General features: G+C 38.4%; 1 protein-coding gene across 1 annotated transcript; it reads right to left on the bottom strand.

Moving 5' to 3' along the window:
- Positions 1 to 7,327: 7,327 nt before the first annotated feature.
- Positions 7,328 to 111,472, bottom strand: CCDC15 (coiled-coil domain containing 15). Its single transcript, XM_025357338.1, has 16 exons — positions 111,222 to 111,472; positions 110,687 to 110,872; positions 106,316 to 106,465; positions 105,578 to 105,766; positions 83,127 to 83,240; positions 80,732 to 80,854; positions 71,463 to 71,609; positions 70,463 to 71,221; positions 67,100 to 67,222; positions 65,972 to 66,079; positions 65,402 to 65,476; positions 54,412 to 54,501; positions 53,161 to 53,264; positions 10,040 to 10,216; positions 9,574 to 9,722; positions 7,328 to 8,083 (listed from the first exon to the last, which is right to left on the bottom strand). The coding sequence occupies exons 2-16, from the start codon at positions 110,861 to 110,863 to the stop codon at positions 7,962 to 7,964; spliced, it is 2,607 nt and encodes an 868-aa protein (XP_025213123.1). The 5' UTR covers positions 110,864 to 110,872; positions 111,222 to 111,472; the 3' UTR covers positions 7,328 to 7,961.
- Between the last annotated feature and the right edge of the window lie 10,424 nt (positions 111,473 to 121,896).

Below are 121,896 nucleotides of genomic sequence, written 5' to 3'. Positions count from 1 at the left end.
TCTTTCACCCAACAGAGTGGGTCCAGCATGCCAGGAGGCTATTTCCTTTTCTCTTCCTCTATAACAGCTGCAATCTCCCAAATGTTTTTTTCTAAGAAGTATGAAAAAATGTTTAAGATAGGGCACAAGTAAATTATGCTCACCATACTCAGAGAGAAACTGAAGGACATATTTTACTTCTAAAAACAGAATCTAAGTAAATAAACACAGAAAAATAATACCTGCTGCCTCCTTTATCAAACCTTAAATGTCTAGAAGATATAAAAGCAAGAGTTTCTAGCCTCTGTACCCAGTGGGTCATCAATAAAGTTGTTGACTGTCCATCATAAAAATGTTAAATAGGTAAGGGTGAGGCCTGGACAATTAAGTAATATCCAGGAACAATGGAAGGGAGAGGACACAGAAGTTTACTAAGTCAAAGCAACTGGAGCAAGCTGTTTCACGTTGCACGCCTAGGAAAACATGTCATACATGCTTTCTGATTGTTGTTATAGGAAAAGTACAGCATATATATCCCCTGCTACTACCATAATCCTGGAATTAACTCTATCACATATACATTTTCACCTCTTGCTATGGGTTCTGGAAATTAATAAAGTTCCCTTCTAGGTAAGAGCTAAAGCTAAGCTTTCATGGGGTTGTGCCTCTCTTGGTGGGCTCATGTCCACATGCTCCTCTAGCCGTCTGTTCTGCCCTTCTATTCCACTGTGACCTACAGAAATTGCATCTACTCAGACAACACAATCAATCCTGGAGTTACAGTAGAGGAGAATAAACTTGTTCCACCCTTATCTCACTGTCCACAAGTAAAACCTACCATCACTCCACATATCAGCATGAAGAACGAATGAACTGAAAAATGAGAAACAGTGAGGTCAAAACTATAAAACAAATAATAAATTCCTAGAAAGTTAGAACTATAGGGTAGATGGAGGCCACTTAGTATAACCCTCTTATTTTACAAAAGAGGAAAGTGCTGCCCAGAGAAACCAAATTATTTGCTCCAAATCACTATGGCAATGAAAACCTGGAAAACAAAGTAAAATGATTCCTAATAACCTTTTTAGTAAACAGCATATTAGGTAAAAGTACTAATCATGTAGAAATATTTGGAATGTTTTAAAGACAAATTTATTGATTCATTTAACAAGTATTGATCGAGAGCCTATTACACAGCAGGCATAGCCTTAAGAACTGAGGCTGCAGCATTAAACAAAAAGAGACAAGAATCTCTGTCCTCATGAAGTATACAAATTAGTGGGGACACAGAGAAAATAAATATTAGCAAAATATATAGTATGTCATACAGCTGTAAGTGTCATGAAGAAAAAGAAAGGAAAGGGGATATAGAGTACCTGTGTTTGGGGGCCAGGGGGAAGACTGCATTTAAAAATAGCATGGTCAAGGAAGGCCCTCTGATAAGCCACATTTGAGCAAAGATTTGAAGGAGGTAAGGAGGTGGCCAAAAATTTTCTAAGGAAGACATGTCTCCAGGCAAACAACAAATGAAAAAGCCCTGAAGTAAAAGTGTCCCTAGAATGTCCAAAGAAGAATAAAGTCAATGTGGCTGAGTAGAGTGAATGAGGAGAAGGGCAGTTGGAGATAAAGCCTCAGAAGTAACAGGCATCAGATTGTGTAGGGCCTGTATGACATCGTAAGGGCTCCAGTTTTCCCTGAGCAAAATGCATAGCCAAAGGAGGCTTTGAGCAGAGAAATGGCATGATCTTAATTATTTTCACTGTTTTGGCTGCTGTGCTAAGAGCAGTTTATAGGAGGCAAGTATGGAAGCAAGAAACCAACTTGGGAGCTACTGCAAGAACTCAGATGACATATCATGATGACTTGGACCAGGGTTGTAGTGGGGAAGGCACTGAAAAATAATTACATTTTGAGTATATTTTCAAGGTGGAGCCAATAAGGATTGGATATGGGTTGTTTAAGAAAAGAATGAAGGTTGACTGCACACTTTTTTTTTTGGCCACAAGAAACAGAGGATGGAGTTGTTGTTTTCTGAGATGGGGAAGACTATAGTAAGGAAAACATTTTTTTGTTGGTTGGTTTTATTGGTGAGTGTGTGCAATGATAGAGATCAGAAGGTTGGTTTTGGGATATATTAATATTAAGTATGGCAGCTGTATTGAGAAAATACATAAGGTCCAAACAGGAAGATTACTTGGGAAACTCTTACAATAATCCATGAGAGAGAGAATGGTGGGTGGATCAGGCATATGGCAAAGGGAGCCATGAGAACTGCAGATCTATTATGAAGGTAGAACTGAAATGATTTGCTGATGGAGTGATGAAAGATGAGCAGCGGAGGAGGGAGTCAATGATTTTCATGAGGATTTTGGCCTCAATAACTAGAAAGATGCAACTGCTATTAACTGATATGAGGAAGACTGTGGGAGGAGCAAATCTGTGAAAAACTAAATGTCAAGTAGGCAGTCAGGGTTAGATGAGTCCGGAGGTTAGAGAACAGCTGCAGACCAGATATATAAGTTTGAGAGCTATCAGTATATAGATAATATTTAAAACCATGAGATAAGAAGAGATCACCAAAAGATCAAGTGAAAAGCAAGACAGAAAAGAAGTCCAAGGATTGAGCCCCAGGATACTCCAATATTAAGGGACTGAAGATGGGGGAGAAACAGCAAAACAACAACAACAAAAAACAAAAACAAAAACAAAAAACCTAAGAAGCTATAGCCAGTTGAAGTTGGAAGAAAAATAAAAAGCCCTAGTGTTGTAGGAACCAGGTAATAAGGTACTTCAAAAAAAAAAAAAAAGATTGATTAATTATGTTTAATTCTGTTGACAGGTAAGTAAGTAAGACAATAAGATGGAATCTGAGAATGACCATTGGATTTATCAGTGTGGAAGTTTTGGGTGACTTTAATAAGAGTACTTTTATTAAGAGGTAAAGGCAAATAGTCTCACTAAAATGCACCTGAGAGACAATGTGAGGAGAGGAATAGGAGCAGCAAATACGTACAACTCAAGGATTTTTGTTATGAAAGGAAGCAGGGAAGTTCAGTGGCAGCTGAAGGAAGATGTGGGATAAAGAAAGGTGTTTTTTTTTCTTCCTCTCTCCTTTTTTTTTTTTTTTTTAAGCTGGTTGGTTTTTAAGATGGGCAAAATTACAATATGCTTATAAACTGATAGTAATACTCTAGTAGTCAGAAGAAAAACTGATGATGCAGAAGAGAGAGGGAAGAAATGCTGAAGAAATGTCCTTGAGTAGATGGGAGGGCATTGGATCTAGCCACATGCCAGGGTAGGCCTAAGATAGGAGAACGAACAGTTCATCCACATTAACAGGAATTAACAGATGCAAGTAGGTGGGTAGGTATGATGGTGGAAACTTGTGATGTTTCCTTTTGATTGCTTATTTTTTCAGTGACACAGGAAGCACTGTCACCAACTGGTAGTGAAGGTAAGGAAAAACCTATAGGAAGTTTGAGGAAAGTTTGAGTAAGATGAAACAGTCATCTAGGAAATGTTCATTCTTACTTAATCATTTTTCAATTGAAATGCCTGCCATTTACCCTGTTTGAAATTCGGGACTCAAATTTAATCCTGTCCCCCTTGCACTCCTACTGCCCAAATCAAAATCTACTCATTTCGGCTCAGTTCTTTATCTTTACCTCTTCTTTCTTATAGGCCCCTGCTAATCTAGAAAATTGGTAGAATATTTCTATACAACTCTGATTTCACACACTTGTAAACTAAAAAACAAAACAAAACAGAACAAACAAAAAAAAAACCACTTAAGATTCCAGGCTCCTTTCCAAAGTACACTGATCCAATCCAAACAGGATTCACCATACTACCATCACAAAGGGTCATGAGACTCAGGTTTCCTCGTTGGTAGCTGCTACTCAGCATTCTCTAACTCCGCAAACATAAATCATTAGACATTGTCTACATATAACCAAATTATAATGAAAAGCATACATATTCTCACATGAAATTTATATTCATAGGCTAAAAGAAGACCTGAAAGACTCCTAATCTAATGCAAGATCTAATCCCATCATAATTCTACTACTAACTTGATGTCAAACAAGTCAGTTCACCTGTTTCAGATTACCAAACCAAAAAAAAAAAAAAAGTATAATCAAACAAGCAAAATAAAATTGTTATATAAGACCAAAGAAAGAAATAAAAACCAATACAACTTATCCTGGTAATGCAAAGTAATTTAGCACCTGAAAACAATGTAATACAGCATATTAACAGGAAAAAAGGACAAAGAATACATGATAATAATAAATGCAGAAAGAGTATTTGACAAAATTCAACACCTTTCCATAATAAAAACACTCAACAAACTAGTAATAGAAAGAAACTTCCTCAACTTGAAAAAGAACATCCACTGTTAACATCCTATATAGTGGTGAAGGACTAAATGCTTTCCACTTAAAATCAGAAACAGGACAAGGACGTCCAGTTTGCCATTTCTATAAAACATTGTACTGGATATTCTAGCCAGGGCAATTAGGCAAGGAAAAGAAATAAAAGGCTATTTATAGATGACAAGATCTTATATATAAACAATCCTAAGGTTTTCTCTAAAAAACTATTAATAAGCCGCAAAAAAGTAAACTGTATTTCTTTATACCTGTGATAAACAATCTGCAAGAAAACAATTCAATTTACAAAAGCATCAAAGAATAAAATACTTAGAAATAAACCTAAGGAAATAAATGCAAATGTTATGCTTTGAAAACTATAAAACATTGTTGAAGGAAATGAAAGAAAATCTAAATGAACGGGCAGACACCCTATGTTCATAAGTCAGATGGCAACAGTCCCCAAATTCATCAATAGATTTAACGTAATCCTTATCAGAATCCCAGCCAGCTTTTTGTAGGAGGGTGATCTTAAAATTCATATGAAAATGCAAGGGACTTAGAGGAGCAAAACAATCTTGAAAAAGAACAAAGTTGGAAGCCTCACACTTCCAAACTTCAAAACTCACTACAGAGCTACAGTAATCAAGACAGATTGCACTGGCGTAAAGTAAAACATATAAATCAATGGAACACAACTGAGAGTTCAGAAATAGAAGTTCATGTGTATTTTCAATCTACTGGGGCAAATAATAGTATTTTTCAACAAATAGTATTGGGATCCTGGTTATCTATATACAAAAGAATGAAGCTGGAACACTACCTAACACCATACACAAAAACTTACTCAAAATGGCCTACAGACCTAAATATAAGAGCTAAAACTACACGACTTTTAGAGGAACACTTAGGAGTAAATATTTGTGACCCTGAATTAGGTAATGGTTTCTTACATAAGACAACAGAAGCACAAACCACAAAATAAAAAGTAGATAAAATAGACTTTGTCAAAATTTAAAATTTTTGTGCTGCAAAGAAAATCACAGAGAAAGTGAAAAAACAATCCCCAGAATGGGAGAAAATATTTGCAAATCATACATATGATAAGAAACCTATACGTAGAATACACTGAGAACACTTACAACTCAATAATAAAAAGACAAGTAACCCAACTACAACGTGAACAGAGGATCTGAAAAGCCAGTTCTCTGAAAGACATAAAGTATATGAAAAGATGCTCAACATTAACAGCCATGAGGAAATGGAAATTAAAAATACAGTGAAATATCACTTTACACCCACTGGGATGGCTATAAGCAAAGACACAGATAATGACAAGTGTTGGTGAACATGTGAAGAAATCTGAACCCTTATATATTGTTGGTGGAAATGTAAAATGCTGCAGTCATTTTGAAAAGTTTGCGGTTTCTCAAAAGGTTAAACAGAGCTGCCAGAAGACCCAGTAATTCCACTCCCAGGTATATATCCAAAAGAAATGAAAATATATGTCGACAGAAAAACTTGCAAACAAATGGTCATAGCAGTGTTCGTAATAGCCAAGAGGTAGAAACAATTCAAATGTCTATCAACTGATAAATGGATAAATAAAATGTGGTATATCCATAGAATAAAGCACTATTCAGCAATGAAAAGCAATGAAATACTGATACATGCTACAAGATAGATATGTTTGAAAACATGTTAAATGAAAAAATCTATCACAAAAGATCACATCTGATATATTCCATTTACATGAAAAGTCCACAATAGGCCAATCTATAGGGCAGAAAGTAATTAGTGATTGCCTATGGTTGGAGGGGCATTTTGGGAGAGAAAACGGGGAATGACTACCAATGGGTATGAGGGATTCCTTTATTTTCTATTTAAAAAATTTTTAATTGTGGTAAAAACACATAACCTAAAATTTAACATCATAACCATTTTTTAAGTGTACAGTTCAGTAGTGTTAAGTGTACTCACATTGTTGTGAAACAGATCTCCAGAGCCATTTCATCCTGCAAAACTGCAACTGTATACTCCTTAAACAAAGCTCTCCATATCCTCCTACTTCCAGCTCCTGGCAACCACTATTTTACTTTCTGTCTCTACTAATTTGACTACCTAAAGTACTGCATATGACAGTATTTGTCCTTCTGTGACTGCTTTTTTCACTTAGCATAGTGTTGCAGTGTGTGACAGGGTTTCCTTCCTTTTTAAGACTGAATATTTTATTGAATATATCATATATTATTTACTATTTATCCACTGATGGACATTTGAGTTGCTTCCACCTTGGCTATTATTAATAATGCCACTATAAACATGGGTGTGCAAATACCTGTTTGAGATTCTACTTTCAATTCTTTTGGAGATATACCTTGAAATGAGATTGCTGGATCATGGGGGCTTCTTATTTTAGAGTGAAAATTTTAAAGTGGTTATGGTTGCACAACCAGTGAATATACTAAAAACCACTGAATTATACGCATTAAATGTGTCAATTATATATAATATGTGAATGATATCTCAATAGAGCTGTTAAAAAATACAATGCTTAAAGGCTGAATCAAGTTATAATTACTTCAAGGATTTTGGCTGAACTAGATAATCTGGTTACATAACTACAATCTTGTTCATGTAATTCTAATTATTTTCAAAGCCTTGGCTAGATGTTTAGGCTTTTATTTATTTATTTTGAGCACAAGCCTAAGTGCTTCTTCAGCACTGTACATCAGAGAACGTAGAAAAAAGAAACTGTCAGTATGTATATTCAATCATAATATTAAACCTTTTCATATTTTGTATCAGGAAAAATTGCAAGGAAATAACAAAAAATTACGGCAATTTTTATTTTATTTGCCCTGTAGCCATGTCATTCACCAGGATTTTAAAAATAGGGAAATAAAGAATTTACTCACTTTGACTCGAGATTCACTTTTTCAAATGTCACTCACAATTATTTCACATAGAGGATATTCAAAAGACAAAGGATTTATTTACCTTTTCTGCAACAGAAAATTACACAATTAAAAATTCCTATGTCTAGTGTCACTGAATGGGGAAAGAGGCAATATATTTTTAAAAACAAGAGAAAAAATTTTGAGAAAAAAAGGTGCAACAAATTTAAATTCTTATAATCTTGAATTCTTATATACATCTAGAAAAGGTAATGGCAATATAGATGGCCACTGATGTTCAGAAACACATTTCATCACTTTCTTTTCTGCTTCATCCAGACATTTTCAGTATTGTCAAGCTCAAAAACACAGTTTTAGAAAGATGATAAATGAGAGAATCTCAAAGATTTCACATGAGCTCTCTGATCAGAGCAGAGCAAAGTAAGAGAAGCCTTACTTGTCTGATCATATTTTAAAATAATAGGCTCCATATGGTTCACAAGAAAGAAGAGACGAGTAAGTCAGCTTTTAATCTTGGTTCCAAGGCAGATAAAAACAATGATTACAATCTAATTATAAAGACAGTTATTACATGAGACAGTATTTCTTTCCAGAGTATATATTTTATAACTTGAACAGCTTTTCTTAAATAATCTCTCAGGGCTGATTTTAAGTAAAAGCCAAAATACTACCAGTTAATTTCAGATTCTTATTATAGATTTTTCAAAGTCCGCCTGTGTGCAGAAGCAAAATTATGAATTGCGACTCGAAGAGCTGAATTACCCCCAGGGACATCACAGGAATTGATGAATGAATGTAGTGCCCGAGTATATGCTGCAAAAAAAGGTTTGCACAGCAATGAATAAAGTCAAATTCTAAACAACTCTACCAGCCTCCATCTTATTAGTACTGCTTCTCTACCAAGAGTCTTACAAGTAACTATCTATCGAATACATATTTATTGAGTACTTACTATATGACAAGCACTCTGTGAGGACAGAAAAGATAATAGAGAGTATGGACACAAAAATAATTAAGTTGCCATGTAATACTTCCAAACCAGAGGTATATACAAAATGTCATCATAGGCCAGGCACAGTGGCTCACACCTGTAATTCCAGCACTTTGGGAGGCTGAAGCAGGCAAATCACTTGAGGTCAGGAGTTCGAGATCAGCCTGGCCAACATGGCAAAACCTCATATCTACTAAAAATACAAAAACTAGCTGGATGTGGTGGCGCAAACCTGTAATCCCAGATATTTGGTAGGCTAAGGCACTTGAACCCAGGAGGCAGAGGTTGCAGTGAGCTGAGATCGTGCCACTGCACTCTGGCCTGGATGACAGAGCAAGACTGTCTCAAAAAAAAAAAAATGTCATCATAGAATGAAGCTGGGAATGAATGTACAACTACCTAGGACAGGATGGAAGACTCCCAGAAGTGGTAACACTTAAGATGAGTTTTGAAGAAATAACAAGAGTAAAGGAAAGAACACAGAGAACTGAGTGTGTCAGGTGCAAAAGGAGTGAACAATATGGCACATACTGGGAATAGCAACTTTGATAAGGCTGGAGTAGGGCCCAGAGCCAGAGAGAAAATACACCAAATATGCCATGCATCTTATACCGCAATGGGGAGCCCTAGAGGTTTTAGAATAGGGAAATGGCATAATTAGATTTGTGTTTTTTAAAATAAAGCTGGTAAGAAACTCATATCATACAGATGAAGCACTAGGAATATATATACTGGCAGTATTCCTAGTGTATACATGAGGGCTACATAATCTTTACACTATATAAATCAATGTATTTAAGGATGCATAGGAAATAGAAATATTAAAGACAATATGAAGGACTAAGTTTTCTCTACCTGGGATGCTCCTGATAGAGTTTATACTGTTTCTTATTTTCCTCGGTCCCTCCTGGCAGAACCAGCAATCTAATGTGGATATACATGGTAATACATCCATGTTACCTACCATTAAAGTATTTAGGTAATAGGGAATTCAACTGGATAGAGTCCTAACTTACATAAAAGGCAAATTCTAATAGTCTTCAGTTAAAGGACCTGGAACTGAAGTCCTTCTACAGTAGAATGAGCTGAAAATATTTCCCCAGCATAAATGGAGACAAGAAGATAACAGATCTCCAAGAGAAATATAACTCATTATAATTTTTTCATTGCCTCATATAGTTATTTTAAAAAGGGTTTATAACAGTCTCTGACACATAGTAAGCACTCAATAAATGGTAAATTACTACTACCACTACTCTTATTGATTTTTCTTGTTGCCATTAGGCCCTGACTATTCCTTCAAGAAACTTACCCCTGTGGTTTTTATAGAAAATACAGTTGTTGGCACAGGTATCAGGATGAGCGTCCCAAAAATCAGGACCACAACAACATAGTGGAGGTAAAGTAATATTATACAGCTGCATTTTCTCCTGGATTTGGGCTCGTAAAGCTTCTACATATCTGTAAAAATAAAGTATGATCAGGCAAAGTGAACTACTAGAAAGAAAGTGAGCATGAATCCTGACTTTACAGCCAGCTTTAACTGTTAAATCTATTTCATATCTCTGAGCCTTGATATTTCCTCTTTGTACTGGGAAAAATGCAGGGCTACACCCAAGAAGTATTAGGCAATCAAAAAATTTGGTTAAGTTATGAACTCCTAAATGAGGAAAAGTATGAAAAGACACAATCAATTCTCTTCTAAGGAAAATGAGAACAATGACTTTCTACCAAGTCTCCTCTAGAGCCAGAATATCATGAAGACCTTTTCAAATTACCTCAGGTATTCTTTTTCTCTCTGTTGTTGTTTTTCTCTGGCTCCTTTTATTTCTTCAAGTTCTAACTGGGCTAATATCTCACTCATTTTCTCTCCTGAATATGGATCTTCATGAAAGTTCACTCTTAGGATCCTCTGCTCTTCAGCATAACGTTCTTGCTCTCTCTTTTTCTTAATTCTGAGAATAAAATCATAACATGGTTAGGAATTTCCTAAAATTATTATTTAAAATTAGCTTCTTTATCCAAATAACTCAAGAAATTCCCAGAAACTAAGGAGTCAGGAAATCAGTTTAATATCCCAAGGATATCTTCAAAAATTTCTGCTGGCTGCTTTATCTCCTCTCAAAGAGAAATGAGCAATAGCTACTATTAGAAGAGTTTTTCCAGGCTAGGTGTGGTGGCTCATGCCTGTAATCCCAGCACTTTGAGAGGCCAAGGCAGATGGATAACATGAGGCCAGGAATTCCAGACCAGCCTGGCCAACATGGTGAAAACCCATCTCTACTAAAAATACAAAAATTAGCCGGGCAGTGGTGGCACGGGCCTGTAATCCCAGCTACTCAGGAGGCTGAGGCTGGAGGATCACTTGAACCCAGCAGGCAGAGGTTGTAGTGAGCTGAAATTGCACCACTGCACTCCAGCCTGAGCGACAGAGCAAGTCTTCTATCTCAAAAAAAAAAAGTTTTTCTGTAAGAATGTAGCACAACAGTCTTTTCAGATTAAAACTACAAGTAAACAGGGCTTCTGCTTCTGACCAAAACAGAGTAACAGGAACCACATTTGCCCTCCAATCTTAAGCCACCAAAAAAATTTTAAAAGTTTTAAAAAGTACACAAATCAAACAAATACAAGAAATGATGGTTTTCAAGACACTGGACACCAGGTAACAAATGACACTGCTCTTTGACAGACGGGAAACAAGTGAAGTAAACCCTATAACTGCCAGAGATTACTGCCTTGGAAGGTTCCAGGCAGTGGCGCAGGGCAGGGAAATTGAAGTGAAGCCTGATGGGCTCTATGAATTGAAGAGATGGAGTTAAGAGTGCAGGGAGACAAAGGCAATTAGAGTTCACAGGACAAAGTACCAGAGAGAAGAAAGTTGCCCAGAGACAGCATCCCAGAGATGAACAGAGAGTCTCCTGGTACACAGCAGAGCACTGATTGGTGTATGTATGCGGTGAAATAACCTGAGGCTAGGGAGAGAACCATCCAAAATAAAAGAGAACAGTGACTAGAGTCCACATAGCTCCAGGAATAATTGGTCCTTATTTCCACCAATCAAACTTGAAAAACTTGTATTTCACAGAACATTAGGTAGAGTATTCAGAATGATCTTATCTGAGCAGTAGGGAATAAAAACTAATCCTAGACTGAGTACTACACCAGACTCACCTGACAAGTTATAAAAGCAAGTCCTCAAATGAACTTAACTGTATGCCAAAACCAGGTTCAAGAATGTAAAGACATCCAGCAACTAACATGGTAAAACTCACAACATTGGGCATCCAACCAAAGATTACTAAGAACACAAAGAGGCAGAAAAACACAACTCACAATCAGGAGAATAATCAATCAAAACGACCTAGAACTGACACAGTTGTTAGAATTAGCAGAGAAAAACACTAAAGTAGTTACTACAAATATATTTTATATGTTCCAAATGTTAGGATATAAAAAAGACAAATCAAACTTCTAAAGATGAAAACTACAATTTTAAGACTATGATTCGAGATTTAAAAAACAGTGGATGGGAATACTACCAGCATAGATATTGCAGAAGTAAATCTGAAAACATAACAATAGAAACCATCCAAAGTGAAACACACAAAAAAAATCTGAAATGACAAAAAGAGTACAAAATAACACCAAACTAATCATATTAAAAATGGACAAAGGACTTGAATAAACATTTCTCCAAAGATGATATACAAATTGGCTAACATGCATACGAAAAGATGCTCAACATCACTAATCATCAGAAAAAGGCAAACTGAAACCACAATGAAATGATCACCTCACACCCAATAGGATACTTACTATCAAAAAAATAAAAAATAACAGGTGTTGGTGAGGATGTGAGAAATTGAAAGCCTTGTACACTGTTGTTGGAGCTATAAAATGGTATAACCCCTATGGAAAATAGCATAGACGCTCCGTAAAAAACTATAAACACAGCCATCATATAGTCTTACTTCTGGGTACATATTCAAAAGAAAGCAAGAGTCTCCAAGAGATGTCTGTACACACATGTTCCTAACAGTGCTAATTCTTAATAGGTAAGAGGCAGAATCAGTCCAAATGTCCACTGATGGATGAATAAACAAAATATATTCTATACATAAAATGGAATATTATTTAGCCTTAAAAATAAAACTGTGTCACATTAAACAACATGGATGAGCCTTAAGGACACAATACTAAGTGAAATAAGTCAGTTACAAAAAGACAAATAATGTATAATTCTACTCACATGAAGGTCTAAAGTAGATGTGATGGTTAATACTGAGTGTCAGCTTGACTGGATTGAAGGATACAAAGTATTGATCCTGGGTGTGTCTGTGAGGGCATTGCCAAAGGAGATTACCATTTGAGTCAGTGGGCTAGGAAAGGCAGACTCACCTTAACCTCAGTGGGCACAATCTAATCAGCTGCCAGCAAGGCTAGAATACAAGCAAGCAGAAAAATGTGAAAAGAGAGACTGGCCTAGCCTCCCAGCCTACATCTTTCTCCCATGCTGGATGCTTCCTGCTCTCGAACATTGGACTCCAAGTTCTTTAGTTTTGGAACTGGGACTGGCTCTCCTTGCTCCTCAGCCTGCAGATGGCCTATTGTGGGACCTTGTGGTCATGTGAGTTAATACTTAATAAACTCCTTTTGTGCGCGTGTGTGCGCGCACGCGCGCACGCACACACACACACACACACACACACACACACACACACTCCATTAGTTCTGTCCCTCTAAAGAACCCTGACTAATATAGATTTTGGTACCAGGAGTGGTTCCAGAGGAACAGAGTATTAAAGATGGAGTTCTTTTGTTGGTTTGGGGGTTTCTGCAGTTGGCTACTTAATATGATGAAACCCAAAAATGCTAAGGACTCTACTTCTAATAGTATGAAGAACACGATAGTCCTTGGCGTGAACTGTGTAAAGAGTTATGTCAAATAAATCCATTTGACATTCGCAATTCATCGCTCGTGAGAGGCAAGGAGTTTAGTGACTCTATATAAAATACCTTTGACCATATGTGGAGCATCAAGGAACATAATGAAGTTGGTTGGCTACTCCTAAGTTCACTGGACAAAGTGATGAAAGAAAATGATGAACTCACGGATTCTAACTCCTGACTTCAGAAGCAGATACTGAGCCTCAAATCTTCTAAGATTGCCCTGAGTAAGAGTCTTATCACCTGTAGAGAAAGACCTGAAATTGTAGAAAATCAGACATAAGCTCTTATCATGCAAGTGGCTGACCTGCAATGAAAGTTGCATGCACAGCCTTGACAGGTGTCTACTGTTAAAGTGAAGGCATTGATTGGAAAAGAATGGGACCCTGCAACTCAGAATGGGGATGTGTGGGAGGACCCTGATGACACTGGGGACACTGAGCCTGTAAACTCTGATGAACCTTTTTTGCCAGAAGAAACAGCTTCCCCATCCCCAAGGATAGTGGCAACATCCCCTCCCCAACCCATGCTGCCATCAGCATTTCCACCTTTGTCTGAGGAGATAAACCCTGTGATGCATGAGACAACAGTGATGGCCTCCCCTGAGGCAGTTGCCAGGCAAGATAATGTTGATTCTCCTCAGGAGCCACCCCCAAAATCCTGTTTGTTTCTAGACCTATAACTGGATTAAAGTCCCGGTGGGCCCTTAGAGGTCAGGTTGAGAGTGTGACCCATGAAGAAGTGTGCTACACTCGAAAAGAACTGCTTGAGTTTTCTAATTTATGTAAACAGAAATCTGGAGAGCACGCACGGGAATGGATATTAAGGGTGTGGGATAATGGTGGAAGAAACAGAGTTGCATCAGGCTGAATTTATTGATTTGGGCTCGCCCACTAAGTAGGGACTCTGCATTTAATGTTGCAGCTCAGAGAGTTAAAAAAGGTTCTAATAGCTTATTTGCTTGGTTGGCTGAAATATGGAGTAAAAGATGGCCCACTGTGAGTGAGCTGGAAATGCCTGATCTCCCTTGGTTTAACGTACAGGAAGGGATCCAAAGGCTTAGGGAGATTGAGATGATGGAGTGGATTAGTCACTTTAGACCTACTCATCCCAACTGGGAGGGTCCAGAAGATATAACCTTGACCAATGTCTTGCGAAACAGATTTGTAAGGGCAGCACCTACATCTTTGAAGAGTCCTGTAATTGCTCTTCTCTGTATGTCAGATCTAACAGTGGGAACCACAGTCACTTAACTACAAAATTTAAATACAATGGGAATAATTGGATTCCAAAGTGGCAGGGGCCAAGTGGCAGCACTCAACCATCAAAGGCAACATGGGTGTAGCTACTGTAATAGACAGCAGAGGCAAAGCGGCAATTAGAATAGCCTGACTTATGTAGAGCTCTGGCACTGGCTAATTACTCATGGTGTTCCTAGAAGTGAAACTGACAGGAAGCCTACTGCATTCCTACTTAATTTATATAAGCAGAAAACTTCTATGTCAAATGGACAAAAGATTAATTTAAAGTATAAAAACAGAGAATCATGGCCCCTCAATCAATTTCCAGACTTGAGCCAGTTTACAGACCCAGAGTCCCTTGAATAAAGGGGAGGCCGGTCCCCTTGAGGAAGGACCCCACTACATTACCGACAATTTATGCAGTGAATCTTTCTCCCATCCTTTCCCAAGGAGACCTCTGGCCTTTCACCAGGGTAACTGTGCACTGGGGAAAGGGAAATGATCAGACGTTTCGGGGACTACTGGACATTGGCTCTGAGCTGACACTGAATCCAGGGGACCCAAAACGTCATTGTGGTCCTCCAGTTAAAGAAGGGGCTTATGGAGGTCAGGTAATTAATGGAGTTTTAGCTCAGGTCTGACTTACAGTGGGTCTGGTGAGTCCCCAGACTCATCCTATGGTCATTTTCCCAGTGCCAGAATGTATAATTGGCACAGACATACTCAGCAGCAGGCAGAACCCCCACATTGGCTGATTGGTAGGGTAAGGGCTATTATAGTGGGAAAGGCCAAATGGAAGCCATTAGAGCTGCCTCTACCTAGAAAAATAGTATATCAAAAACAATATTGCATCCCTGGAGGGACTGCAGCAATTCGTGCCATGATCAAGGACTCAAAAGATGCAGGGTTGGTGATTCCCGCCACATCCTCATTCAACTCTCCCATTTGTCCTGTGCAGAAGACAATGGATCCTGGAGAATGACAGTGGATTATCATAAGTTTAACCAAGTGGTGACCCCAATTGCAGCTGCTGTACCAGACGTGGTTTCATTGCTTGAGCAAATTAACACATCTCCTGGTACCTGGTATGCAGCCATTGACTTGGCAAATGCCTTTTTCTCCATTCCTGTCCATAAGGTCCATCAGAAGCAACTTGCCTTCAGCTGGCTAGGCCAGCAATATACCTTTACTGTCCTACCTCAGGGGTGTATTAGCTCTCCGGCTTTGTCATAATCTTATTCAGAGAGATCTTGATCACTTTCTACTTCCACAAGATACCACGCTGGTCCACTACATTGATGACATTACGCTGATTAGATCCAGTGAGCGAGAAGTAGCAAACACACTGAATTTATTGGTGAGACATTTGCATGCCAGAGGATGGGAAATAAATCTGACTAAAATTCAGGGAACTTCTACCTCAGTAAAATGTCTAGGGGTCCAGTGGTGTGGGGCCTGTCAAGATATTCCTTCCTACAATCACAAAAGAGACACAATGCCTAGTGGGCCGATTTGGATTTTGGTGTCGACACATTCCTCATTTAGGTGTGTTAACCCAGACTGGCTCTCCTTGCTCCTCAGCCTGCAGATGGCCTACTGTGGGACCTTGTGATCATGTGAGTTAATACTTACTTTCAAGTGACCTGAAAGGCTGCCAGTTTAGAGTGGGGTCCAGAACAGAAGGCTCTACAACAGGTCCAGGCTGCTGGGCAAGCTGCTCTGCCACTTGGGGCATATGACTCAGCAGATCCAATGGTGCCTGAGGTGTCAGAGGCAGATAAGGATGCTGTTTGGAGCCTTTGGCAGGCCCCCATAGGTGAAACACAGCACAGGCCTCTAGGATTTTGGAGCAAGGCCCTGCCATCTTCTGCAGATAACTACTCTCCTTTTGAGAGACAGCTCCTAGCCTGTTACTGGGCTTTGGTGAAAACTGAAGGATCATCAAGTTACCATGTGACCTGAACTACTTATCATGAAGTGGGTGCTTTGTGACCCATCTGCCATAAAGCAGGTCATACAAAGCAGCAGTCCATCATCAAATGGAAGTGGTATATACGTGATCAGGCTTGGGCAGGTCCTGAAGGCACAAGTAAGTTACATGAGGAAGTGGCTCAAATGCCCATGGTCTCCATTCCTGCCACCCTGCCTTCTCTCCCCCAGCCTGCACCAATGGCCTCTTGGGGAGTTCCCTATGATCAACTGGCAGAGGAAAAGAAGACTAGGGCCTGGTTCACAGATGGTTCCGCGCACTATGCAGGCATCACCTGAAAGTGGACAGCTGCAGAACTTCAGTCCCTTTCCAGGACATCCCTGAAGGACAGCAGTGAAGGGAAATCTTCCCAGTGGGCAGAACTTCGAGCAGTGCACCTGGTTGTGCACTTTGCATGGAAGGAGAAATGGCCAGATGTGCCATTATATACTGACTCATCGGCTGTAGCCAATGGTTTGACTGGATGGTCAGGGACTTGAAAGAAGCATGATTGAAAAACTGGTGACAAAGAAATCTGGGGAAGAGTTATGTGAATGGACCTCTCTGAGGGGTAAAAAACTATGAAGATATTTGTATCCCATGAGAGTGCTCACCAACAGGTGAACTCAGTAGAGAAGGATTTTAATAATGAAGTGGATAGGATGACCCATTCTGTGGACATCACTCACCCTCTTTCCCCAGCCACCCATCATCACCCAATGGGCCCATGAACAAAGTAGCCATGGTGGCAGGGATGGAGGTTACACATGGGCTCAGCAACATGGACTGCCATTCACCAAGGCTGACCTGGCTACAGCCACTGCTGAGCGTCCACTTTGCCAGCAGAAGAGAGAAACACTGAGCCCTCAATATGGCACCATTCCTCAGGGTGATCAGCCAGCTATCTGGTGGCAGGTTGATTATACTGGACCTCTTCCATCATGTAAAGGGCAGAGGTTTGTCTTCACTGGAATAGACACTGACTCCAGATATGGGTTTGCCTATTCTGCACGCAATGCTTCTGCCAAGACTACCATCTGTGTACTCACAGAATGCCTTATCCACCGTCATGGTATTCTACACAGCACTACCTCTGACTTTACAGCTGAAGAAGTGCGGCAGTGGGCTTCTGCTCATGGAATTTACTGGTTTTATCAGTTCCCATCATCCTGAAGCAGCTGGATTGATAGAATGATGGGATGTCCTTTTGAAGTCACAATTACAATGCCAACTAGGTGACAATACTTTGCAGGGCTGGGGCAAAGTTCTCCAGAAGGCTGTGTATGCTCTGAATCAGCTTCCAATATATGGTACTGTTCCTCCCATAGCCAGGATTAATGGGTCCAGGAATCAAGGGGTGGAGGTGGCACCACTCACCATCACCCCTAGTGATCCACTAGCAAAATTTTTGCTTCCTGTTCCCACGATATTACATTCTGCTGGCCTAGAGGTCTTAGTTCCAGAGGAATGCTGCCATCAGGAGACACAATCAACTGGAAGTTAACCTGGCTACCTGGACACTTTGGGCTCCTCCTGCCTTTAAGTCAATAGGCTAAAAAGGGAGATACAGTGTTGGCTGGGGTGACCGACCTGAACTTTCGAGATGAAATCAGTCTACTACTCCTCAACAGAGGTAAGGAGTATGCATGGAATACAGGAGGTCTATTAGGGCGTCTCTTAGTATTACCATGCCCTGTGATTAAGGTCAATGGGAAACTACAACAGCCCAGGCAGGACTACAAATGACCCAGACCCTTCAGGAGTGAAGGTTTGGGTCACTCCACCAGGAAAAAACCAAGACCCTCTGAGGTACTTGCTGAAGGCAAGTAGAAGAAGGTGGTCATCATACCAGCTACAATCATGTGACCAGTGCAGAAACAAGGACTGCAACTGTCATGAGTATTTCCTTCTTCTTTTGTTAAAAACATGTTTGTGCAAGTATACACCTGTACTAAGAAAATACCTTCATTTTATTTCCTCTCTCCTTTATCATGTGACATAGATTTATTGATTTCACATCAGCATTTAAGTATTGTTAACTTTATGTAATAGTATTTTGGTTGGGGATTTGTGTGTTTCCGGTTGTATGAAGAATAGTTGAAGCTAGGCATAATTAGGATCTTATTTTTGTCTTTATTTGAAGATTATGTATGATCTCAGGAGATGTGTATGGGCTCAAGTTGACAAGGGGTAGACTTGTGATAGTCAATACTGAGCGTCAGTTTGCTTGGATTGAAGGATACAAAGTATTGATCCTGGGTCTGTCTGTGAGGGTGTTGCCAAAGGAGATTAACATTTGAGTCAGTGGGCTGGGAAAGGCAGAGCCACTCTTACTCCGGGTTGGCAAAAATCTAATCAGCTGCCAGCAAGGCTAGAATATAAGCAGACAGAAAAACGTAAAAAGAAAGACCAGCCTAGCCTCCCAGACTGTATCTTTCTTGTGTGCTGAATGCTTCCTGCCTTCAAACATCGGACTCCAGGTACTTTTGTTTTGGGACTCAGAGTGGTTGTTCTTGCTCCTCAGCCTGCAGATGGCCTATTGTGGGACCTTGTGACCATGTGAGTTAATACTTAATAAACTCCCCCTTATATATATTTATCTATTCCATCAGTTCCGTCCCTCTAGAGAACCCTAACACAGTAGTCAAATTCATAGAATTAGAAAATGAAATGGGTCCTAGCCAGAGCAATCGGGCAAGAGAAAGAAATAACATCTAAACTTGAAAAGAAGAAGTCAAACTGTCACTGTTTGCTGATTATATGATCATATACCTAGAAAACCCTAAAGACTCATCCAAAAAGCTCCTAGAACTGATAAATGAACTCAGTAAAGTTTCAGGATATAAAATCAATGTAGTGCTATACACCGACAATGACCAAGCTGAGAATCAAATCAAGAACTCCATCCCTTTCACAACAGCAGCAAACAAACAAACAAACAAACACCAACCTTAGGAATATACTTAACTAAAGGGGTGAAAGATCTCTACAAGAAAAACTATAAAACACTGCTGAAAGAAATCATAGATGACATAAACAAATGGAAACACATCCCATCCTCATGGATAGGTAGAATCAACATTGTTAAAATGATGATACTGCCAAAAGCCACCTACAGATTCAATGCAATTCCCATCAAAATACCACCATCATTCTTCACAGAAATAGAAAAAAAGAATGCTGACATTCATACGAAAACAAAAAAGGAGCCCACATAGACCAAGCAATACTAAGAAAAGAGAACAAACCTGAAGGCATCACATTATTCAATTTCAAACTATACTACAAGACTATAGATACCAAAGCAGCATAGTATGCGTACATACTTAGTACCTGTAGTACATACATAGTACAGGCACATAGACCAATGGAACAAATTAGAGAACCTAGAAATAAAGTTGAATACTTACAGCTAACTGAATAGGGTAAGGACACCCTATTCAGTAAATGGCATTGGAATAACTGGCAAGCCACACGTAGAAGAATAAAACTGGATCCTCATCTCTCAGCTTATAAAAAATCAACTCAAGATGGACCAAAGACTTAAACCTAAGACCTGAAACTATAAAAATTTTAAAAGATAACATCAAAAGAACTGTTCTAGACATTGGGTTAGGCAAAGAATTCATGGCTAAGAACCCAAAAGCAACTGCAGCAAAAACAAAAATAAATATACAGTACCTAATTAAACTAAAAAGATTATACACAGCAAAAGAAATAATTAGCAGAGCAAACAGACAACCCAAAGAGTGGGAGAAAATAATTGCAAACTGTGCATCCAACAAAGGACCAATATCCAGAATCTACAAAGAACTCAAATCAGTAAGAAAAAAACAAATAATCCCATTGAAAAGTGGGCAAAGGACATGAATTTGAAATTCCCAAAAGAAGATATTCAAACAGCCATCAAACATATGAAAAAATGCTCAACATCATTACTTATCAGGGAAATGCATATTAAAACCACAATGAGATATCACCTTACTCCTGCAAGAATGGTCATACTTTAAAAATAAAACAAAATAGATGTTGGCATGGATGTGGTGAAAAGGGAACACTTACTCTGCTAGTAGGAATGTAAACTAGTACAAAACATCATGAAGATTCCTTAAAGAACTAAAAGTAGAAATGCCATTCAATCCAGCAATCCCACTACTGGGTATCTACCCAAAGGAAAAGAAGTCATTATATGAAAAAGACACCGGTACAGGCATATTTATAGAAGCACAATTTGCAACTGCAAAAATATGGAACCAACATAAATGTCCATCAACCAATGAGTGGATAAAGAAAATGTGGTGTTTATATACACCATGTAATACTATTCAGCCATAAAATGAAATAAAATAATGGCTTTTGCAGCAACTTGGATGGAGTTGGAGGTTATTACTCTAAGTGAAGTAACTCAGGAATGGAAAACCAAATATTGTGTGTTCTCGCTTATAAGTGGGAGCTAAGCTATGAGGATGCAAAGACGTAAGAATAATAGAATGGACTTCTGGGGCTTTGGGGGAAGAGTGGGAAGGGGTGAGAAATAAAAGACTACATATTGGGTACAGTGTACATTGCTCAGGTGATGGGTGCACCAAAATCTCAGAAATCATCACTAAAGAACTTATCCATGTAACCAAAAGTCATCTGTTCCCCAACAGCTACTGAAATAAAATAAAATTTAAAGAATAAATAAATACAAACAAACAACATAAAACGGTAGTTACCAGGAGCTGGAGGTAAGAAGAGTTGCTTAACAGGTACAGAATTTCAGATGTGGAGGAAGCAGGGCAAGATAGCCAAATAGAAGCCTCCGCCAATCATCCTCCCCAAAGGAACACCAAATTTTAAAACTATCTACATAAAAAGCATTTTCCAAAGGACCAAAAATCGGGTGAGCAATCACAGAACCTGGTTTTAACTTCATATTGCCGAAAGAAGCACTGAAGAGGGTAGGAAAGACAGTCCTTGAATTACCTACACTACTCCTTCCTCATTCCCCGACAGACACCACATGGCGTGGAGGGAGAATCTATGCACTTGGGGGTCGGGAGGTAGAGCATTTGTGGGACTCTGTAATGGAACACAGTGCTGCTAACACCAGGCAGAACACAGCTGGTGGCCAAAGAAGGTGCATTTAGACCAGCCTCAGCCAGAGAGGAATTGTCCATCCAGGTGGTTGGAATTTCAGTTTCAGCACACCTCACCACCACAGGCTAAAGTGCTCTGGGGTCCTAAACAAACTTGAAAGGCTGTGTAGGTCACAAAAACTACAATTCTTGGGCAAGTACTATTGCTGTTCAGGGCTCAAAGCCAGCTAGTGAGATGCCAGCTGGGGTAGCTAAGGGAGTGCAGGTGCCACCCCTCCCCCAACCCCAGGCAGCATAGCTCACAGCTCCAAAATAGAACCCTATCTTTGCTTGAGGAGAAAAGAGAAAAGAGTAAAGAGGACTTTGTCTTGCAACTTGGATACCAGCTAAGCCACAATAGGATAGGGCACTGGGCGTTGTCAGGCCTCCATTCCAGGCCATAACTCCTGGATGATATTTCTAGACAGACTCTAGACCAGAAGGTAACATGCAGCCTTGAAGAGAAGAACCCAGTACTAGCAGGATTCATCACCTGCTGACTAAAGAGCCCTTGTGCCCTGAATAATCAGGCGTGACCCAGCACACAATCACAACTGTGGTGGCTACAAGGAGCGATCCCCTTCTATGTGAGAAAAGAAGAGGAAAGAGGTAAAAGGACTTTATCTTGAGCTCAGGTACCAGCTCAGCCACAGTGGGGAAGAGCCTTAAATCGACTCTTGGGGTTCCCGATTCTAGGCCTTGGCCCTTAGACAAGATCTGTGGACCTACCCTGGGCCAGAGGGGAGCCCATTGCTCTGAAAGATGAGTCCCAGGTCCAGTAGCATTCACCACAAGCTGACTCAAGAGCCCATGGGCCTTAAGTGAACACTGCAGTACTGTGGCAGTACTCCCCATGAGCCCATGGTGATGGTAAACATGGAAAGAGACTCCTCTGCCTGGGAAAAAGGGGAGGACAGAGTGGGAAGGTCTTTATCCAGTAGTTTTGGCACTAGCTCAAGCCATAACAGAATAGAGCACCAGGTAGATTTCTAAGGTTCCCATCTCCAGGTCCTGGCTCCCAGACAGCATCTCTGGACCCACCCAGGGCCAGGGGGAACTCACAACCCTTAAGGGAAGAACACAAGACTCACTAGCTTCACCACCTGCTGACTGTAGAGCCCTAGGATCTTGAGGAAACACAGGCAGTAGCCAGATAGTAGTTATAGCTGGCCTTGGGAAAGACCCAGTGCGATACTGCTCTCAGGTCAGACTCAGAGTAATCCCAGTGGTGGTGGCCACAAGGGTGTTTGTGTTACCCCTCTCCCAGCTCCAGGCAGCTCAGCACAGAGACAAACTCCATTTATTTGAGAGTCTAAGAAAAAACAACAGAGTCTCTACCTGGTAATCCAGAGAATTGTTCCAGATCTTATCCAAGACCACCAAGGTTGTACCTACACAAGTCTGCAAGAACCACAGCGTGACTGCGCTTCAGATACCTCCTAATGCAGATATGGCTACTGTGACCAAAAACTTAGATTATAACACGCAAGTATCACTGAACACCTGGAAAGCGTTCCCAAAAAGGATGAGTACAAACAAGTCCAAATTGCAAAGACTACAATAAATACTTAATTCTTCAATAGCCAGACGCTGATAAACATCCACAATCATCAAGACCATCCAGAAAAAGATGATACCACCAGATGAACTAAATAAGGCACCAGGAACCAATCACAGAGAGATAGAGATATGTGACCTCTCAGACACAGAATTCAAAATAGCTGTTTTGAGGAACTCAAGGAAATTCAAAATAACACAGAGAAGGAATTCAGTATCCTATCAGATAAATTCAACAAAAATTGAAATAATTAAAAAGAATCAACCAGGCACAATGGCTCATGCCTGTAATCCCAGCACTTTGGGAGGCCGAGGCAGGTGGATTACCTGGGGTCAGGAGTTCAAGACCAGCCTGATCAACATGGTGAAACTCCGTCTCTACTTAAAAAAACACAAAAATTAGCCGGGCGTGGTAGTGGGCACCTGTAATCCCAGCTACTCGGGAGGCTGAGGCAGAAGAATAGCTTGAATCCGGGAGGTGGAGGTTGCAGTGAGCCAAGATCACGCCATTGCACTCCAGCCTGGGCGATAACAGTGAAACTCCATCTCAAAAAACAAAAAACACACACACACACACAAACAAAACAAAACAAAACAAAAAAACACCAGAAATTCTAAACTTAAAAACTGCAACTGACATACTGAAGAATGCATCAGAGTCTCTTAGTAGCAGAAATGATGAAGCAGAAGACAGAATTAGTGAGCCTGAAGAAAGGCTATTTGAAAATACACAGTCACAGGAGACAAAAGAAAAAAAGAACAGAAAAGAATGAAGCATACCTACAAAATCTAAAAACTAATAGCCTCGAAAGGGCAAATCTAAGAGTTATTGATCTTAAACAGGAGGCAGAGGGAGGAGGTGGAAAGTTTATTCAAAAGGATAATAACAGAGAACTTTCCAAACCTAGAAGACATCAATATTCAAGTACAAGAAAGTTATAAAACACCAAGAAGGTTTAACACAAAGAATACTACCTCAAGGCATTTAATAATTGAACTCCCAAAGGTCAAATATTTTAAAAGGATCCTAAAAGCTGCAACAGAAAAGAAACAAATAACATATTTTAAAAGGATTCTAAAAGCAGCAAGAGAAAGGAAACAAGTAACATACAATGGAGCTCTAATACATCTGACAGCAGAATTTTCAGTGGAAATCTTTCAGGCCAAGGCAAAGTGGCAGAACATAGATTTAAAGCGCAGAAGGAAAACAAAACCTTTACCCTAGAATACTAGATCCAGCAAAAATATCCTTCAAACATGAAGAAGAAATACTTTTTCAGAAAAAAAAAAAAAAGCAGAGGGATTTCATCAACACTAGACTTGTCCTATAAGAAATGCCAAAGGGAGGTCGTCCTCAATTTGACATTAAGAAAAGGATGTTAATGAGCCATAAGAAATCATCTGAAGGTATAAAACTCACTGATAGTAGTAAGTATGCAGAAAAACACAGAATATTATAATATTGTGATTGTGCTGTGTAAACTTACATCTTAAGTAGAAAAATGAAAAGATAAACCAATCAAAAATAATAACAACTTTTCAAGACACAGACAACATAATAAGATATAAATAGAAACAACAAAAAGTTAAAATGCAGGCAGACAAAGTTAAAGGGTAGAGTTTTTACTAGTTTTCTTTTTGCTTTTTTGTTAGTTTGTTTATGAAATCAATGTCAAGTTGTCATCAGTTTAGAATAATAGGTTATATTATTTGCAAGTCTCATGGTAACCTCAAATCTAAAACCATACAACAGATACACACACCAAAAACAGAAAGAAATTAAAACATACTATCAATAAAAAAAAAAAAAAGTCAGGAAGGAAGGAAAGAAAGAAGAGAAGACCACTACCAAAAAAACAAAAACAGAAAACAAATAACAACACGGCAGGAGTAAGCCCACATTTGTTAATAATAACATTGAATGAAAATGGAGTAAAGTCTCCAATCAAAACATGTAGAGTGGCTGAACAAATTAAAAAACAAGACCCAACAATTTGTTGCCTACAAAAAACAAACTTCACCTATAGACACACATAGTCTGAAACTAAAGGGATGGAAAAAGATATTCTACCCAAATGAAAACCAAAAGAGAGCAAGAGTAACTACACTTATATCAGACAAAATGCATTTCAAGACAAAAACTGTAAAAAGAGACAAAGTAGATCACTATATAATGATAAATGAGTCAATTCAGGAAGAGGATATAACAATTGTAAATATGTATACACCCAACACTGGAGCACACAGGTATATAAAGCAAATATAATTACAACTCGAGAGACAAAGAATACTAGCTGGAGACTTTAACACCCCGCTTTCAGCATTAGAGAGATTACTCAGAAGAAAACGAGGAAACATTAGACTTAATCTTCACTACAGACCAAATGGACCTAATACCTATTTACAGAGCATTTCATTCTCAATGGCTGCAAAATTCCCAGAAATGGGAATTTAAAAAACAGCACTATTTATAATAGCACAGAAAATATAAAACACTTGGGGATAGATTTGACAAAAGACATGAGTGACCCATGCACTGAAAACGACAACATACGGCTGAGAAAAATTAAAGAAGGACTATATAAATGTTAATGGGTCAGCAGACTCAACATTGCTAAGATTTCAATTCTAAATTTTCCCAAATTATTTCTAGATTGAACATAATCCCAATCAAAATCTAAAAATGCCATTTGTAGAAATGGAAACACTAATTTTTAAATTCACACAAAAATGCAAAAGGCCTAGAATAGTCAAGAAAACTCTGAAAACAAAAATTGGAGGGCTAAGACTATCTGATTTCAAGCTTTATTATAGAACTGGACTAATCAGAACCTCATAGTATTAACATAAAGATAGACAAATATATCAATGAAAGAAGAGAAAGTTGGGAATAAATGCATATAGAGAGATGAATGTACGTATGTATACATAAATATGCATATATATGGATGACTCATTTTTAATGTTATTGAGATGTAATTTTCATATCATAAAGTTCCCCACCACCATAATGTGATTTGAGAACATTTTTATTATGCCATAAAGAAAGCTTATACTTATTAGCAGTCACTCTCACACTCTCATCTGTAGCCCTAGCAACCACTAATTTTTCCATCTCTATAGATCTTCCTAGTTTAGACATTTTATATAAATGGGATCACACAATATGTGGTCTTTTTGGATTCGCTTTTCATTTGGCAGAAGAGTTTCAAAGTCTACCCAAATTATAGCCATACTTCTTTCCTTTTTATGCCCATATTCTTTTGTACAGATATGCCACACGTTATTTTTCCATTCATCAGCTATTGGACATCTGGGGTGCAAGTTTCCAAAGTGGCTGTACCATTTTACATTCCTCACTAGGAACATTTGGGGATTCTAATTTCTCCACATACTCACCAAAACTTGCTGCTATCTGTCTTTTTTTAAATTATAGCCAGTCTAGTGAGTATGAGCAGGTATTTCATGGTTTTGATGTGCATTTCCCAATAACTATGATTTGAGCATTTTTTCATGTGCTTATTAGCCACTTGTATACTTTCCTGGGAGAAATGTTAATTTAAATCCCTGTCCACTTTTCCATTGGATTAATTATCTTTTTATTATTGAGTTGTAAGAGTTATTTATATATTCTGGATATAAGTTCCTTATTGGATATATGATTTATAAATATTTTCTCCCATTCTGTAGCTGTCTTTTCACTTTCCTGATAGTTTTTAATTTTGATGAAGTCCAACTTATCAATCTTCTCCTTTATTGTTTGTTGGACAACCGATTTGTGACAAACACACAAAGGCAATGCAATGAAGAAAATATAGCCTTTTCAACAAATGGGTATCCACATACAAAAAATAAGCCTCACACCATACATGACAATTAACTCAAACTGGATCACAGAGTAAATGTAACACTTAAAATTATACTCTTTCTAGAAGAAAACAGAAGAAAATCTTTGTGACCTTGGGTTAGGCAAAGACTTGTTAAATAAGTCATCAAAAGCACAATCCATAAAAGAACAAACTGAAAAACAGAAATTCATAAAAACATATCAAATCTTTTAAATATGTACAGTGTATTGTACATCAAGTATACCTATTTAAAAATTCCTACTAACATGTAGAGAGGAAATAAGCAGCTCAGTGAGAAAATCATCAAAAAAGTACGTAAAGAACTTTTGTTAAGAAATATGACTGACTCAAGACTAGAACTCATAACTGAGTTATGTGCTGGTGAAAATTCTGGGCCTCTATCCATTTGTGGCAGGCTATTGACTCCAGGGGAATTACAGCCTTCCATTTTGTTAGATTAACACAGGTATAAGTTAAAAACCAGGAAGACATCCTACGAAGGCTGAAAGATCAGGCATTGGAAAAACACACAATAAGTGGTATTTGTGAAACCAAGTCTGTCCAGATTCTGACAGCTAATCACTGGCCATCTCTAGAAAAGTGACAAAGCCACTTTAAACAAAGATTTTCTTACAACTACTCTACCATATTTACCAGTCTTTCCTGAGCAACAACTGTAAACCTAATTGACTATTCCTCAAATAGCACAGGACATAAACATCATTTTTATGGTATGATTCAAACTCAAAAGCAACATAAAGTTGTAATAGGGGAGACGTGAAAAATATTATTGCAGCTTGGGCAGAGGGAGATGCTTTTATACTAGTGAAGATAAAGATTTAAAGGCATATAAAGCAGTGTACTAGGAATGTGAGGAAGGCAATATAGAAAAAGGCCAAAACAGACATATAAACATATCACACTTGACTTTAAAATATATGTCATCTTGCTCTCTTAAAAGATCATGTGTGAAATAAGTTAAAGAATGAAAGAAAACTATTAAGAGTACAAAAGTTAAAAGACGAGCCTAAGATCACAGGTGCTCTTGGCTAGGGATCTGCATATATAGAGATCTTATTCCAATAAGAGCCAGTAAAGAAGAGTAAGCATTTTGAAGACATTTATATTTGTTAAGTTTGGTAACTCCAACCTTGTGGAAAAAAGTAAATGATAAAAGATTTTCCTGTAAATAATGAATCAAATTGAAGTTTTCAATGATGGAATTTAAGCAGAGCCAAGTCAATGATGACAGAAAAGTTTAGTTACTGGTATAATTCTCTATATGAATTTTTCTCTATACCAGTAAACTAAGGGCTAAGGGAACATGTCACCATTGTTTTTCAAGTGTCAACACCATAGGTCTTGGTAACAGAATGGTTACTAGAAACGATGGAGTCAGCCCCATCCCTCTCCTTGTAGCTATTCCTCTCCTCACAGATATTCCTCTCTTCACAAACATCTCAGGAGTGAGTGATTTTCTGTCTCTATTTCCTCACTTCTTCATCTGCTCCAATATGGCCTTAAGATCCATCTGCTCCAATATGGCCTTAAGATCCATCACTCTACCAAAACAACTGGTGACCTTAATCACCAGTCACTAGGTCACTTAATCCATCCAGTACATGCATTTTTATTAGGTGCAATATTGTCCCCAAAGAGGCAAAAAAAAAAAAACCCTTAGATATTAATCTGTGGCTCTGCAAAAACTCACAGTACATAAACAGAGTTATATCTGTGTATTAAAATTATATTGGGGGGGCAGTTAGAAAAAAATGTCTAAAAAAGGTTCAATAGGGGGACCATAATTAAGAAAAAGTTGAGAAACACTGATGGAACATTTTTCAGTCCGAATTTTACTTGCCCTCTCAGACACATTTACTATTGCTAACCACTCCCTCCTTCCGGAAACTGTTCTGTTCTTTAGCCTCTGTGACACAATACTTTCCCTGAATTTCCTCATATACTTCCTTAGACCATCCTTCTCTGTTCTTCGCAAGCTCATCTGCTCTACACTAGGTGTTCCTCAAAGCTCAATTTCAGGCCTTCTCCTTTTCTTACTCAATACCTTCCCCCCAGGTGATTTTATGTATGCCCTCTGCTTCAGTTACTATACACTACCACCTATAACTCACAAAGCTATAGCACCATCACAGATCACTCCTCTGAGAGTCAAGCCTATTTATCTACCTGCCAATTGGACATCTCCACTTGATGTCTCACAGGTATTCTCTTAGGAAAAAAAATTCACAGCTTTGGTCAGATTCACAGGTTAAGAACCACTGCTTTGTTTGATTTAAAAAACAATTATTCCATAAACAAGTTTCTATTCTCCAATGTCTTCAAAGCCTCTGTTGTAAATACATGTTTTAGTTGATACACAATAGAAACTAGACTAGATCAGAAATCAATATGTCAATTTATCTGTTTCTCCTAGAGCAATGGTGTGAATACAATTATAGTGGTTCTCTGGCCATGCCAAAAGGTATTCTGAAACCAGCATCAGGCTTTCAGTAAAAGAGAGGTTAAGAATATAAAAGACTGCAAACAGGTTTATAAAGTGCTATACTGGGTGTTTGCACAACTAAAAAATATGTCAATATTTACATTTCAAAGAGAATGAAAATAGGTGATATCAAAGGGAAACTGGATTTAAAATATATTTTCTTACAATTTCAACAACTTAAAAACTCTTGTTAGTTGTCTTTCATATAATGCCACAGCACTAATCCTTCAATCCAAGTTGAAATAGAGACCTAGAACCAAAAGCAAGGACTATTTCCAAAGCAATCACAGAAATCTGCCAACATCAATACTTTCAAATAAAAGGATTTCTGCTTCTAAGATTAAGAAACAAGCTTATTTACTTCAGGAGTGAAAGAGGTGCCGTGTTGGAAAAATAACTTCCCAAGGAGGTGGAAGAAATCTGCCTCTTTGATATAACAGGATAAAGGTCTAACTTAGAAGTCTAACTTTTTTTCCTGCTGTTCCTGTTTTTTCTGTTCAACCTTTCTCTTGTCTCCCAGCTCCATGATTCTGACAGTATTCTTCCTTATGACTTCAAATGGAACAAATTCTAATGTTTCATAGCAGAGCAGGGTGACTACTGTTAGCAACAATATATTGTATCTTTCAAAATAGCTAGAAGAGAGGACTTGAAATGTACCCCCCACATAGAAATGACAAATACCCTGATTTGATCATTACGTATCCTATGTATATAACAAAATTTCACATAATATGTACTAATATGTACAAATATAATGTATCAAAAAAGAGAGAAATCACTAATAGGAATAATTTAACATTTCCTACCGGTACTCTCTACTTGGATTTCCTTTTAGCACTTCAAGCACAATATGCTCCAAACTAAACTTATCCTCATCACCTCTACCACCTTCCTGGCAAATCTGTTTTATAGTACAACATGTACCCAGTGGCCTATGCCATAAATCTGGTAGTTATCCTTGAATTCTCCTCTGACAAAATCCTATCAAGTCTCTTAACCACTCTTAAAACTACCTCCTCCTCTTTGCCTCCCTGGCCTTGTCTTATGTGGCAGGCCATGTTATAAACTTCAAAGACGTTAGGTGATAAAGTCAAATAAATCTGGGGTTGAATCCCAGTTCTGCCACTTGCTAAATGTACCCTTAATCCTAGGCAAATTACCTAACCTCTCTAGGGCTCATTTTCTCATCTGTAAAATGAAATGCGTAATAAAATCTACCTTAAAAGGTTATTGAAACAAGTAAATAACCTAGTGCCTCTAAAGCACTCAACACTACGCCTACCACATTGTAAGCACTCAGTGAATGCTAACTGCTGCTACCTTGCAGGATTACTGTGTCCATTAAGAGGAGATAATCTATGCAAAGTGCTTGACACACAGGAAGGACTTACTACATAACGATCTTTTAAAAAATTAATTTCACCTCTCTTCTCTACATATATTATTTCAATAACCTCCTAACAGTCATTTCATCTTATCCCCACGATGCCACTGAGCTCCCTGTTTTTAAGATAAAGTCAAATTTTCTTCTCGACATACTAAGGTCTTTACAGTCATGTCTATCCTTATTTCTTCAGGCTCACCTATTGCCATTCCTTTAGCTCCAATCACATCAGATTCAGAGGTGTCACATTCTTTCATGAAGCACTGCTTTTGCAATGCTATTCCTTTTTTTCTGGAATTCCTGTCCAGCCTTTCCCCTCTCAAATTCCCATTTTGTCTTATACTATTCCCATAAATCCTTCAAAACTCAGCTCAGGAAGTCCTCCCTTTCCTTCTGCCACCCCATATCCCCAACTTTGGCTTTAAAACAGTCTCTGTGCTACCACATATTCTTGTACTTTTTTCCTTCTAATGATAAGCAGCAGCTAACATTTATTGAGCACATACTATATTTGTGATTCTGTACTAAGCACATTTACATGTTACCGCATTTAATCCTTGCAGGAACTTTATGAGGTATATATCATTATTATCCTCATTGTATATAGAGGAAACTGAGGATTACAGAAGTAACTCTCAAAGTCACACAGCCGGTAGGTGGCAGAGCTGGGACTTGGAAACATATCTCCCTATGTTCTTAACCATGTGCTGTATTGTCTTATAATACTAAATATATGGTATTATAATGATCTATTTCCAGTCATGTGTCACCCAATTATGGAGATAACATTCTTTAAAAAAATGCATCTTTTTCATGAAAACATCATAGAGTGTCCTTCCACAAACCTAGACTAAAAAATATGTCAATATTTACATTTCGAAGAGAATGAAAATAAGGTGACATCAAAGGGAAACTAGATTTAAAATATATTTTCTTACAATTTCAACAACTTAAAAACTCTTGTTTTTATGGTATAGCCTTATTGCTCCTTAGCTACAAACCTGTACAACACATTACTGGACTGGATCCTGTAGGCAACTGTAACACAATGGTAAGTGTTTGTGTATCTAAACATAGAAAAAGTACAGCAAAAATACAGTATAAAAGATTAAAAACAGTATACTTAAATAAGGCACTTACTATGAATGGAGCGTGCATGACTGGAAGATGCTCTGGGTGAGTCACTGAGCATGTAGTGAGTGAATGTGAAGGTCTAGGACATGATGATACAGTACTGTAGACTTTATAAACACTGTACACTTAGACTAAAGTTACAAAAATTAATTTTCTTTCTTCAATAATAAATTAACCTCAGCTTACTGTAACTTTTTAACTTTATAAACTGAATTTTTTTACTTGACTCTTATTTTATAACTCTTAGCTTAAAACACAAGCATGTTGTACAGCTGTACAAAAATATTTTCTTTCTTTGTATCCTTGTCCTATGTGCTTTTTCTATTAAATTTTTTTAAACTTTTTAAACTATTTTGTTAAAAACTAAGACATAAATACATGTTAGCCTAGGCCTACAGAGGGTCAGGATCATCAATATTATTGTTTTCTGCCACCACATCCTGTCCCACTGGACGGTTTTCAGAGGCAATAACACTCATGGAGTTGTATTCTCCTATGATAATGCCTTCTTCTAGAATACCTCCTGAAGGACGACCTGGCTGAGGCTGGTTTGCAGTTAACTTTTCTTTTAGAATATGAGAGTAAATATATAAACTAGTAATATAGGTGTTTATTATCGTCATCAACTATTATGCATTGTACCTAACTGTATGTGCTATACTTTTACACAACTGGAAGCACAGTAGGTTTACACAAGCATCACCATAAACACATGAGGAATGCATTACAATGGCTACATGACTAGGTGACAGGAATTTTTCAGCTCCACTATTATCTTATGGGACCAACAGTGTATGTGCAGTCCATCACTAACCAAAACATCTTTATGTGGGGCATGACAGTATTTATCTACTTCCCCATTGGTTAGTCAAACTTATCTAGCTAGATTCTTGAAGATAGGGATTATGTCTTTTCATTTCTTGCATACCCTATGTCTAGCACCATCCCTACCAATTAACAGATGCTCAATAAATAGCTGCTAAATCAATGAATGAAACCATATCATTTCATTCTTATAACCACTAAGTGAGATAAAGTATTACTGTGTATAAAACAGATGTATGATTATTTTAGAATGCTGCTAAGGTGGTTTTGTCTTCAAGTTAAATTATATAACTTCCATGCAAAGAAGGCATAAATGATTTAGTTTCTACAATAAGTAAAAGGCAAAATTAATTTTTAATTATTTGCCAACTAGCAATACAAGATTAAGTCTTCTGATACCATCTGTAAAGCAATCAGTCCTTCATATTTTTTCTGAGGTCAAGAGTATAAACCCAAGAAGAAAAAGATTATCCAGTAGGAAATGGCGATAAAACAAAAGCCTTTAGCAGAAAAGCTTTCAAAGAAGGTCAGAAGTATTGCTCAAGAAAAGTCTCCCACTGACTATGCCATGTGGTAGGCATGTCATGAGAAGATTTAGGTTAGACATCAAACACCCACAGCAGGGGTGTGTTGGCTTCAGTTAAATGAACTGGACTAAATTTCCATTTTGTCTTTTACCTGTTCGCCTGTAAAATGCTTACATATGAGCAATACAGAACTGAAAAGATCTTTTGATGCAGATCAGATCACAATTACAGCTAAAAGATTAGGCTATCATAAGACAAATCTGGCCTAGGTGAGAGAGTGAACTTCCTGAGCTGAGCATTAACATGCTTAGATGCTGAAATTGTTATACTACAGCTCTAAAGAACATTAAAAATAGAAAAGTTCTGTGAAATATTTAAAGAGAATTCTGCTTAAAAGTCACACTAGACAACTTGATGAAGATTTTTTTTTCCAAGCATCCCAACCCCATTTCACACACTTTTTTAATTTACTTAAAATTTATTATTATATTGAGACCATACAGGAGAAGAAAAGTTGAAGGAAAAACACACAGACCATTTAAACAGTCTCACATACAGACCTACACTCGTACATCCAACAGGTGTTATTTTCCCGAGTTCAGCTAACTTTGCTCTTTGATGTCTTGTGGCAATTTGGGAACTGACTGACCAAATTACCAAGGGTTCCCAGATGTTTTATATATGATATATTTTCCCATTAGATCACCTCCATCACGCACTGAATTATGTCTTTATTATTCTAAAAGAAAATCTAAATCCTTCCCTATTTTGGATTATAGTCTAAAGTCTCATTCAATTAATTTGATGCCCAACAATATTAAGAATAGTCACTCATTTTGATTTTCTAATTGCACCCTCCTCCCAGTGAATGGGTAGAGGGTGGGGCATAAGTAATGCCAGGGCTGTTGTCCTTTCCCAAGTCAAATGGGTCCTGCCTCTTTGTAAAATACCTGTATGCCTTGTGCTCTCAATATTACAATATAGTAATAATGAATTAAATACTTTTGTGGCATAGTTTTGTTATAGTTTTATTTTTAAATTTAATCTACCCCATGTAGAAAAGCTGTATAATATAAGAAACTGACTATGTATCCAATTGAATCCTTTGTTTTGTTTTGATTTTTGTTGTTGTTGTTTTAGCAGTAAGCTCAAAAAGGACTCTTAAAATAAATAGGCTTCCTGCTATTACAGTTCAGTCTACATTTTATGTTTGATAGCTCTAAGAGCTGCTTTTATTTGTACTAGTGCTTTATACTCTTTTCCCTCAGGTCTCATTATCAACTGAATTTCAAATCTTTACAGTACAAACCTTTTCTTAATTTTACGGCAGCACAGTTTTGTTTTTTTTTTTTTAATACTTTAAGTTCTAGGGTACATGTGCACAACGTGCAGGTTTGTTACATATGTATACATGTGCCATGTTGGTGTGCTCCAACCATTAACTCATCATTTACATTAGGTGTATCTCCTAATGCTATCCCTCCCCCCTCCCCCCTCCCCACAATAGGACCCAGTGTGTGATGTTCCCCTTCCTGTGTCCAAGTGATCTCATTGTTCAATTCCCACCTATGAGTGAGAACATGCAGTGTTTGGTTTTCTGTTCTTGGGATTGTTTGCTGAGAATTATGGTTTCCAGTTATATCCATGTCCCTACAAAGGACACAAACTCATCCTTTTTTATGGCTGCATAGTATTCCATGGTGTATATGTGCCACATTTTCTTAATTCAGTCTGTCATTGATGGACATCTGGGTTGATTCCAAGTCTTTGCTATTGTGAATAGTGCCGCAATAAACATATGTGTGCATGTGTCTTTATAGTAGCATGATGTATAATCTTTTGGGTATATCCCCAGTAATGGGATGGCTGGTTCAAATGGTATTTCTAGTTCTAGATCCTTGAGGAATCACCACACTGTTTTCCACAATGGTTGAACTAGTTTACAGTCCCACCAACAGTGTAAAAGTGTTCTTATTTCTCCACATCCTCTCCAGCACCTGTTGTTTCCTGACTTTTTAATGATCGCCATTCTAACTGGTGTGAGATGGTATCTCACTGTGGTTTTGATTTGCATTTCTCTGATGGCGAGTGATGATGAGCATTTTTTCATGTGTCTGCTGGCTGTATGAATGTCTTCTTTTGAGAAATGTCTGTTCATATCCTTTGCCCACTTTTTGATGGGGTTCTCTGTTCTTTTCTTGTAAATTTGATTGAGTTCTTTATAGGTTCTGGATGTTAGCCCTTTGTCAGATGAGTAGATTGCAAAAATTTTCTCCCATTCTGTAGGTTGCCTGTTCACTCTGATGGTAGTTTCTTTTGCTGTGCAGAAGCTCTTTAGTTTAATTAGACCCCATTTGTCAATTTTGGCTTTTGTTGCCGTTGCTTTTGGTGTTTTAGACATGAAGTCCTTGCCCATGCCTATGTCCTGAATGGTATTACCTAGGTTTTCTTCTAGGGTTTTTATGGTTTTAGGTCTAACATTTAAGTCTCTAATCCATCTTGAATTAATTTTCGTATAAAGAGTAAGGAAAGGATCCAGTTTCAGCTTTCTGCTTATGACTAGCCAATTTTCCCAGCACCATTTATTGAATAGGGAATCCTTTCCCCATTTCTTGTTTTTGTCAGGTTCGTCAAAGATCAGATGGTTGTAGATGTGTGGTATTATTTCTGAGGGCTCTGTTCTGTTCCATTGGTCTATATCTCTGTTTTGGTACCAGTACCATGCTGTTTTGGTTACTGTAGCCTTGTAGTATGGTTTGAAGTCAGGTAGCATGATGCCTCCAGCTTTGTTCTTTTAGCTTAGGATTGTCTTGGCAATGCGGGCTCTTTTTTGGTTCCATATGAACTTTAAAGCAGTTTTTTCCAATTCTGTGAAGAAACTCATTGGTAGCTTAATGGGGATGGCATTGAATCTATAAATTACCTTGGGCAGTATGGCCATTTTCAAAATATTGATTCTTCCTATCATTGAGCATGGTATGTTCTTCCCTTTGTTTGTGTCCTCTTTTATTTCACTGAGCAGTGGTTTGTAGTTCTACTTGAAGAGGTCCTTTGCATCCCTTGCAAGTTGGATTCCTAGGTATTTTATTCTCTTTGAAGCTATTGTGAATGGGAGTTCATTCATGATTTGGCTCTCTGTTTGTCACTGGTGTATAAGAATACTTGTGATTTTTGCACATTGATTTTGTATCCTGAGACTTTGCTGAAGTTGCTTATCAGCTTAAGGAGATTTTGGGCTGAGATGATGGAGTTTTCTAAATATACAATCATGTCATCTGCAAACAGGGACAATTTGACCTCTTCCTTTCCTAACTGAATACCTTTTATTTCTTTCTCTTGCCTGATTGCTCTAGCCAGAATTTCCAACACTATGTTGTACAGGAGTGGTGAGAGAGGGCATCCCTGTCTTGTGCCAGTTTTCAAAGGGAATGCTTCCAGTTTTTGCCCATTTAGTATGATATTGGTTGTGGGTTTGTCATAAATAGCTCTTATTATTTGGAGATACATTCCATCAATACCGAATTTATTGAGTTTTTTAGCATGAAGGGCTGTTGAATTTTGTCAAAGGCCTTTTCTGCATCTATTGAGATAATCTTGTGGTTTTTGTCTTTGGTTCTGTTTATATGCTGGATTATGTTTATTGATTTGCATATGTTGAACCAGCCTTGCATTCCAGGGATGAAGCCCACTTGATCATGGTGGATAAGCTTTTTGATGTGCTGCTGGATTTGGTTTGCCAGTATTTTATTGAGGATTTTTGCATCGATGTTCATCAGGGATATTGGTCTAAAATTCTCGTTTTCTGTTGTATCTCTGTCAGGCTTTTGGTATCAGGATGATGTTGGCTTTGTAAAATGAGTTAGTGAGGATTCCCTCTTTTTCTATTGATTGGAATAGTTTCAGAAGGAATGGTACTAACTCCTCCTTGTATCTCTGGTAGAATTCAGCTGTGAATCCATCTGATCCTGGACTTTTTTTGGTTGGTAAGCTATTAATTATTGCCTCAATTTCAGAGCCTGTTATTGGTCTATTCAGGGATTCAACTTCTTCCTGGTTTAGTCTTGGGAGAGTGTATGTGTCCAGGAAATTATCCATTTCTTCTAGGTTTTCTACTTTATTTGCATAGAGGTGTTTATAGTATTCTCTGATGGTAGTTTGTATTTCTGTGGGGTTGGTGGTGATATCCCCTTTATCATCTTTTATTGTGACTACCTGATTCTTCTCTCTTTTCTTCTTTATTAGTCTTGCTAGCAGTCTATCAATTTTGTTGATCTTTTCAAAAAACCAGCTCCTGGATTCACTGATTTTTTTGGAGGGTTTTTTGTGTCTCTATCTCCTTCAGTTCTGCTCTGATCTTAGTTATTTCTTACCTTCTGCTAGCTTTTGAATGTGTTTGCTCTTGCTTCTCTAGTTCTTTTAATTGTGATGTTAGGGTGTCAATTTTAGATCTTTCCAGCTTTCTCTTGTGGGCATTTAGTGCTATAAATTTCCCTCTACACACTGCTTTAAATGTGTCCCAGAGATTCTGGTATGTTGTATCTTTGTTCTCATTGGTTTCAAAGAACATCTTTATTTCTGCTTGCATTTCGTTATGTACCCGGTAGTCATTCAGGAGCAGGTTGTTCAGTTTCCATGTAGTTGAGCGGTTTTGAGTGAGTTTCTTAGTCCTGAGTTCTAGTCTGATTGCACTGTGGTCTGAGAGAGAGTTTGTTATAATTTCTGTTCTTTTACATTTGCTGAGGAGTGCTTTACTTCCAACTATGTGGTCAATTTTGGAATAAGTGCGATGTGGTGCTGAGAAGAATATATATTCTGTTGATTTGGGGTGGAGAGTTCTGTAGATGTCTATTAGGTCTGCTTGGTGCAGAGTTGAGTTCCATTCCTGGATATCCTTGTTAACTTTCTGTCTCGCTGATCTGTCTAATATTGACAGTGGGGTGTTAAAGTCTCCCATTATTATTGTATGGGAGTCTAAGTCTCTTTGTAAGTCTCTAAGGACTTGCTTTATCAATCTGGGTGCTTCTGTATTGGGTGCATATATATTTAGGACAGTTAGCTCTTCCTGATGAATTGATCCCTTTACCATTATGTAATGGCCTTGTCTCTTTTGATCTTTGATGGTTTAAAGTCTGTTTTATCAGAGACTAGGATTGCAACCCCTGCTTGTTTTTGTTTTCCATTTGCTTGGTAGATCTTCCTCCATCCCTTTATTTTGAGCCTATGTGTCTCTGCATGTGAGATGGGTCTCCTGAATACAGCAAACTGATGGGTCTTGACTCTTTATCCAATTTGCCAGTCTGTGTCTTTTAATTGGACCATTTAGTCCATTTACCTTTAAGGTTAATATTGTTATGTGTGAACTTCATCCTGTCATTATGATATTAGCTGGTTATTTTGCTCACTAGTTGATGCAGTTTCTTCCTAGTATCGATGGACTTTACATTTTGACATGTTGTTGCAATGGCTGTTGTTCCTTTCCATGTTTAGTGCTTCCTTCAGGATCTCTTGTAGAGCAGACCTGGTGGTGACAAAATAAGCATTTGCTTGTCTGTAAAGGATTTTATTTCTCCTTCACTTATGAAACTCAGTTTGGCTGGATATGAAATTCTAGGTTGAAAATTCTTTTCTTTAAGAATGTTGAATATTGGGCCCCACTCTCTTCTGGCTTGGAGAGTTTCTGCCAAGAGATCTGCTGTTAGTCTGATGGGCTTCCCTTTGTGTGTAACCCAACCTTTCTCTCTGGCTGCCCTTAACATTTTTTCCTTCATTTCAACTTTGGTGAATCTGACAATTATGTGTCTTGGAGTTGCTCTTCTCAAGGAGTATCTTTGTGGTGTTCTCTGTATTTCCTGAATTTGAATGTTGGCCTGTCTTACTAGGTTGGGGAAGTTCTCCTGGATGATATCTGTCAGAGTGTTTTCCAACTTGGTTCCAATTTCCTTGTCATTTTCAGGCACACCAATCAGATGCAGATTTTGTCTTTTCACATAATCCCATATTTCTTGGAGGCTTTGTTCATTTCTTTTTACTCTTTTTTCTCTACACTTCTCTTCTTGCTTCATTTCATTCATTTGATCTTCAATCGCTGATACTCTTTCTTCCAGTTGATCGAGTCGATTACTGAAGTTTGTGCATTTGTCACGTAGTTCTCGTGTTATGGTTTTCATCTCTATCAGTTCTTTTAAGTTCTTCTCTGCATTGATTATTCTAGTTATCCATTCATCCATTCTTTTTTCAAGGTTTTTAGTTTCTTTGCACTGGTTATGTAGTTCCTCCTTCAGCTCTGAGAAGTTTGATCGACTGAAGCCTTCTTCTCTCAACTCGTCAAAGTCATTCTCCATCAAGCTTTGTTCCATTGCTGGCGATGAGCTGCGTTCCTTTGGAGGGGGAGATGCACTCTGATTTTTTGAATTTCCAGCTTTTCTGCACTGCTTTTTCCCCATCTTTGTGGTTTTATCTGCCTTTGGTCTTTGATGATGGTAACATACTGATGGGGTTTTGGTGTGGGTGTCCTTTCTGTTTGTTAGTTTTCCTTCTAACAGTCAGGACCCTCAGCTGTAGGTCTGTTGGAGTTTTCTTGAGGTCCACTCCAGACCCTGTTTGCCTGGATATCAGCAGCAGAGGCTGCAGAAGATAGAATATTGCTGAACAGCGAGTGTTGCTGTCTGATTCTTGCTCTGGAAGCTTTGTCTCAGGGGTGTACCCCGCTATGTGAGGTGCGAGGTGTCGGTCTGCACCTAGTAGGGGATATCTCCCAGTTAGGCTACTCGGGGTTCAGGGACCCACTTAAGCAGGCAGTCTATCCATTCTCAGATCTCAACCTCTGTGCTGGGAGATCCACTGCTCTCTTCAAAGCTGTCAGACAGGGGCATTTACCTCTGCCGAGGTTTCTGCTGCTTTTTGTTTAGCTATGCCCTGTCCCCAGAGGAGGAGTCTACAGAGGCAGGCCAGCCTCCTTGAGCTGTGGTGGGCTCCACCCAATTCGAGCTTCCCGGCAGCTTTGTTTACCTACTTAAGCCTCAGCAATGGTGGGCACCCCTCCCCCAGCCTCGCTGCCACCTTGCAGTTAGATCTCAGACTGCTGTGCTAGCAATGGGCGGGGGACCCTCTGGGCCAGGTGTGGGATATAACCTCCTGGTGTGCCATTTGCTAAGACCCTTGGTAAACTGCAGTATCAGGGTGGGAGTTACCCGATTTTCCAGGTGTTGTGTGTCTCAATTTCCTTTGGTTAGGAAAAGGAATTCCCTTCCCCTTTGCACATCACAGGTGAGGCGATGCCTCACCCTGCTTCAGCTCTCACTGGTCGGGCTGCACCCGCGGACCAGCTCCAACTGTCCGATATGCCCCAGTGAGATGAACCCGGTATCTCAGTCGAAAATGCAAAAATCACCCGTCTTCTGTGTTGCTCACGCTGGGAGCTGGAGGCTGGAGCTGTTCCTATGTGGCCATCTTGGGCGCGCCCTGCAGCATGGATTTTGTTTGTTTTCATGCCATATCTGAAGTTATTAATGGACATTTTAATAACATGAATAGCATGGTCAGTGGGTTTGCAGTTCTCCCACTGTCTTTTTGCATTGGCCATTTATTCTTTATATAAAGTACAATTACAATGTCTTCTGTCTAATTCAAACTAGTTTGCATATGCAAATCTTTCTATGACCTCAGTTTATTTTTATATTTTATTTACTTATTTTTTTAAGTTCTAGGGTACATGTGCACAACGTGCAGGTTTGTTACATATGTATACATGTGCTATGTTTGTGTGCTGCACCTATTAACTCGTCATTTACATTAGTATTGCAACAGTTTTTGTCAGGTTGCTTTTAGAACAACAGTATTATATTTCAAGGGGGAAAAAAGTATGTGAGGAAAAAAACATACACAAAGGGAATACTAAACACCTCACAGGAAATCTGTTTTCACTAGTGGGATGCCACATTAATATTAAAGGAGTCCTTGTACCCTCTTATGCACAATAAACAGGATATTCAGCAGCAAGGGGCCCTCAATCATGCAGATACTGCTTAGTCTTCCAATGTCAAACAAACTAGTGATAAAATATTTGAGAAATTAAGAAATACAGGAAAGATAGGAAAAAATGATTTATCATCCACAGACAATTCTTTAACATCTTCAAATATTTTATTTCAGTATGTTATTCACTGTATGATTGTTGTTGTTGCAAAAAGCTTTGTTTCCATCTGGTCCACAGCTTGGGAGAAGTTCAGGGGCGGTTAAGAAGCTGCCCTGGGGCTAGAGGCGGAGGCTCAGGCAAAAGCTGCAAGTACAGGGGCCTGCAGAAGTGCCCCTCAAAGATCACTGCCAATATTTCACTTGAGGCTTTTTTCATTTATGCTCACAAGAAAAATTAGTCTGTAATGCTGCTTTCTTGTAATGTCCCTGTCACGTTGGTATTAAGGTTATGCTGGTCTCTATAATTATTTGAGAAATATTCTACTTTCCATTCTCTGGAAGAATTTATGTAAAACTTTGTTATTTTTTCCCTTATATATTTAAAAAGAATTCCCCAGTGAAGATATATGAGCTCGAATCTGAACCTGGATTTTTCTTTCAGGATTTTTAATAACTGATTTTATTCCTTTCAGTGATATGGGATTACTCAAATATTCAATTTCTTCTTGTGTCCATTTTAGTTGTTTTATCTCCATAGGAATTTATTTTATTAAAATTGTCAAATTTTTTAAATGTAAAGTTGTTTATAATGTTCTCTTATTGTGAGTTAATGTCTGTAGGCTCTGTAGTAATGGCTCCTTTTCTATTCCTAATATTGGTAAATTGTGTTTTTTCTTTTTACTGATTAGTAAAAGTGATATATCCTTGGCAAAACAAAATCTTTAAAAGAACCAACTTTTGTCTTTGATTTCCTCTGTTATGTATTTGTTTTAAATTTCACTGATTTCTGCACTTATTCCTATGGCTTCTTTTTTTCTGATGTAATTGGCAGTTTTTCCCAAGCTTAAGATGGAAGGTTAAAACATTGACTTGTAGCCTTTTTTATTTTATATTGATTGTAATCAAGGCTCTGACATTCCCTTTAAGGACTGCTTCAGCGACATCTAAAAAGTTCTAATATGATTTATCTTCATTATTATTTTCTCAAAAGTATTTCCTAATTGCCATTATAACTTTTTCTTTGATCCATGATCCTTTAGAAATACACTGCTTATTGATTTCTAGTGTAATATCAGTAAAGTTACAGAACAGACTGAAAAATAACCCAAAGTAAGATCAACTTTAGAAAATGTTCCATGGGCACTTGATAGGAATACATTCTGTCACGATTCAGTGTTTTTACAAATGTTTCCACTTTTCTTAAATTTCTAGGCACAAATTGGTTTGGTCATATAGTAGGTCTATATTTAACTGTATAAGATATTAAACAGTTTTCCAAAGTGGTTGTGCTCTTTTCTACATATGATACTAATACATGAGTTACAGCTGTTCTTCATCCTTGCCACTATTGGGTACTGTTAAGTTTGCTGCCTTTCCCTCCCTAAGCTAATCTAGTGAGTCTGAAGTGGTACCTCATTGTGTATATAGTGAGTTCTTATTTTAAGATTATATTTTTGGCTGGGCGCAGTGGCTCAAGCCTGTAATCCCAGCACTTTGGGAGGCCGAGACGGGTGGATCACAAGGTCAGGAGATCGAGACCATCCTGGCTAACATGGTGAAACCCCGTCTCTACTAAAAATACGAAAAACTAGCCGGGCGAGGTGGTGGGCGCCTGTAGTCCCAGCTACTCGGGAGGCTGAGGCAGGAGAATGGCATGAACCCGGGAGGCGGAGCTTGCAGTGAGCTGAGATCCGGCCACTGCACTCCAGCCTGGGCAACAGAGCGAGTCTCCGTCTCAAAAAAAAAAAAAAAAAAAAAGATTATATTTTTGTATTTGATTCTATTTTATAGATTCCAGTTCTTTGGTGAAATTCTCCATATTTTCATCAATTTTCTCCATCTCTTCCTCTAGTTACCTGAGCACATTCATCAATTATTTTAAAGTCTACTAATACTAGTATCTTGTGTCACTGGAGTCTGCTTCTGTTGTCTTTTCTTTCTCTTGGCTTTTGGACATCTAGTTCCAAGTATGTACTTAGAAACTTTTGATTGAACACTGAATATTGTTTTAATTTTTTTAGAGGCTCTAAATGATATTATCCATAACCAGAGAAAGTTCATACTTTTCTCAGCTAGGCACAAAGTACACAGTTCATCATCTTAATCTAGTCCAGACATCAGCAGAATCAAGGCTGCTTTGTAATTTAGGTACAGTTTATTCTATTGCCAGCTAGACTGTGTTCTTCGTGTATGCTCTCCCTAGCTCACCTGAAAGCCTGGTATGTACATTGAGCCCTTTCTCCCCTCCCCTAACCCAGTGGGTCCTGAACTCTACATCTCCTTGTCATCACAGACTAATTGATTCTTAGTCTGTTTTCCACATATTTTCCATTTAGCCTTCATGTTTTCTTAGACTTTGGCAAATGTCTTGGGGAGAAAACTGATAAAATGTTTGAGACCCTCGAGTCTCCAATTTTGTTACTGCAGCTCCTTAAGACCACCAAAATCTCTGCTTGTTTCTCTGTCATCCAGCAGCAGCCCTGTACCTTATCCAATGTCATGCTGAAACATATTTTGAAAACTCCTTAAGAAATATTTAGTTCCTATTGTTCCCAGAACTTTAGTTATTTTCACATGCATATAAATCAGACCTCCCTTAATATTTCACATGCTCCTTAAGCTCATGGTCACAAACTGAACTCACTAGCTTCCCAAAAAATCTGTTCTTTGAACATTCCCTATTTATGTTAATGGTACTAACCGTTCATTCAATTATCTAAGAAAAAAGTTAGAAACTACCCTTGACCCCTCTCTCAACACCAAAGCCATCAAGACTAAGAATTTGGTTATCAAAATCTATGGATTCTACTTCTTAAATATTATTAAATATGTCACTCTCTGTTCCCAGTGCCCTCATCATCTCCCACAACTACTACAATAACTTCTTAACTGGACTCTGCCTCGGTTTTCTTTTTTAGATTATTCTATATGCAGCTGCCAGACTGATCTTTATCAGATTCTAGTCAGATTATAGGACTTTTGCCTTAAAATCTTTCAACAACTTCGTTATAGATTCTCTGCCACTTCACTTCACTTGGGGTTTAGCCACCCCAAATTTTTATTTCCCAGACATACCTTATGCTTCATACGAAGCTCCTTGACCATCTGACAAACTTCAATTCATCCTTTAAGATCCTTTAAGATCCTTAAGGATCCTTAAGATCCTAAAAAGATGTAGCTTAAGTATTAACTCATCTATAAAGCATTTCTTGACCTCCCTAGACTATCCCTGCCTCACTTTAGGCATTATAATTATTTTTTGTCTCTTTTTCTCCTACTGTCTGTCCTCTCTTGGTGCTCATCCTATTAATCTTCATCATCATCACTACTACCACCACTACATCATCATGGTAGTAACAGGTACTTTTTATTGAGATCTTATTAAATGTCAGATACAATGTTAAGTACTTTACATACATTTCTCCATTTAATGCTATCAACAAACTAGAAGATCAATATTATAATCTCCATTATATAATTAAGGATATTGAGGCTCAGAGATGAAGTTACTTGCTTAAGTTTACAAAGTTCATAAGGGATACATTCAAACTTAAGTCCATTTGTAAATATGTACTATCCTGCCATATATTCTAGTTTTATATTCTTAGCATATAGGACAGTCCCTGGCATGTTGTAAGTTTTCAATAAATGTTTGCTTTGTTGTTGAAAAGTACTAAACAAGATAATATATGATACTCCTTGTGAATTACAAAATTCTGCATGAATACTACTATTATTTCCTCTCACCTTGACTCTGTTTATGTATGTTTTCCTAATTCACCATCCTTATCCCCTTCCCTGCAAAACACTTATTTATCCACCCACACCCAACTGAAGTATAATATTTTCTCTAACTCTCCAGATAAAATCATTAACCCCTTCTTCTGTGCTCACATGGACTCTGTACCTATCTCTGCAACTGTACTAATTATATTACTAATTTGAATATATTTGTTTCTCATCCTCCCTCCCCAACTTAAGATTATGAGTTCTTCAAGAAAAGGAATGAATTTTATTTATCTTTGTATCATCTGAGTCTAGGACAGTGCCTATGATATGGAAGATAAAAAATAAATGTTTTCTGAATAAATGCAGAATCCCTCTTAGACCTGGGTAAGAGGGGAGAGCTTATCACAAGACCCACATTTTTAATAGTCCCACTTTGGCCTGTCTCTGACCATATCTCTTCCCATAGTCCTCAGAGACTAAGCGACTAGGGGAAGGTATGCACCTGAAGCCTATGACTGGCCACGTATACTCTGCTCCAAGTACCCAGGCCCCTGGAATTCTTTACTTAAACTTTCCAAGGCCATTTTTAGGGTATACACAGTTCTGTTCCCCACCTTTGTCTTCCTCAGAGCAGACTGCAACTCTCGTGTGCATCTAGGCTCAATGGGACATTAAGGGGTGACTACTTACAAGGCATGTACTTAGAACTTGGAAATCTGGGCTGAGTTGAACCATAGCATGTATCCAAAATTCTCTGAGTACAAAATAGAGGCATGAGTAAGAATAGAAAGGAGGTGGACTGGAGGCTGACTCTCCCCAAACTGCCACTCATGTTCCTTCAAGTAACTCAGAGGAGTTCAAGAATTACAAATTTGAGTCTGACCTTCTAGTCACTATGAAATCATATTTGTCAAGGTAGGACAATAGAATATATGTCATGTAAGAGATTTTTTAGGTCAGCTTATAACATTTAAATACTTAGATGTAAGGTACATAAACTTGTATTTGTAACGTGAGCCCAGTACCACAAATATTAGAGGCAGGTTTAAATCAATTATCCCATGAATAAACTATAAATAAATGAAAATACATGTGAAAGCACTTAAAATAACACAATAAATATTTCCTTTGACATGGCTACTATACCAGCAGTCACTGCTTTTTTAAATGAATTGTTCTAAATAAAGAATACTTCTATTACAGAAACAGCTGCCCATTAAGATGAAGGAAAACTTATTAGTAATACAAGAGAAGAAATGGATTACTAATTAAAAGGTTTTTTTTTTTTTTTCATTGAGACGAAATAGCATTGAAAAGGAACTAGGAAACTTTTAGGTCCAATGACGAGCTATTAGGGAAAGGACTCTTTATTAAATAAATGGTGCTGGGGTAACTGGCTAGGCAAATGCAGAAGAATGAAACTGGACTCCTACCTTTACTATACACAAACATTAACTCAAGATGGATTAAATATTTAAATGTAAGACCTCAAACTATAAAAATCCTAGAAGAAAACCCAGAAGTACCATTCTGGACATCAGCTTTGGCAAAAACTTTATGACTAAATCCTCAAAAGCAACTGCAACAAAAGCAAAAACTGACAAATTGGACTCAAACTAAAGAGCTGCCTCACAGCAAGAGAAACTATCAAGCGCATAAACAGACAACCTACAGAATGGTAGAAGATATTTACAAACTATGTACCCGACAAAGGTCTGATATCCCGTATCTGTAAGGAATTTAAACAATTTGGCCAGGCATGGTGGCTCACACCTGTAATTCCCCCAATTTAGGAGGCTAAGGCAAGCGGATCACCTGAGGTCAGGAGTTCGAGACCAGCCTGGCCCACATGGCAAAACCCTGTCTCTACTAAAAATACAAAAATTAGCCAGGTGCGGTGGCACATGCCTGTAGTCCCAGCTACTTGAGAGACAGGCACGAGAATCACTTGAACCCGAAAGGCAGACGCTGCAGTGAGCTGAGAATGTGCCACTGGACAGAGTGAGACTCCATCTCAAAAAAAAAAAAAAAATCACCAAGCAAACCAAAACACAACCCCATTTAAAAAGTGGGCAAGGGCCGGGCGCGGTGGCTCAAGCCTGTAATCCCAGCACTTTGGGAGGCCGAGACGGGCGGATCACGAGGTCAGGAGATCGAGACCATCCTGGCTAACACAGTGAAACCCCGTCTCTACTAAAAATACAAAAAAAAAACTTAGCCGGGCGAGGTGGCAGGCGCCTGTAGTCCCAGCTACTTGGGAGGCTGAGGCAGGAGAATGGCGTTGAACCCGGGAGGCGGAGCTTGCAGTGAGCTGAGATCCGGCCACTGCACTCCAGCCTGGGTGACAGAGCGAGACTCCGTCTCAAAAAAAAAAAAAAAAAAAAAAAAAAAAAAAAAAGTGGGCAAAAGACATGAACAAATACTTCTCAAAAGAAGACATACAAGTGGCCAATAAAGAAGAAAAAATGTTCCACATCACTAATCATCAGAGAAATGCAAATCAAAATCAAAATGAGATACCATCTAACACCAGTCAAAACAGGTATTACTAAAAAGTCTAAAAATAACAGATAATTGCAAGGCTGCACAGAAAAGGGAATGCTTATTCATTGTTGGTGGAAATGTAAATTAGTTCAGCCACTGTGGAAAGCAGTTTGGAGACTTTTCAAAGAACTTAGAACTACCATTTGACCCAGCAATCCTATTATTTGGTACAATGAATCCTTCTACCAAAAAGACACATGCATTCATATGTTCATCGCACCACTATTCACAACAGCAAAGACACAGAATCAACCTAGGTGCCCATCAATGATGAACTGGATAAAGAAAATGTGGTATGTATACACCATGGAATACTATGCAACCATATAAATGAATTAAATCATGTCCTTTACAGCAACATGGATGTAGCTGGAGGCCATTATCCTAAGCAAATTAACACAGAAACAGAAAACCAAATACCGCATGTTCTTACTTATAAGTGGAAGCTAAACTTTGGGTACACATAGACACAAAAATGAAAACAATAAACACTGAAGACTACTAGAGGGAGGGAGAGGGGAGAAGCAAGGGCTGAAAATTACCTATTGGGTACTATACTTACTATCTGAGTGACAGAATCATTTGTACCAGAAACTTCAGCATCACGCAATATACCCATATAACAAACCAGCACCTGTACCCCCCGAATCTAAAATAGAAGTTGAAATTATAAAAAACAAAACCAAAAAGACCCCAAAAACTATTCATTATGCTATTTGAACACATTCCTAGCACTTTACAGTAACCTATAGCGATTTTGTTATAGTATTATATAGAGTATTTCAAAATAAAAGTGTTATTGCCTTATATTTTATAGCACTTCACAAATTTCAAACTATTACACATATTAGCACTTTGTTTAGTGCGTTATGCATAGTATGTCAATAACATCTGATGAAGTAAATCCTCATATTAGATTTCATTATAACTTTTTTTTTTTTTGAGGTGGAGTTTCGCTCTTGTTGCCCAGGCTGGAGTGTAATGGCGTAATCTCAGCTCACTGCAATCTCCGCCTCCTGGGTTCAAGCAATTCCCCTGCCTCAGCCTCCCAAGTAGCTGGGATTACAATCATGAGCCACCACACCCAGCTAATTTTATATTTTTAGTAGAGATGGTTTCTCCATGTTGGCCAGGCTGGTCTCAAACTCCTGACCTCAGGTGATCCGCCCACCTCAGCCTCCCAAAGTGCTAGGATTACAGACGTGAGCCACTGTGCCTGGCCCATTATAACTTTTTATGCATTGTTTATAAGTCAGTAGGCACAATGAAGTTTGTCAAGACAATGGGGTTGAGCTCTAAGGAACACAGTAAAAACCCATAGCCTGTAGTCCCAGCTACTCAAGAGGCTGAGGCAGGAGAATCGCTTGAACCAGGGAGGCAGAGGTTGCAGTGAGCTGAGATTGTGCCATTGCACTCCAGTTTGGCAACAGAGAGAAACTCCATCTCAAAAAAAAAAAAAGAAAGAAAAGAAAGAAAAGAAATGCAACTGATGGAGAAGAACTTCTTCAACTTGATAAAGCACATCTACAAAAAATTTACAGCTAACATCATACTTGATGGTAATAAATTGTAAGTTTACCCACTAGGATAAGAAACAAGGCAAAGATGTACCCTCTCATTAACATCATACTGAAAGTCCGTGCTAATGAAATAAGGCAATGAAAGGAAATAAAAGGCATACAGATCAGGGAAGAAGAAATAAAACTATCTTTGTTCACAGGTGATATGATCATATAATAACAAAAAAGTCACTGAACAAGCTACTGGAACTACTAAGTGATTACAGCAGGGTTGAAGGACACAAGTTTAACATACAAAAGTCAATCACTTTCCTATATACCAGCAATGAACAGGTGGAGTTTAAAATTAAAAGCATAATACCATATAAATATACCAGCAATGAACTTTCCTATATACCAGCAATGAACAGGTAGAGTTTAAAACTAAAAGCACAATACCATTTATATGATTTCCAAAATGGAAGACTTAGGAATAAGTCTAACAAAATATATGTAAGATCTATAGGAGCAAAAACAACAAAACACTGAAGAAAGAAATCAAAGGACAACTAAATAAAATGGCGAGATAATCTATGGTCATGGATAGACTCAATATTGTCAAGATGTCAGTTCTCCCCAACTTGATATATACATTAACTGCAATCTCAGTAAAAATCTTAAGTTATTTTGAGGATATTGACAAACTTATTTAAAGTTTATGTAGAGAGGTAAAGCCAACACAACATTAAAGAAGAAAAACAAAATTGAAAGACTGAAATTACCTGACTTCAAGACTTATTATAAAGCTACACGCCACACCCACTTACGCCAGCACCCAGGTAGAGAACCAAAGGGCCTGAGGACAGGACTGCCTCACCCACTACTGCCAATGCAGGCACTCATGCTTGTCATCTGGGTGCCTGGGGATCAACCACTTACCTTATCCACAATGAGATACCATCTCACCACAGTTAGAATGGCAATTATCAAAACAACAAAAAGTAACAAAAGCTGGTGAGGATATAGAGAAAAGGAAACTCTTATACTCTGTTCGTGGGAATGTAAATTAGTACAGAAACTATGGAAAACAGTATGGAGATTTCTTTAAAAAAACTTAAAAACAGAACTTCCAGATGATCCAGCAACTCCACTATTGGGTATCTATTCAAAGGAAAAGAAATCAGTGTATCAAAGGGCTACCTGTACCTCCCCCCCATGTTTACTGCGGCACCATTCACAATTGTCAAGATATTGAATCAACCTAAGTGTCCTCAACAGAGGGACACAAAGAAAATGTGGTACATATACACGATGGCATACTATTCGGCCATAAAAAAGAATGAAATCCTGTCATTTGCTGCAACACAGATGGAACTGGAAGTCATTATGTTAAATCAAACAAGCCAGGCACAGAAAGGCAAACATCGCAAGTTCTCACTCACATGTGGGAGCTAAAAACGCTGATCCCGTAGAGGTAGAAAGTAGAATGAGAGTTAACCAGAGGGTGGGAAGGGAGGAGGGGATGAAGAATGGGTTAATGGTTAATGGGTATAAACATACAGTTAGATAGGCAGAATAAATTCTACTTATTGGTAGCACAGTAGGGTGACTCTAGTTAACAATAATTTATTGTATATTTCAAAACAGCTAGAAGACTTGAAATGTTTCCAACACAAAGAAATCATAGTGTTTGAGATGACAGATATCCTAATTACTCTGATTTGATCATTACACATCACACATTTGATCATATATATTGCATGGTATCAAAATATTACATGTATCCCATAAATATGTACAATTATTATGTATCAATAAAAATATGCAAGTAAAGCTATAATAATCAAGACAGTGTGGTATGGCAAAAGACAAATAGATCGATGGAGTAGAACAAAGAGAACAATGGAACAGAACAGAGAGCCGAGTCCAAAAAACAGAACCACATAAATGCAGTCAACTGATTTTTAACAAAAGAGCAAAGGCAATACGATTAATAAAAGACGGTCTTTTCAACAAATGCTGCTGGAATCACTGGACATCCACATGCAAAAAAAAATGACTCTAAACACAGATCTTACACCTCTCACAAAAATTAACAAAATGGATCACAGAGAAAAATGCAAAATGCAAAGCTACAAAACTCCTAGAAGGTAACACAGGAGAAAATCTAAGTGACTTTGGGTATGGCAGTGACTTTTTTTATATATAACACCAAAGGCACAATCCATGAAAGAAGGAACTGATAAGGCGGACTTCATTTTGCTCTGCAAAAGATACTGTCAACAGATGAGAAGACATGCTACAGACTGGGGAAAAAATGTTTACGAAAGACTGATAAAGCACTGTTATTCAAAATACACAAAGAACTCTTAAAATTCAACAATAAGAAAAACAAATGACTCAAAAAATTGGAAAAAGATCTGAACAGACACATCATCAAAGAAGATATACAGATGACAAATAAGCATGTGAAAAGGTGTTCCATATTATATGTCATTAGGGAAGTGAAAATTAAAACAATGAGATACAACTAAATACCTACTAGAATGGCCAAAATCCAAAATACTGACAATATCAAATGCTGACAAGGATGTCGAGCAACAAGAACTCTCATTCCTTGCTGGTGGGAATGCAAAATGGGTATAGCCAATTTGGAAGACAGTTTGGTATTGTCTTATAAAGCTAAATATATTTTTACCATATGATCCAGCAATCATACTCCCTCAGCAATCATACTCTTTGTTATTTACTCAAATGAGCTAAAAAGTATGCCCCCACAAAAACCTGTACATAGATTTTAAAGTAGCTTTGTTCATATTTGCTAATATTGGCAGTAAACAATACGTCCTTCAGCAGGTGAATAACTAAACTGTGATACATTCAGATAATGGGATATTATTCAGTACTAAAAATAAATGAGCTATCAAGTCATAAAAAAGCACTAGAGGAAACGCACATGCATATTTCTAAGTATAAAAAGCCAATCTGAAAAGGTTACATACGTACTGTATGATTCCAACTATATGACATTCTGGAAATGGCAAAACCATGGAGACAGTAGAGAGTTCAGTGGTTACCACAGGATAGGGTGTAAAGAGGGAGGAATAGGCAAAGCACAGAGGATTTTAGGGAAGTGGAGGTACTCTCTATAATACCATAATGGTAGACACATGATATTATGTATTTGTCAAAACCTAAAGAATGCCTAAAACTAAAGGTGAACCCTAACGTAAACTATGGACTTTGGGTAATAATAATGTGTCAATGTAGGTTCATCAGTTCTAATAAATTGTAACACTATGGTGCAGGATAGTGACAGTAGGAGAGGCTACGCGTTTGTGGGGCAGAGGGTATACTCTCTGTACTTTCCGCTCAATTTTGCTGTGAGCCTAAAACTGCCCTAAAAAAATCAAGTCTAATAGAAAATCAAACCAAAAAACCAAACCATAGCTCTTCACCATCTTCTAATACTTCCCCCAGATCGTTAAAAACAGCTGTTTTCGGCCGGGCGCGGTGGCTCACGCCTGTAATCCCAGCACTTTGGGAGGCCGAGGCGGGCGGATCACAAGGTCAGGAGATCGAGACCACGGTGAAACCTCGTCTCTACTAAAAATACAAAAAAATTAGCCGGGCGCGGTTGTGGGCGCCTGTAGTCCCAGCTACTCGGGAGGCTGAGGCAGGAGAATGGCGGGAACCCGGGAGGCGGAGCTTGCAGTGAGCTGAGATCCGGCCACTGCACTCCAGCCTGGGCGACAGAGCGAGACTCCATCTCACAAAAAAAAAAAAAAAAAAAAAAAAAAAAAAAAAAAAAAAAAAAAAAAACAGCTGTTTTCAACATGGATCAGAGGGCAAAACCATTACCTTTTTCTAAACTTCATCTTCCAAAAACATCTTAACTGGCAATTTAAGGCTCACAGGGCAGATCAAATAACTTACTTTTCAATTTTCTTCTTTTGTTCTTTTTGCCTTTGTTGTTCTTTTACTTGTTCTCTCTCAATATCCATGAAAAGTCGTCTATGTCTCAGGTACTGCTTTTGACGCTAAGGAAAGAAGTTAAAATTACTAAGATTCTGCTTTCAGAGGAATTTCCAAGGAAGAAAAATATTCTTATACCACAGACAAAAACAAACAGCAAGCAAGCAAAAATAGATGATATAGAAGTTACATGGGATTAAGTCTTTAATTTCCTTCTGTCTGTGGTCACTCAGGATGTCACATACACAAGAATTTTATATTTTCAAGCACATAGCTATTATATGTTAATAGGCAAACCAGAGAAAGTATTTACTCTGTGTTACTCTGAAATATTTATTCTGTGTTCCCAAGTAGTAAGTACCATAAAAGCAGAGCCACAGAAAGAATGTAGAAGATATTTTGTAACAGAACAATAGTTACTTTAACTTTTCAAAATTAAAACAGTATCACAAAAGCATACTCTAAGCCTAGCCTAATATGGCACAGAGGAGGGTAGAAGGGCTGAGGTATACTAAAGCCTCAGACTCATAAACAACATGAGTAGAATAAAAGCAAATCCTACTAGACTGTATGTGATCTGTTCATACCTCTGGATTTATATACATTCTTTTAAATACCAAGCTATTCAATGAGCAAAAAGCATGTCTATGTATATACCAGAGTAGTACAGGGCTTTTTGCTAAAAATTATTGAAGGTCTATACTCAATACTGAGGATGCATCAGAATCACCAGTGGTATTTTTAAAAAACAAAAATGCTCTAAACCTTCGTTTTTAGATATTGATCTGGTGTATCTGGTTTAGATCTAGGCATATTTGTATTTTGAAAAAAACTTCCCATCTGATTCTGGTGCATGGCCAGGTTTAAGAACTATTGGTTTAAACTAACTTTAGATTAAAAAGAGAGAGAGAAAAAAAAGAAAGCCATAAAGTAATTATCTTCCTTTAAATAAGTTATAGTGGCAAATATACATTAGCTGGAGAAATTTATTAGTATCAAATAATTGGTTTCAAATCAACGTACCCTAACTCATAGAAGCTTGGAAAAGAAATTCAACACATTATAACGAGTGAAGCAACTTTTATTTTATTTATGAAATTTGTGGTATTAGCTCTTTTATGTGTTAGGACACAACAAATTGTTTCCAATTTCTCATATATTAATACTATCATAGTAGAAATATTGGTGTCCAAAAGCAGTATCATTACATACCTCTTTCTTATCTTCTTCATCTACGCCAGACTGAAATGCGAGTGGAGCTTGGAATTCAGTGCTCAATCCTGATCGATATCCATCATAAGCCTGTTAGAAGGTCCAGTCACACAAAGTGACCAAATTACCAAAAACTACCTCATGAGCCATTTTGATATTTTTATCTATTCTTTTCTTTTGCAAACTTGGGCTCAACTGGATAAAGAAGCAAAAAATAAATAAATAAATAAATAAAAAGGGGGATATAAAGAATAAAATCAAAAAAGAATGAAAGGAAGCCATTTCAGAAGGAATTAACCAAACACAAAATAATAAATCGAAGAAAAGGGTTCAGGTCAAAAATATGAATAAACAAAAAATTAAAATGTTCAGAATGAAAATTCTTTTAAAGTGGTCACTTGAAATCACTGTCATGAGTGTACTTGGAATAGAATCTAGGATAAATAGCCAGATTCCTTAATATTTCAATTCTACATATGATCACTTTGAATTTATAAAACCCTCTTAGTGTGCATGAGTTGAAAGAAAATATTATATCAACAACTGGAATGGCATGGAGGAAACAGGCTAATTTCCACCCATGTTTACTAGGAAAGCCTTACAACATAACTTGGTATATCTACTTGGACATTATATAGGTCAAATGATGATCTCCAACTTTTAGAAATAAAAAGTTTAAAATTATTTAATCTCTAAAGTTTAAAAGTTATTTATCTTTCAACAAGGTTGCAGGATACAAGATCAATATACAAAAATCAATTGTATTTCTATACTTGTAAAGAAAAATCTAGAAAGTAAATTAAGAAAAAATTTACAATTACAATATCTTCAAAAAGAATAAAACACTGAGAAATTTAATAGAGGAAGTGTGAATTTTACACTCTGAAACATACAAAACATTGTTTAAAAAAAATGAAAGATGACCTATATAATGGAAAGACATCCCATGCTTATGGACTGGAAGACCTAATATTGGCAGCATTCCCCAAATCGATCAACAAATTTAATAAATCTCCATCAAAATGTCAGTTGATTCTTGGCAGAAATTGACAAGATGATCCTAAAATTCTTATGAAAATGCAAAGGACCCAGAATAGCTAAGACAGTCTTGAAAAAGAACAAAGTTAGGGGACTCTTCCTAACATCAAAACTTACTACAAAGATACAATAATCAAGACAAACTGTACTAATTCAAGGATAGATATGCTATAGATCAATAGAATAAAAGTGAGAGTTCAGAAATAAACTCTTACGTTTATAATGAATTGATTTTCAATAAGAGTGCCAAGACAATTTAATTGAAAAATAAACATCTTTTTAACAGATGATTCTGGGACACAGGTTATCCACATGCAAAAGAATGAAGTTGGACCTCTCCCTAACACTATACACAAAAATTTACTCAAAATTGATCATAGGCCTAAATATAACAGCTAATACTGTAAGACTTAGAAGAATGCATAGGAGTATATCTTCGTGATTTTGGCTTAGGTAACGGGTTCTTAGATATGACAATAAAAGCACAAACCATGAAAGAAAAAGTGGACAAATTAGACTTTGTCAAAACTAAAAACTTTTGTGCTGCAGAGGAAACCACCAAGAAAGTGAAAGGCAACCCACAGACAGGAGAACATCTGCAAATCATATGTATCTGATAAGGGACTTGTATGTGGAACATATTATGAATTCTCACACTCAATAATCACAACACAAATAACCCAATTACAAAATGGGCAAAGCATCTAACAGTTCTCCAAGCAAGATATACAAATGGTCAGTAAGCACATGAAAAGGTGTTCAACATCATTAGCTATCAGGAAAATACAAATCAAAAGTATAGTGAGGTGCTACTTCACACCCACTTGGATGGCAATAATTAAAAATACAGATAATACCAAGTGTTGATGAGGATGTAAAGAAATTTGAGCCCTCGCATACTGCTGGTGGGAGTGAAAAATGGTGCAGCCACTTTGGAAAAATCAGTTTGGCAGGTCCTCAGAAGGTCAAGCACAGTTATCATACATTCCACCAATTCCACTATGAGGTATACACCCAAGAGAAGTGAAAAATATGCCCACAAAAAAAAATTGTACACAAATGTTCACAGCAGTATTATTCCTAACAGCCAAGAAATAAGCCAAACTTCCATCAATTGATAAATAAAATGTGCTATATGCACAAAATAGAATATTTCTCAGCAGTGAATAGGAACAAAGTACTGCTATATGCTACATCAGTGGATTTTGAAAACATCTGCTAAGTGAAAGAAGCCAGTCACAAAAGGTCGTATCTTTCATGGTCTCCTTTGCACAGACTATCCAGAACAGGCAAATCTGTAAAGACAGAAAATAGCTTAGTGGTTGCCTAGGACTGGAGGTGGGGCTAAAGGGAAAAGGGGAGTGGTACAGGACTTTTAGGGGGTGATGAAAATGTTCTGAGACTGATTGTGGTTAATGCCACAAACACAACCTGTGATTTTTGCACAACCCTGTAAATACTAAAAACACTGTACACTTTAAATATGTCAATTGTATGGTATGTGAATTATAATCATTCATTATTTGCATATTATATATTTGCAAATTTGCCTATTCACTAAAATTTATGTGTAATCCCAGTACTCAAGGTGTTTTTGCAGGCCTTTGCAGACATGCACAGAGCTGTGAAAAATGTGAGTCACCCAACATGCATGTTGCCAACTGAGGCTGACCAAGGTGATACTCTGCCTTTTTGTTTCAGCTCTCATGCTGTAAACAAGTGTCCTTTTTGCAGTCTATTTGGTGCCACGTGTTTGCATGTTTGTGTTCTATGTTGGTGATTTCACTGTTAAAATGGTCCCCATGCATAGCTGAAGTACTATCTATTATTACTAAGCACAAAAAGGCAGTGGTGTACCTTACGGAAAAAAATATGCGTGTTAGATAAGCTTCATTCCAGCATGAGTTACAGTGCTGTTGGCTGTGAGTTCATGTTAACAGATCAACCATGTATATTAAATAAGATGTTTTAAAGAGAAATATATATAAAATAAGGTTATGTAGTGATTAGCTGACAAAAATTGTATGACCAGAGGCTTGCAGGAATCTACCCCAGTATCTCCCCTAGGAGAAAAATTCAGTATTTCCTGATTCAGTGTTTGTAACAACTTTATATAACACAACTACTATGGATAACAAGAATAAATTGTTTATATCAATAAAGCTATTATTATTTTAAAAGTTATTTGTTTTGTGACTCTAAAAGTCTGAAAATCTATACAGCAAAATGTTAATGAGAAATATCTCTAAAATTTTGGTTATCTTTTTCATTTGTGCTTATCTTCTCTATAATAAAAATGAAATTACTTTCTGTTTTCAATAAAGAAAACTGGACTCCCAGTACTCACCAACGATGAAGCACACTGTGGGCTCTCTCTCTTGCTCTCATTGATTGTAACTAAGACTTCTAGGAAATGTAGCTCCTGGGATCTGGAGAGCGTAGGGGGTAACCTAGAGAGAAGTGAGCTGGAAAGTGGACCCCTTAATTCTGTGTGTGAACTCGCACATATCTCAGAATCACCCCTGAACTGTGCGTGCATGGGACAGACCTATAGGAATATATTAAAAGCTTTGAAAACTAACTAAACATTGGAGCCACTGTGCACAGGAGAGATCACTTACAGTTGGAATTTAACCAGGTTGACTGCCTGCTAGAACAAACAACAAAAGAGACAATATTCTTCAGAGGATTTTAACAGAAACCGGAGTCTCAAAATATAACATTAAAAATGTTAGCCTGGTGGCTAACATGGTGGCTCATGCCTGTAATCCCAGCACTTTGGGAGGGCAAGGCAGGTGGATTACTTGAGGTCAGGAGTTCAAGACCAGCCTGGCCAACATGGCAAAACCCTGTCTCCACTAAAAATAAAAAATAAAAAAATTAGCCAGGAGTGGTAGCACACGCCTGTAATGCCAGCTACTAGGGAGGCTGAAACACGAGAATCACTTGAACTCAGGAAGCAGAGGTTGCAGTGAGCCGAGATCACGCCACTGCACTCCAGCCTGGGTGACAGAGCAAGACTCCATCTCAAAAAAAAAAGTCTAGGATACAACTTAAAGTTAGTTGACATAGAAAAAAGCAGGAAGATGTGATCAATTTTGAGGGGTGAAGATAATAAACAGATCCCAACTCCACGGTGACCCAGATGTTGAATTAACAGACAAAACCTTTAAAGCAGTGATTAATACTATATCTATGAGGAAAAGGCAAACCCAATTGAAGTGAAAGAAAATACAGAAGTTCTCAGCACAAAAATAAAAATTATTTAAAAATACAGATCCAAATTTTAGAGACAGAAAAACACAATACGTGAAATCAAAATTTCACTGGATAGACTCAATAGAAGAATGAAAAAAAAGTCAGTGAACTTGAATCTACTGGATCAATATAAATGATCCAATGTGAAGAACAAAGAGAAAAAACAAGACTGGAAAAAAAAACTAACAGCATGTCGATGATGCATCTGTGGGACAATATCAAAAGGTCTAACATTTGTGTCAATGGAGTTGCAGAAGGAAAGGAGAAAATAATTGGTACATAAAAAACATTTGAAGACATAATGGCAAAAAACTTCCCAAATTTGGTCAAAGATACAGATTTACAGATTGAAAATGTTCATCATACCTGAGATGGGATAAACTAAAAAACATTATGCCTAGACACATCATAATTAAACTGCTGGAAACCAAAAAATAACAAGAGTTTTGAAAGTAGCCAGAAAAAATAGACAGATTACATATAGAAGAACAATGACTCAAATAATTACAAATTTGCTATCAAAGACTGGAAACCAGAAGACAGTGGAACAGTATTTTTAATGTGCTGAAAGAAAAGAACTGTCAATCCAGAAATCCATATCCAGTAAAAATAAATTTTAGGACTGATGACAAAAGAGATATTCTCAGATGAAAGAAAATTAAGCAAATGCATTGCTACAAGACCTGCACCACAAGAAAAGGTAAAGAAAGTTAGCTGGAAAATGATACCAGGGAGGAATTTGAAACTTCAGGAATGAAAGACAAGCAACAAAAAGAGTCAGTAAGTAGAGACACTCGGCCGGGCGCAGTGGTTCACACCTGTAATCCCAGCACTTTGAGAGGCCGAGGCGGGTGGATCACCAGGCAGGAGTTCGAGACCAGCCTGACTAACATGGCGAAACCCCATCTCTACTAAAAATTCAAAAATTAGCCAGGCATGGTGGCATGCACCTATTATCCCAGGTACTCAGGAGGCTGAGGCAGGAGAATAGCTTGAACCCGGGAGGCGGAGGTTGCAGTGAGCCGAGATCACACTACTGCACTCCCGCCTAGGCAACAGAGACTCTGTCTCAAAAAAAAAAAAAGGTAGAGACTCTCTCAAGTTTTTCACAAAAACATGTATGATTATTGAAGGCAAAAAAAAAAAAAAAAAAACGGAGTTTTCAGTGTAGGCAGATGGAACACCTATGACAATTTTAACATAAAGGGGAAGGGGTAAAATGACCTGTCTGATTATAAAGCTTCTACATTTACTTAATGTGGTAAACTATTAACTCAAAGTAGACTGTGAAAGGTTTAGTATGTATACTGTAATCCTCAGAGCAACCATTATAAGATAATATGAAGAGATAGAGCCAAAAAGATAATAGGTCAATTAGAATGAAATTAAGTAATATTCAAATAAAGAGACTTCTGCTTGAAGCCACAGTACAATAATAGAACAGAATTTACCTTCCTCCTGAAGACTGAAAAAACAAAAAACCAACAAAAATCTATACGACAATGGTTTTTAAACACTGGCTATAAGGAAGCACAGGATAATTATTTCTCATAGACAGGAAACAAATGTGGTCAGCACTACAATTATCCCAGCTTACCGCCTCAATAATTTCTAGTACACGACATGGAGAGAGGGATTCCAGACAGACCTTGGCAGCCTCTCTGGGGAATGACAAGAAGAAACCACACTGTACCTTTAGCATTTTGCTTGCAAATCTCAGCTAAATTTCCAAGTTCATTGCTTGCAAGTTATGCCTTCCATACAACTGTAGGACACAATTTAGCTAAGCTTCCTACCACTAAATAACAAGGATTACCTTTCCCCCAGTTTCCAATAACATGTTCCTCATTTCCTTGAGCTTCACTGGCAGTATTTTTATTTATTTTTTATTTTATTTATTTATTTATTTTTGAGACAGAGTTTCGCTCTTGTCGCCCTGGCTGGAGTGCAGTGGTGCGATCTTGGCTCACCGCAACCTCTGCCTCCTGGGTTCAAGTGATTCTTGTGCCTCAGCCACCCTTGCAGCTGCGATTACAGGTGCATGCCACCATGCCTGGCTAACTTTTATATTTTTAGTAGAAACAGGGCTTCACCATGTTGGCCAGTCTGGTCTCAAACTCCTGGTCTCAAGTGATCCGTTCACCTCGGCCTCCCAAAGTGCTGGGATTATAGGCATGAGCCACCATGCCCAGCTGGCAATATCTTTAATGTACACATTTCCACCAATATTTTGCTTCTAAAAATGAAGATATTCTCTAAAATGATGGCCAGGAGCAGTGGCTCACACCTGCAATCCTAACACTTTGGGATCCTCCTCAGCCTCCTCAGGCAGAAGGATCACTTGAGGCCAGGAGCTCAAGACCAGAGTAGGCAACATAGCAAGACCCTGTCTCCACAAAAATATAAACATTAGCCAAGCATGGGTAGCACAACCTGTAGTCCTAGCTACTTAGGAGGCGGAGGCAGAAGGATCACTTGAGCCACCCATTTGCGCTTCAATGAGCTATGATTATGCCACTGCAATCCAGCCTGGGCAACTGAGTGAGAGTCTGTTTCAAAATATAACAATAATTTTTAAAATGATAAAGGCTTTCTCTGTCAGGGGCCTCAAAATTCTTCACCTCTATCCATTACCCATTTTTTTTGCCATTTCCACATTTTTTCAATATTTGTTGTAGCAGCACCCCATTCCCAGTACCAAATAGCTACAAACAGGAAACAACCCAGATGTCCATCAATAGGAGATTGAATAAACAAACTGTGATATATTCAAATAATGGAATGCTACACAGCAATGCAAAGAACACATTATTGATGCAGCAACATGAATGAATCTCAGAAACATTATGCTGAGTAAAAGGAACCTTACACAACAGGATTCATACTGTATAGGAAGGTCTAGAACAAAGAAAACAGATTGTGAAGAGTCAATGGATATATGGGTAAACAAAACGTAGTATATACATTCAGTGGAATGCTATTCAGCCTTAAAAAGGAAGTAACTCCTATACTATGCCATAGCATTATGCTAAGTGAAATAAGGCAGGCATAAAAGGACAAATACTGTATGATTTCACTTACATGAGGTACCGAGAGTAATCAAATTCATGAAGACAGAAAGTAGAATAGTGGTTGCCAGGGACATGGGGAGAAGAGACTGAGAAATTACTGTTTAACGTGTATACGGTCTCAGTTTTACAAGATGGAAAAAAACTCTGGAGATGGATTGTGGTGATGGTTGCACAACAATGTGAGTGTACCTAACACCACTGAACTGTATACTTAAAAAGGATTAAAATGGGAAATTTTATATGTATATTTTATCACAATTTTTTAATGTGTCTACATTTACATGTGTATAAATGCTTATAAAGAGGACTCAAAGGATGCATACAACTCTTGACAGTGATTAACTTTGAAGAGCAGAGAATATAGCAGGTGGGGCTTGAAGAGAAAACTTTTCCTCCGAGATAGTAAGAATAAGTAATAACAGCAACAAAAAGAAAGTAAATGGTTAAGGCAGTTATTGTGTGATAGCTTTTATTTTCTGTATGAAAGTTGAAAATATGCGGGTGCAGCAAGAAGTTTAAGGAGTGTTTAAGATTTAGAATAGTCCCAGTGTAGAGCACTGGAGAGCAAGGTGGTAGGGAATAGGTAAGAAAAAATACTAAGCAGCCCTGGGAACCCAGCTGTGACTGGAAACCCTAAGTATGAATATGGTATAAATCTATACTATTAAAGTGTTTTGTTCAAAAAGGCTAGATTATTTGGCAGCATAAAAGGAGAAAAGATGGCCAGGCGCAGTGGCTCACACCTGTAATCCCAGCACCTTTGGAAGGCTCAGGCGGGAGGGTCACCTGAGGTCAGGAGTTTGAGACCAGCATGGCAAACACGACGAAATCCCATCTCTACTAAAAATACAAAAATTAGCCAGGCATGGTAGGACATGCCTGTAGTCCCAGCTACTCAGGGGACTGAGGCACAAGAATCACTTGAGCCCGGGAGGCAGAGGTTGCAGTGAGCTGAGATTGCACAACTGCACTCCAGCCTAGGTGATAAAGTGAGACTCTGTCTCAAAAAAAAAAAGGAGAAAAGGCTATTCCAGGGTTGAAAATTTCCAGGGACAGTAACAGCAGAAGGACAAGAGATTCAGACCACCAAAGCTGTAACCTGAACTGAATAGTCTGGAGTAAGTACCCCTCTTGTGTGCTTTGTGAATGCCCTATATGTCCTCTATTGCTAATTACGCTGCTTCATAATTATGTTTATGTATCAGTCTCTCTTCTTTAGATTGCCTGAAATTTGAGTGTTGTGTCTTGCTCACAACTGTATCTTTGATATTTAGTATTTAAACAATGGCTAAAACCTAAAAGGTGCTCAATAGATGTTTGATTGATTGGCTAATCCATTCAAAACATATCTACCGAGTGACTACTAGGTACCAGCCACTGTGCCAAGTGCTGTTCATATAATGGTAAATAAAACAGGTATGGTACCTCTCTCACAAAGCTTATGGGCTAGTGGGAAATCTCTAGACAATAAGAAAACAAGTAAACTAGTAACTAACTACAAATTCTTTTGCACTGAAAAGGAAACAAACAGAATGCAAGGATAAAGAAAAACAGAATGCAAGGATAGAGAAAAACAGAAAAGAGGAGATCTATTTTTGATAAGGTGGTAAGGACGGTCTTTTCCAAGGAGGTGACATTTAAGCTGAAACCTGAAGGATAAGAGGGACCAACTTTATGAAGGAAAAAGGGAAGACTACCCAGACAAGAGGAAAAAACATATGCAAAAGACCGGAGGTAGGAAAGAGCCTGGCAGGGCTCAGGATGTATAAATGACAATGTAGACTAAAACACAGCAGCATACCCTTAGGCCAACCTTATAGACCCAAACTAAAAATCACCGAGAGTTGCAGTTCAGTCCTGAAAACCTCAGCCCAACTCTATTTTCTGCTTCTTTGCCTCCTTAGAATTCTGCTCTCTTAAAGAGGCCAAGAGAAAATGTCTCTCCAGTCTCTTTCATACAGCCTAACACTGCTGGTTGCCGTAAGTGTTTGTTTTTAAAAACACAAAATCGGAAAATAAAAATTATGCAGAAAGGGGTAAAATTCCAGTGATAAAAACCAAACTTCAGTTAAGCCACAGAAAAATCTTAGTAGGCCAGGACATTGTAACATTTTCTTGCAAAACTACAGATCTTAACTCAATGCCCCCAAACCTTAGGCAAGAGGAACCTAACAAGCTCCAGCTCAAACCTGATTAGTTTATTTCTTGATGCTCCTGCCTTATGCTCTACCAGCTTACTGATGGCGATCTAGCCCTGGCCATGGGGTGGAAGATCCTCATAACCCCCGCCCTCAGAACTGCTCATTTCTTCCCCTCTCACACTGTAAAGGACAATGGCCATCAGAAATATGCCTTTTATAAAAATACATATAAAATTATAGTTTTTCAAATGGGCAATAAATGCTCCCCAAAATACCCTAGGTTTCAATGAGAGACCTCAAATAATCTTAGGATTAGGATAATAATCTCAGGACACATTTTGCACTGTATGAAATAAAACAGGAATGTGCTTCTTGATCAGCCTGACCACTCCCAGTTTAGTAGGTACCTACAATCTTGTCTAAATTCCACTGCTCATACCCTATGGTGTGCTCTACCTGTCATCTGCCGGAAGTATCTCTCTGGTGCGTGGGTGAAAGGTGCTAATGGCCACCCAGAAGCAAATCCTCTGGCCATCTTTCAGCTGACCAAACAGATGGCTGCTGCCTAAAGTATAAGTTCTAAAAGATACAAAAACACTTACCAAATTGTGTGAGCAGTGGTATCACAGTAGTGATAATACTGTAGGCTTCAATGATAGCCCTGAAGTAATCTAAGTAAGTCAGAATAGTCTGATATATTATGGCATAAAAGTAGACATTATACTTCTTGTCACCGTTCTGGATCTTAACTCTACCTGCAAAGCAATCTTAAATGTCATCTATAAACCAATGATAATAACAGTATCTATCTTCTATGGTTATTATGAAAATCAAGATACTTCATATAAAATTCTAAAACCATTTTGGCTGTGGTGAGTGTTCAATCAATGTAAGCTGTTATTCATAATATTAATAATACTATTGCTAATATTAAAAACAAATAACACGATCATCATGATCTTTTTTGGTAATGAAACTATGATAAGCCCAACTCAAACTCTAACTAATTTGCTTTCTGCTGCTTACTCTTTAATATACCCTGCTCTACCTGCTCTCTGGCAGAGCCTGGATCTCAGATTTCATGTAAAATATATCCATGGCACTCTGGAAGTAACTCCTTTCTCCATCTCTCATCTGTCATATCATGTGAGGTCTGCTCATAGTTCCTGTGCTAAAAGACAACATAAACACTGAACATAAATTATCCAAGCAGGATCATCATTCCTGTGACAATAGTAAAAGCTTCAGTGAAGACGAGAAGTAGTTTCAATGGGTCAGAATGGTGTGATACATCACAGAACAAAAGAACGTTATATTCTTTGCCCATTATTACTGACCTTAATGCTAAATTCCTGAAGCAGTTACACTGCCCTGTCAATCTTCAGCCAAAAAAAAAAGCAATTTACACTCTGCTACTTACTCAATATATTCTGCTCTACTTCTCTAGGAGAGACTAGATCTTGAATATTGTGTGAAACATACCGATGGCACTCCAGGAATGTTTCCTCTTGCAATCTCCCATTTCTCAAAAGATGAGGGTGGTTTGAAATGCTTGTTCTAAAGGAACAACAAAATACAAAACTGATTGTCTAAGCAGAAATGATGGGCTAGTGACAATATTATAGACTTCAGTGACAATCCCAGAGTAATGACACTAGATGAGGATAACAGAACACAGTTAAAGCTCTGTGTGTGTGTGTGTGTGTGTGTTTTTCAACATAAAAATTTCCAAACATGCCTCAAAGTAGGAAAAAAAAAAGTATAATGAATCTCAAGATTCAACAATTACACAGATTCAACAATTAGCAACATTTTGCTTTTTAATCTATCTCTTCTCCAACATTTCTCCTGGAGTATTTTAAAGCAAATTCCAGATTACTCTGGCACATTTTGAAATAACCAAAAACATTATACTCTTAGCTTAATTCTGGAGGCCTTAATTCTATGTATCCCACAAACAAGCTGGTTTGACAGGCTTCGGCCTCAATGTTATATATTAGCCTTGTTCCTCTTTTAGAAAGTACACAGTCCTCCTACTGTATTCGGTTCTACCTGTTCTCTAGGAGAGTCTTGGTCCTGGATTTTAGGTACAACATATTGATGACAGTCCAGAGGCAATTCTTCTCTCACTCTCTCTTCTCTCATAAAAGATGCAGGTTGCTTGAGAAACACGTTTTAAAGGAAAAACAACAATAGAAAAAAAATTGTGTAATGCTAATCATAATATCATAAGCATCAGTGAAAACTCCAGAGAAATGAAACTAGGTAAAAATATTCTGATATATTTTGATATGAGGGAGATGTTACACTTTTAGCTCAACTATGTAGACCTTAATTCTTAATCCCATCATGGACAGAACAGTCTGATGAACTCACCAAATCCTAAGTATCTTCTAGATCCTACATTGTTCATGTAGGGGCATATACTTGCAGCAATACTGTTGGCTTTGGTAAGAGCTGAATAATTATCTTGTTAAATTAAAATAGTCAACTGATTCTGGAATAAGATATGAACATGATACAACAGCCTCAGAAATCACAGAACTGATTTTGACTCATATAGTTCCCCAGACCAGGGTCTTTTGTACCACTGAAGTACAAAGTAGAAGAGAAAAATTAAAAAAAAAAAAAAAAAAAAAAAAAGGAAAACAAGGAAAAACTGAATCGTTTAGGGTTTAACACTCTATGCTCCTGAAGCAGTTCCTCTGTTCTAATAGGACTTAGGATAATCTTCCCACTAATGTGGGAAGGAATAAAAAAATACTATATTCTGGCCAGGGACAGTGGCTCACACCTGTAATCACAGCACTTTGGGAGGAAGAGGCAGACAGATGACCTGAGGTCAGGAGTTTGAGACCCGCCTGACCAACATGTCGAAACCCTGTCCCTACTAAAAAAACAAAAATTAGCCGGTCATGCTGGCATGTGCCTATAATCCCAGCTACTCGGGAGGCTGAGGCAGGAGAATCGTTTGAATCCAGGAGGCAGAGGTTGCAATGAGTCGAGATTATGCCACTGCACTCCAGCCTGAGCGGCAGAGCAAGACTCCATCAAAAAAAAAAAAAAAGCCACTATTTTCTTAGGTTAGCTCCAAAGTCCCTCATTCTAAATTACCAGTTGTTGGGATGTATAAAACCCGGGTACTTTCTTCCTGTTTATATCTTTTTCATTCTGCTCTACCTGGTTTCTGATGTCATCCTGGTCCTGGGATTTGGGAGGTAAACACTGATAATCTGCCAGAGACAAGTCTTCTCTCCCTTTCTCATCTGTCATATCAGAGTATGGCTCCTTAAAGTGTACCTTCTAAAAGAGAAAATAATCATAAACTATAAATTGTCTAGTAAGACTAACATGATAGCAATAATATTCTAGGCTTCATTGAAGGCCAAAGGGTAGTTTTTTTCAGGATAATTTAAGACATTATGGAATAAAAGAGAAACCCATACTTTTTGTCAATTCCGAAGTTTAGCTAAGAACAACCTTTGAAAACTTCAAACTACACTCTAAATAATTCAGTTCCTGTTGGTCTCTTTTTTCTTTTCTACCTTGCCTCTGATGGAGGCCTGATGATGCCTGCATAGAAGATCCTGATGGACATCCAGAGGAAGCGCCTCTCTCCCTCTCCTATCTATCAAAATGGATGTTGGCTGCTTCAGATCTGCTTTCTAAAAAAGAATAAACACAACATACCAATTGTTCAGTTAAGAATGACAGGTTAAGACTTTAGGTTTTAGTGAGAATTCTGGAGTTAACTAAGATCAGAATATAACTGAGCACCTTATGGAATAAAACAAAAAACTACACTCCATTGCACAAAAGTCCAACCACAACCCTAAGTAATCTAATTCCTGTTGCTCTCTTTCTTCTTCCTTGTTGCCAGAAATTTTTTTCCTAATGAAGAAGATTAAAAATAAAAAGTTAGATTGTTCATAAAATCTGGGTAGAGTGTTGATTTAAAAACTTAAAGATAGAAAAAGAAAAGAAACAGCAAATTGTTTATTTGGAGTAATATGCTGCTGGTAATACTATAACACTCAGTAAGAGATCTGGAGTTTTGAGAAACCAATCAAGAAACTATTTTTTCCAAGTATGGATCTCCAAATCAGGTACAATATACAGCATACCTGGTTTTATTATGCTTTGCAGATACTGTGTTTTTTACAGACTGAAGGTCTGTGGCAATCATATGTCAAGTCAATCCACTGGCGTCACTTTTCCAACAGCATGTGCTCACGTAATGTCTCTGTGTCACATTTTGGAAATTCTCACAATATTTCAGACTTTTCCATTATTATTATATCTGGTATGGTGATCTGTGGTCAGTGATCTTTGATGTTACTATCCTAATTGTTTTGGGGTGCCATAACCACACTCATATAAGACAGCAAACCTAACTGATAAATGTTGTGTGTGTTCTCACTGTTCTGCCACCTGGCCACCCCCCACCTCTCCTTAGGCCTCCCTATTCACTGAGACACAACAATATTGAAACTAGGCCAATTAATAACCCTACAATGGCCTCTAAGTGTTCAAGTGAAAGAAAGAACCACATGTCTCCCACTTTAAAGCAACAGCTAGAAATTATTAAGCTTCGTGAAGTAGGCCTGTTGAAAGCCAAGACAGTCCAAAGGCTAGACCTCTTGTACCGAACAGCCCTGTTTTGAATGCAAGGGAAAAGTTCTTGAATGAAATTAAAATCTACTCCAGTGAATACATGGTAAGTAAGAAAGCCTTATTGCTGATATGGAAAATGTTTTAGCGGTATGGATAGATCAAACCAGCCACAACATCTCCTTAAGTCAAAGTCTGATACAGAGCAAGGCCCTAACTCTCTTCAACATTATGAAGGTTGAGAGAAGTGAAAAAACTACAGAAGAAAAGTTGGAAGTTAGCAGAGGTTGGTTCATGAGGTTTAAGGAAATAAGGTGTCTCTATAACATGAAAGCACAAGGTGAAGCAACAAGTGCTGATGAGAGGCTGCAGCAAGTTATCCAGAAGATATAGCTAAGATCACTGATGAAGGTGGCTACACTGGACAACAGATTTTCAGTGTGGACAAAACAGCCTTATAGTGGAAAAAGATGACTAGGAGTTTCACAGCTAGAGAGAAAAAATCAATGTCTGGCTTCAAAGTTTTAAAGGACAGGCTGACTCTCTTGTTAGTGGCTAATGCAGCTGGTGACTTTAAGTTGAAGCCAATACTCATTTACCATTCCAAAAGTCCTAGGGCCCTTAAGAATGGTACTAAATCTACTTTTCTTGTGCTTTGTGAAGGGAATAACAAAGCCAAGATGACAGCACGTCTGTTTACATGTTTTACAGAATATTTTACACTTACTGTTGAAACCAACTGTTCCAAAAAAAAAAAAAAAAGATGCCTTTTAAACTGCTCATTGACAATGCACCTAGTCACCCAAGAGCTCTGATGAAGATCTACAAGGAGATTAATGTTGTTTTTTCATGCCTGCTAACACAACATCAATTCTGTAGCTTGTGGATCAAGAAATAATTTTGACTTTCAAGTCTTGTTTTTTATAAAATACATTTCTTAAGGTCTATCTGTCATAGACAGCGATTCCTCTGATAGATATGGACAACGTAAGTTGATACCCTTTGGAAAGGGTCCACCATTCTTAATGCCATTAAGAACATTCATGAATCATGGGAGGAAGTCAAAATATCAACTTTAACAGGAGTTTGGAAGAAGCTGATTTGAACTCATGAACTTTGAGGCATTCAAGACTTCAGTGAAGGAAGTAATCGTAATGTAGTAGAAACAGCAAGAGAACTAGAATTAGAAGTGGAGCCTGAAGATGTGAACGAATTGCTGCAATCTCCATTAAGTTCAAACTTAAATGGATGAGGAGTTACTTCTTATGATGAGGAAAGAAAGTGTTTTCTTAAGATGGAATCTACTGTGAACACTGTTAAAATGATAACAAAGGGTTTAGAATGTTACACAGACTTAGTTGATAAAGTAGTGGCAGGGTTTGAGGGAATTGATTCCAATTCTGAAAGAAGTTCTGCCGTGGATCAAATGCTATCAAACATTATCACATGCTACAGAGAAATATTTCATGAAAGGAAGAGTCAAATGATGTGGCAAACTTCATTATTGTCTTAAGTAACTTCCACAGCCACCCCAAACATCAGTAAACACCACCCTGATTAGTCAGCAGATATCAACATTGAGCCAAGACCCTTCACCAGCAAAAAGATTATGGCTTGCCGAAGACTCAGATAATCGTAAGTTTTTTTTTTTTTTTAGCAATAAAGTATTTTTAAATTAAGGTATGTATTTTTTTTAGGCATTATGCTATTGCACACTAATAGACTACAGTATAATATAAACATAACTTTTATACGTAATGGGAAGCCAAGAAATTTGTGTGACTTACTTTATTCCAATATTTGCTTTATTGCAATGGCCTGGAACTGAACCCACAATATCTCCAAGGTATACTTGTAGTCCTTACAAATCCCTCCTCAAAACCCTAAGTAACTTATTTCTTCTTCTTGTGTCTCCTTTCCACTCTATTTTACCTGATATTTTGGTAGAAAATCTTGGTCCTGACATTTGGATAGAATATTCTGGTCGTTGGAGAGAACATGCAGGTCTCTGGGGAGAAAATCCCGGTCCTTACATATGAGTAGAATATTTTGGTCTTTGGGAAGATAACCTCGGTCTCTGGGTAGAAAATCCTGGTCCTGACGTTTGGGTAGAATATTCCAGTCTTTAGGGAGAACATGCTGGTCTCTACATAAAAAATTCTGGTCTTTAGGTAGAAAATCCTGGTCTTGATATTTAGGTAGAATATCTTGGTCTTTGGGGAGAACATGTTGGTCTCTGGGTAGGAAATCCTGGTCCTGATATTTGAGTAGAATATTCTGGTCTTTAGGGAGAACACAGTGGTCTTTGAGTAAAACATCCTGGTTTTTAGTTAGAAAAGCCTGATTTGGGGGTAGAAAATCCTGAGTTTCCAACACAATACTCCTTTCTTCTAGCTCAATACTCTGGGCTTTCAGCATAATACCCTGAGTTTCTGTCTTAATAGGCTGGCCTTCTGGCTCAGTGGCCTGGCCTTCTGGCTCAGTAATCTGAACCTTCAGCTCAACAGCCTGGGTATCTGGCTCAACACTCTGGATTCCTGTCAAATCACCCTGGGTTTCCAGCAAATCACCTTGGGCTTCTGGAAGATAATCCTGAGCTTCCGGCAGAATATCCTGAAGGCCCTCAAAATGTATCTGCTTTTGTTGTTCTTCTTCCATCAGAACAAATAATGGATTTTTGAATTTTACTTTCTAAAAGTGAACATAAACACCAAATACAGAATGTGAGTTAGTAGCAATACTCTAGGTTTTCCAAAAGATTCCTAAAATAATCTCAAAATGATATGGCAGTGAAGCAAATTACTAGAATAAAATGTGAAATTATAATCTTTGTCCAACTTAACAAAAGCTAAATCTACAATCCTAAATCAGTACAACATTACTGGCAATACCTAGTCCAAATCACAGTTAATTTAATTTCTTGTTGCTTTACCTGAACTCTGCTGAAAGGTTCATTCTTATCTTCAGAAAGGATATCCTGCTGGTCCTGCTGGTCTCTCCCAAATAAATCTTCTTTCACTTTCTCATCAGTTACAAGAGATGAAGATTTCTCATAGTCAGGTTCCTCATAGTCAAGTTCCTAAAGAAAAAACAATGAAAACATACACACACACACACACACACACACACACACACACACACACAATGTAGCTATTACAGACATAATGTGATTGCAGTAAAATTCTAGGCTTCAGGTCACTGCTATTATAATTTTAGTAGGTCAGCATAGTCAAATGTTCAAATGTTATAAAATGTTTACAGTATAGGATTGTATAATGAAAACTAAAAAGATAATTGAAAGAAATGACAGATGATCAAAATAAATGGAAAGACATAACATGTTTATGGATCAAGAGTAAAGATTGGTAAGATGGTAATATTTCTCAAATTTACAACACTCCCTATCAAAATGCCACTTGGCTTTTCCTTGGCAGAAATTAATAAGTTAATCATAAAATTCACATGGAAATGCAAGGGACGCACAGTAGCAAAACACCTTCTTGAAAAAGAAGAACAAAGATAAGGGTCTCACTCCTCCCAATTTCAAAAGTTACTACAAAAGTTACAGGAATCAAGACACTGTAATACTGACACATACAGAACAATGGAACAGAACTGAAAGTTCAGAAATAAACCCTCAAATGTATAGTCAATTGATTTTTGACAAGAGTACCAAGAAAATTCAATGAGGAAAGAATAGTCTTTTCAACACATGATGCTGAGACAACTAGATACCTATATTCAAAAGAATGAAGATGAACCACTTATTTACAGCATACAGAAAAATTAACTCAAAATGGATCACAGACCTAAAATCAAGAGCTAAAAATTATAAAATTCTTAAAAGAACACATAGGAGTAAATCTTCATGATCTTAAGATAAACAATTATTATTAGATAATTCATCAAAAGCACAAGCAACATAAGAAAAAAAGAAGTGACTAATTTAAAAATGTTGTGCCATAAACAATACTATTAATCAAGTAAGATAACAGTCTATAGAATGGGAGAAAATACTTGCAAATCAACTATCTGATAAGGAACTTGTATCCAGAATATATATATTTTATGTATAAATTTATATATAAACACTTAACAATTTGATAACAAAAAGACAACTCAACTTTAAAAATGGGCAAAGCACATGCATAGACGTTTTATCCACGAGAGTTATACAACTGGGCAACAAGCACATGAAGAGATACTGAAGATCATGAGTCATCAGGAAAATATACTACAAATCAAAAGTACAGTGAGATACCAACTCACACCTACTAGCATAGATATAACAGAAGAGAAGGACAATAACAAGTGTTGGAGAGGATACAGAGAAATGGGAACCCTCACATATTGCTGGTGGAAAACTGTTTAGTAGTTCTTTGAAATGTTAAACATGGAATTACTATATGATCCAGCAATTTCACTCCTAGAAATGAATGTCCTAAAAGAAGTGAATGTCCACACAAAAATGTGTACACAACTGCTCATACACAATCATTCATAATTTACAACCACCAAAGAACCCCAAAGTCTACCAACTGATAAACAGATAAACCAAATGTGGTACATCTATACAATAAATTATTCATCAATAAAAAGAATGAAGTACTGATACATCCACTACAATGTGGATGAACTTTAAAACATTATGCAAAGAGAAAAAAACAGTCACAAAAGACAATATATCATATAATAGCTTTCATATGAAATGTCCAGAATAGGCAAACCTATACAGACAAAAAGTAGATCAGTAGTTGCCCAGGACTGAGGTTAAGGGCAAGGAGAGAATGAGGTACAGGGTTTCTCTAAGGAGAGAAGAAAATGCTCTAGAGCAAATCCCAAAGGCAAGATAGCTGGCTAGAAGCAGCCCAGAGGAACATCTGCTAACGAGACACTGGAACATTAGGAAGATGGTACACTCCTAGCAGATCTTTGGAGGGAAAGCATTAAGAGTGGACAGAGGGAAGACACAGACACTGGGCCAAAAGGGGAGGAAGCTGGGAACCTTGAATGGGGCTACCGTGCACCAGGACTCGTCCCTGGCCCCCAATGGCTCCTGAGGAAAGGATGAATTGAACAAGTAAGGAGCGACCTGCTTACTCCACAGACCTCTGGAATCCTGGCAGCAGGAGACCCCACAACCCCCACCGACACTTGTGCTATCAGGGAGAGCTGCTTAGAGAGGTGGTGGGGTAGAATTCCAGCCAGTGCAAAGCCTAGAGGATTTGGTACAGGAGTATCTGTAGTGGGGCATGGTCAGGCTGCCCATCCCCCAAGGCCCACTTTGCTCCCCTAGGAGACATTAGCCATAGAGGAACTGTCGGACATGAACAGTGCAGGGCAATCTTGTCCGTGAGATAGGGCCAGTTTTACATGAGTGCACCCGTCTACCAGCCTCTCCCAGGGCACCAGCCTGGCTGCACTTGCTTGTAGTACAACCTCAGATGCCCACCGGGGTGCCTCCAGAGGCCCACATAATAGCTCCTGTGCTGGCAGACCGTGCCTTACCATCACAGCGAACCACACCAACCAGCATGAGCCTGCCTATGCCCTTCCCCCACTGCGTCCTCCCTCAGGCCACTTTTCCAGCATGCACTCACCCACAGCAACCCCTACATCATTTTGCTCACGTGTGTGTGTAGGCAGACCTCGCCTCCCCTTCCCCACCAGTGTGCATACACTCCACCATGCCACTGCTGCCAATGTGAGTGCACCCTGCCTGCAATAGTGTGTCGCTACTGCCAATGCGAAGGCATGCAAGGAGATGAGTAGCCCCACCCCCTGCCCTGCACAGCCATTGCTGCACATGAATGCCTACATGGAGGGCACCAGCCCCATGCCTGCGAGCAGCCCATGACATGCTGACACTGCCACCAGAGTGAACATGCACAATGATGCCAGTAGGCCCCACCCCCACTGCTCCATCCTCTGGTGCAGCACTGCAACCACCACGACTGCAAATGCCTACAATGAGGCCAGTACCCCTGCACCTGCCAGCATCCCACCATGGCATGCACCCTGCCATGCTGCCACTGCTGCTGGCACATAAAAACAAGCATGAATCCCACTGCCACCACCCAAAAAAGTGTTTTGGCTGGCACCATCCATCAGTGTGTTGTGACCAGCAGCCTGGGAACACCTTAGCTCCTCCACTGTGGCAGATCCCTAACCTTAAGGGGCCAGAGAACAAAGCCAGGGCCAATACCAGTCCCCCAGAGTTAGAGCACACAGTCCAAGAGTCATAAGCTGAGTCCTGGCCCCTAAAATCTTCCAGAAATGAAGCCAGTCAACTGACTCCACCTTATACCAGAATCAAACCCCCAAGGACATCCAACAGGATTTTTTAAAAAATCCAAAGGACAGCAACTTCAGAGACTGAAGGACAATACAGTCCACAAACATAAGAACCAGTGCAAGAACTCAAAAAGCCAGAATGTCTTCTTACCTCCAAATGACTGCACTAGTTCCCCAACAATAATTCTTAACTAGTCTGAAATGGATGAAATAACAGGAATAGAATTCAGAACATGGATAGGAACAAAAATATCAACATTCAGGAGAAAGTCAAAACCCAGTCCAAGGAATCTAAGTATTACAATAAAACGATACAGAAGCTGATAGACAAAACAGCCATTATAAGAAGCAAACTGATCTGATAGAGCTGAAAAACCACACTGCGAGAATTTCATAATGCAGTCGTAAGTATTAATTACAGAATTACCAAGCTGAGGAAAGAACCTCAGAGCTCAAAGACTGGCTCTCCAAAATAACTCAGTGAGACAAAAATAAAGAAAAAAGAATAAAGAAGAATAAATAAAACCTCCAAGAAATATGGAAGTATATAAAAAGACAAAATCTATGACTCATTGGCATCCCTGAGAGGGAAAGAAACCAAGCAACTTGCAAAATGTATTCATATTTTCATATCATCCATGAAAATTTGTCCAACCTGGTTAGAGAGGCTAACATTCAAATCCAGGAAATGCAGAGAACCCCTGCGAAATACTACACAAGAAGAAGACCATCCCCCAAACACACAGTTATGAGATTCTCCAAGGTTGAAATAAAAGAAAAAATGTTAAAGGCAGCCAGGGAGAAGAGGCAGGTCATCTAGAAAGAGAATCCCATCAGGTTAATAGCAAGTCTGTTGGCAGAAACCCTAAAAGCCAGAAGAGATTGGGAGCCTATATTCAGTATTCTTGAAGAAGAGAATTTACAACTAAGAATTTCACATCCAGCCAAACTAAGCTTCATAAGTGAAGAAGAAATAAGATCTTTTTCAGACAACCAAATGCTATGGGGATTCATTACTATCAGACCTGCCTTACAAGAGGTGCTGCAGAGAGTGCTAAACATGCAAAGGAAAGACTATTACTGGCCACTACAAAAACACACTTAAGTACATAGACCAGTGATACTCAAAAGCAACCACATAAACAAGTCGGTATAACCAGCTAACAACATGATGACAGGATCAAATCTGCACACACCAAATACTAACTTGGAATATAAATGGACTAAATGCCCCATTAAAAGGCACAGAGCGGCAAGTTGGATAAAGAAGCAAACCCCAATGGCATGCTGTCTTCAAGAGACTCATCTCACATGAAACGACACAGATAGGCTCAAAGTAAAGGGATGGAGAAAAATCTACCAAGCAAATGGAAACCATCAAAAAGCAGGGGTTGCTATTCTAATTTCAGACAAAACAGACTTTGAACAAATAACAATTTTAAAAAAGACAAAGAAGGGTATTACATAACAGTAAAAAGCTCAATTGAACAAGAAAACAAGAAGACTTAACTATCCTAGATACATATGCACCCAACACAAGCGCAACCAGATTCATAAAGCAAGTTCTTAGAAACCTATGAAGAGACTCAGGCCAGGTGCGATGGCTCACGCCTGTAATCCCAGCACTCTGGGAAGCCGAGGTGGGCAGATGAGGAGTTCAAAACCAGCCTGGTCAACATGGAGAAACCCCATCTCTACCGAAGAATACAAAAATTAGCCAGGCATGATGGTGTGCACCTGTAGTCCCAGTTATTCAGGCGGCTGAGGTGGGAGTATCACTTGAACCCAGGAGGTGGAGACTGCAGTGAGCTGAGATCATGCCATTGCACTCCTGCCTGGACGACAGAGTGAGACCCTGTCTCAAAAAAAAAAAAAAGAGAGAGAGACTGAGATAACCACACAATAACAGTGGGAGATTTCAACAGCCCCCTGACAGTATTAAAGAGATCACTGAGTTCAAGGCCAGCCTGGCCAATATGGTAAAACCCCATCTCTACTAAAAATACAAAAATTAGCCAGGCATGGTAGTGGGTGCCTGTAGTCCCAACTACTCAGGAGGCTGAGGCAGGAGAATTGCTTGAACCCAGGAGGCGGAGGTTTCAGTGAGCCAAGATCATGCCACTACACTCCAACCTGGGTGACAAAGCAAGACTCCATCTCCAAAAGAAAAAGAGATCGTTGAGGCAGAAAACTAACAAAGATATTCAGGACCTGAGCTCAACACTTGACCAAATGGACCTTATAGATATCTACAAAACTCTCCACCCCAAAGTAACAGAATATACATTCTTATCTGCACATGGCACATACTCTAAAATCAACTACACAATCAGCCATAAAACAATCCTCGGCAAATTTAAAAAAAAAAAAACAAAAATCAACCACACTTTCAGATCACAATGCAATAAAAATAGGAATCAGTGCTAAGAAAATCACTCAAAACCATACAGTTATATGGAAATTAAACAACCAGATCCTGAATGGCTTCCAGGTAAATAATGAAATTAAGGCAGAAATCAAGAAATTCTTTGAAACTAATGAGGAAAAAGATACAACATACCAGAATCTGTGGGACACAGCCAAGGCAGTGTTAAGAGGGAAGTTCATAGTTTTAAACATCCATATCAAAAAGTTAGAAAGGTCTCAAATTAACAACCTAACATCAAACTAGAACTAGAGAAACAAGAGCAAACCAACTCCAAAGCTAGTAGAAGACATGAAATAACCAAAATCAGAGCTGAACTGATAAAAACTGAGAAACAAAAAACACACAAGAAATCAATTAATCCAGGAAATGGTCCTTTGAAAGAAGTAATAAGATAGAGCACTAGCTATACTAATTAAAAAGAGAGAGAATATCCAAATAAACACAATCGGAAATGACACAGGGGACATTACCACTGGCCCCACAGAAATACAAAAAAAACCCTCGGAGACTATGATGAACACCTCTATACACACAAGCTAGAAAATCTGGAAGAAATGGCTAAATATCTGGAAACATACAACCTCCCAAGATTGAACCAGGAAAACACTGAATCCCTGACTAGACCAATGACAAGTTTTTAAAATGAATTAGTAATAAAAAGCCTACCAACCAGAAAAAGCCTAGGAATGGACACATTCATAGCTGAATTCTACCAGATGTTATAAAGAAGAGCTGGTACCATTTCTACTGAAACTATTCCAAAAGATTGAGGAGGAGGAACTCCTCCCTAACTTATTCTACAAGGCCAGCATCATCCTGATACCAAAACCTGGCAGAGACACAACAACAACAACAACAACAAAAACTTCAGGCCAATATTCTTGATAAACATAGATGCAAAAATCCTCAACAAAATACTAGCAAACCAAATCCAGCAGTGCATCCAAAAGCTAATCCACCATAATAAAGCTATCCCTGGGATGCAAGGTTGGTTCAACATACACAAATGATTAATTGTGATTCACCACATAAACAGAACTAAAAACAAAAACCACAGAATGATCTCAACAGATGCAGAAAAGGCTTTCACAAAATTCAACAGCCTTTCATGTTAAAAGCCCTCAACAAATAAGGCACCGAAGGAATATACTTCAAAATAATAATAGACATCTGTAACAAAAACCCAGAGCCAACATCATACTGAATAGGCAAAACTGGAAGCATTCCCCTTGAAAACCAGAACAAGACAAAGATGTCCTCACTCACCATTCCTATTCAACATAAGCCAGAGCAATCAGGCAAGAGAAAGAAAAAAATGACATCCAAGTAGGAAGAGAGGAAGTCAAACTATCCCTGTTCGCAGAAGATATGATTCTATACCTAGAAATCCCCATAGTCTCTGCCCAAAGCTCTGACAAACAACTTCAGCAAAGTTTCAGGATAGAAAATCAGTAGCATTCCTATACACCAACAATATCCAAGCTAAGAGCCAAATCAAGTATGCAATCCCATTCACAATAGTCACAAAAGAATAAAATACCTAGGAATACAGCTAACTAAGGAGGTGAAAGACCTCTATAATAACAATTTAAAAACAATGCTAAAAGAAATCAGAGATGACACAAATGGAAAAACATTCCATGCTCATGGATAAAAAGAATCAATATCGTTAAAATGGCCATACTGCCCAAAGCAGCATACAGATTCAATGCTATTCCTATCAAACTACCAATGACATTCTTCACAGAATTAGAAAAAAACTATTTAAAAATTCATATGAAAACAAAAAAGAGCCTGAATTGCCAAGGCAATTCTAAGAAAAAGAACAAACCTGGAGGAATCACATTACCCTACTTCAAACTACACTACAAGGCTACAGTAACCAAAACAACATGATATCAGTACAAAAACAGATACATGGACCAATGGGACAGATAGAGAGCCCAGAAATAATGCTGCACACCTACAACAATCTGATCGTCAACAAAACTGACAAAAACAAGCAATGGGGAAAGGACTCCCAATTCAGTGGTGCTGGGATATATTTGGCTAGCTATATGCAGAAGATTGAAACTGGACTGATTCCTTATGCCATATATAAAAATCAACTCAGGATGAATTAAAGACTTAAACGTAAAACCTAAAAGCGTAAAAAACACTAGAAGATAACATAGGAAATATCAATCTGGACATAGAAACAGGCAAAGATTTCATGATGAAGATGCCAAAAGCAACTGCAAAAAAAAAAAAAAAATGACACACGGGATCTAATTAAACTAAAGCTTCTGCACAGCAAAAGCAACCATCAACAGAGTAAACAGACAACCTACAGAATGGGAGAAAATATGCATCAAAGAAAGGTCTGATATCCAGAATCTACATGGAATTAAACAAATTTACAAGCAAAAAACAACTCCATACAAGAGGGCAAAGGATATTAACAGACACTTCAAAAGAAGACATACACATGGCCAATGCATGTGAAAAAACGCTCATCACCACTAATCATTAGAGAAATGCAAATCAAAATCACAAAATCTCACACCAGTCAGAAAAAGCCAAAAGATTACAGATGCTGGCAAGGTTGTGGACAAAAAGGAAAGCTCATACACCACTAAGGGGAATGTAAATTAGTTCAGCCACTGTGGAAAGCAGTTTGGTGATTTTTCAAAGAACTTAAAACAGAATTAGCATTCAACCCAACAATCCCATTATCTGGTATATATCCAGAGGAAAATAAATCGCTCTGCCTTAAAGATACATGCACACATATGTTCACTGCAGCACTATTAACAATAGTAAAGACACAGAATTAACCTAAATGCCCATCAATGGTATATTGGATAAAGAAAATGTGGTACATATACACCATGGAATACTATGCAGCCATAAAAATGAATGAGATCATGTCTTTTGCAGCAACATGGATGAAACTAGAGGCCAATATCCTAAGCAAACTAATTCATGTACAGAACACCAAAATACCACATGTTCTAACTTATAAGTGGGAGCTAAACATTCAGTACATATGAACACAAAGAAGGAAACAACAGACATCAGGGCGTACTTGAGGGTGGAGGGTGAAAGGAGGGTGAGGATGGGAAAACTACCTATTAGGTAATGTCACGTGACAAAGTAATCTGTACACCAAACCCCTGCAACATGCAATGTACCCATATAACAAATCTACACATGTACCTTTCAACCTAAAATAAAAGTTATTTTTAAAAATTAATTAAAAAATTAAAAATAAAATGCTCTAAATTAGATTGTGGTAACAGCTGCACAACCCTGTGCAAACTGTGTGTACTGAAAATCAATTGCTTTAAATGGGTGAATTGTATGGTATATGAATTATATCTCAATAAAGTCCATTAAAAAATATATTGGACATCTTAACCCTTTATCCTATCCTTAGTTAGCTGTGGATAGTTCTAATAAGCCAGTATCTTTCCCCTCTACTTTTTATATTTCCCTACCTGATTTTCCATATAATTCTGGTAAGGTACAGCAGCTAAAAGACCTTGATGAACCTTAATGGGCAACTCTCCTTTTACTCCTGTATTTATCCCAGTGGATGCTGGTTTCCTAGAAAGCACTTTCTGGAAAAAAAAAAATTACTACAAATATAAATAGGTCTAGAGGAAGCAACATATTCATGAGACTAAGTTGAGTTTCTGTGAAAGATCTAAAATTATCTTAGTAGGTTTTGGTAGTCAACAAAGGGAAAAAACATGAGTTCTATGTCATCTGTACAAACAAAGCAGTCACATATAAAAACATATGGAATGAAACAGGAGAATATAATAACTTTATAAATGACAACTGGCACCTATTCTAGCCAGTAACAATTTCAGAAGACTCATGATTTTAGTCTTGGCGACCTGACAGAGTACAAGCAAGTATGTGTTCTACTTGTATCTCCAAATCCGGATCAATAACAACCAGACAGGTTCTAATGTCACTAAAACTAACAAGGAAATAAAACCAGGGTTCAACCCAATCATAGATTGTTCTTTCTGACTTGCAAATTCCCACTTCACACAACTAAGAGGGTAGAAAATTGTTGAGATTTGAGGGAAAGACTTGATACAAGTAATAAGAAAAATTTCCCCAATTTCTTAGATCATTCCCAATTGTATTGAGTAGATTTGTTTTTCATATTTTTACCTGAAAAACATATATGCATTCCTTGAAAGCAAGTAGGTAGCCTGAATTCATCCTTATCACCATAACAATAAAGAATTACACTTAAATGGCACCTCTGACGTATAAAACTGGTTTATACAAAGATGTTATCTCAGACTTAATCCTCCTGTCTACTGGATAATTATTTCAGTCAGAACTGTGAATATAGTACACCTTCTGGAAAAACACCAGTTGAAAGGTCTGAGCATGTTTCCAAACAATATAAATGACCATTTCTAAGATCTGATAACTATTTTTTTTTTTTCATTTAGTAGAAAGTGTCTAATCACCTCATCTAACAGAACCCTGGAGTCAGTCTAATGGCCCAAACCATTGTACTGCCAAACCACAAGAGGTATGAAAACTGTCACAAAACCAACATCTGAAAATAATTGAGGTACAAAAGAAACTCTATCTGGGGAGCCATGAGGCAATGCCAGAAAAAGACAACCATACTGAACGCATGTGGGATATGTTGCCATATGTGGACACATATCTATGCCCACTTGTTTTTTAAATTTAACTATAAATTTCTTAGTTATAATTAAAGAGAAAAACATTACAGTTTAGTATTCAACCAATTCCCAACACATATGAGACAAACATTTTTGATGGTTGTGTCAAGATACACAAAAAAATACAAAAATTATATATATATAAAATATATATGTCACATATAAGTATATTTATATATTATATGTATATTCCAGGAAAATATAAGAGTATACTAATTAGGAAGTAAAACTGGGAAAGAACTAAATGAGGCAGTTGATGATGGCAAAAAAATAATTAAAAAATAAATTAATGGTCTATTTTACTAGATGCTGCCTATCAAACATTGAAATTAATGCCAAAACTAAGTACACACAGGAAAACACATAAATTTAGGAACCAAATTTGTGAATTCTGAGGTAGGCACCAAAACAATGTCATTTCATAAGTGTAGACTTAAATATCCTCCTAAGCCTAGCTCTACACTCTCACTTAAGTTTTGAATCAAAAGAATTTTTCTTTTTAAAAATTAATAGTATCAATTTTTGTCCTGATTAGAAAGTAACATACTTTATGACAATTTTTAAAAATAAAAAACAGAAGAAAATCACCTGTAATACTACTACCCAGAAATAATCAGTATTAACCTCTTGTGCCATTTCTACCTAGGCTTTTGTCTATGCACACAGAAGTCTTTTCATCTTTTTATTTTGCTGCATTTCTCTTCATAGCACTTATCACTTGAAATTATATTCTATATTTATTTGCTTGTTGATTATATGCTTCCCTACTAGCACAGAAGCTCCTTGAGGGATCTTTGTCTATCTTTTCACCACTATTAGTCCTGTTTCTAGAACCATGCTGGCAATCACAGACATTCCATAAGTATTTGTTGAATATATATACATATATTTTCCTTAAGATCATCTCATTCTTAATTTCGTATCCAACTTTTTTCTTAACTTTATATCACAGACACTTTCCCTTATCTTCAGATATTCTTTGAAAATTATATTTTTAGAAAGACTGCATATGGATATGTCAAAATTTACTCAAGCATCCCCTACTATTGGGTATTTAAGGCTATTTCCAATTATTTTACAGTTCTAAATTATGCTGAGATATAAGTAAATCTTTATCTGTATTTTTTACCTGTATTTTTTTTTTTAAATCATGTATTAGAAATTAATTTACCTCTCGGGTGGGAAAGCTTTTCCTTCCATCATCTGGAAACACTGATCCCTTTTTTTCACTCACAGTTTTAAAGGATGCTAGCCGGTGACGTGCCTGTTTCATAGTTTGACTAAGCTGCCAGGGAAAAGGGGAAAAAAGCAAACAAAAGCAGGGTAAGTTAATACCAAATGCGCCAAGTATGCCAACAGGAAAACAGGTCCCTATTATTTAAAACATGTCAGATCTAAGACAACAAGACTACTTGCAAAGGAGACTTTGATCTGCTGATAGTGTGGTACAATATTATTGTCATTATTCTAGAGATCGTAACTTGGTTTAAGGGCAGTTACTCAAACCGTTCTTTAAGAAATTATGTATACTTTATATAAAGCATGTACACAAAAATATGAGAACCTAAAGTCTGAATTAATACACTTGGAGATCACTGACCAGACACATTCCTTACCTTCTATCCACCTTTTTCAATAAGGAGTTATTTCTTCAAGTGCTCCATATATGCTTAATTGCTTTCATCACTGCTTGCTAGGAGACTCTATTCCTAGTTTCCTTAAAGTCCTTTTATCCCCAATTTACATGACTCCCTTCTCCACCCTCAACATTTGAAGACTATATATAGCTACTTAAAGTCTTTTCTTGAACCTCCCTTCCTCTTCCTCCAAGAAGCCTTCCTAAATTAACTTAGAACACAAATTCAAACATCTCAAAAGAACCAATTTGTTTCAACTACTTTAAGTAACACCTAATAAATGACTACTAATATTAAATGTTGATTTCGTGTTCATTCCTTATCTCTAGTAATTTCAGTATGCAGCTATTTTTATTTATTTTTCAGAGAGGCACAGCCTATTTTATATCTCACAAATTTGCAAAGAATATCTCATTAGGGAAACAAAGAAATAAAATATATATCATTTTTAAGATAAGCACTGTAGGCCGGGCACAGTGGCTCACACCTGTAATCCCAGCACTTTGGGAGGCCGAGGCGGGCGGATCACCTGAGGTCAGGAGTTTGAGATCGAGACCAGCCTGGCCAATGCGGTGAAACCCCATCTCTACTAAAAATACAAAAATTAGCCAGGTGTGGTGGCATGCACCTGTAATCCCAGCTACTCAGGAGGCTGAGGAGAGAGAATTGCTTGAACCCAAGAGGCAGAGGCTGCAGTGAGACGAGATCATGCCACTGTACTCCAGCCTGAGCAACAGAGAGAGAGTCCATCTCAAAAATAAATAAATAAAAATACAAATAAAAAAATAAAGATAAGCACTGTATCACATGGAGGAAAAGTATATTTTGTACCAGTCAGTAAAATTATGGCAAAGCCAAGACCACTACTAACCCATTCACTGAAAGTTTAATAATATCAATTCTCCCTTGAAGAGAAATGATGACTATGACTTCTCCACAGAAAATACAAAAAAAAAATTGCTGTGGTTACAGACACGCCTGTAGTCCGTAACTCAAGAGGCTAAGGTGCGAGAGGTGGGAGGATTGCTTGAGCCTGGAGATCAAGGCAGAAGTGAGCCGAGATTGCACCATTACACTCTAACCTGGATGACAGAGCAAGACTCTGTCTAAAAAAAAAAATAAAATGAACTTTATGGCTTTTGCTAATAATTACCTAACGATGAAAACACCCTACCAGCCCGGAGTTTTTACAGCACATCACCTCTATTTATACTTGTTTCTAGGGGTCTATACCTCTACCCAGAGAAATCAGCTTGAAATATACTACTCTTTGTTTTGCCAAGAGGAAGGCTTATAGATTTGGTCAGCTGCCGAGCGGCCAAAGAGAATCAAGATAGAGTTGTTCACAATGCAAAAAGAGATATGTGTAGCTGAAATTATCAAAAAAAATAGCCCCATGACTATGTCTGTTTTATTCATTGCCACTTAAGGTAGGTGTTATTGCCCTGCACCATGTGACCAAGGATTCAAAAATCCCCATTGTAATAAATTTGAAATACGGGCTTGGAATTTTCATTTCCCATCAAATCCAAATCTCTATTAGAGTCACATTGATTATAGGCCCTTAAGCAGGATATTTCAACTGGTTCAGCAGCTAGAATATACACTATTTTTCTTCCGTTTCTCTACAGTTACCATAACCCTTCACCAAGCCTCAATCTTGGAAAGGCTTTTTCCATGACATGCTTTGAGGACTGTCATAGGGTGAATAATGGCCACCCAAAGATACCAGGTGTTAATCCCTAGAACCTGTAAATATTACTTTATAAGAAAAAATGGCCTTTGCAAATGTGATTAAGTTAAGGATCTTGAGATCTTAAGGACGTTGAGAAGATAATCCTGGATTATCCATATGGGTCCTAAATGCCATCAAAAGTGTCCTTACGAGAGAAGTAGAGGGAGATTCAACATACAGAAGAGAAGGTGATGTGAAAATGGCATGCAGAGATTTATGTGATGTAGCCGTAAGAAAAGGAATGCCAGCAGACACCAAAAGCTGGAATTGTCAAAAAACAAACTTTCCCCTAGAACCTGAGGATGGAGCACAGCCCTGATGACACCTTCATTTTGGTTTAGTGAAGCTGATTCTGGACTTCTGGCCTCCAGAACTGAGAGATAATAAATTTCTGTAATTTTTTAAGTCATTAACTTTGAACTAATGTGCAGCAGTCACCAGAAACTAATACAAAGACTAAAGTTAATGTTAACAAGCAATTTAACAAAAACATAGAACCCAGAGGGATATTATAAATTAAATTATGTAATAATTAAAATGAACAAGTAGACAAGCACATTTCTCTTCAAGATGATGGTGGTCATTACATATATGTGTAACTGTGTGAATGTTTGTGGTATACGTATACACATTTGTATGTATACTTACATATCTATGTTTAAATGTACATATGCATATGTGCATATGTTATATGTATGTCAACATTCAAAACATAAAATTTGACCAAAAGTCTTTTCTATCTAGAACCTTAGGCACACTATTGATTCTTTTGTAGTTGTTAACTGTTATTAACAAAGACTACCATTAAATCTCTGACTAAGGCTTAGATTCCCTGATGGAGATGAATTACTCATAATTAGATAAATAGAATACCTAGCAAATGAAAAATCAATATAACTCCAGATAAAACAAAAAGCCATACATAGAAGGAAAAGTAATCATAGTTTACTCATGGATCAGTTGTGATTAATGTTTATATAGTCATAACAACATAAATGCTTAATATAGATCTCAGCAAAATTATAATATAACTATAAAGAGAGGACGGGGTGGAAAGAGTGCATGTGTAGTGGTGGCAGCAGTAGCAAGAGGAATAAATCCTCATCCTTCCTAGTGGAAAATCAATAAAAATGCCTAATTTTGTTTTAATTAAGAAGGAATACTATTAGCATGTTACTTGGAAATATGAGTATTAACACCAAAATATAAAAGAATTCAAATAGTTGCTTTTGAGGAAGAAGAAAGGAGGAAATGGACCATACTGCCCAAGGTAATTTATAGATTCAATGCCACCCCCATCAAGCTACCAATGACTTTCTTCACAGAATTGGAAAAAACTGCTTTAAAGTTAATATGGAACCAAAAAAGAGCCCGCATTGCCAAGACAATCCTAAGTCAAAAGAACAAAGCTGGAGGCATCACGCTACATGACTTCAAACTATACTACAAGGCTACAGTAACCAAAACAGCATAGTACTGGTACCAAAACAGAGATATAGACCAATGGAACAGAACAGAGGCCTCAGAAATAATACCACACATCTACAGCCATCTGATCTTTGACGAACCTGACAAAAACAAGAAACGGGGAAAGGATTCCCTATTTAACAAATGGTGCTGGGAAAATTGGCTAGCCATTAGTAGAAAGCTGAAACTGGATCCTTTCCTTACTCTTTATACGAAAATTAATTCAAGATGGATTAGAGACTTAAATGTTAGACCTAAAACCATAAAAACCCTAGAAGAAAACCTAGGTAATACCATTCAGGACATAGGCATGGACAAGGACTTCATGTCTAAAACACCAAAAGCAACGGCAACAAAAGCCAAAATTGACAAATGGGATCTAATTAAACTAAAGAGCTTCTGCACAGCAAATGAAACTACCATCAGAGTGAACAGGCAACCTACAGAATGGGAGAAAATTTTTGCAATCTACTCATCTGACAAAGGGCTAATATTCAGAACCTACAAAGAACTCAAACAAATTCACAAGAAAAAAACAATCCCATCAAAAAGTGGGCAAAGGATATGAACAGACATTTCTCAAAAGAAGACATTCATACAGCCAACAGACACATGAAAAAATGCTCATCACCACTGGCCATCAGAGAAATGCAAATCAAAACCACAATGAGATACCATCTCACACCAGTTAGAATGGCGATCATTAAAAAGTCAGGAAACAACAGGTGCTGGAGAGGATGTGGAGAAATAGGAACACTTTTACACTGTTGGTGGGATTGTAAACTAGTTCAACCATTGTGGAAAACAGTGTGGTGATTCCTCAAGGATCTAGAACTAGAAATACTATATGACCCAGCCATCCCATTACCAGGTATATACCCAAAGGATTATAAATCATGCTGCTATAAAGACACATGCACACACGTATGTTTATTGCGGCACTATTCACAATAGCAAAGACTCGGAATCAACCCAAATGTCCATCAGTGACAGACTGGATTAAGAAAATGTGGCACATATACACCATGGAATGCTATGCAGCCATAAAAAAAGGATGAGTTTTTGTCCTTTGTAGGGACATGGATGCAGCTGGAAACCATCATTCTCAGCAAACTATCGCAAGAACAGAAAACCAAACACCGCATGTTCTCACTCATAGGTGGGAATTGAACAATGAGATCACTTGGACATGGGAAGGGGAACATCACACACTGGGGCCTATTGTGGGGAGCGGGGAGTGGGGAGAGATGGCATTGGGAGTTATATCTGATGTAAATGACGAGTTGATAGGTGCTGATGAGTTGATGGGTGCAGCACACCAACATAGCACATGTATACATATGTAACAAACCTGCATGTTGTGCACATGTACTCTAGAGTTATATTATAAAAGTATAATAAAAAAAAAAGAAAAAAAAGAAATGAGGAAATGGGCAAAGTACTTATCTTTTTTAATAACAATGCACACAACTGTTTACTTGTTCAAACTACGTACATATATACTTTTAATAAAACTCAGTGTAAAAAATGAGAAAAAAAAAATCCCAGACAATATCTCTCAAAAAGCTTCCTCTCCATGAACAACATAAACATATAAATGCATTTTTCGTTCTGATATTGCATATATAAATACATATGTACATATATCAGACCTCAGGAATATCCTAGAGAACATGAGCCCACATTTTAGCTCGGAGAAGTTTGTTATTACCGACCTTCTGAAGCCTACTTCTGTCAACTCATCAAAGTCATTCTCCGTCCAGCTTTGTTCTGTTGCTGGCGAGGAGCTGCGATCCTTTGGAGGAGAAGAGGCACTCTGGTTTTTAGAATTTTCAGCTTTTCTGCTCTGGTTTCTCCCCATCTTTGTGGTTTATATCTACCTTTGGGCTTTGATGATGGTGACCTACAGATGGGGTTTTGGTGTGGATGTACTTTTTGTTGATGTTGATGCTATTCCTTTCTGTTTGTCAGTTCTCCTAACAAACCAATGACAACAAAACTTCACTTGCACTGACCCCTAGAGACTATATCCCAGATATACCAGACAACCAAATCACAGTACCTTCTAAGGAATACTGCCAGGCCCACAAGTCCTATTAAAGGTGCAGCCTTAGGCAACTTTCTCCCTAGCCTTAGCTGACTGGAGCAAGGGTTGTGTAGTAGTACATCAAATAAAAACAGGCCTTGATGCAATGCCTTCTGCACACCAAAAAAATATGTCTATTTTGCACACAGAAACATAACTTTAACAATAAGCAAAAGCACTTCTTTGTAACAAAACAAAAATTGTACTATGTAAATTTTAAGATTTAAATCTTAAAATCTAAAGTAAACAATGATTAGATAGTAAAATTTAAAACATCAAGCAAATATGAAGGATAAAATTTGAGAAATATGGATATCTAATTATGACACTGTTCATATGTTCTTCAGTTCTTTTTAACTTGTTTGTGCAATTTTTTAGCCAATCAAGGATAGGACAGAATTTATATGTAACTGTATAAATGAGACAATTAGTAATACTATGTAGGTCATGGGAAAAGAGTATAGATGAGATCTAATATTTATAGAATTTCACCTACTTGGGGGGCGGAGCAAGATGGCCGAATAGGAGCAGCTCCAGTCTTCAACTCCCAGCGCCAGCGACACAGAAGACCGGTGATTTCGGCATTTTCAACTGAGCCTCTGCTGTGGTTACCCAGGCAAACAGGGTCTGGAGTGGACCTCAAGCAATCTCCAACAGACCTACAGCTGAGGGTCCTGACTGTTAGAAGGAAAACTATCAAACAGGAAGGACACCTACACCAAAACCCCATCAGTACATCACCATCATCAAAGACCAGAGGCAGATAAAACCACAAAGATGGGGAAAAAGCAGGGCAGAAAAGCTGGAAATTCAAAAAACAAGAGCGCATCTCCCCCGGCAAAGGAGCGCAGCTTATCGCCAGCAACGGATCAAAGCTGGACGGAGAATGACTTTGACGAGATGAGAGAAGAAGGCTTCAGTCCATCAAATTTCTCAGAGCTAAAGGAGGAATTACGTACCCAGCGCAAAGAAACTAAAAATCTTGAAAAAAAAGTGGAAGAATTGACGGCTAGACTAATTAATGCAGAGAAGGTCATAAACGAAATGAAAGAGATGAAAACCATGACACGAGAAATACGTGACAAATGCACAAGCTTCAGTAACCGACTCGATCAACTGGAAGAAAGAGTATCAGCAATTGAGGATCAAATGAATGAAATGAAGCGAGAAGAGAAACCAAAAGAAAAAAGAAGAAAAAGAAATGAACAAAGCCTGCAAGAAGTATGGGATTATGTAAAAAGACCAAATCTACGTCTGATTGGGGTGCCTGAAAGTGAGGGGGAAAATGGAACCAAGTTGGAAAACACTCTTCAGGATATCATCCAGGAGAACTTCCCCAACCTAGTAGGGCAGGCCAACATTCAAATCCAGGAAATACAGAGAACGCCACAAAGATACTCCTCGAGAAGAGCAACTCCAAGACACATAATTGCCAGATTCACCAAAGTTGAAATGAAGGAAAAAATCTTAAGGGCAGCCAGAGAGAAAGGTCGGGTTACCCACAAAGGGAAGCCCATCAGACTCACAGCAGATCTCTCGGCAGAAACTCTCCAAGCCAGAAGAGAGTGGGGGCCAATATTCAACATTCTTAAAGAAAAGAATTTTAAACCCAGAATTTCATATCCAGCCAAACTAAGTTTCATAAGTGAAGGAGAAATAAAATCCTTTACAGATAAGCAAATGCTTAGAGATTTTGTCACCACTAGGCCTGCCTTACAAGAGACCCTGAAGGAAGCACTCAACATGGAAAGGAACAACCGGTACCAGCCATTGCAAAAACATGCCAAAATGTAAAGACCATCGAGGCTAGGAAGAAACTGCATCAACTAATGAGCAAAATAACCAGTTAATATCATAATGGCAGGATCAAGTTCACACATAACAATCTTAACCTTAAATGTAAATGGACTAAATGCTCCAATTAAGAGACACAGACTGGCAAACTGGATAAAGAGTCAAGACCCATCAGTCTGCTGTATTCAGGAGACCCATCTCACACGCAGAGACATACATAGGCTCAAAATAAAGGGATGGAGGAAGATTTACCAAGCAAATGGAGAACAAAAAAAAGCGGGGGTTGCAATACTAGTCTCTGATAAAACAGACTTTAAACCATCAAAGATCAAAAGAGACAAAGAAGGCCATTACATAATGGTAAAGGGATCAATTCAACAGGAAGAGCTAACTATCCTAAATATATATGCACCCAATACAGGAGCACCCAGATTCATAAAGCAAGTCCTTAGAGACTTACAAAGAGACTTAGACTCCCATACAATAATAATGGGAGACTTCAACACTCCATTGTCAACATTAGACAGATCAACGAGACAGAAAGTTAACAAGGATATCCAGGAATTGAACTCATCTCTGCAGCAAGCAGACCTAATAGACATCTATAGAACTCTCCACCCCAAATCAACAGAATATACATTCTTCTCAGCACCACATCGTACTTATTCCAAAATTGACCACGTAATTGGAAGTAAAGCACTCCTCAGCAAATGTACAAGAACAGAAATTATAACAAACTGTCTCTCAGACCACAGTGCAATCAAACTAGAACTCAGGACTAAGAAACTCAATCAAAACCGCTCAACTACATGGAAACTGAACAACCTGCTCCTGAATGACTACTGGGTACATAACGAAATGAAGGCAGAAATAAAGATGTTCTTTGAAACCAATGAGAACAAAGATACAACATACCAGAATCTCTGGGACACATTTAAAGCAGTGTGTAGAGGGAAATTTATAGCACTAAATGCCCACAAGAGAAAGCAGGAAAGATCTAAAATTGACACTCTAACATCGCAATTAAAAGAACTAGAGAAGCAAGAGCAAACACATTCGAAAGCTAGCAGAAGGCTAGAAATAACTAAGATCAGAGCAGAACTGAAGGAGATAGAGACACAAAAAACCCTCCAAAAAATCAATGAATCCAGGAGTTGGTTTTTTGAAAAGATCAACAAAATTGACAGACCACTAGCAAGACTAATAAAGAAGAAAAGAGAGAAGAATCAAATCGACGCAATTAAAAATGAAAAAGGGGATATCACCACCGACCCCACAGAAATACAAACTACCATCAGAGAATACTATAAACACCTCTACGCAAATAAACTGGAAAATCTAGAAGAAATGGATAATTTCCTGGACACTTACACTCTTCCAAGACTAAACCAGGAAGAAGTTGAATCCCTGAATAGACCAATAGCAGGCTCTGAAATTGAGGCAACAATTAATAGCCTACCAACCAAAAAAAGTCCAGGACCAGATGGATTCACAGCTGAATTCTACCAGAGGTACAAGGAGGAGTTGGTACCATTCCTTCTGAAACTATTCCAATCAATAGAAAAAGAGGGAATCCTCCCTAACTCATTTTATGAGGCCAACATCATCCTGATACCAAAGCCTGGCAGAGATACAACAAAAAAAGAGAATTTTAGACCAATATCCCTGATGAACATCGATGCAAAAATCCTCAATAAAATACTGGCAAACCGGATTCAGCAACACATCAAAAAGCTTATCCACCATGATCAAGTGGGCTTCATCCCTGGGATGCAAGGCTGGTTCAACATTCGCAAATCAATAAACATAATCCAGCATATAAACAGAACCAAAGACAAGAACCACATGATTATTTCAATAGATGCAGAAAAGGCTTTTGACAAAATTCAACAGCCCTTCATGCTAAAAACGCTCAATAAATTCGGTATTGATGGAACGTACCTCAAAATAATAAGAGCTATTTATGACAAACCCACAGCCAATATCATACTGAATGGGCAAAAACTGGAAAAATTCCCTTTGAAAACTGGCACAAGACAGGGATGCCCTCTCTCACCACTCCTATTCAACATAGTGTTGGAAGTTCTGGCTAGGGCAATCAGGCAAGAGAAAGAAATCAAGGGTATTCAGTTAGGAAAAGAAGAAGTCAAATTGTCCCTCTTTGCAGATGACATGATTGTATATTTAGAAAACCCCATTGTCTCAGCCCAAAATCTCCTTAAGCTGATAAGCAACTTCAGCAAAGTCTCAGGATACAAAATTAATGTGCAAAAATCACAAGCATTCTTATACACTAGTAACAGACAAACAGAGAGCCAAATCATGAATGAACTTTCATTCACAATTGCTTCAAAGAGAATAAAATACTTAGGAATCCAACTTACAAGGGATGTAAAGGACCTCTTCAAGGAGAACTACAAACCACTGCTCAGTGAAATAAAAGAGGACACAAACAAATGGAAGAACATACCATGCTCATGGATAGGAAGAATCAATATCGTGAAAATGGCCATACTGCCCAAGGTAATTTATAGATTCAATGCCATCCCCATCAAGCTACCAATGAGTTTCTTCACAGAATTGGAAAAAACTGCTTTAAAGTTCATATGGAACCAAAAAAGAGCCCGCATCTCCAAGACAATCCTAAGTCAAAAGAACAAAGCTGGAGGCATCACGCTACCTGACTTCAAACTATACTACAAGGCTACAGTAACCAAAACAGCATGGTACTGGTACCAAAACAGAGATATAGACCAATGGAACAGAACAGAGTCCTCAGAAATAATACCACACATCTACAGCCATCTGATCTTTGACAAACCTGAGAGAAACAAGAAATGGGGAAAGGATTCCCTATTTAATAAATGGTGCTGGGAAAATTGGCTAGCCATAAGTAGAAAGCTGAAACTGGATCCTTTCCTTACTCCTTATACGAAAATTAATTCAAGATGGATTAGAGACTTAAATGTTAGACCTAATACCATAAAAATCCTAGAGGAAAATCTAGGTAGTACCATTCAGGACATAGGCATGGGCAAAGACTTCATGTCTAAAACACCAAAAGCAACGGCAGCAAAAGCCAAAATTGACAAATGGGATCTCATTAAACTAAAGAGCTTCTGCACAGCAAAAGAAACTACCATCAGAGTGAACAGGCAACCTACAGAATGGGAGAAAATTTTTGCAATCTACTCATCTGACAAAGGGCTAATATCCAGAACCTACAAAGAACTCCAACAAATTTACAAGAAAAAAACAAACAACCCCATCAAAAAGTGGGCAAAGGATATGAATAGACATTTCTCAAAAGAAGACATTCATACAGCCAACAAACACATGAAAAAATGCTCATCATCACTGGCCATCAGAGAAATGCAAATCAAAACCACAATGAGATACCATCTCACACCAGTTAGAATGGCGATCATTCAAAAGTCAGGAAACAACAGGTGCTGGAGAGGATGTGGAGAAATAGGAACACTTTTACACTGTTGGTGGGATTGTAAACTAGTTCAACCATTACGGAAAACAGTATGGCGATTCCTCAAGGATCTAGAACTAGATGTACCATATGACCCAGCCATCCCATTACTGGGTATATACCCAAAGGATTATAAATTATGCTGCTATAAAGACACATGCACACGTATGTTTATTGCAGCACTATTCACAATAGCAAAGACTTGGAATCAACCCAAATGTCCATCAGTGACAGATTGGATTAAGAAAATGTGGCATATATACACCATGGAATACTATGCAGCCATAAAAAAGGATGAGTTTGTGTCCTTTGTAGGGACATGGATGCAGCTGGAATCCATCATTCTTAGCAAACTATCACAAGAACAGAAAACCAAACACCGCATGTTCTCACTCATAGGTGGGAACTGAACAATGAGATCACTTGGACTCGGGAAGGGGAACATCACACACCGGGGCCTATCATGGGGAGGGGGGCGGGGGGAGGGATTGCATTGGGAGTTATACCTGATGTAAATGACGAGTTGATGGGTGCAGCACACCAACAAGGCACAGGTATGCATATGTAACAAACCTGCACGTTATGCACATGTACCCTACAACTTACAGTATAATAATAATAAATAAATTTAAAAAAAAAAAAAAAAAAAAAAAAGAATTTCACCTACTTTATTGTCATGGAAGACCAAAACCAATTTAAAGTGTATTCTTAATGCCATAAAAATCTAATCAAAGTTGAATTTTATTCAAGTACGATGTAGTTTATTTGCAAATGATATCATACTGATTTTTAAATGTGTTAGACTTTTCAGTGACCAGAAAATACTATACATTAAAAGTTGAACTCACATGAGCCACTTTTTATAACCCATGAATCCCGATGCAATGCAGCGAGTTGCATTATCTTTCTTTTGTCACAATTGCTATCAATCTATAAGATGGCCAGTAATGTAGACCTAATGCAAAAAGGCAAGCTGGGCCAACAAATATTCATTACCTCAGATAATAAACTAGGAAATATCCAGAGAAAAGTTAGAGAGAGGACCTGAACATAAAAGGCCCTAAATTGGAAAAAAGAGGCTAACAGGTCCTCAAGGATACCAAAGTTATGAAGCTATGATGAAGAAATGACAATACCAGTTAGTGGTAGAAAAATGAGAAAATAAGAGGGAAGCATACATGTAGAAACAAGGGGACCAACTATACTAGTTTACCTAGAACTGTTTCAGTTTTAGCACTGAAAGTACCATGTGCTGGAAACCCCTTGATCTTACACTAATAGGGAAGGTTGGTCACCCTATGACAAGAACTGAATCAATCAAGCTACTGATTAAATATGAGTGTGAAGATCAAAGATTTCATGCTCTTGAGGTTGCTGGAGCTACCTCACATCCAGAAAAACTCTCCAGTTGCATTCCTGAAGGGAGTTTGGATTTGTGTAAGATTCTGATTCTTCCCTTATTAACCCATGTGTATTCTTAAAATAAACTTTCCCCTTGTTTGGGTTAGCCTGAGTTCTTGCAGCCAAAAGTGCCTGACTGAAATACTGGTTTTTTCAATGGTAGATTACAAGAATTTAGCAGGCTATTTCACATTACTTAAAGCTTTACTACAAAAAGTAATTATTTCCATGGTTTTAAAAAGCTGGAAAACTAGCACTGTAAAGAGAGAATAAAAATAGAAATAAGATAGTAAAAGATTCAGTGAGAAACAAAAGGTGGAATAAACCATGCCAGAAAACAGTAGCAAACCGAATAGGGACAGATCAATAAAAAGTTATCATATGCTAAGACTAAAACAATGATCAGTTGTTCTTTAATTCCTCACCAAAATGCAGCTGTCAAGGGACATCAGAGAAACTCAATCCCTAAAGATAAATATCAGTCCTAACGAAAAGAAAATACTGGTTCTATTTTATAAGAGCACTTGAAATTTCTTCCAGTCTATAATTTTAGCTCCTGACTTCAGGCAACTAATCTTAATTGACCTTTGAACAAGTAGGTAATACCAAGTACTATCAAGTAGAGGGTGAGGTGGGGGTATGCATTAAGAGCAACAGTGGCCAAATCATATTTGAAATACTGTATTGTGTTGTTTTTGAGGTCCTATTTCAGAAGAATATTGAAAAACAAAATAGCATTCAGAAGAAATCAACAAGGCATTAGGAATATAGAAACCCAAAAAAGAAAAATGATAACTATAATCAAATACTTGAAGTGCTCTCAGATGGTATTTTATTTTTTATTACCTGAGAGGGCAAAATTAAGACCAATGTATAAAAGTTATAGGGAAGAAGATTTTTGACTCAACATGTTGAAAAAACAGGTGTAATTTCAAGTCTTCGGCCGGGCGCGGTGGCTCAAGCCTGTAATCCCAGCACTTTGGGAGGCCGAGACGGGCGGATCACGAGGTCAGGAGATCGAGACCATCCTGGCTAACACGGTGAAACCCCGTCTCTACTAAAAATACAAGAAAATTAGCCGGGCGAGGTGGTGGGCGCCTGTAGTCCCAGCTACTTGGGAGGCTGAGGCAGGAGAATGGCGTGAACCCGGGGGGGCGGAGCTTGCAGTGAGCCGAGATCGCGCCACTGCACTCCAGCCTGGGGCACAGAGCAAGACTCCGTCTCAAAAAAAAAAAAAAAAAAAAAAATAATTTCAAGTCTTCTAAAAATAAAAGGACCAGTCTGAAAAAGTAGTGAGTTATCCAATAGTGGAGGTGTTGTGGCAGGAATTAGATGCCCATATATAGAGATAATATAAAAAGAATTGTGGGGGTCTGTTCCAAGATGGCCAAATAGAAACAGCTCTGGTCTAGCAGCTCCCGGCGTGATCCAAGCAGAAGACGGGTGATTTCTGCATTTCCAACTGAGGTACCTGGTTCATCTCACTGGGACTGGTTAGACAGTGGGTGCAGCCCACAGAGGGTGAGCTGAAGCAGGGTGAGGCGGGAAGCGCAAGGGGTCGGGGGATTTCCTTTTCCTGGCCAAGGGAAGCCATGACAGACGGTACCTGGAAAATCGGGACACTCCCGCCCGCCCTAATACTGCACTTTTCCAACAGTCTTAGCAAACAGCACACCAGGAGATTATACCCCATGCCTGGCTCGGTGGGTCTCATACCCATGGAGCCTTGCTCACTGCTAGCACAGCAGTCTGAGATTGAACTGTGAGGCGGCAGCCTGGCTGGAGGAGGGGCGTCCACCATTGAGTAGATAAACAAAATGTCCAGGAAGCTCGAACTGTGTGGAGCCCACTGTAGCTCAACGAGGCCTGCCTGCCTCTGTAGGCTCCACCTCTGGGGTCAGAGTATAGCTAACAAAAGGCAGCAGAAACTTCTGCAGACTTAAACGTCCCTGTCTCACAGCTCTGAAGAGAGCAGTGGTTCTCCCAGCACAGAGTTTGAACTCTGAGAATGGAAAGACTGCCTCCTCAAGTGGGTCCCTGACCCCTGTGTAGCCTAACTGGAAGATACCTCTCAGTAGGGGCCGACTGACACCTCATACAGCCAGGTGCCCCTCTGAGACAAAGCTTCCAGAGGAAGGATCAGGCAGCAATAATTGCTGTTCTGCAATATTTGCTGTTCTGCAGCCTCCGCTGGTGATACCCAGGCAAACAGGGTCTGGAGTAGACCTCCAGCAAACTCCAACATACCTGCAGCTGAGGGACCTGTTAGAAGGAAAACAAACAGAAAGGAATAGCATCAACATCAAAAAAAAGGACATCCACACCAAAACCCCATCTGTAGGTCACCATCATCAAAGACCAAAGGTACATAAAACCACAAAGATGGGGAGAAACCAGAGCAGAAAAGCTGAAAATTCTAAAAACCAGAGCGACTCTTCTCCTCCAAAGGATCGCAGCTCCTCGCCAGCAACAGAACAAAGCTGGATGGAGACAGACTTTGACAAGCTGACAGAAGTAGGCTTCAGAAGGTCGGTAATAATGAACTTCTCTGAGCTAAAGGATGATGTTCGAACCCATCGCAAGGAAGCTAAAAACCTGGAAAAAAGATTAGACGAATGGCTAACTAGAATGGACAGTGTAGAGACAACCTTAAATGACCTGATGGAGCTGAAAACCATGGCACGAGAACTACGTGACACATGCACAAGCTTCAGTAGCCGATTTGATCAAGTGGAAGAAAGGGTATCCGTGATTGAAGGTGAAATTAATGAAATGAAGTGAGAAGAAAAGTTTAGAGAAAAAAGAGTAAAAAGAAACAAACAAAGCCTTCAAGAAATATGGGACTACATGAAAACACCAAATCTATGTTTGACTGGTGTACCTGAAAGTGACTGGAAGAATGGAACCAAGTTGGAAAATACTCTTCAGGATATCATCCTGGAGAACCTTCCCAACATAGCAAGGCAGGCCAACATTCAAATTCAGGAAACACAGAGAGCACCACAAAGATATTCCTCAAGAAGAGCAACCCCAAGAAACGTAATTGTCAGATTCACCAAGGTTAAAATGAAGGAAAAAATGTTAAGGGCAGCCAGAGGGAAAGGTCAGATTACCCACAAAGGGAAGCCCATCAGACTAACAGCAGATCTCTCAGCAGAAACTCTACAAGCCAGAAGAGGGTGGGGACCAATATTCAACATTCTTATAGAAAAGAATTTTCAACCCAGAATTTCCTATCCAGCCAAACTAAGCTTCATAAGTGAAGGAGAAATAAAATCCTTTACAGACAAGCAAATACTAAGAGATTTTGTCACCACCAGGCCTGCCTTACAAGAGCTCCTGAAGGAAGCACTAAACATGGCAAGGAACGACCAGTACCAACCACTGCAAAAACATGCCAAATTGTAAAGACCATCAATGCTAGAAAGAAACTGCATCAACTAACAGGCAAAACAACCAGCTAACATCATAATGACAGGATCAAATTCACATATAACAATATTAACCTTAAACGTAAATGGGCTAAATGTCCCAATTAAAAGACACAGACTGGCAAACCGAAAAAAGAGTTAAGTGTGATGTATTCAGGAGACCCATCTCACGTGCAGAGACACACATAGGCTCAAAATAAAGGGATGGAGGAAGATCTACCAAGCAAATGGAAAACAAAAAAAAGCAAGAGTTGCAATCCTAGGCTCTGATAAAATAGAACTTTAAATCAACAAAGATCAAAAGAGACAAAGAAGACCATTACATAATGGTAAAGGGATCAATTCAACAAGAAGAGCTAACTATCCTAAATATATATGCACCCAATACAGGAGCACCCAAATTCATAAAGCAAGTCGAGACCTACAAAGAGACTTAGACTCCCACACAATACTAGTGGGAGACTTTAACACCCCACTGTCAATATTAGACAGATCGATGTGACAGAAGGTTAACAAGGATATCCAGGACTTAAACTCAGCTCTGCACCAAGCAGACCTAATAGACATCTACAGAACTCTCCACCCCAAATCAACAGAATATACATTCTTCTCAGCACCACATTGTACTTATTCCAAAATGGACCACATAGTTGGAAGTAAAGCACTCCTCAGCAAACGTAAAAGGACAGAAATCACAACAAACTCTCTCTCAGACCACAGTGCAATCAAATTAGAACTCAGGATTAAGAAACGCACTCAAAACTGCACAACTACATGGAAACTGAACAACTCTGCTCCTGAATGACTACTGGGTAAATAACGAAATGAAGGCAGAAATAAAGATGTTCTTTGAAACCAATGAGAACAAAGACACAATGTACCAGAATCTTTGGGACACATTAAAAGCAGTGTGTAGAAGGAAATTTGTAACACTAAAGGCCCACAAGAGAAAGCTGGAAAGATCTAAAATCTACACCCTAACATCACAATTAAAAGAACCAGAGAAGCAAGAGCAAACAAATTCAAAAGCTAGGAGAAGGTAAGAAACAAGTGAGATCAGAGTAGAATTGAAGGAGATAGAGACACAAAAAACCCTTCAAAGAATCAATGAATCCAGGAGCTGGTTTTGCGAAAAGATCAACAAAATTGATAGACCACTAGCCAGACTAATAAAGAAAAGAGAGAACAATCAAATAGACGCAATAAAAAATGATACAGGGGATATCACCACCGATCCCACAGAAATACCAACTACCATCAGAGAATACTATAAACACCTCTACGCAAATAAACTAGAAAATCTAGAAGAAATGGATAAATTCCTAGCCAAATTTAGACTCTCCCAAGACTAAACCAGGAAGAAGCTGAATCCCTGAATAGACCAGTAGCAGGTTCTGAAATTGAGGCAATAATTAATAGCCTACCAAACAAAAAAAGTCCAGGACCACACGGATTCACAGCCGAATTCTACCAGAGGTACAAAGAGGAGTTGGTACCATTCCTTCTGAAACTATTCCAATCAATAGAAAAAGAGAGAATCCTCCCTAACTCACTTTATGAGACCAACATCATCCTGATATCAAAGCCTGGCAGAAACACAACAAAAAAAGAGAATTTTAGACCAATATCCCTGATGAACATTGATGTGAGAATCCTCAATAAAATACTGCCAAACAGAAACCAGCAGCACATCAAAAAGCTTATCCACCAAGATCAAGGTGGCTTCATCCCTGGGATGCAAGGCTGGTTCAACATACGCAAATCAATGAAAGTAATCAATCACATAAACAGAACCAACAATAAAAACCACATGATTATCTCAATAGATGCAGAAAAGGCCTTCAACAAAATTCAACAGAACTTCCTGCTAAAAAATCTCAATAAACTAGGTATTGATGGAATGTATCTCAAAATAATAAGAGCTATTTATGACAAACCCACAGCCAATATCATACTAAATGGGCAAAAACTGGAAGCATTCCCTTTGAAAACTGGCACAAGACAGGAATGCCCTCTCTCACCGCTCCTATTTAACATAGTGTTGGAAGTTCTGGCCAGGGCAATCAGGCAAGAGAAAGAAATAAAGAGTATTCAATAAGGAAAAGAGGAAGTCAAATTGTCCCTGTTTGCAGATGACATGACTGTATATTTAGAAAACCCCATCGTCTCAGCCCAAAATCTCCTTAAGCTGATAAGCAACTTCAGCAAAGTCTCAGGATACAAAATCAATGTGCAAAAATCACAAGCATTCTTCTACACCGATAACAGACAAACACACAGCCAAATCTTGAGTGAACTCCCATTCACAATTGCTTCAAAGAGAATAAAATACCTAAGAATCCAACTTACAAGGGATGTGAAGGACCTCTTCAAGGAGAACTACAAACCACTGCTCAACAAAATAAAAGAGGACACAAACAAATAGAAGAACATTCCATGCTCATGGATAGGAAGAATCAATATCATGAAAATGGCCATACTGCCCAAGGTAATTTCTAGATTCAATGCCACCCCCATCAAGCTACCAATGACCTTCTTCACAGAATTGGAAAAAACTACTTTAAAGTTAATATGGAACCAAAAAAGAGCCCGCATTGCCAAGACAATCCTAAGCCAAAAGAACAAAGCTGGAGACATCACGCTACATGACTTCAAACTATACTACAAGGTTACAGTAACAAAAACAGCATGGTACTGGTACCAAAACAGATATACAGATCAATGGAACAGAACAGAGGCCTCAGAAATAATACCATACATCTACAACCATCTGATCTTTGACAAATCTGACAAAAACAAGAAATGGGGAAAGGATTCCCTACTTAATAAATGCTGCTGGGAAAACTGGCTAGCCATATGTAGAAAGCTGAAACTGGATCCCTTCCTTACACCTTATACAAAATTTAATTCAAGATGGACTAAAGACTTAAATGTTAGACCTAAAACCATAAAAACCCTGGAAGAAAACCTAGGCAATACCATTCAGGACTTAGGCATGGGCAAGGACTTCATGACTGACACACCAAAAGCAATGGCAACAAAAGCCAAAATTGACAAATGGGATCTAATTAAACTAAAGAGCTTCTGCACAGCAAAAGAAACTACCATCAGAGTGAGCAGGCAGCCTACAGAATGGGAGAAAATTTTTGCAATCTACCCATCTGACAAAGTGCTAACATCCAGAATCTACAAATAACTTAAACAAATTCACAAGAAAAAAATCAAACAACCCCATCAAAAAGTGGGCAAAGGATATGAACAGACACTTCTCAAAAGAAGACATTTATGCAGCCGACACATGAAAAAATGCTCATCATCACTCGCCATCAGAGAAATGTAAATCAAAACCACAATGAGATACCATCTCACACCAGTTAGAATGGCGATCATTAAAAAGTCAGGAAACAACAGTACTGGAGAGGATGTGGAGAAATAGGAACACTTTTACACTGTTGGTGGGACTGTAAACTAGTTCAACCATTGTGGAAGACAGTGTGGCGATTCCTCAAGGATCTAGAACTAGAAATACCATTTGACCCAGCGATCCCATTACTGGATATATACCGAAAGGATTATAAATCGTGCTACTATAAAGACACATGCACGCGTATGTTTACTGCGGCACTATTCACAATAGCAAAGACTTGGAACCAACCCAAATGTCTGTCAATGATAGACTGGATTAAGAAAATGTGACACATATACACCAAGAAATACTATGCAGCCATAAAAAAGGACAAGTTCATGTCCTTTGTAGGGACATGGATGAAGCTAGAAACCATATTCTGAGTGAACCATCTCAAGGACAGAAAACCAAACACCACATATTCTCACTCATAGTTGGGAATTGAACAATAAGAACACTTGGACACAGGGCGGGGAACATCACACATCGGGGCCTGTCGTGGGGTGGAGTGGCGGGGGAGGTATAGCATTAGGAGAAATACCTAAGGTAAATGACAAGTTAATGGGTCCAGCACACCAACCCGGCACATGTATACATATGTAACAAACATGTATGTTGTACACATGTACCCTAAAACTTAAAGTAAAAAAAAAAAAAAAAAGAATAGAATTCCTTGGAGAGAGAAAGGACCAGATAATATCCTTTTCTAACATTTAATAAAAGTGTAAATAAATTCAAACCTATGGAAAACTTCAAACACACACAGAAGTAATCAGAACACTACAATGAACCACCATGGAGAGATATGGATACTTCACTTTAGCATTATCAAATCCTAGCCAATCTTGTTTCATCCATAACTCCCTTCTTTACCTCATTCTTTTATCATTTAAGTATATTCCGGACATCAAACAGTTTCATGCATAAATATTTCAATATGTCAGATCAATTTTTAAAACTCTTCCAACTCCAAGATCCCATGTTTCTATAACACCAACACAAGAAAACTGAGAAGTGTACTAACATTCAGAAAGTGAATTACGTGTACCATTTACCCAACCAGTTCTAGATAAACTAAGGGAGTTCGTGCCTGAACTGTCTCATTGCCTAGTTTTATGGTGACATCTAGTGGATAAAAACTGCAACAGACGTGGTAAGATCAAAAAGCATCTATTGTCATTGAGTCATATGGTCAAAGTTTACAGGCTCAAAGTCACTGAATATTCTTCAGTAGTTCATATCCTTTCCAGAAAAAAAAAAAAAAAATGCAGGGGTATTATAAAAACTTTAAAAAATCTTGTGACATTTGAGGTTTTTCATAACCTGATTTCCTCCTCCCTATCCAACCCCATTTTTGGTTATTCTCCATTAGAAACTATCAATTAGAAAGCTTCCATCACTTATTCCCAAATACACCAAGCTCACTGCAGATTCTAGGGTTTTCGTTTGTTTGTTTTTTAAGAAAAAATTATCTTGACCAGGTGCGGTGGCTCATGCCTGTAATCCCAGCACTTTGAGAGGCCAAAGCAGGCGGATCCCTTGAGCTCAGGAATTCGAGACCAGCCTGGCCAACATGGTGAAACCCCATCTCTACTAAAAATATAAAAATTAGCCAGGCATGGTGGCAGGCACGGCAGGCACCTAATCCAGCTGCTCAGGAGGCTGAGGCAGGAGAATCAGGATATTCTCTTGAACCCAGGAGGAGGAGGTTGCAGTAAGCCAAGACTGCACCACTGCACTCCAGCCTGGGCAACAGAGTGAGACTCCATCTCTAAGAAAAACAAATTATCTTGAATTTACCAACTCAAAATGTGTAGTTCAATTCTATCTCTCCCATGAATTCTTACCCTACTTTTTTCTTAAAATTTCTGAACTCCCATAGCACAACTTTATTGCAAAACACAGAAAATTTCTCTATATTATTATATAATATAATGAGTGGTCTATTAGTTTTGTATTTCTACCTGAAAATATAAACCCATGGAGTGTCCTATTTCACATTTCCTTAGTATCGCTACAATCCATAACAAACAGCATATGCAAATACTGCTGACTGATGAGTTCTATTTATGTATTACACAGGTGAAGTTAAATCATCACTACAGTGGGACTAATAGCTACAAGCACCACGAAAGCAAGGACTGTGTCTGTCTTAAGTCAATGTTCTATTCCTTGTACTTTATGCAGTGCCTGGCTCAATAAATATTTGCTAACAAATAAAAATGATTATTACAAACTGAACAATGACAAGAAAGAGTCAAATAGTTGTGGACAAAGAAAAAAATGTTAACAGTATTTCAACATGATAATGTGTGCTTCTAAAGCTTTTCCTATTTATATTAATAGCACAATTAAATTATGACCAAGTATGTTAAGCAGTAATACAGCTTTTATTTTCACATACTCATAATTTTCCACATTTTCTCTCTTCCTCTCATTATTTCTAGGAATACATCTTAAATAAGATGAAGAACAATTACCGAAGCAGAGTTGAAGACTGTATCAACTGGACAAAAGCTCAGGTATACTAAAGTGGGGGCCAAATGGACAGAGTCAAGCAATTTGAATGGATGAATCTACTCACAGTGGTTAATTTTTAAATATTGGGTATATCAAATGAGTCATTAAATAAAAATTACATTTTTCCAAAAACTCTGGATATGTTAAGAATTTACTATATTATTCTTTAACCTACAACTATAGATTCATTTATTGTGATAATCAGATTAAAAAACAATAAGAAAAATGAGACAAAAAGAAATAATAAATGAAATGCCACCTATGTGTACTGAATTTCTTTGCAACAAAGCTAAGAATTATTTCTCTCTGTATACTACAAACTATAGTAGCTTACCTAGAATGTAATTTCAATATAACTGGGAAAATCCATGTTCTTGACCTAAAGTGCTTTCTAATAAGTTCTGAATTCTAACACTTCGGCATCTTTCTTTATATAATTTTAGAGTGTCTTACCAAACACAAATACATGTAAATTTAAAATTTTTAAAAAGCATTATCCCACTATTCCCCACTTTACAAAGCTAAAAAAAATAAGAGGTGATTATAAAAAGTGAAGCTGAGTGTGATAACTCTTAATCCCTACCTCATACCCTAGATGTCGTATTTATAGTTTAGGGGATGGGGAAAATATCATAGACATAAAATAAAATGAACAGGTACTTACAGCCTGGGCTTGTTGTTGGAATAATTCGTTCTGATTCTCTTCATCCTCTATTCCATCCCCAGGCATCAGGGAAGGAGGTAACCTAGAACTTCCAATAGCAGCATTCAAATTGTTTGGAAAAACACTTGTTCTTTTGGAAGTTAAGCGTGCTGCTGAAGACTGCATGGCTATAGAGCCTTCTTTTTCTGCCTACACAAAGGAAGAAAGGTGGATAGTAACATTCTACCCCAATCCAGGGCAATCAAATAATGCCTCTAAAGCAGTTCAAGAGATTTTAAATTGGGGTGGGGGGCAGGGGAGAGGCTTTAGCTGGCAGAGGAATGAACATTTACCAGGCACCTCCCATGTGCTAATAATTTAGGTTATCTCATCTAACTCTCACACAGTCCTATGAGAGAAGTATCATATCCTTATTTTATGGATGAAGAAACTACAATCAGTGAAGTTAAGTAATTAGCCGAAAGTCAATAGCTATTAAGTGGCAAAGCCAGAATTCAAACTCGTCTGAACCCAAACTTCTGACATTGCTTTTAACTACTTGGTAAAGGTAAAAAATGGAGTCAGGACACAGGAATAAAACATTATTTCTCTACAAAAAAAGTCTATTGTCCTCACTAGTTAATCAGATTATATTAGGCATGTAATCAAAGGAAAGTAATTCTGTTACTGCCTAATAGCTTATCTCATAACATACATATTTTCCATTCAATCTTTACTCAGGCTCACTTTTGAACTTACTCTTTCATAAGACTTCTGAAGCTGTTGCTTTTTTCTCAACCTAATTTGTTGATTTACTCGATATTTAACTTGCTTCTGAAAATGTTTCAAAGCTTCTTGTTTTCTTCTTAGCTGTTCCTTTAGTTCTTTTTCAATCAAATATGCTGATGTCTTTAAAGATGAAAGATAGAAAATGAACTTAAATGTCAGCAGTTTTGTCCATTAGGTCTGTTTTAAACACAGAACAGTCAGGATAAGGATACAATCCTGAAAAAAAAAATTCCATTCTGTACAAAAAAATTGGAATGTATGAGTACTCAAATCAAATCTTAAATTTTTTATTGAACTGGAACTAACGATGTCTCATTAAATCTTAATGAACCAAATAAAACCTACCATATGTTACACATTTTCTAAAATGGAGTAAATAGTCAAGACACACCAGGTTACTTACCACTCAGCAAGTATGTCATATTGTAAAATGTCTTCATATTCGGCATTATGCTTCATTTTTAACCTAGCATGCCCTTCCTTTCATCTCCACCTAGTAAAGGCTTACTCAGTTTTCACAACCATTTAATACCCACTCCCTAGTACCTTCCACAACACTTTCTTCCTCTAAGCCCTCTTATGCTATATAACACTTCTCATTTCACCAATGTTAACTGAGTAGAGTACTTCTTGACTTCCCTACTAGATTATGAACTCTTTGAGGACAGGATATGTATTCAATTCTCCTTTATTTCCCCTACGGCATGTAGTAGAGAGCCTTGACTATAAGGGCAATGAATATATATTTATATAATTGCTGAATTCCAAAACATATTCTAAACCAGGGGTGTCCAATCTTTTGGCTTCCCTGGGCCATGTTCGAAGAACTGCCACACAAAATACATTAACACTAACAGTAGCTGATGAGCTAAAACATAAAAATAAACTTTAAAAATCACAAAAAAATGCATAGTGTTTTAAGAAAATTTATTAATTTACGTTGGGTCGCATTCAAAGCCATCATGGGCCACATGTGGCCCATGGCCGCATGTTGGACAAGCTTGTTCTAAATAATCTGGAACACTTTATCCCACTTGAGTTCTTGATCTGCATTTATCTCCCGTAAGTGCTTTGAATAATAATCATCATAGTCATCATCATAACAGCACTTATCATTATTATGGATCTATTACGTGACAAGTATTTTAACTACATTGTAGCACTCTATTCTCAAAACCACCTTTGGTAGTAGGTATTCTTATCCCTTATGTTACAGATGAGGAAACTGGGGTTCAGGAAGATAAAGTAATTTTAACATAGCTAACTAGTAGCAGAACTAGAAGTTTCTGACTCCAACAATTATGTTCCTCTCTACACTGCTTTACTCTAGACTGCATATGTCTCTCTTTCACTAGGAATTTTCAAATTAAATAAAATCATCATCATATCTCCTACCTATTCCTTCTAACTCAGTGATTCCGACTTCTAACTCTGAAGGGTACCTCTGATCATTTTACAGGCTGTCATTAAATTCTCAAAATCAAATGCATTCAAATTTCAATTTAAGTTAAAATTTCCAAGGTGTCTATCCCATAAACTATTCTAGTGGAGTGTACAACTGTCAAAGAACAATTAGGTAGAATAATTCCAGTGGAGAGATATATACATAATGAAGCCTGAACAACTGACTCAGCTTAACTCAAGTCCCAGACAAGTTTAAGCCATTCAGCCTCTTTCTTTTACCTCCATTTTCTCTGCTCCTCTTTTACTCTACAAGATTACATGTCAGGTCATAAAGAAACTTCCACCTGGGTTCTTAGAGTGCTCATTCTGAAGGAAGTCAGCACCATATAAAAATTCATACTACCCTGAGATTACCATGCTGTGAGGAAGCCCAAGTTAGTCAAATAGAGAAGCCCATGCGAAAAGAGAAATGTATCTAGCCAGCACCCAGACATTCTAGTTATCCTAGCCCAAGTGTCAGCTATATGAATAAGAAAGCCATCTTGGACATTAGAGCCCAGCAGATGCCACATGACTGGGACAGCTTGATTATTTTCTAGCTCCAACCAATAGCTAGAAAATAGTCAAGGTGACTCAGACATGTCCAGTTATTTGAGCCCCAGCTAAGGCCCCAGACACTATGGAGCAGAGACAAGCCATTACTACTGTACCCTGCTCAAATTCCTGATACATAGTATTATTTGCTTTATACCACTAAGTTCTGGGGTGGCTGGTTACACAGCAAAAGCTAACCAGAACAAATTATAAAACAATGCAATCCCATATATGATGATAGAACAGCAGTGTCTTTTGATGCTAATTTATTAATAATTATTGGGGGGAGGTAGTCTAAAGCTATGACATTTTTAGGAATCCTGATGGCCTCCTGAAATTTTGGGGAGAAAAATGAGTAGAAGTTCCCCTTTAGAACAGACATGATCTAAGGGACAAGCTTTAGAAGTAACTATTCAGCATTTATTTTGAGCTGAGAGAGCTATATCCGTTAATAAGGGTGGATACCCAGACTAGATATGCTAAAGCTATAAGGAGTTCTATCAGATGCTTGATCAAACTCCCTTTGGCTGGAACTGATCAGAAATTTTTAAATCAGGAAAAGGAGATATGTTTATCCATGTTCCAAGACTTTAATATTTTGAGTTAATGTGTGTGAATATGATATTCAATACTTCTTAACATAGAGAAAGTTTGATACACTACTGATATTATACAGATGTAACTTGAGCAATTAAAAAGGTGTCAACAACTTAAATACCAAAATATCTTTATACCAAATCTTATCGAGACTTGTGGGGGTGTTTCTTGCATTCATCCCTTCTCATTCCACTTTTTTTTTTTTTTTTCCAGAGATGGGGTCTTATTCTGTTTCCCAGGCTAGAGTGCAGTAGCATGATCATAGCTCACTGCAGCCTAAAACTTGTGGCTCAAGCACTTCAACCATCCTTTTTCAAGGCTTTTCTTCTCTATTTCTTACCCCTAACAAAGTTTTGATGCTATACTCCATGCTTAAATTGTTATAATTATATTCTAATTTATCCCCAGGATCCAATCACTCCCTATCCTTCAAAACCTTTGAAGCAATTAATCTAATCAAAACACTGGTTGATCATGACATTCACCTGTAAATATTTTAAAAAGTGAATTCCTTCTCCAAAATTTCCTATGGTACTCCACCATCCCTATTTTCCATAATCCTGTCAATGACCATTCTCCTACTAAACTTTCCACTCCAATTGATCTAATCTACCCTTAGAATCCTCAACCTTGCTTACTTTTTACTCTCCTCATTCTCCTTAATAGGAGAATCTTTCCCTTCCCTTCTCCAATCAAATTATTCATTACACTTTCCTGGGTCACATCAACCCAATGTCATAGCTTCTTGATTAAGCATTATATTCTTAGAACTTGTATAGATATACCACCTAGACTCTTAAAATCCTTTTTGGAAATACGCAGGGTAGAAATAAATCAATGAATATACATACATATGTGCAAACATAAATAAAATGAATGAATATAGTATATTGCATTGCTTTAACATTTAAACATGTCTCATTTCTCCTCTGAGATCAAGTACACTGAGGGAACATACCTTATCCTTTTTTCATCCATGTTCAGCACCTTGTCTACACATACAGATGACATTTTGTGCCTTTCATAAATATTTCATGAGTGTCTATATTAGGCAGTATTTAAGATAAAAGTGGGAATGTGATGATAAATGAGATTTGTTCTCTATGCTCAAGGAGCTCACACTGCATAAGGAAAAGATATATAAACAATCTACTATAACACAATGTGGTAAGTGCCAAGTTAAATTTGAACAAATAGCCATGGGGCACAGTCTGGTGAAAGACCATCAGAAACCGTGGAATTTCTAGTTAGACTTTTTCAGATTACCAAAGTTCATCTCTTTCTCCTTTATTCTATTACTCCATTTTGCCTGAATCCTCATTAGAAAATTTATCGTAAACCTTAAGCAACCAATTAATGTTACTTAAAGTATGCCAACTATCATCCATACTAAGTTGCAGTGTCTGGAAGATGTAGATAGTGCCTATGTCTTGGGCAGAGCAAGCAATCAAGAGTCTGACATAAACTAATATACAGATATATATCTATATAACCTGTTCCATGTAGATTATGTTCTATATATTATAGCAGGTAAGTAATAAGCATTTGATTATGCCAACTAAAGCTGCAGTCAAGTTTTGGCAAATACTTGTTTGTTCTATAATCCTGATGCAAGAACATAAACTATTTATGGCAGAATAGAAACAGCATCCTCGGACTGTTCATCTTTAAGCACCCAGGATTAGAGAAGACTAATAAAAAGGGTGGTGGGGAACTCCACCATATTTGGATCAAACTGACACTCACATATGCTGGGATTTCCGAACTACCTGGTGAGGCAGGTTCCACCCATGCCCCAACTGGTACTATAGCCTGGTTCCTCTCAGCCAGCACTGCCAACACGTCCTTGCTCTTCAGGGGGTTTAAAGCCAGGGGCAACCTTGTGGTATTTCGAGGTTTCTTTGGGGCCATACTTCCCAGCATCTGTGACTCCTGGTTAGGAGAAAGAAAAAGCTTAAAATCTTCAAACGACTGCATTAAAAGTTCAACCTCCTAACACATGAGCCACAGGCCCATGAAAAGGAGAGAAGCCCTGGAGGCAGAAGCCTGGCACGGAGTGGAAACACAAGTATTCTAGAGAAAAAGGAAGAAAAGAAGGGAAGAGAAATGGGCATAAAGAGGCAAGGAAAGGTTTTTAAGTTGCCTTCTAGAAGAAATGGCGATGAGAGGGAAGAGAAAGGATGGGAATGACAGAACGATGACTGTGCCCCGCTGTGGGCGCAGCGAGGCGGGAAGGGAGGAATGACAGCAGCAGACCGGGGAAAGAGGGAGGGGCGGGGACCTGTGTCTGCAGCCGAGAGTCCCAATAATCGGTATCCGGTTATGGGAAGACGCGCTGAACGGCTGGGAGCCTCGGGCCAGATAAAAGTCTGCTTCTGAGGCCCCGAGGTCCACTCCGGCTGAGACGGCACTGGCCGGGAATCGGCCCGCAATTCGCCACAGACTCAGTCTACTCGGTGTACTAAGGTAACCGCCTCAAGTAAACCGCCACTTTGGGGCGGACTGCTCCGTCCCGCCCCTCCGTAGCCTTATGCCCGCCCCTTCCGGACCCCGTGTCCCCTCCCGGAGCTGGGAAGGCTTGAGAGGTGGGGTTTTGAGCGTCCGTGGTATCGCCACTTCCTCTTCCTGCCCGGCTGAGGGGGCGGGAACGTGTGGGTACGCGCGGTTGCTAGGTAATGCGCCATCTGTGGCGCGGTGGGTAGTTGCTGGACCACCGCCGAGACCTCCTAAATCCCTCCGGAAAGGGATACGTTGGGCCTGTGATCTGGCAGACTGGGCAGGCCAGGGGTCCCAGTAGAGGGAACCACGGGAAAAGAATGAAAGAGGGAGGCGAGCCTGGCCCGGCTTCCTGGAGAAACAAATTAAGCTAACAAATTTTTCGGATCCTCTGTGCAGCTCATTTTACAACCCTGTTTCGTACGTGTTACTGTATTTGGACATCACGGCCTCTTGAGTGGCCTCCCTCTCTGCTGCAAGCTCTGCTGTAATCCAGAGACACTCGACTATCTCTGTAGGATAATTTATTCATTCGGTTCACTTACATTACTACGAGCTTTTTATATACCAGTACTGTTCCAAGCACCGGAGATACGTAGCTATGAACGAAACAAATATCCCTGCTCAGGGAATTCACAATAGAGTGAGGGGAAATAAGCGAATAAACAATGAGTAAGTAAATGTCTGTGATGTGGAGTAAAAGCAAAGAAAGCGGATAGGGAGTGTGGCTGGCAGGGTGGGAATGGGAAGGATGAAATATTAGAATGTCCAGAGAAAGCTGCACTGCGATACTTTTCAGCAAAGACTTAAATGAGATAATATAAGAGGCCACTGTGCTCTTCAACGGAGGCTTTATAAACATGTTCCAGATACAACAGCAAGTACAAACGCCCCAAGGTGGGAGCATTGGCTCCTTGAGAAAAAGTCAGGAGGATAGTGTGACTGGAGCAGAGGGAAAGGGGAAGAATGCTGAGACAGTAGGTCAAGCAGGCAATCCAATCGAACATCGTCAGCCACCATAGGTGTTGAGATGGGGAGCCACTGGAGCAAGGTTTGGAGCAAAGGAACACCATAATGTGACTTAAAATTAAAAAAAAAAAATTCCGAATGCTGTAGTGAGAATAGACTGTAAAGACCAATTAGGTGGCTATTGCAATAATTCGGATAAGGGATTGTAATGTCTTGGATCAAGGAGGTGGTGGAGATGATGATAAGTGGTTGAATTCTGTAGTTATTTGGGAGGCAAAACTTTCAGGGTCTGTGAAGGTTTGGATATGGATTGTGTGAGGGAGAGATGTCAAGGAAAACTAGGGGCTTCATCCCGAGCAGCTGTCAGGATGAAATTACTATTTACTGAAATAGTGAAGATGGTGGAAAGAGTAGATTTGGAAAGGGGAAGATCACGAGTTCAGTTTGGGGCAGATTAAGTTTTATTTATCTAATCAACATCCAAGAAGATAGTATGAGAAAAAGTGTCGGGAGCTGAGAGAAGAGTTGTGGGCTGCAAATACAAATTTAAGAGTTGTTAGCCTGTAGATTGAAAGCCATGAGACTGGATGGACTCATCAAGGGGTTGAATAGAGACAGATGAAAGAATAAATCCTAAAACAGCCCCAGGGTATTTCAGTATTACAGAGGCTGAGAAAAAGAGGAGGAGAATGCTAAGAGATTGAGAAGGATTAATCAGTAAACCAAGGAAGAAAACCACAAGGGTGTGATACCTTGAAAGCCAGGTGAAAAAGAAATGTTCCATTGAGGGCAGACCATCTGTGTTAAATCCTGCTGACAGATCAAATAAGGTAAGGACTGAAAATTGACTATTGGATTTGACCATGTGGAAGTCATTGATAACTTTTAAAAAAGCAGTGTCTTTAGAGCAGTTGGAGAGCAAAAGCCTGATGGGCTAGGCAAGAAAGAGTAGGAGAAGGAATTGGAGACAGCAATTTTAGACAATTCTTTCCATGAGTTTTGTTGTGAAGGGACACAGCGAAAGAGGTGGCTGAACGTAGAGGTAGGATCATTGGAGAGTTATTTAAGATCATAGCATATATTTTTTATTGATGGAAATTAACCAGTAGACAGGAGAAAACTAATGATGCAGGAGAGATAGGAGAGAATTTGGGGATCTACAGTCATGTGTCACTTAAAGATGGGGATACATTTTGAGAAATGTTAGGTGATTTGTCTTTGTATAAACCTCATAGAGGAAATGGAACCTAGTGAACAAGTGGAGGGATTGGCCTTAGATAGCAGGAGGTATGGTTAATTATAATAATAGCAGAAAAGTTAGAATACCCAGGAAACTGATAATTAAGTAATGTGGTGGTAGGAGCTTATGGAAATTCTCTTCTGATTACTCTGTTTTCTCTGTAAAATAGTATTGTAGCCAACCTCCAAGATGGCCCCTAATGATCCCCACCTTTGTGTAGTCCCCTCCCACATTGTACCTAGGTTGGTCTGCATGACCAACAGAATATGGCAGAAGGGGTGTATTACTACAGAGGTTAGGTTATAAGAGACATGTTCACATGCACTTGCTTGCTCTCCCTCTTTCCTTTCCTCCCTCCCTCCCTCTCTCTCAGATCTCTTGCTCTGAGAGAAGTCATGTAAATAATTAGCAGTTCTATAAAGAGGATCACATGGCAAGAAACTGAAACATTTTGACAGCAGCCCTGTGAATGAACTTGGAAGTAGACCCTCCAGCCCTAATCAAGTCTTCAGAGACTGTGCTCTCAGCCAACAATTGACTGCAACCTCATAAGAGACCCTGAGCCAGACCACCCAACCAGAAACTTTGTGAGATAATGTTTGTTGTATTAAGATGCTAAATTTGAGGGTCATTTGTTATACAATGAGAAGTAGAAGGTAAGGGACAGTGAAAAGTTGGTAGAGTCAAGAAGTTGTAGGTCCCTGTGGTGGTCTAAGGTTTGTTAGAACAGGGTACTCAAAAGAATGTGCTAAGATAAGAGGTGGTGGTCTGAGAGTAGGATGCTTGTGGTCTGAGAGTAGGATGCTTGGAGCTGAGTGTATGGAGAGGCTGTGCTTATTGGTGCTGTCAAAGTCTATGGTATGACCAAACAAGGGAAAGCTAAGGTAGGTTAAAGAACAAGATCACTGGAGAAGGGATAGAAACCAAGCACCAGAGCATTGATTAGATGATCCATGAGGATACCGAAATCACCAAAAAATATAACAAGAATGATGTTGGAGAGAGCCAGAAGCAACAATCTTGAAAAGGCTTGGAGGTTGGTGGATAAGTATAACTTGGAAACCCAAGCATGGTATAGTCTGGTGACATGAGATTCAAAGTTGTAGGTGAGGTTAAGAAAAAGGGAGGAGGTGGTTTAGCAATAGCACTGAGTAACTGCATAGCAAGAAGGAAACCCATCCCACCTCCACCCAGAGGGGCAAGGAACAAAAAACAGCTACTATTAGGTGAGTACAAAAGTAATTATGGTTTTTGCATTGTTGGAATTTGCCATTTCGTGTTGGAATACATGCTTGAATAAATGTGGTTATGTTATACATCAGTTTAATGGGCATTTCTCACTTTTTTTTGCTAATAACTTATTTCTCGCTGTTTATGTTTATTTTAGACTATGGAAATTATGTTAGACAAAAAAACAAATGCAAGCAGTTTTCTTATTCGAGTTCAAAATGGGCTGTAAAGCAGCAGAGACAACTTGCAACATCAAGAATGCATTTGGCCCAGGAACTGCTAGCAAACATACAGTGCAGTGGTGGTTCAAGAAGTTTTGCAAAGGATGGCCAGGTGTGGCAGCTCACACCTGCAATCCCAGCACTTTGGGAGGCCAAGGCATCCAGATCACTTGATGTCAGGAGTTTGAGACCAGCCAGGCCAACATGATGAAACCCCTTCTCTACTAAAAATACAAAAATTAGCTGGGCATGGTGGCACATACCTGTAATCCCAGCTACTCAGGAGGCTGAGGTGGGAGAATCGCTTGAACCTGGGAGGCAGAGGTTGCAGTGAGCAGAGATCATGCCACTGTACTCCAGTGACAGAACAAGACTCTGTCTCAATTTTAAAAGAAAGAAAGAAAGTTTTGCAAAGGAAATGAGAGTCTTGAAGATGATGAGCGTAGTGTCCGGCCATCGGAAATTGACAATGACCAACTGAGAGCAATCATTGAAGCTGATCCTCTCATAGCTACAGGAGAAGTTGCCGAAGAACTCAATGTTGACCATTCTATGGCCACTTGGCATTTGAAGCAAATTGGAAAGGTGAAAAAGCTCGATAAGCGGGTGCCTCATGAGCCAACCGAAAATCAAAAAATTATCATTTTGAAGTGTTGTCTTCTCTTGTTCTACACAACAATGAACCATTTCTCCACTTGGATTGAGACGTGCTATGAAAAGTAGATTTTATACAAAGCTGGCAACGTCCAGCTCAATGGTTGGGCCCAGAAGAAGCTCCACAGCACTTCCCAGAGCACCAAAACAAGTCATGGTCACCGTTTGGTGGTCTGCGGCCCGTCTGATCCACTGTGGCTTTCTGAATCCTGGTGAAACCATTACATCTGAGAAGTATGCTTAGCAAATCAATGAGGCACTGAAAAGTGCAACACCTGCAGCTGACAGTGGTCAACAGAAAGGACCCAGTTCTTCTCCACAACAACAACAATGCCTGACTACTTGTCGCACAACCAACCCTTCAAAAGTTGAACAAATTGGTCTATGAAGTTTTGCCTCATCCGCCATATTCATCTGACCTGTGGCCAAACCAACTACCACTTCTTCAAGCATCTCAGCAACTTTTTGCAGGGAAAACACTTCTACAACCAGCAGGATGCAGAAAATGCTTTTTAAGAGTTCAGCGAATCCCGAAGCACAGCTTCTTACACTACAGGAATAAAGGAACTTATTTCCTATTGGCAAAAAGGTGCTGATTGTAATGGTTCTATTTTGATTAATAAAAATGTGTTTGAGCCTAGTTATAATCACTTAAAATTCATGGTCCAAAACCGCAATTACTTTTTTTTATTATTATTATACTTTAAGTTCTGGGATACACGTGCAGAACATGCAGGTTTGTTACATAGGTATACACATGCCACAGTGGTTTGCTGCAACCATCAACCCATCATCAGTCTATTTTGTTGATCTTTTCAAAAAACCAGCTCCTGGATTCATGGATTTTTTGAAGGGTTTTTCGTGTCTCTATCCCCTTCAGTTCAGCTCTGATCTTAGTTATTTCTTGTCTTCTGATATTTGCTCTTGCTTCTCTAGCTCTTTTCATTGTGATGTTAGGGTGTCGATTTTACATCTTTCCCGCTTTCTCCTGTGGGCATTTAAGTGCTATAAATTTCCCTCTAAACACTGCTTTAGCTGTGTCCCAGAGATTCTGGTACATTGTGTCTTTGTTCTCATTGGTTTCAAATAACTTATTTCTGTCTTAATTTCATTGTTTACCCAGTAGTCATTCAGGAGCAGGTTGTTCAGTTTCCATGTAGTTGTGTGGTTTTTAGTGAATTTCTTAATCCTGAGTTCTAATTTGATTGCACTGTGGTCTGAAAGACTGTTATAATGTCCGTTCTTTTGCATTTGCTGAGGAGTGTTTTACTACCAATTATGTGGTCAATTTTAGAATAAGTGCAATGTGGTGCTAAGAAGAAGGTATATTCTGTTGATTTGGGGTGGAGAGTTCTGTAGATATCTGTTAAGTGTGCTTGATCCAGAGCTGAGTTAAAGTCCTGAATATCCTTGTTAACTTTCTGTCTCATTGATCTAATATTAATAGTGGAGTGTTAAAGTCTCCGACTATTATTGTGTGGGAGTCTAAGTCTCTTTGTAGGTCTCTAAGAACTTGCTTTATGAATCTAGGTGCTCCTGTATTGGGTGCATATATATTTAGGATAGTTAGCTCTTTTTGGTGCATTGATCCCTTTACCATTATGTAATATCCTTGTCTCTTTTTATCTTTGTTGGTTTAAAGTCTGTTTTATCAGAGACTAGGATTGCAACTCCTGCTTTTTTTTTTGCTTTACCATTTGCTTGGTAAATATTCTCCTGTTCCTTTATTTTGAGCCTATGTGTGTCTTTGCACATGAGATGGGTCTCCTGAGTACAGCACACTGATGGGTCTTGACTCTTTATCCAATTTGCCAGTCTGTGTCTTTCAATTGGGGCATTTAGCCCATTTACATTTAAGGTTAATATTGTTATGTGTGAATTTGATCCTGTCATTATGATGCTAGCTGGTTATTTTGCCCGTTAGTTGATGCAGTTTCTTCATAGTGTTTATGGTCTTTACAATTTGGTATGTTTTTGCAGTGGCTGGTACCAAAACCCCACTTACTTTTGCACCAACCTAATACTTGAGAAGGCAACAGAGAGGTTGAATTGCACACCTCCATACACAGACACATACATGCATACCAACACTTGGGAAGAAGTGTTGTTAGGTATCTCCTTGCTTTCTTCAACTCTCCACCTCAAGGTCTGTGCCTCCCACTAGCAACTGGGCCAGTGGTTTCATAATAATCTACATTCTTCTTTTTTGAGACAGAGTCTTGCTCTGTCACCCAGGCTGGAGTGCAGTGGCACGATCTTGGCTCACTGCAACCTCCACCTTCTGAGTTCAAGTGATTCTCCTGCCTCAGCCTCTCCAGTAGCTGGGATTACAGGCACCCGCCACCATGCCCAGCTAATTTTTGTATTTTTAGTAGAGACGGGGGTTTCACCATGTTGGCTAGGCTGGTCTTGAACTCCTGACCTCAGGTGATCTGCCTACCTTGGCCTCCTAAAGTGCTAGGATTACAACTGTGAGCCACCACACCCAGTCAATAATCTACATTCTTGATATGTCCAGAGAATTCACATCTAAGGCCCTGTTCCCCTTTTCTGAACTCTTCAGGAATGCTTATATTCTATATAACCAGAGTTGGTTTCTCATCAAGGAAACTGTTTGCTTAGAAATGTCTATCTTCCTCAGGAACTTAAAAGAATGGATGCTGCTGGCACCAAAGTGTTGAGGCCCTGCTCCAGAGCACTCCTCATCAGAGTTGGATATAATCCCTTTTCTGTGTCTGGGGGATCCCTGGACATGTCCGCACAAAGCCCCGAGTCATTGGGTCCTTGGCAGCGGTCCACCCCATACAGAACTGATTGTTTCATGAGCATGAGGGAGCAGTTTGCATTTTTGGTCACTACTTTCCTATTTGTTGCTGACTGACCCACACCTGTAACAAATTAGAAAACTTGGTCACATGTCAGTTCTCAGGGCATAGCCTAAGGAAAACATCTATAGAAGTGAGAAACCTGCCTATCTCTACTCTCAGGGGAACTGGATTTCGGGGAATGAAGCCTCAGGCAGCTGAGTCATGCCCACTTTCAGCCCCTCTCCCAAGTTTCAGCAGGGTGTTCTAGGGCTAACTGATATTCTGGGCTATTTCCTGAAAATGGACCATAGCACTGTCCTTTTTCTTCCTCCTCCTTATTCACCTCTCAAAATAACCTTTTTAACTAGGATAACTAGAGGAGTCCTTCTGCTTGCCTGTGCAGACCAGGTCTCTGCAGTAGCATTTCACTGTAAATGGCACCAATAGCAGATTGCTCCAGTTAAGCCCAGTTTTCTCAACAGCATCTGCTGTATACTTTTTGCAAAAGATTCTCTAATTTTACCACGAATGCAGAAGTCTTTTTCTCCTTACTGTTGGTGTGTGATTAAAAGAAAATTAACAGGGATTTCAGCATCTCTCTATATTGCCAAATATTCATCTAGGATAGTTGAGAGATGCACTATCCAGATCTTCCAAGGAAGGGCTTGTTGGCTGCCTGCTCCCTCTGTGACAGAGCAAGACTCTATCAGAAATAAATAAATAAATAAATAAATAAATAAATCCTTCTTTCTACTCCCTGTTGACACTGTTGAGCCTCTGAATTACCTCAATGCTACCCCATCTCTAGTCTTTCTAAATACATGAGCCAATAAAGTTATTTATTATTAATGCAAATTTGCATTAGGTTTTATATGATTTGTAACGTAGACCATAAACGAGCTCTGAGATGAGTCCATTGGTAAATATTGGAGACTAAAAGAGACAAGCAGAATGAATCAGAGCTACCTACAAAAACTGGTTCCTGGAGTGGCCTCAAAACTAAGTCCTCCAATTCCAGATCCAGGTCTTATGTATTCATGCAATATGCCTCTTGTCTGATGGTACTTCACTGGGATATCTATTCTTAAAAGCCAAAGAAGCTTGACTAAGGTAGGAGACTTTTCCTTTTTTTTTTTTTTTTTTTTTTTTGAGACAAATTCTCTGTCGCCCAGGTTGAAGTGCAGTGATGCAACCTTGGCTCACTGCAACCTCTGCCTCCAAGTTCAAGAGATTCTCCCGCCTCAGCCTCCCGAGCAGCTGGGATTACAGGCGTGTGCCACCACGCCCAGCTAATTTTTTGTGTTAAGTAGAGTCAGGGTTTCGCCATGTTGGTCAGGAGAGACTTTTCCTTTGAAGCTAGTTTTAGCCAACATTATTTTATCTATCCTTGTTACTTACATTATTCACTCTCTGCTTGACTTTTAAAAAAAAAAAAACTCTTGAAGTATAAAAGTTCTAATCATTAAAGATACTTTAAAAATAGGTTGCAGAGCCGGGCATGGTGGCTCACGCCTGTAATCCAGCACTTTGGGAGGCCAAGGCGGGCGGGTCACAAGGTCGGGAGATTGAGATCATCCTGGCTAACATGGTGAAACCCCGTCTCTACTAAAAATACAAAAAATTAGCTTGGGCATGGTGGCGGGCGCCTGTAGACCCAGCTACTCAGGAGGCTGAGGCAGGAGAATGGCGTGAACCCAGAGGCGGAGCTTGCAGTGAGCCGAGACTGTGCCACTGCATTCTAGAGTGAGATTCCGTGTCAAAAAAAAAAAAAATAGGTTGCCGGCTCTAACAGCAATTTTTGAAAAGGAATTTCAAAAATGTAACCCCTAAAAGGTGTAAGACATGAGGCCTTAAAAGAGAAAATAAGAGGAAAAAGTTCTGGAGAAGATAGTGTGATGGCTGCACAGCAATGTGAACGTACTAAATCCCACTGAAATGTATACCTTAAAAAGTTAAAATGATAAACTGTGTATTTTGTATATTTTACCACAATAAAAATAAATGAAAATAGAATTTTATTTTTTTAAAAAAAGCAGTAAGGCTCTCTAGATAACTATTTGGAGAAAGCCAGGTTATTCATTTGTGTGTGTTCTGCTGTAATTGTTTAAATTATCTACTATTAAGAGTCACATTTTCTATATCCCAAATCTTTGGGGATAGCATATTACAGTGGAGAAAGGGGTTTTAAAGACAAACTTGGGCTTATGCTCCAGTTCTGCAATTTACTGTCTGTGGTCAAGTCACATTATCTGAGTCTTTATTTCTAGATATGTAACATATGTAATAATAATTGACCCTTCAGGGTTTGTTTGTGTTTTGTGAGAAGTAATGTTACATATGTAAAATATATCATACATCATAGACTTTCAGTAAATGCTTGCTAATATATCTTTTAGGAAGCAAGATAGAAGTCATAAAACCTTAGAAGATTTTGATTTGTCTTCCCAGCATCTCTTCTCCCACTTTTTCTAGCAATGGCCCCACCTGTGACTGTGGGGTTAAGTACATGGCCCAGCCTGGGATAGTGTTCTAGTCTCCTTGCTACAGTGATTGATCCAGAGCTGTGCATGTGACCTAAGCCACAGCCCTTTGCCAAGATTATTTTTTAACTAGCTCCATCAAGAGTCTTCTTCTCCTGCCTGCATGACAAGCTGCACTGTCCAATATGTTAACCACTAGATACGTGTGTTAAGTTTAATTACAATTAAATGGAATTTATAATGTATTTCCTCAGTCCCACTAGCCACATGGGCTAATTAATGGCTACTATATTTGGCAGTACAGATACAGCATACTGCCTTATTTCCAATTATTCCTGCTCCCTGAAAAATTTTCTTACATAATGCAAGAAATTCTTCCCTGTTTGTTTCAGATAGCTCCAGTTGAACTTCAGGCACTTACAACCAGATGATCTTGACAAATCACATTCCTTAGTTTGCCGGGCAACAAACCAGATGCAGAATCTTGGAGGCCTGACTTTGGCAAGAATCTTTAAACTAGACAAAGCCAAATCCTGTAAGTACTGCAACAAGGGGAAAAATTGAGCGCTGTCTTCAAGCCACCTCTGCTAACAGCTTAGCTAGGGCCTTCTTTGAAGAAATGTGGTTCCTCCCCATGTTGAATCCTGTGTATCACAAATCTATCTTCTTAGTGTCCCTGGCCTAACCAGTGGGGGCTCTGTTTCCCTTGCTGACTAAGCTTTGTTTTTTACGGTCCTGTCACCTGCCTGATCCCTTTTCTCACATCTTGTTTCAGAACTCTCCTTTCCCTACTTAGTTTTTACTTCTGGGCCTGGCTGAAGGCAACCTCTTTCAGGCGTACAGCATTATGAACACTAGA

Source organism: Theropithecus gelada, chromosome 14 (assembly GCF_003255815.1).
Source record: "Theropithecus gelada isolate Dixy chromosome 14, Tgel_1.0, whole genome shotgun sequence".
NCBI classification, from domain to species: Eukaryota; Metazoa; Chordata; class Mammalia; order Primates; family Cercopithecidae; genus Theropithecus; species Theropithecus gelada.
This window is presented reverse-complemented; position numbering and strand designations above follow the sequence as displayed.

Excerpts from the sequence above, each read along its gene's own strand:
- CCDC15 (XM_025357338.1), bottom strand. The coding sequence starts at position 110,863 with ATGCTGGGAAGTATGGCCCCAAAGAAACCTCGAAATACCACAAGGTTG. Across the intron at positions 66,080-67,099 it reads AGGATGACATCAGAAACCAG|CAACCTGCATCTTTTATGAG; the intron begins GTAGAGCAGAAT and ends GTGTTTCTCAAG. Across the intron at positions 54,502-65,401 it reads ACATTCCTGGAGTGCCATCG|GCTTATGATGGATATCGATC; the intron begins GTATGTTTCACA and ends ACCTTCTAACAG.